We start from the raw sequence: 133,730 nt of genomic DNA, 5'->3' as shown, positions 1-133,730 counted from the left end.
CTTTGTTCTATTTGGCAAGACAGGTAAGGTACATGGCTTGTGACTTGTCTCAAGAGATCCACGTGTCTTTATTAGGCAAGACAGGTAAAGCATGGGCCTGTGACTTGTCTCAAGAGATCCACGTGTCTTTAGGCAAGACAGGTAAGGCATGGGCCTGTGACTTGTCTCAAGAGATCCACGTGTCTTTATTAGGCAAGACAGGTAAAGCATGGGCCTGTGACTTGTCTCAAGAGATCCACGTGTCTTTAGGCAAGACAGGTAAGGCATGGGCCTGTGACTTGTCTCAAGAGATCCACGTGTCTTTAGGCAAGACAGGTAAGGCATGGGCATGTGACTTGTCTCAAGAGATCCACGTGTCTTTAGGCAAGACAGGTAAGGCATGGGCCTGTGACTTGTCTCAAGAGATCCGCGTGTCTTTAGGCAAGACAGGTAAGGCATGGGCCTGTGACTTGTCTCAAGAGATCCACGTGTCTTTAGGCAAGACAGGTAAGGCATGGGCCTGTGACTTGTCTCAAGAGATCCGTGTGTCTTTAGGCAAGACAGGTAAGGCATGGGCCTGTGACTTGTCTCAAAAGATCCACGTGTCTTTAGGCAAGACAGGTAAGGCATGGGCCTGTGACTTGTCTCAAGAGATCCGTGTGTCTTTAGGCAAGACAGGTAAGGCATGGGCCTGTGACGTGTCTCAAGAGATCCACGTGTCTTTAGGCAAGACAGGTAAGGCATGGGCCTGTGACTTGTCTCAAGAGATCCGTGTGTCTTTAGGCAAGACAGGTAAGGCATGGGCCTGTGACTTGTCTCAAGAGATCCACGTGTCTTTAGGCAAGACAGGTAAGGCATGGGCCTGTGACGTGTCTCAAGAGATCCACGTGTCTTTAGGCAAGACAGGTAAGGCATGGGCCTGTGACTTGTCTCAAGAGATCCGTGTGTCTTTAGGCAAGACACTGATCAAAATGTTACAATATTGTTTCTCGGTCGAAAAAAGGGGTGAAAACCAACTTTGTCAAAAACTGTTCTTTTCAAATCGAAAAACCTTTAATTGTCTCTCGATTAGAAAAACTGTGTTTTCTCTTTTATCATGGATACTTCCGAAGTTGTCATACACATCTGCTTTGTCAGACAGATATAAACATGATAAATAAAAGAACATAAATTAATCAATTCAAAATATGCAAATCGCTACAAATGAGTTATCCTATCGTTTTAGCCACTGACCAATCCATGAACTTCTAACCAGATGTACAAATTTTCATTAAAATTAATGTCATAAACGAATGGTGTAAACTCAGTGTAGAAACCACAATTTATAATGTAAGATGCGCCGTAAGCATGTATTTAGACGTCACCCTGGAATGAACCCTTTTGTTTGAACCGGACACAGGGAATCTAAGAAATAGTTTATTTGACTTCAATCAAGTTTGCACACGACCTTTTGAACTACGCTACCTCTGAACTTTGGAAAAGCATCTAATAGATAGAATAAAGTTTTGAAAATCCACACTCCACAGGTTCTCGTCGAACATTTCACCGTGTTCATAGCTTTAGTAATAAGGGACCGTTCACAAACACTTGTTAGTGGGGCCTGATGCAAAAAGGGGGGCCCTGAAAATGTTTGACCCTCCTAAGGGGGGGGGGCTTGAAAAAAATGACCACAAATGTTCCTGGAAAAATTGAGTTTATACGCTGTTCTATGGGGTTGACCCATGATTTTCATTTCAAAAAGGGGGAGCCTGAAATTTTTGAGGTCTGTAAAGGGGGGCCCCGAAACATTTTCGCAATGAAATTTTTTTGCATCAGGCCCCTTACAAGTGTTTGTGAACGGTCCCTAACAAGAGCGGTTACCGCACCATAGCTGAACCATGGGGTTTTGGCAATAATTGTGGTATTCATACCTTCTTGGGATTTCAAGATATGAAAAGGACCTAAATAGGAATATTGACCCGGGTGGGGAAATATTTTTTGCTGAACCATGAAATGGTATCAGCCTATATGGTTACTATACTAACCTCTTGGTCTGAAATGGACATATGCCACGAAGGTATAACCCCATGAGTGTGTCATATGAAAGAGGAAAACATAAAGAATATAATAAAAATATTTCCATACCCGGGGGTGTCACTCAGGCGGGTCAATATTCATATGTTCATCTTTTTCATATCTCAAAATGCCAAGAAGGTATAACCCCCAAGTGGTGTCAAATGAAAGAGAAGAAAGTAAAGAATATAATAAAAATCATTTCCCCACCGGGGTGACACTCCTCATAAGTCCTGGGTCAATATTCATGTCCTTTTCATATCTCAAAATGCCAAGAAGGTCAAATAAAATTAGTGTCTTACAAAACTGTAGTTTTATATAAAATGCGTTTGTCCCCATTTAACTGATTTAGAGCTTCCAAAAATATAGTCCAGCTCATTATTCTTCATTACACCACCTTGCTCACAACTATTGCATTAAATAGAATTAAATGAACAATTACATCGGTTTTTTAATTTTCAAACAGAACGCTTCTTTTTTCACATGAAAGTTGTGACATTTCAGATGCGACGCCATAATTGACAGCCGGTGTAATGTTAGCTAACATTTGCAGACAATTCCATTTCACCATCATCATGATACTTGCGCAAAAAAGGGGAAATAAAATAAAAGTGACACCGCAACTCCAAAACTACCTGCCTCTTTCGACGCAAGTGCGTGACCTCAGACGCCCTTGCGTCCGTGGTACCATTCGCGGATGAGACACGAACTTGTCTTTCTTGATTTAAAAACAGATTCTATGAATATTCATAATGCGAAGTAAAGTGGCATTACCGCGGGCTCTATGATCGCTCAAGCCAGACCCGGTCAAATTTGAGAACAACTGTCCAGTTTGTTAATGAAAAAAGATAGCTAATGCCAGAGTACGAATAAAACAGACCCTCAAATGGCAATAGTCAGTTATCATTATAATTACAAGATTATAGTTTCAAAATTGCTTGATAATAATTGTAAAACGTAATCATAATTTGATCTTAACCGTCAGCAAATTTGCCGATAAACATATTATTTTGATTTCAAAATTATCATCTCTCAATGCCCGGCACACGCGGTTGGTCTTTTAACTGTATCCCAGTCATTTTGAAAGTCGTGATGCAGAGCTGTCATTTTGTTACCGCGGTCAGCCTTTTTGCAGTTCTTTATTCTCCGTGTTATTCCACTACAGGTATACATCATACATCATGATAAGTATAGGGCAGTTAGCCTAGGGTTAGAGTAGTACAGGCTCAGGGTTAAGGTTATTATGTCCCATCATCAATCATCATTGCATATTGCTGATATTTTTGATGGTCATGGGAAAATTACGTGTTTTTTTTTAATTTTGCCATTTTTGTGCTGATGGGGTTTATTTTATGATAATGTTAGGGAGTATAAGTTTCAAATAAATGTGACGTGTCATGTCAAAAGGAGACACTTTTGGGCAGGATCATAAATGGAGAAATAGCCAAAAATCTGACCATGGGTGATTTTTTCACAATTTGGGTTTGTTGCGATTTTGTGATGTTATTAATGTTAAAAATATTGTCTGATAGTTTCAGACCGGAATATAACTGGCATCCTGTATTTTTTTAGATATTTTTCAAGGTAATTCCCACTCTCAACATTGTCAATAATATTTTTAAAAGGCCGATATCTCAATTTCCAATTTTATAATACCATAACTTACGAACTAAATAGCTTCGCTTAGGAATGTCCGATTTCCTTGGGGAAAACGGCGTTGTGGAGCAAAATATGTCTTTATTTAAATTATGTAAAAACCTCAAAATTGATAACCTGCCCAAAAGTGTCTCCTTTTGACATGACACGTCACAAATAGCATAGACAATTGGTTAATTTCCATTTGAAATACTTACTCCAGTTGTGGAAGATATAGGTAGAGCCATAATACAGGGGGAGTATGGGTTTCAAAATGATTAACTCTGACCAATTACCTTTGAAAAACATACTCCCCCTGTGGAAGATACTTCCAACATCTTCCACAGGGGTAGTGTGGATTTCAACTGGAATAGCCCAATGCTCTTCCTGGATGTGTTCAACATTTGGCTTTGTTTTCATACAAGAAGATGTAAGAATGGGACACGACAGAGAGAACAGGGTCTATACCCACACGCCATACCCACGACCATATCGTCGTGCGACGCATGCAGTGGGTGTCCGAAGTGAGAAACTTGAAGGCCCAATTGAGGCCATTTGGTGAAACATTTTGGCACTATTATATAATATTTTAGCTTGAAAAAGCTGTAACTGGGTAAAACGAAGGCACAGTTGAAGCCATTTGGTAGATCGTTTTGGCACTATTAGAGCCATGATGTGTGATTTGCTCCACAGCAACGCCCTCAATTTTTTTTTTCAAATTTCTACTTTTTGCGCCATTGTATAATGGCCATTGATTAGTCTCCTATCCAGCCAGTTTACGTCGGTCTGACCGGGGGTCTGACACTCGTCGTGATAGCCACATACAGTCTGGCCCGAGACTAGCCATTGATGTACATAAATGCCCTGTAAAAGACTAAGCCCGAAGTGCTTTAGTTACAGTAAAATTTAACATTTATAATAAAACCGGGTATCCAGTCTTGACAACTTGTCAAAATATAAATTTACACAAACTCATTTTAAAGTGATTTTTTTAAGTTTAACTATTTTCTTATTCAAAATTTTAATGATACACGTATCCCAGTCATGCGGTATAAGCTTAATATTATGTATTTATGAAGAATGCTGTCCATAGTTTCAGGCGAGCCTTTCTCTTCTTCAGTTTGTCTCTAAACTTGGTGTCATGTCTATTTCTGAAATTTCTTTTAATGTCTGGGTCTTCAAAAAATTTTCACTTTGGTAGGCATAGTTTCCTCTTCTTTTGTTCGTGGAAAGTCTCACACTTGGCTACCAACATTAACAGAATGTGATCTCTGTCACAGACAGTCAGATTCTGATGGGAAAATCTTGGTATCAGCAATGCTAGATTTCCATCTTAACTCCAGCAACGGTGTCTTTCTCTCACGCTTTTCAAAAAGTCGGTAATGATTCGGGACTGATCTACATGATTTATTATATACCATAACATTTTGGTTTACACACACTTTGCCTGATGAGCGCCGTGTAAAGGGAAACCGATGGTTGCAAAATAAACCAACTATGTTGTAAGCTCTGCACTTTTTGCTGCAACTGATATAACTCTTGTGTATACCATACCGATAATTGTTAGTTTAAGACATGATACATGTCATGATACCACGGACTTCAAATACTAATGCTGTTCGAAATTGAATCACTTACAAACACTTTACATTGCTTACACATCACCGGACAAGTGTCTCCCGACACGTGGGATTAGGAAAAGAATGCGTCAACTTTGGCACTTACCGATCAAGATTCAGAATGATTTATCAAATTCGATACACTTGATAGGGAAGTATCAATTCGATACACTTGATAGGAAAACATATCTCAAAAACGACGTATGTGTACAAAAATTACGATCAACCAAAATAGCTGTTTTCATATTTGACACTACTGGTTTCATTAACATGAAATTAGATTGTAGGTACAAGTTAATTAAAACCCTGGCTGCTTTAACAGCTCAAATCGCTTCTGTCCAAAATCGCTTAGCGTCCATATACCACTTATTTATCTCGCATAAAATCAATTGGTCAAGCAGAGATAAACATCCCAAAGCACCTAAACTGTTTGCTGCAAAATGAAATTTAAAATGTCATTGATTTTGTTGAAAAGTTTTGTTTTCTTTCCTTAAAGCGAAAAATAGTGATAACGTGTCATCTCTTGTTCATTAAGACACGCGACGTTAACTCTATCCACACGACTACAGACGACAAGTTTCAAATTTTATTTTGAAATTCATGACCGTATATTTGGAATCGATATGAAAAATGCATTAAAATGAGTACAAACAAGCTCAGTATTGGTTAAGTGGTTCTTGAGATAGCTCTTGATATTTTGAGAAACTTAAACTTTTTATGTTGAAGCCTATGCCTATGGCTAGCACGCAGAGCATTTTTTTAAGGACGAAGTGTTTAACTTGAAATCAAGGTGCGCTTATTTTACAAGTTGTAAATTTGTGAGGTGTAGGCTATATAATTTGTTTAAGATAAGAAGGGTTAAGTTTTGTTCTGAACATTTTCGAAAATATAGTGTTCCTTAGGTGAATTAACTTTGACGCGATTAAACATACAATAACAGGTAAAGTGTTTTTTTAAATAGTATTAAAAGTGTTATACTTGGTATATGCTATAACTGATGTGATTAATGATCATTGTAGGAACACGATTATAATTATTAACAGCATGATAAAATGCTATCTTCAGTAGATAGTAAAAACACGATTATAATTACCAGCATGATAAAATGCTATCTTCAGTAGATAGTAAAAACACGATTATAATTATTAACAGCATGATAAAATGCTATCTTCAGTAGATAGTAAAAACACGATTATAATTATTAACAGCATGATAAAATGCTATCTTCAGTAGATAGTAAAAACACGATTATAATTATTACCAGCATGATAAAATGCTATCTTCAGTAGATAGTAAAAACACGATTATAATTATTAACAGCATGATAAAATGCTATCTTCAGTAGATAGTAAAAATGATGTAATTCCAAGTTCGCCTGCATACTTACATACAGTATTCATTGCATCACGTCTCTATAGTTATGATCTTCCTCTTTCTCACAAAATTTTAATACTATACCCCGGAATTTTGCCAACTTTATAATAAATTATTATAATAATTACAGTTAGTAATAGATATTATTTTGATTTTAAATAGTAAAACCGCTAGATTTCTATTGACTCTGTTTGGACAGAGGCACACGGCAATTGTTCTCGACATCCTTCGTCAGAAAAACAAGGAATAAGTTCTGGCATGTATTTATTTCTTCAATATTCGTATATTTGTGGCTATCGATAGGCGTATACGTGTTTAATCTGTTAGCTAATGCGGTAGCTATATTGATCATCTTAAGTTATGAAGATAAATGTGTCAACAATTAATAATTGATATAAGTATTTATTTTGTGAAAGAAAATGGTTAATACAATCAAAACTGATTGTGTGAGCATTATTTTCAATTTTTTCAATTGATTTCAATTTTCGACAGACAGGATAACAATAGAAGACTCATTGTAACCAATATCAATTTTCGCTTCACAATGGTTGTATAGTATAGTTATGATATTTTATATAATATCATTGTCTACTTTTGTATTATTGTATGATACCGTGTTAAACTTCAAACTTGCCCATTGCTTCAAAGGTCAATAACTTTTTGATCTTTCGTCTGCCTTTGTTAACGCCCGAACAATATTATTATCCTTTGTGTCAACACCAAGAAAAAGAACAACGAAATTTGGTATTATGTTGCCGTCTATTGATAGGGCAGACTCATATCAACAAATTCCCGGGGATCTGCAAAGGTAAATCGCCACCAATTCAAGTTTATTTTGCAATTTGAGTGTGTATAGGTCTTTACTTAAATCTCTGTAAGTTTAGGTAATTTATTCGTTTTGAGTCGCGTGCACAGCTTTTAGTTACAAGTATACATGTAAAGAGAAAATGGCTAAGATTTCACATGACGCCTTGCCATATTATGAATTACAAAAGCGTGCATTTTCATTTTTGGAAGGTTTTCTTTTAATTCTGTCTGCGATTAAAATTATCCAAAATAACAAAAGTTTCTGTTTAGATTATTATTTGTATTATCAAATGGCATTCAATCTCACTGTGAGAGTGCACTATTTGTTCATCTGGTTTGTCGACCATTCCTGCGACTCACTCATGCGGGATGTCCAGTGGCAAGCCGTATGGGCGTGTGCCTCGGTCCAACTGGTGCCAAGATATACCTAAGGGCACAAGGGCCTTTATTGCAACTTGGGTTAGTTCAGGCCATAGTCCATCCATCTTCTTTGTCCAGTACTTGCAATGGGCTATTCCATCCACACACACCCCGCCCTGTGGAAGATTTTATGCTCTGCCATCTCAATTCCAGCTGTACCTTCTGGTCAATCCAGCTAGAACTTTAAGCTAGTTTTATGTGACATTCCAGCTGAAAATTTTTGAAAATTGTAAAATCCAGTTTAATTTTGTACAACTTGGCCTAAATTTCGACTATATACTTCAAAATTTCAAAATCATCCACACCTTTTGAACTTTGTACCGATGAAAAAAGTTGGATTTTGGAATATTATTTATATTGTCGAAAATTTGGTTGGAAATGATTCCAAATTCTAACACAGTGGGTGCGTTTTTCAAGTGGAACAGCTCAATGCCAATGACCTTGGCTTTGAAAGTTTGTGTGTGGAGTATTTATGATGAATACAAAAATCAAGACGATGACCGCGGCGAAAATGAGTGACCGTCCATCGGATTGGTCTGGCCGGTCGGCTAGGCTTGCCTGTAAAAGCATGCACGCTTTTGGGCTTAGATCGTGATGCAATGAGTAAATCCCTTGTGTCAGTGGCCGATTCAAGTTCAATTTCAACGGTAAATTCGTTAAATCTGGAGGCCAAACAAGATGGATAGTCAAGGCTGGACAGTTACGGGACGGCCACGGTCGGGTCGTGAAACTACGGGCCATCGCACTTGTATAGGAGTGGACAGACCCACTCTCGTCATCGCATAGACGATGCAAATTTACGAGGAAAACAAACTAAATATATGCAATTCGTGTTTGAAATTCGTCCCAAAAGGAATCAACTGAAAAAGATCCTAGTAATTTGCAAAGCAAATGAGGTGGCCGTTTGATACATTGCGCGACTGTGGTTTTTGTGAAAAGCTCATTAGAGAGATTTTAAATTCCTCGGAGATATAAAATTCAGGAATTAGACCAGGCAATTGAATGAGATGAAATATAAAAAACAAGGAGAACATCGTTGTTGTCTCATACTCCTGGTATTATACTCCTTTTTTTCCGTAAAATGTCCTGATATTTCAAGATTGATTTAATCAAAATTTCGTTGACTGAAAGTTGAAAAGTAATTCAAAATAAATCTCCCTCAAAACTATATTGACCAGCAACTTAGTCATACTGAAATATGGCATTAATTCTTGGTTGATTTTACATGACAAAGGAAACATTGTAAACACACCGTAATTTTCCCTTTATCAAGATGAAGATTTCATTTTTTAAGTTCGTTTCGGGCATATAAGATTTTGTTATCTGATCAAAATTGTTAATAGTAAGTAAAAACAAACAAATTTAGATCAAATGATTGTGATGCTTGCGGGGGGAAAATAATAGGGAAATGATATAAAGAGTGGTCCACTGCATTTTTATACTGCCAATGTTTCATGCCGCAAAATCAGCGCTGCACAAAACCATACTTCTGATTATATACGATACCAAAATGTATCCCCCCGGGTGGGGAAATATTTTCATTATATTCTTTACTTAGTTTACTTTTTTCTCATTCATATGACACCACTCTGGGGTCATACCTTCTTGGCATTTCAAGATATAAAAGGGACCCTTTGAATATTTACCCGGGTTTCAAGATGAATGCCACCCCCGGGTGGGGAAATATTTTTATTATATTCTTTACTTTTTTCTCTTTCATATGACAACACTCTGGGGTCATACCTTCTTGGCATTTGGAGATATGTCCATTTAAGACCAAAAGGTTGCCGAGTAAGGAAGTAAGGAAGACTAATATACATGTTGGCTGAGACCATTTCATGGTTCAGCAAAAAATAATCACCACCATTCTGAACAAACAGCGTTATTTCATTCACTTTAATATCATATTGGTCAATAATTTTCCATCTAATAACAATGTCAACGTCGTTGTTAATAAAATCCACTTTCTTTTGTGACGAGCCGTCATTATACATGGGGTGACACATTCACTTGTCTGCATGCACTGATTTATTAATGAATTAATTGAGTTGACGCTCAATTATCATCATTATTAAAATTTATATTTACATGTTAGCAATCAAAATCACCCCGAGCATTGCGTTTGTTACTTAAAATAATCAACTCAACTTGACGAATGAAATCATTAGCAACTATTGGTTGGGATTGAACTGATACTGGTTGTCAAGTGGATCTCAAAATGATCAGCGATTATGCAGATTTTGTCATATTTTAATACAGTGTGTTCCATTAAAAGGTTTCTGAATATTATTATACATGCATAGCAGTGATTTCGCGAGTAGTGAGTAGCCGTTGCTTTCCCGAGTGGCGACTTACCCACCCTGAGCACAAGAAAACGAGGAAATAAAGAGGAAAAACTGAAATAGAAAAAGTGAAAAAGAGAGCGAGTGAGTGAGTGAGTGAGTGTGTGAGTGAGTGAGTGAGTGAGTGAGTGAGTGAGTGAGTGAGTGAGTGAGTGAGTGAGTGAGTGAGTGAGTGAGTGAGTGAGTGAGTAATAAAAAGCGCTAAATCATTAGGCCTACACGAATATTCGGGGAAAGAAGCTATATGACATTGTTGGTAACAAGTCTAATTTGGCCCGTATCAAGTTTGTTTATACTAATTCTAATCAAGCATGTAAACGAAATTGACCAGTTAAGAATCAATCTAAATATTACATAAAAAATTATTTTGTGATAAATCACCGACAAAATGAGGAAATTAATACTACCTGTATAGATTGTCATGAAACACAATACAATTTCCGTTATTATATTAGAGATAGCTAGGAGTCACTTAAGAGTCATTTCAAGTCATTATACTAAATACTTTCCCATTATGCACAGTTGGATCAATGATCATTATAAGTCCTTCATAAGTTTGATTGTTTACTTAAGGTTTTCTTATGGTTTAAATTTTAAGATTTCTTTAAATCTATTGGTGACATGATAAAATATAGTTTGAAGATGACATTTGTGATGAAAACTCAATTTTGGTTGTCTAACACTTCAGTGATCATGAGCGCCAAATTAAGATCCAAAATGCACCCAAAGACTGCCTTGTGTGTTTTTTATATTAATATAAAATAACATTAGGCCATTATGATTTAATAATGTATATTTTACTTTTGCAACATCAACAGAGAAAGTTCAATGAAAAAGACACCCAAAAACAATGAACGAAGGCTAAATCTATTGCATTCTGTGATAAGCCTTATTTTGAAATAGTCACATGAGACAACATAAACAATATGGATGTGAAAATAAAGCTTTTCTGATGCAATTTAGTCAGTTGATAATCTCTAGTTTTATGATGGGTACACCATGTTTCATAATCATGAAATCCGTTTTAGTGCTTATTATATTAGCCGCGTTTTATAAGAATTGAATTCCCAAGATATCGCAGTAACCATCACAGTACTCATCAACTTGTTAGGATAAAACCTATAACGTATTCAACAAACAATTTCAGAAAAGAAATATTCATTGTGTGGCAATCTTCCCTTAATGCTTGTTGAGAGCTGGGATGACTTATCAAACCCCTAGACTACATCAGCCCTTTTCTTCTAAGACGAAAAGAGGTCGTGCGGATAGCACCTCTATCATACGCGATGTCATCCGCGTACTCATCAGTATTATGTCCGCGACCCATTAGTATTAAACATTCACATCGTTGCAATACAAAGTCAGAATAAACCTGATTCAAGTTTTATAGACTTTCGCTTTGATCAAATGCAACATTTCAACGCCTTAGGGTTCGCGTACGTACACGGAGCATCATCATAGGCAGTGATTTGGACTATCAGACGATATCGGGTTATTTAGAAGCTTTCTCCAATACTTGTTATTGGGGAGGTTATAACTAGGCTTCTAAAAAGCCTTGGTAACATTTCTTACATTCTATATTCACAGTGAGTCCTGGCAGCTGGAATGAGGATTGCATCTCAGCATTGTAGTATTAACAGATAAGCTCGGCTTTTTCCTGTCCAAATTCACCTTAAATCTTATTACTGATCTCTAAGTCTACATACATATCCTGTAGTTAAGAGCAATTTAACTTGAACCTTTTTCGACGTCTGTAGTTGTTTACAGAGAGAAATAACATAGTTACAGTAATTGTGATATATATTTCTATGATACCGTCACACAGCAATACACCTTTGTGTTTGTAGTATTATACCGTGAATATTAGATCGAGGGTGTTGTACTTCCCCTGTGGTAGTAAAGCTTTAAAATAGATTTGATGATACTTATATATTAGATTTTATTACATTTCACTACACAGTGCAGTTTTCACTCTTAATGTGTATTGTAAATTTGGAAAATTTGGAACAAAAATATAATTTTGCTCCATATTTTGCGGGAAATTTACTACCCGAAGACCATTTTATGTTACAAAATTCTATACCAAACGACCCCCTTTCAAACTTTTATACCCAATGACCCCCCCCCTCCCCATACCAGAAAGTTCACGCTATTTCATTTCAAACATAATAATAGCCTATATTTGCACCTCATCCACACAATAATAAACATGTACATCACGTCCGATAGTAAGCTAATTGATATCGTTATTGTATATTGTTTGAATTTTGCCTCGTTCTTTACGCATTATACATATTTTTCGTTTGATCATCTGACACTGTGTGTCCTTGATCCATTGTTTGCCTACATGCTGGTCAGGTGAAACATAATCTCTGTGTTTTAACTCAACATCCGTGGACAGATAGATATTTTATTAGTTAACGTGCCTAACTACTCGGCATATTTCACTTCTTCTTTTGAAAATTTTATGCTTTCAACATTACTTCAAAGAGTAATTTATTGTATGAAAATATGTCAAGTAATGCAAAAACACTTATTAGATAGTTATACAATTTTGCAATTCGACAAAATGACTGAAAATGTCAGCAGAGTAACTGTTCAGATACGTCCGGGAAAGATATGACCTAGCGCCCTCAATAGTTTATATATGTTGTTATGTGCCGTGATATGGGAGGCTGGTGTGGGTTGACGGGCGTCACCTAATGCCTTAACGCCGTGTTGCCATTGTACGTGATGGTAAAACCCCTTTTATGGCATCTTGTGAAGTATAAGTCATGCAGAAAATGTAATCATATGTTCAACTTGTGGTTTTTCTTCCCCATGAACTTTTTTACTTTTATTTTCATAATGAAATGAATAAATGAACGATTTCTGGTTTTACAGTTTTGCTTCCAAGATATGTAAAGATGTAAAAGTGGTCACAAGAAAGGTGTAAACTGAGGACATGAAGCGCAAAGTATTGCAACTCCCTTTCTGCTGGTTCCATGAATCCCTTATCTCTGCTTATACTAACAATGAATTAGCTTTTTATTCCATAGTATATTATATTATATAAAGTGATAACGATATGACAGGGCCTTTTCCATCTCCCTATGAAAAGTTGGTGCCACAGGGGCAGACGGCCACAAACCAAATCGGTATATTCATGGTCGGTGCTACAAAGTCAAAAGAGTTGTAATTATAGGCGAGGAGGGGAGGAGCTAATCATTTCAACGTCTCCGCTCCGAGCAATCACTGGGACGAACATACGCCACCTAACTACCGAACGACCCTAGTCAGCAAAGGCAGGGACTTTCACGCAGCCCTACTGCATACCGTATCCGCCCCGGGTAAACCACCAGCTAAAAACATCTACTTCTTTTTACCTATGTTAGATAGGCTCAACCAAAGAGGAGGTTTTATAGGGACGCATCATCTCAAATCTGCCGTGTCCTTCACCTGAGTGTTCGTCAGCTTCATGAATCGTCTTTTCAGTTTTTACCACTACCCTTATCAAGGAGATAGTTTTTGCGAGGATTGATTAGGCTGACCATACATCGCTGGGACCAGGCCTCAAGTGCGCAGGAGCGCGGCACTACCCATTAACTTTTCCGGGTTATCCCCATGCAAGCAGCGTTTCACGGGGTAAGTTTACATCTTTCTTTATCTACTAATAATGCTTGAAATAATGGTGCAAATGATGAAGTCCTGTTAATACAACTGAGTTACTGATATCGCGGAATTGCCAATATTAATACCATTAAATCTATGTGAATTAGAATAGACTGAATGGTTTTAAACTTGTTCGCAAAATTGTATAACTAGTATAATGTTCATTATTTTATATTTTGAATAAATTGTTTTACCATAGTAATTTAAAGACTTTTTGCTATATAGGTCCAAAGTGCTTCTCATAAATACAATGATACACTTCCCTATCTAAGTGACCTTGAATAACGTATTTTCTGGTTAACAAAGTATTACAATTAGCCTAAAACAATAAGATTAAATACTTTTAGTTATTAGTATTTTAGTATTAACTCGTCATATTTTGACCTTAGTTGGTTCATTCAGTTTGTCTTGTAAAATAGTCAATCAAAGTTGCTATTCTTTTTTCAGCGAGATGTTGCTATATCGCATTCCCAAATAACCGCGTTTTTCAAAACAATAGTAAGCAATACCATCCCAATGTATCGTTGGTTATAAGGACTGTCGAATTCGGAACCCTAAATCATATTCAAAATTAACACATGATACTACTACTACTAGCACGAAATGACTATAATCATGAAAATAGAATTCCTCGGAAAAAATCACAGCACGCTAATTGCGGCTTTTTTACTTCACACGATCAATATAGTCAAAAATTTGTTTCAATTTATTTGTCTAGTTAACGGTGAGATGAATGTAAAAACCTAATTTAGCAAGCTGTAAATTGCGTGTGATTACACTCACCTATACAACTGCTCGCAGCGCTTTGCTCTTTTCCCCCTGCCTATCTTCAAGGCAATCATATCCCTGGTAATAGCGATCCCAATGAAATAAGCATGAAGGAATCACTCAAACTGCATACGCTTCAACTAAATAATGTGAGAATTCGAAACTACATGTACTATCAATGCAGCGGTTAGTCGTTGCAGCAATGTTTCTGAATTCAAATCAGTTGGTATGGCGTAATGTGGTACATAGTTTTTAGCTTGTTTGCAAACAAGAAATGAGCACCAACCAAAAAGAGGATAGTTGCTATGCGCAAAAATGGCTTTTCAGTTATACCTTAATTAGTTAATAATAACTAGCAAACGCTCATTTGATCATTATATTTCAATTGAACGTGTTTATTTCCTTGTGTTGATATCATATTGGAGTTTCTTTGATGCATTTATAGATACTATTATCATTTTTATGATATGTAGACCGATTTGTCACATTGGTCTTAGTATGATAAATCACCACCAATTGTAATACTCAGAATTCTATTCTACGCAACTATTAGCGATATATTGCTGGGCATTTGCCCACTATTCAATGTTTTTCTCTAAAAGATTTCAGAAAAGAAACAGATTTCATTTGACAAATTGTTTGTTTAGTCCCAATCAATTCATGTTATGTTACTCATTCAAATCTCCAAACACCTTCGCTTTTGGGTACAGAGATGAATGGTGCACGGGTTCAAAGTGTGACTTACAAGTTACCCTCGTTTCTGGAGGCACTGAAGATTAATGTTATATTGAAACTGAGCATTTGCTTGCATACTTTCTTCATTTCAAAATAAGTACGATTAAGTTAGTGTGAACTTTTACTCATAGGTTTTGTGTAAACTATAGTTTTTTCAAGAAAAAACTACATCTTTAGGGAATCGCTGCGACAATACTCTCAAATACGAGTGTGTGTGATAATGGGCTAACACAATCATCGGCTTGGGAAACCGTTCGAATTGTTTGAGCGTTTAAAGCACACGGCTTATATGGGTTTTGGAGGGTCAAGCTCGGTGTTCGTGCCAAGGGTGCTCCAGGTTATACGCTGGTAAAATGATGCTTAAGAAAAACTCTACAGGCAAACACTTGGACATGTCATAGCTCATTCAATACTAAAATCATGAAAATGTTGCACTTATATGATTTGATAACATAAAAACTTGACTCGCCAAAAGTCGAGTCTGAACGTTAACATGCTGCATGAAGCTGAATAGCTGATCAAGGTTGTAATAAAATGTAAGAAAAGTAGAGCATATTAATATGTCAACGACACACCGTTAGTATTCTATGGTTGAGCTCATGATTTGAGGATATATGACTGAGGCAAAATTTGCCAAGTTGTCATTGTAAATGTGAATAATTACAATCTGTTTACACAGTTGCCTCCCCAGTATCTCCTGCTTGTGAACTTAACACAGTAAAGCGCCCACGAGCATTTAGCTAGTGTTGATATTTTGCGACAGTTCCTTGTAGGGGTGTGCATATGCTGGCAGCGTAAAGGCTGTTCTCGACACGGCAATCTATCGATCTACAGTTTGGGACTGTGTCCCAGCCTTTCCCCCCAAAAAACGCATAGCCTTTGCACCGCCAGGTACGTTCTATGTGTGTACATTTCAATCAAATCCGTGGCTTGTCGACAATGATTTAATTATCAGGGTACATTCTGTAGTATAAACAGCTGTATATTACAAAATAAACACTATGTGTAATCAGTCAATTTAATGGAGGAGTAGTCGATATAAGAGAGACAGATCCGATAGTATTTGGCAATGGATTGGTTACATGGAGGCCCTGCCTCAAATTCGACACTGCCTTAACACAATTTGTTCCAACAATTCCTTTTTTATGTACATTTTCTTCCGACCGGCCCATGCAAACCCTCCAGCATTACACTAAATTCAATCAAACACTCATGGCCTTTGACAAGATATGTTGTCGGCAATTCAGGTGTACGCGGTTAACGCTAAAGATTCATGTATACAAGCGATGATGAGATTTACAAGAAGTGGTGTCTGCCATCGAATTCATCCTTGAGGTTGACTGGGCAATACTTGTAATCACTACACAAAATACTCATTCAACGCACGATACACCTCAAGAGATCATTGCAAACTAGATGCGCATTGACTCAACGCTGTCACACACTCCGTCTCTTTCACTCTTACATTTTTTCTTTCTCTCTCTCTCTTTCTTTCCATCCATCCAGCTGTATGTGATTCATAATCTCCATGTCACAACATCTTTAAGACTGCACGCCACAAAATGCACACACATATGCCCCCAGAAACGGCATCATAAGGTATTGGCTTTTAATATGAAAAACGATACTTATATCTACTATCCATAATTCAGAAATTTGACATATAATTCCAAAATAAGATATTCAGATCGATAGAGCTAGTTAGTTTTGTATGTAAAATAGCCGTAGAAGTACCCTTGGGAAAGCATTATAAGTGTTTGTAGGAGGGGGAATACTCTGCCCTGTTTCAAGAATCTGAAGATGTATCATGTTTATGTGTCATTGGGTGAGGACGTATCTAACTCAATATTAACTTTGATTATTCATTGTTGTGTAATAGACGAGAGAAAGTGTCGTATCACTCCTGACTGACATAATGATCCGCAGAAGTGTGTTAACAATAACTCAATACTGTAAAGTTATCTTAACCAACTAGCCTGAACCTTTTTAAGATTATATACCTCTTATATGCCAAAAGTACATCGCCCCGAGAAGCAGGAATCAAAGATTCTCAGGAAATTTCCAGAGATCAGGAAATGGAATCTTATTTCAGGAAATGAATCTTTAGGGAAAAATATGTCAAAAATCACGATTTCAGCTCACTTTCAGATATCTTTACCTTTGGCACTGTCATCCCTGAAGAACATTGAATGTATATCCGTCAAGTATTGAAAGATATGTTTTTGTCTCTGCGAAATATTGCTTTGTTTCTCCGTGTGACAATAGAAACAGAATAAATTCAATGGTACTTACCGAGAAGAAATGACTTATAGAAATGTGAAATGAGATGTAACTTGTTGATACACGCCTTAATCAACTACAACAAAGGGTCATATTAGGAAAGCCATTTGCAAAACTTTATTGTTCTTCGATGATCCTGATCATCATCACAAGAAGCATGTTTACTTATGTTACTGTTAATATGTTGTGCCTTTTGATTTACTATGAGCATAACTCTTGCTAAATAGAGTGTTTACCATCATTTTTGTCATCATTGTGGATAATAGCTAGCTGAAGTTGCGTGTGAATTTGATAAACTTTCTCTGAACCTTTGACATATATACCACAGGAAGTGACGCAAGTAAAAATGTTGTTACAATCCGGACAATATCATCAATGGAAATTATGATGTCAGTTTATACTGCGTTGTTTGTTTTTTGTCTAATAATAAGCATGCAGTATCCCTGCAACCATTACAATACAAGTGTATCATAAAATTAGGTCATCTATATTGGAGTAAAATATAGTAGGAAAACAGAAGAAATAGGAGGAAAGGGGGTGTAAGGGTTTCTTACATGCACCTGTCTAATTGCTGATAGAAATGATGGGGGAATCAGACAAAGACGATGTAGGCGGGGCACTCTAGGCGAGGAAACAGGATTATTATCAGGAAGATATTGAAACATTTCAATGTGAAACATTTATTAACCAAAGATGAGAAATTTGTCTAACATAAACCATGTTTGAAATCCGCTTCATATCTTGTTGATGGGTTCCGTGACGCTTTTTTCTTTTATCTTCTATAAAGTCTATGTATCATGTTTTAGTTACAATGCTTGTTGACTTGTTAACTCGGTTGAACTTACAGGAAAAGGGAAAGGGAGGGGACATGGGATGATCGCTTTTGTAAAATCACAGATATGTAATGTGATATTTGCTATTTCAATATAGGCCATAAATTAAGATTCAATGGACCTGAAATCAGTTGTTTTACATGTTCAAATTGCTTAAAACTATATCTTTTAAACTTGGATCTTCATTTTTATCTTATTGATTGATTATGGTATCATGGCTAAGCATCTCATTGTGATTACCGTGACCAAACATGTGATATTAATTTCCTTGCTACCTCACATTAAGATAAACAGACTATTGAATGTTTGCAATCATAATTATTGTTTTCTAATGTATCAAATATGTTCATTTGTGTTGGAAGGAAAAACCAAAACACTACGTCGTGTGTTTCTATGAAATAAGTCTATATCTGGAACCTCAGGAAGCAACATTGCAAATCATTGTCAAATGTATACTTTAACCAATCTACAATCAAATGTTTGGTTACCTTCAATGACATTATACATCCTGCACATCAGAGTACAACATTTGAAATATTCACATTCCAATTCTACGGTGCAATCGCATAAATCATCAACATGATCAAAGTTATTGGCAATGGTTTTTACCAAATAGTTTTAAAGATATAATACATACACAAAAATGTACAATATCCCTCTCCTTAACTCTCTTCACGCGGGTGTCGACTGCAGACGACATGTTTCAAAAAAAATTTAAAAATTCAAAAATTTCAGAAATGTAACTTTTCATGACCATATTTGGAATCAGCATGAAAAATGCATTAAAATGAGTACAAACAAGCCTAGTATTGGTTCAGTAGTTCTTAAGATAGCTCTTGATATTTTGAGAAAATATTTCAAAACTTGAACTTTTTCCGTTGAAGCGCATGGCTAGCATGCAGAGCATTAACATACTTACTAGATACGTTTGCTGTATTTCTCAATTCTTTGTTATTTGTTCCTTTGTATCAAACTAGGACAATATAATTGTACATTCAGCAGTTGGGCTATTTTAATAGTCATCAATCTGTCTATTCTAGCATTTCTGTCTGTCTATCTCAATCCGATATACATTATCTATCGAGCTAAGTATTCCTATTGAGTGTGTTATGAACGGTAAGTTAGTATCAGATGTTTCATCAGGGTGACCTAAAAATCACAAAAGTTCAGGAAGACTAGGCGGAAAGTACTACATTATGAGGATAACGAGTCAATTCCGTTTATAGAGGAGAAAACATTACGACTAACATTCAAACCCATAGATCCTGGTCTATATACCCACTTCCATCTTTAGCTCCAAAAATGTCAGTGTTACAGATAACATTTGACATGCCAAACTACGTGCAACAACTGCGTGCTTCTAGTATCATTGTTGACATACTTTAACCCCCTGCCGATCTAACATTGCCTCTGATTGGTCAATTACATGATATCTTCATTTTAATCCCCAATCAGAATGGAGCTTTGCAAATAATTCACCCTAATTTTTTTGCGTGGTGAAATTATTCTAACAATATTGCTGATTGGTCCAATTGATAATTAAAACTTCTTTTTGGCCAATCGGCAGGTAGTTCTCATAGGGTTAACACAAATAGAGGCAGTTTATGAATTATCTAAATCACCAAAAACCCGGTTTAATTTGGGTAATCGTTCATAAGATGTATGCGTTTATATATAGGACAGTCAGATCTGATCATCAATGATAAAGAAATCAACTAAAACATTTTAAAGATCCCATGTTAACATGTTTAATCCGTTGGAGGCAGTACCTGAACTCCTTCAAAGATTAGGTGAATCAGTTCAGTTTTTATGAACTAGATTCTCGACCTGAAACAGATGCTGCTTACATGTTATACAAAGAACAGATACGGAGGACATCATTCAGTATTATTGTATAATAGGAGGTTTCTACCTAAAAGAGGGAATTGATTAAATTTGATCAAATTTGAAATTTCAATGTTGGTACGGTGTACCTATGTGCACACAGCTGGTTAAAGATATTTTGTTTGAATTAGTACTCTCATCCTCTCGTGGTGTAAGCATTGCAGCTAAATCTGAAATATAGCTATATCACACGAACTTTGGTCTCTAGTAATGGTAACGTCTATCAGTTTGAATTTTACAGCGATTAGTAATAAACTAGAATAATCGATATCATTGCTGGAAATATGAGAATATGCACACGGCTAGGAGAGCCTAATTTGACCAATAAGGTACCAAATATAGTGACAAATGTACGCAATTTTCCCAGCCTTATGTAGACATTTCTGGTTGATGATTTTTGGATGATTGGTTTTTGTTTGAACAATTTGCTACGTCGGCAGTTACTTGGGTGGCTGGGATATAAAAATATAGAGGAATTGATGATGTTAAAACGTTTTTGCACAGCTAAGAACACTTTGATAGGCGTTGTGATTGGCTGTTTAGAAATATATTGCCTAACAACACCTGGCATGAACTAATCTTATATAATACTTGGAACCAATTTAACAATTTTAAATCAGACAGTGGCGAAGATTTCTTTTTGACATTGGGGAGATGAGCTTTTGGAAAAAAAATCTTGAAGTATAGTGAATGCAGCACCTTTTAGCGACAAAATAATTTTATGGTTGAAATGCGCGCGAAAAGTTTGGCATAAACTGGTCAAATATAGTTCAAAAGTGGAATACATGCGCGGCGCAAAAATGGGCATGCACATTTTAGGCGAAAATGGCCAAACATAAGGTTAATTTGGTCAGAAACCCACATGCAGGCGTCAACATGGGGGGGGGGGTGATTGTATGGACTATATCCCCCATGTCGAAGTATTGGATCCCCCCTAGGATCTACGCCTAATATTTAGGCAAGGCATACCTGAAGAGGCATGCGCTCTTACGCAGACACTGACAAAGATCTCTCATAATTTTCAACAATGCTATTACACTGAGATTTCTCAACCAACATGTCCAAAGACCTCTCATTTTCTGTCAGTAAATGTTTCACATCGACTTTCATGATAAAAGCAACTGTCACCCACTGACTTAAATATTTGCAAAATAGGCCTAATGTTTTCCTAATTGTCACCCGAAAACTCATCTTAGAAAACATTGAACTAATTTGTACCAAGAGCACCTATGTTTTAATGGCGCCAAACCAAAGCCCAACGACCCACAATTCAAACCAGAGCCCTGTCACCGAAAACATCTTTGATTCGAAATTCAGATTGTTCATCCGAAAAAAGACTTTCCGCTAAAACTAAGGTATTTATTGCGCCAATGTTGAATTACCTGGCAACAAACGCTGAAGATATACATTTGATCATTTGATGTATGTAGTTGAAACATTTTGTGCTGTTGCAGCTAGTTGATCTCTTATGTAAATGATTACAAATGACGTCATGATCAAGATGAACTAAGTTAAGCTTTGCAAAATGCTTCAAATTCCTTTCAAAAACTGTATCAAATGCCATCACCTGAATGGGATGTTATAGAAGATTTAATTGCGTTCATATCCTGTGGCAAAATAAATTATGATACAGTATTTTCAAGTTTGCATTGATTTACTCGTTCATGTTTATGTATAAGGTTTTTGCAATGTACTAGATCTTTGTAGGCTTGCTGACAGTGCATGGAAACTCGTGCTCATGTGATTCCTGACGATATAGGTTATGACACAGAGAACATACTCATGTTCAAGTCAAGATATATTGAAACAAAAATGCCTGTAGCAAGAACCATATGTAAATTGTACATGTATGTAATCGACATGATTGCTCCAGAAAAAAAGGGAATCCATTCCCATAATTTGTATACCGCCCGTTATGTTACCTAGGTATGTTGAAAGATGAAATATTGTTGAAAGGGGATAAACAATGCATACCCACTTTAAATGATTTTATGTGAAGTTAACTGGAGATTAGCCGCCCAAATGTCCCATAGAATCATGTCGGCACAGTAAGGCTGTAATATAAATGCAAGCATTTCATCAGCTAAGTAGTCAGTTCATACAGCTAGCCCGGGGATTGTAACTGACTGCCACGCCATGTAGCATGTTGTAATAGACCGGCAAATGGTGCGAACGTTGGCAGTGATCAGTCGCTTCGTTCTGCCGAGGGAAAAGAGTGTGTGTGTGACACCGCGCACGCGGCGAGGCTTCCGGCTATATCACAGTTTACGCGCTAATATTCGCTTATGTAGTGACTACAGTTACGACACCAAAGAGTGACAAAACATATCGTTACAATGTATATAAGATACAAAATTGGCAATATAAATTTTTAATGTGTGGGAAAGAACTGTTAGGTAAAAAAAAGACATTTCACAGTGATGCTTGATTATGTCATGGTACCTATGAAACGATGGACCAATCAGCAAAGAGAACAACTATTACAAATTAACAAGTAATGAAATGTTATCATCAAATTAGTTTCTCTTTATATAAAAACAAATCTACACAAGCAAGTACTATTGTTATTGGCAATATTGTCCATTGTTTTGAAGGGGTGTTTAAATAAAACATACTTGGACGGTTCATAAGGACAATTTATGGCCAAAGCATAACACAAAAGCTGGTGTTTAATAGCGAAGATTGGCCTGATTTAAAGATTCAGGACTAAGCAACAATACCACGATATGTTGCAATATTTGCAGAGCCCCCAGAAGATATTGAATATTGGGGGCCAAATGGCGCCTGGCGCAAGTTATGGGGTTATGGTACTTGCCCATAGCCACCCAAAATTATTTGGGGTAGGCATGACCCCCGGTTCCGAAGCCACTGATTTGTTTCAATAATTAACTGTATTGCCATTTTCTCTTTATGTTTTGTCTTCTTCGTCTTTTTGATGATCATGACTGAATGGTTAGTTATACTTGGCTGTTCAAAACCCATTCACTGTTTATTCCTTGGTGTATATTGCAATAATTAAAATGCTTGTTGTTACATATTTATTGTCCTCTGCAAACCAATAGCATTTGATAACGGAAATAATCACAGAGAAAAGACAAAATTACTGAGCAACAATTAATCAATAATAAATTCGCTTGTGTGTTTTTTATTGATTGGTCCATAACACCACATGACACGTGCTGTCGGTAACAATAAAGGAGAATCACAATGATAAAGGTTTCATTATTAATTTAAATTTTAATACTTAATTATCAAATAACAACAATTCGACAAGTTATTATCTGGTGTTGACAAATAATTATCATTGATACATGAAATCACGAAATCAAAAGCAGCAGGCAAATCTTTGCGTTATTGTTATTGTTGCTATGATAACCAATGATTAAATTCAAAAACGATATATGCTCAAACACGCGGAAAAATACTTCTGAAAATGAACGTCTTCCCGCCAAATCTGCCGGCAATAATTTGTGGTTTATAACCAGCTCACGTGTTTGGATTATGTTTTATTTTTGCAACTGATAGTCCAGCATGTCTTTTTAAAAATCTAGCAATCGTATTTGTAAGCAAGAGGGCGCTTATCATAGGTATTGTCATTGTAGCAAATAAAACAATTTTTACTAATAACGTGGGACAAAGTATATACCTATTTGGTTGATATACAGTGACATATGGCCGATTCAAATTTATTCTCACAAAACACCATTGCATTGAATATTAATTGTTTTTATGCAAAAATTCGCGCCCATTAATTAACGATACGTTAATTATCATTATGTCATAACCTTACTTGTGTATAATATTAAGAAAAGTTCATGCACTATCAATACAATTGTATTAATTCACTGCATTATACGTAGACAATGTTTACATAATTTACCAGTGTAGCTACCGCTATACTTACGTAATTAAGCACAATTAATCGCATCAAAAATGTTGCTTTGACTCCTCCATAATTGTCTAAAATAGATTAACATATCCAACAACCATGAAGAGTGTAATATGATTAAATATCATCATTATTTATTATCATTTCAGTTCAGAATGCAATTTTTGTACAAGAAGTCAATGAGTCTCCCAGGACCATCTTTATTTTCATGTTATATACCCACTAATCTAACTTTTTTGTACCAAAACATATAACTCTTTTTAACAACAGGTTATAACGACATTGATCTCATTATTTCTATATCATATTTGACTATTATTATACTCCCTTTTCTTATACAAAAACACCTTCTCTCTACTCCCTAAAGAAATCTGTTACTTTTTATATGTCATATTCGATCTTCTTTACAGAGCATTTAGTTCATCCGAGACTAATAAAGTGAGATTGGTTTTGCATAAATATCACTGCAAATTACCTGTGATTCTGAGTCATTGCAAGGGTGTTTTTTTGTATTATCAGTCTGCAGAATATTTTTGTCAAATATGCGGGAGTACATTTTGCATTCATTTTCAATTTTTTTTAAATAATCATCATAAGTATAATGAAACATGTTGAGTATACGTCTATGATACAATCACGATCAATTGATGTATTAGTTTTGTTTCGTGGGTGATCTAGGGTTATCAACTTCATTATTATGTAATTTGCGGTCATAATGTATGCAATAAAGTAAATAATTTTCAATTTTAATTAAATATATATACAATTACATCTAATTGCATTCTTATGGTGTTCTTTTTACGGACCACATACTTAGGTTTCATTTTTTAATATATTTATTCAGTTTTTTTTTCAATTCAATTTTATCACAGATTCAGGATCTGTGATTTTATTTACATTGTGGGATTCATTAAAGTAATGCATTGTTTCTGACCCTATTAATGATACAAATGCTATTGGACATGTTGGATGTAGAAAATGTATCTCTCTTGACAAAAGTCAGTGGATCCAGAAACCAATTGTCCACATCTGCTATTGTTGTTCTCAACGTTTTTAACAGAGAAAAAAATCTTGCAGTTAGCTTGCATCTCGAAGAAGCTAACGGCACTTAATATAGATCTATAGAAATGTAGCTATAAGGTTATAATAGCTAATGTAGAAAGCTCTTGGGGCAATCTGGACGGTTACGGGGCACCGCAGGTTAGGCGAAGAAATCGCCGTAGGTTGAAGAAAGCTATCCCTTACCATAACGGCGATAGCATTTGGTATCCTAGTTGCGGTGTGAGTGGTAATACGAGTTGCAAGGAGTCAATTGGAGGGGTAATGGAAGAAAGGAAAAATAAGGGGCCGGGCAAAGGGGACTGACCAGCGTTAAACCTAAATCGACTGGACACAAAGGATGCATTGAAGACCAACATTAACTCTTAGTAAAGTTGAGTAAAGATGGTGGTAGATTATGATAAACATACAAACTAAGTTTATCGTATTGTTTAATTATTTTTCTCTTAGTTTGCTTGGTATTTGATTAATCGCCTGAATGAAACAAATATCTCCAATTTTGTTTTTGTTTTACAGTGTAGAATTTTTAGACAAAATGGGTAATAAGCTGAATTTGCATGATGAAGACGATAAAGGGTAATGTATCAAGCTGAACAAAGAAGAAGGGGTCATAATTAGTATGCAGTTTTTTACATCATAAAACTTCATAGGCGTAGGGAAGTGTACAGGCCAACATGGATATTTATATGTAATTTTTTAACTAGAATTACTCATAAAAATTGCCAGATTAAAGACCATTCCAGGCAGAGTAGCAAAATGACTTTTAAACTTTTACAATAGTTTGAACAGTTTGCTGCTGCGTCGTTTTACAAGTCTGTCATTCTAAAAATAAAAAAATAATCGCATATTTATACATTTTGTACCAAACCCCTTCCTCAATGTGTATTATTATGAACGACAGGAAAGGTGAAAGTTCATAGGTCAAAGTAGCAAGCGTGAACGAATCACGTATATGTACCTCGTCATGTGTCATGCGTGAGTGATATTTTTACAACATTCGTGACATTACTGGTGTGGAACATTGGGGGCAGGATTGAGGGCGGGACCATAGTTGGGGCTTTTCCATCATCGTAGACTGCTGCTGATATTACCCCTTACTTGAGGCGCGTCGTCTGCTCCAAACTACTGCTGTAGTCTGCTGACATTGTGGAATGTTTTTAAACGTATGATAGTGTATACAAAATCTGAGCTTTGAGATGCCTAACTAATTTTGAAATACTTCATTATTTTTAAATTCTGTTTAAGCGCTTAAAAGAATCTCTTGGCGAATATATTGCAGGAATTATGTTTTTACAATATATTATTATTGTAAAACGATCAAAGTTTTCGGGGTTGACAGTTCCGAAGAACTTCAGTCGTAAAGCGTTAAATGATTCAGGCCTGCTTAGATCCCCAATCACCAGCATTCATGACACAATTTGGAAGATGAATGAACAGCCTGTGTCATCATGTTTGCTATGATAATCAAAATATTTGCACTTGAGCTATTCGCATTCATTACAGAAGGGACAATCATGATCGTTTTGTTTTTACTCATTTCTATTTTGTTCTTACCTTCCTTTTACTTTTTGCTTCCTCCTCGCAACCTTCTTATTCTTCTTCATCATCATCTTCCTCCTCCTCCTCCTTCTCCTTCTCCTTCTTCCTCCTTCTCCTTCTCCTCCTCCTCCTTCTTCATCCTCCTCGTCCTCCTTCTCCTCCTTCTTTCTCTCCTTCTCCTCCTCATTCTTCTTCCTCCTCCTCCTCCTCCTTCGTCCTCCTCCCCCTTCTTTCTCTTCCTCCTCCTCCTTCTCATCCCCTCCTCCTCCTCCTCCTTCTTCTTCTTCCTCCTCCTGCTTCTTATCTCCTTCTCCTCCTCCTCCTTCTTCTTCCTCCTCCTCTTCTTCCATTATAATAATAATAATAATAACACTAATAATATTACTACTACTACTACTACTAATAATAATAATGCTAATGCTAATAACACTAATAATAACACTACTGATAATAATGATAATAATAATGTTAATGATAATAATAATGGTAGTACTATTACTATTTATAATAATAATAACAACAACAACAATAAAATAGAAATAATTATATTATTATAATAACAAAAATATTAACAAACTGCTGATTACTTGTAGCTATATTGATGACACAAAGTTAAGATACACGCAACAAAAACAAACTCATCGCGACGTTTATGTTTAATGTATTTAGACAAAATACAACACCCATGAATTGAGACTGGTGTATTTCTGTAACTCATGTTATCCAATCACACAGCAGACACTCTTGTCTTCCCGTGATGCATTGGTGAAACTCTTCTAAATCACACATGGGAAGTCATTATGCATTTTGCAACCATTTGTCTCAAACCTCAGTTTGAATATTTCAACACTTAAAGGAGTATTTTGTGATCCGAGCATCCTTTTTTTTCGTTCTCTTAAAGGATCGGATAGCAACGTTTACACCGTATTTTTATGGGATATAAGAGCACATCAGACTCATCAAATTGCATTCTGCATACGAGGAATGTCCTTCTGATATCAAATAATTATGAATATTTGAAATTCGCGATATAATACAAATTTTATGACAAATTATTAAAAATTGATATTTTTGATATTTAACAGTCCTCGAAGTAAACTTTATGAATCTAATGATAAAGTGTATGTAGCTGGGAGGAAAAGTCGTCCATCATTTAAACATTTTGACCTTTCGTACTTAAGTATAAAGTATATCTTCAGTATGAACGGTCAAAATTTTCAACTGATGGACGACTTTTTCTCCCAGGTATCCATACACTTTACGTACATATCATTAGCTTTTTTATAAAGTTTACTTCGAGGACGATTAAATATCAAAAATATCAAAAATATCAATTTTTAATAATACTGTGCAAACGTACCGTAACTATCCGGTTCTTTAACCAGAACGCAAATACAAATTTGACAACATTTTTGAGAAACAAATGAATCTGCAAGAATTCGTTTGTACACTAAACATTAGGCCGTATAAAATAATGTTTTAGTTCTCGTCCCCCCCCCCCTCAATTTCTGGGATTTGTCAGATTTAAAAAAAGATATTTTTAGACTTTGGAATACTTTAGGAAAACTTTATGCATATGGATCACTTCCAAGGCTTTTTGTGGTGTTCTAGGGGTTTATCTCTCAGAATCGCACATTAAAAAAAGGGAGGGGGCTCCTCCTTTCCTCGAGCACTGTTGGAAAAGACCGAAAACTACTAACAATGCTAATTTTACATTTAAAAAAAAAACCCTCCCTCCCACATCAATTCATGAAAATCCTCTGGACGAGAACCAAAACATTAATTTTATACGGCCTTATGCAGCCAGGGGTTTCCAGTGGTATAAAACAATTTCAACTTTTTTGAAAAAAAAAGTGGGGGGATGAGGCTGGGGATCACGAAATGCCCTTTAATAATGTTAAGCGCTGGTTAATAAAGAGGCACTGGAGTAATGCATGATGGGACGGGCTGATTAGTCTCCTGTGATACAATCCGGATTAGCTTGTTTTACCCTATTGACTCTGTCTACGGCAGGAAGTAAAACCTGCTACTAGTCATACATTTCGGACATCCTTTGCAGATGAAACCTTGAAATCAAAAGGCCTATGACCTCATTTACCCCCATCAAGGAACCTCGTGTGTCACACAAAGGATTTTGTCATGTATTTCTAGTTAAATTTGTTAATATGATCCAGTAAGGTAGACGGTAAATCAAAAGGAAAGTTTAGGGATGAATCATGGCATGCCTTAATAGGCAAAACAATACATTGTCATGCCGGTATAGGTATACATATATAGGAGGACACACAGGTATAGCCAAAGTTAACCAAACAACATTTAATACCTGTATTATCAGGTTATTATTTTGTTTTTTAAGGGGGAACTACACCCCTGGCCAATTATGTGCCTATTTTTGCATTTTTCTCAAAAATTATAGCGCATTGGTGACAGGTAAGATATGTATATTATAGGGGCAAAGACTACAACTACTGCACTGAAAATTCAGCAACTCAAGGCAAGTATTGGGTTTCCCTCATTTTTGAATGTAACTCCACAACTGTTGTCTATGCTGAAATAAAAGTTCCAGTGCAGTGCATATCTTACTTGTCACCAATGCGCTATAATGTTTGAGAAAAATGCAAAAATAGGCACAAAATTGGGCAGGGGTGTAGTACCCCGGTGTAGTACCCCCTTAATGTATTACACCTTTAATCAATTCCACTCTGTTTCTGCATGATCGAGATTTCTTTCTTTTCGTCTTTATAAGTTATCTTTTTCTTTGTTTGCTGTTGTACGTGACAGTGGTGACTCATGATTGGTCGCAACAAAATACTTTATTTTCAGTGACATTCCTGAAGCACGGTTTACGCATGTCACCTTAATTATCAACATATGTAAAAACGAGCAAACAAACAAGTCGACGAACAAAAAGTCATACGATATAATACTGATAAAGACCTTTAATATACACTAAATGTGATAAAATATGCAATTAAATGCTTAGATTTATGATCATTGAAAGTGACCAGTATAAATACAACCGATAAGTTGAATAGAATTCGTGTCATATCTTCATTGGCGCCAATTTGAACCCCTATCTGATATAACATGTTCATGACAGTGTGTATTGTAGTGTACTAAGACACTTGGTACACGTAATGTTCTGGACCGATTCTGGGCACGTTTATACCTGATACAATAGCAACCCATGTTGATATTCAGGACATTCACTCAATTATCTTTAACCATTTTTTATATAACTTATCAAATTTGGATTATGACCAGAGCATGTACAAATTATTATGCCCAAAGCGGAATGTCAGTACATTTCTTTTATTCGGATATTTCTTTTAAACGTGAAGTTGAAATCTTATTTAATGGTAATCACACATTTATCACAAAATACTACAAAGCAGTCACGCTGTAGAATAAAAGATGTTGGTAGCAATCAAAAATATATTGATTGTACAAATAGAATCGCCGCAAACCAGCCAAAGATGTTTTAAGTCATTAAAGTCATGTAAACTGTTGTGATTTGGTGTTTGTTAGCTCGATCAGGATTCCTAAATTGATCATTATGATTGTATAGTTTTGAGTCAAGCAGTGGTAGCAAACATGGTCAAGTTTTGCGAAGCTTAACAAAGATTTTGCAATTTCTACTAATTTCTAATTAATGAACATGCCCGGTGAACATGATGCTCATTAAGGGGCAGCATCAAAACTCGACCGGCGGTTGATGGCGGTTGAACCGCGTTCCATTGTTTAGAACAATAGAAACCGGCTCCCACCATACAGACCTGGGCGGAACCGGCGGGCAACCGGCGATTGAGTTTTGAAGCGGTCCCTAACTCTTTACTGAGTGTTCACATTGAACTTACTGCCAAATCAAAACCAATGACTATGAAAACAACAGAAGTCTCTCGATATATTTTCAGCTGGTGAACATTATAAGAAACGCAACTTTGAATTGAACATTCAGGAGTATCATGATACGTCAATCAGAATTATGAATATTGACAATAAACATGATAAGATGCCGTAATATCTAACATGACAAAGTTCTGTAAAGTTGCACAGAGCCAAACCCTAAATCCCACCAAAGAGGTTGCGCATCTGTTGTTGAGGTTAATCAGGCGACATGTCGACAGTATCTTGTAGTCAGTCTGCCCCTTCCTTGCCCCCTTCTCAGTAAATACAATTGCTTGAGAACAAATTGTCGCTATAATACTTGGCATGTCTGTATTATTGCTTCGAGTTGTTACACCGGGTCATCACTTTAAGCTTATAAACGGAGTAAAAGAGGTTTCAAGATAATTGAATGATATCAAAAAACTGGGCCGCTACACATCAAATTTAATGGGACCTACATTAAGCGTTATTGCAGAAACTGATAGGCGTGCAGATTATGTATAATATTCATGATACGAAAGTAATTGTATTCAAGTCATCTTGTTCTTTTGATAAGGTATATTATTATAATATGACATCTCGATCAGTCAACGTGTCATTTTGCTCTGCGTGCTAAGCGCTTCATTGGAAAAAGTTCAAGTTTTAAAATATTTTCTCAAAATATCAAAAGCTATCTTAAGAACTACTGAATCAATACTAGGCTTGTTTGTACTCATTTTAATGCATTTTTCATGCTGATTCCAAATATGGACATGAACATTTACATTTCTGAAATTTTTGAATTTTTTAAAAGATTTTAAACTTGTCGTCTGCAGTCGACACACGCGTGAAGAGAGTTAAGGTGTTCATGTGTCATGGCGGCTCTTATGTCACGTTTTAGGTTCTCAAAAGCCTCCTGTTGTTCACTGCTAGAACAAATTAATGCTAAAAATTCAACTACAGGTGAGCCACACAATTTTTAACCAACAAGATTAAAAGTTTAAACTTGTTGGTTAAATTTTAAATTGCACATAATTCCAACCTGTGGTAAGTCCAACATAACAACATAATAAATCCCATGTAAGAGTTTTGGGGCTTCTCATGGGTTAAACGATACATCGTAACTCTTTCTGAAGTCCTCTCAGACTTAATCAAAATAACAATTGTCTCAGGTCATCATGTTGAATTTTTGGTCATTTAGCAATGTTTGAGGATTCAAACTCCTATTCTTAATTGATAATAATGTCTTTTCACTGTGAGAGTTCCATGAGAACATCGTGCTTGAAATCATACATGTTTCCATTAAAACGGTTTTATAGAGAATTATTGGTATTGAACCTATACTGACTGTTTCTGATTTGATTAAGTCTGAGAGGACTTCAGAAAGAGTTATAATGTATCGTTTAACCCATGAGAAGCCACAATTCATCGAAACTCTTACATGGGATTTATATGTTGTTATGTTGGACTTACCACAGGTTGGAATTACGATGTGCAATCCATTTTAGGTCACATCCATGATTTCCTGAAGTAGATCCTTCAAATGCAAGCGACCCTCAGAGCACATACCATATAGAAAGAATCTTACCCACCTTTTCAGGGTCAATGGTTCTGATCCATGGGGATACTTATTAATGATTCCTCGAGGAATTTTTCTTGTTTCTAATTGTTCTAAAGGGTTGACAAAAATGCGACAAATTTAAAAAGATATAATGACGTAACTCTTGTTTCCTATTGCGGCTTTCACATCTCTCTTAAATTCACAACAAATTGAACAAGGACACTGTACGTTAATATGGTTAATGTACAATTTGCAAAGTCAGCATTTTTGGATTGAAATTAGAGCCATCTATTTTGGCTCTCTAACTATAATATAATGATATAGGCACATAATTAAAATGCAACAATTTTTACATAAAATTCAGTTTTCCAACAACAAACGCTAAATGTATTTCCATAAAGACAATATTCCCCATAATGATGGTGTAGCATTATACATTATGAAAATATGAAATGTGAGTACCGTGCACCGCGGTACCACCAGTTTTGGAAAGCTAGAGAGAATCGTTCCACATGCTAACCGTACACGTTACACTAGAAAAACAATTCGTCATGTTTGTAGTGTAAATGTTTGTTCAAATATTGTGGTTAAAATAATATCGTGAAATATATGATTAGATAGTGCCGGCGGGAATGCTGAGTGAAGTGTGAACGATGCCAAGTCGAAGAGGATACACTTTCCTGCATGATGCGTGCTCTCTTTCTTTGTACTCCCGTATACCGTATACTACCTTGCTCATTTTAGTTAAGGTTTCTGACATCGTGAACATTGATCGACTATCATGAGTCTCATTGCTCTGATTTTTTTCTTTTTCTCAATTTGTCAATTTTAACGCACAAATTAAAATTTAAAGTTAACTACGCATTGATTGAGTGTCGATATGAGGTGATACGCACAATTATATGTTTCTGTTCACTCAATATGCAGTGTAGTGTCATGGCATAATGAAAATGTAGTATTGTGTTGAAAAGTTGTTAAAATTCAATAAATTTATGTAAATACGATATTAGATGTGTTTTACGTTCGACATGTGCGAGGCCGATACTTTTTAAAGAGGGGAAGACAGTAAAAATCATTCAATTAGAGAATAAAAGATAGGATTTTGTCTTTTGCCTATCTAATATCGTCATAATGGATGGCCTGGCCAATATTTGTGAGTAGCGGATGCCGGCGCAATCGGTATCCACTACGTTAAAAATATTGACACAAAATCCTAAGAAAACTGGGTTTTTTTTCAAGAAAAAAAATCACTTTTGTGAGGACATCCCCGTTATTTTAAATGAACGAAATCGTCACATACATCAGAATTTAAAGTCATAATTTTTTACTGAAGGCAGTAATTATGTAATTTAGTATTGCTATCTACTGAAGATAACATTTCTTATAAACATATCCTGAATTATGTAATTTGTTATTAGAAAGATTTGAGCCAGGTATACCAACTTGGTGTGGGGAACAAGACAAAGACAAGATAAAAACTAATGCAGTATGTATTATGTCATGACAATATACAATTCTGAATTTTTGAAATTAAAGAAAATGTTAAGCTTGTCGTGAATGTCGTCAACAGTCAACAATCGCATGGAGAGGGTTAACAGATCTTCCCCATATGAAAACACCAACAGTTACCAACAACTGCCACAATTTAACCTTCATATAGATCGATCATGTGCATCGGTGAATTGATTGAGTTTTTTGGCAACTTAACAAAGCAAAGTGATTGTTAGAAGATACCGGCAATAAGTTGTTTTTTGATAATGGTAAAGAACTTAACAAATTACACGGTTATCACAATTAAATCAATTGTTATAAGAATTCACTCATTGGCAAAGACTGGTGTGGTAAATACAGCACATAATCACAAGTGTTATACACGACTCTTTGTTGATGTAAAGATTTTAAACAATTATTTAAGGTTAAAATGTAATTTACCTTTCATGCAGCACTGCTTGCTATTGTCAGGGCTATATAAAATAAACCTGATCGAACCGGTCGATTCAAATATTCAACAAATACCATCGTTGCAATTAAAATAGGTAGCCTACAGGTACATGTTGGCTAACATTCAATTCAACAAAAATGCTGCAATGTTGTAAGCAGTGGCGGCGCTACGGGGGGGGCATTTGCCCCAAATATTTTCTTGTCCCCCAGTTTGCCCCCCTTTGAGAGAAAAACCCCAAAATCACGTAAATTTTCACTTTTGCGGCAATCCCCCTGAAATTCACTTTGCCCCCCCATGCCCCCCCTCCGCCACTGGTTGTAAGAGGGAAAATCAGTGATCCAAACGTGTGTGTAGGCCTATACAACACGGTTAAGATTCCGTCAGTTAAATAGACACGACATGCCTATCAATTGGGAGAAATTGATGTGGCAATCAATTATTGATACCACTAAATTACAGCGATAAATCAATAAAGAGCAATATTATGAACAGATTGGGGTTATGGTTCCAATGTTCGAATATTTTTTTGTGAATGTTCAGCTTTAAACTTATCAAGTTGATCAGCCATCATCAGTGGTGTACAGTCAGCACCTTTTCAAGGGTGGGGGGGGGGGAAGGAAGGGGGCAAGGCATCTTCCAAGGGGAACAAGTTGTACTACGTTTACGAAAGTGGTAAAATAAAATGGGCTAAAAATCTTAAATATCAGGGCGGTCAGCATCCCACGGTGGGGGATGAGAGGGGGCGGGGGAAATACTTCCCACAAGGGAGCTTCCCCCTTACCGCCCCTTGGCTACGCCATCATGACCATCCACAAACCACGTGCTGAATGAACTGCGAAACAGAAACGTTCCTCAAATGCTTGCACTTTTGCACTGAATTGTGTCTTAATTAATAAAATATTTTAAACTTCTTATTTTGCAACAATTAACATGGATGAGGGTCAGGGGTTGGGACGGGTGATCAGGGACTCGCCAATACACTTTATAACAAAATCGTTTGTTTGTTTGTTTGTTTGTTTCTGCTACATTACGACAGACTGCAAACACTTGTTGTTTCACATTGGTGATGTCCAGATATGTATGTTTACGACTTTGTTTTGACTTTTGTCTTGTCACCTTAGCCCAGGTATGCACTCTTCGGAACTCAGCGACCTCAGTTGGGGTCACTGTACTATTTCCCTGTCAATATTGATCCTCTTAACCTATAATAACCTACGTCTAATAGAGCACATTTCTTATAACACTCCCTATATTCATAATAATCAATAAAAATAACATCTTTTGTATTAATACTAATACACGATGACAGTTGAATAAAAGATAGGGGCGGGAAATATGTCTACTTTTGACACGGTGAACACACAGTTGCTAGACCAACATTTGTTATACTATAGATTCAGATGGTTTACAGATACTTGAACAATGGGGTTATTTTCACATGGGAGGACTTATATCGTCCTCAGACAGACTTAAACGATTAGATTCACGGAATTATATATTGATTTCATCATCATCATCTCTCCCTCTCCATATCCAGATATTGTCGACTGAAATTTTTTTTGTAAATGATAGACATGATCGAAATATGGAAATAGTTATGGCATGACAAGCTTCATGGTAATAAATTAGATGGTTGTTCAACAGCTACTAAAACGTGTGTTTCATAATAATGATGTAATAATAATATAATATAATATAATATAATATAATATAATATGATATGATATGATATGATATGATATGATATAATATAATTATAATTTACTATAATATAATATAATATAATATAATATAATATAATATAATATAATATAATATTATATAATATTATATAATATAATATAATATAATAATTATAATATAATATAATATAATATAATATAATATAATATAATATAATATAATACAATTTAATATAATATAATATAATATAATATAATATAATATAATATAATATAATATAATACAATTTAATATAATATAATATAATATAATATAATATAATAGACTGTAAGTTAATATAATATTCACGTGTGTAATATGATACCAGCATCAGTGGGTTTATCCTTAGTGTAAGAGAGCACGAAATACTAATATGATTAGGGTTAGGGTTAGGGTAAGGGTTATGGTTAGGATTAGGGTTAGGGTAAGGGTTTAGGGTTAGGGTTAGGATTAGAGTTGGGATTTGTTTGGTCATCTTACACCCATCAGTATATCGGTATTAGAGTTGAATAGGTAATGTAATTTATTTTCATTATAAAAATGTATTATCATGTTTTTATTTATTTTTATTTTTATTATATTTTTATTTACGTTCTTTCTGATTCTATTTTATTACTTATTTACTTTCTTATTTTTCAAAATTATTATTTAATAATTTTCTGTGTTAGGCAAGTCAAGGAAACATATAAAGTAGAATGAACAGGTAACCTGAGGTCCCAGGTTCGATTCCCATGCGGGATCACTTTTCCATTTGTCTCCTTTATTATTTGCGACGGCGAACCTGGTGAACAAATTGTGTTTATTATATTTTAATTCCCGTCGTGCATGCCACTGTTTTTTAACAAGCAAGTAATTAAAATCAGTGCAAATAAAAACGTTTAAAATGTTTAACTCCTCACATAACTGTACATTTAGCCGCTAGTTGTTAATCACCTCCGATTACCCTAAATGCGATATGAATATTAGTCAAGCAACAATCAACTACTACACGAGAATGAGTGAATGAATAAAGAAAATGACTTGATAGTATTAAGTGTATAGAGTTACACCAAGCACCAATTGGTATAAAAGACTTCAAGTACAGCTGGGTAGGTTTCCCAACCAATTGCAGTTTACATGGATCGCATGTGTACATATTATAATCTATACGCATCATGTTTGACCATGTATGATTGAGAGATGGGGAGAAAGAGCTTGTGGATAGTCACAAATTGTCAGACAAGCCCTAAGGGCGGCAAAATGATGAATATTCTAAGAAAGATTTGGTGAACTTGATTCATCGTCTGCAGTGGTAGCCCTTTTCATTATTTTTCGTCAAATGCCTTGTTGGATTGCAGGAACACGAAAAGTGCCTTGCGACAAAGCAACATTTTGAAATCAATCCGGTGTTTCATGTGCTCGAGTTATGATACGTTTATAAGCCCAATATTTTATGACTAGGCATGAATGTTGCACACACAAAATGGTTAAATATAAACCTAAAACAATTAAGAGTTGCGTAACTGGAGAAGACATTTTAGATAGGGACATACTGGAAATATTGGGGATTTGATGGTCTTAAAGCGTGTGTGGAGGCTTTGCTATAAGTGATTAGTGTTGCGATCGTGGACGAGATTATATGAAGATGATCCATATTAAATCGAAAGTCCCATTTCACTAGATAGAAGATTAAGATAAAGTTCACCAACAAATTTGGATTACGAGATTAATGAAGAAAACGCATTATACACAATTCCAGGTATTCATCATTCCTCCCACTTTTTACGTTCTTGCATAATTAAATCCTTAAGACATCTACGGTATGATTTGTAAAATTAAAGAAGAAAAAGGCTTAAACTGCTTTACCTGTAAGCATATATATCGTCTGAAGGACCTGCCTAAGACACGAGTATCAAACCAAACTGCATATCTGCATGATTTCTGTTCAATATTTATTCGAGATAAGATTATTTTTCAGCCCAGATCTGAAGACATTGACAAGTTAAGGTAGATGAGTACGATATGACAATATAAGGTACTCTTGAGATGACATACGATCGTAGTGGCCCAACACTAAATCTCCTCAACCCTCATCATTCGCTCTCTTTTTCTCTGTCTCAATTATGTCTCCCTGTAAATGGCCTCGACACTTTCCCTTTATCTGCGGAATAGGACTCATTAGGAAACGAATTTGGAGAAAACCCTCTGTTAATAAAATACTATGCTGAGCCACCAGCCTGGGTGGCTCACGCTCCAGTAATTTCAGGTGATTGAGCTCAGTAATACATCAAAGAATGTCTTCCAATTCATGAAAACAAATAGATAATCAGCTTATCGGATTAAAAGCTTAGAGGGAAGGTCTTGCTGCTCAGCGAGTGTTTGTAATTATCAGAAGGTTTTCTCCAAATTCATTCTCTAATGACAATGTTCGAGTTTAAAAAATCGTACTTGTATACTACACACAGATTATGTTAACATACACAAAAGAAAGATGTTGAGGGAAAAACATTTGGCTTTACATTAAGATTTTGTTAACTCTCTTCACGCGGGTGTCGACTGCAGACGACAAGTTTCAAAAATTTCAGAAATGTAAATTTTCATAACCATATTTGGAATCAGCATGAAAAATGCATTAAAATGAGTACAAACAAGCCTAGTATTGGTTTAGTAGTTCTTAAGATAGCTTTTGATTTTTTTAGAAAATATTTCAACACTTTTTCCGTTGAAGCGCATGGTGAGCACGCAGAGCATTAATAGTCAATAGTGGAAGAGAGCAGAATTATTGTATACTATTGCAGCAACAAATTATATGGGTTTGCATCTAGAACATACAAAATGTCTGAGATTTATGATGAGTTTTGAAAAACCTAAAATCATGCATTAGGCTATGTTATATGAAAACTAAGAAACTAATAAAAAAAAAGCCGATTGACAATGTATTATATGTTGGATCCCTCGACTACCGAGTATACAGACACATTGAAGCAACTCTTGGGTTAGTAGACCTGAACATTGTCTGTATTTGTCAGATAGTTATGGACATGATGATGGCGATTTGTGCCCATGTCACGCACCCTTAGTTACATGTCTGAATGGTGTACGCTAGCAGCATTGGTGTCACCACGCTCTGGACATGCTCCTGTTGTCAATGCTCGCTGCACGATCGCCCTTTAGCTGCGACACGACGGTCGTTGCTCTGAATAGACAAAATCACCCCGGGGTAAATCATCTTTGAAACAAGCGCGCCGGACGCACTGGTCGGATTAACTTCTTTCCGTCGCTAATACAGAGTTTGAAAATAGTCTTTACAGTTTAATAGGTGGGTATTTATCCCAAAGCCGCACCAAAAGGTGGGATAATCCCGATCCACAATGTAGTGGTCAGTAGTTGCATCGCAATGGTCTATTACGTCACGGAATAGCTCTCTCCATGTTCTTCACTTGCGTAGCAAGCTTCACTGACCAATTGGACATGCTAAAAATGATCCTCTTGATTAATAAACGTTGCCATAGAAACGAAGTACATCGCAAACTTGATCATGTCAAAACACAAAGTGATAATCTTATCTTTAAGTCGTCAAGCTTCATATTAGATGCTTTATTTTCCTACATTTTTCTTTACTCAGATTCGCCCCGCCACGCACACCCCTTGATTGGTTAAAACAACCGCCTTCGCCCCTTAAGGCATGTTAGGGATCTGCGCAGTTCATCACATGACGTTTTACGCATGCCCCGTTAGCTATAATGTCCTCGATCAGGGGCGAAGAGGCTATATAGCAGAGGAAGTTGAATGACATGACATGAAGAGAGACTTTAAGTTTATGATATCTTTCGCAAAGTGCGGTGGATACATGCCATACACATGCAACTGTGCATGCTCATAATTGTGTTTGCTAGAATTATTAGACTCCGTGATATGAAAATGCATATCAGTGGCTTTGCGCTGAATCCAATGCATTATACTGTCATAAGCAGTGAGATGAGCCAGTAGAGAATGGGAATTTAAAATCTAACAGCCCCCCAAATGGCGTCCTGGATAATCGGCCTAACCCACGGCTATTATTTTCTCCAGCTATGATTGCATGCAAACATCTAAATTTGCCCATGATTGGAACATTTCAACCCAACTTATCAAAATGCGTTGTTTGCCAGCCTTAATGTTCTACATGCGCTTCAATGGAAAAATTTCAAGTTTTGAAATATTTTCTCCAAATATCAAGAGCTATCTTAAGAACTACTGAATCAATACTAGGCTTGTTTGTACTCATTTTAATGCATTTTTCATGCTGATTCCAAATATGGTCATACAAATTTACATTTTTGAAATTTTTGAATTTAAAAAAAAAAGAAATTTGTCGTCTGCAGTCGACACCCGCGTGAAGAGAGTTAAGGATACAGTTGTTGTCTATTGGGAACCCTCTACCTGCTGATCTTATTACATCGGCTTCAACTGCGGCACCAACTTCGTAATCTCAAAAATAAGTTTAAATCGAACCTCAAATACAGAGTATTGCAAAGCAAGCCTTGTTGATCATTTTGTTTACACTGAATGCAGCCCAAATATTGCATTAATAAACAAATACTAAAGGATTGAAAGTAAGATTATACACAACACATAATATAAAATAACCACGATAAAGCACTTGCATGGTTATTGGTTAGAAGAAATAGAATATATTTTTAACAGCAAAGTTGTGGTCTTCGCTGATCTTCCAATATCCCCGACGTCTTACCATATTTTACTAAGGCGGCCGCTTGCCCCTTTCTTGTTCGCCACTTTAAGCACCTGCGATATTGGCCTTCTCATTGCTTGGGGTGGTTAATTTGATTTCTTTATCCTGCCAATCAAATAAAAAAAACTGCCGAATTTTGGTAGAAGATGGTTGCATGACAGAGATTGATTTCTACGTAGACTTCTTCTTTGCCGCTCTGTTTTTTGCCAAGAGCACTAAGCATGAAGAGCAATATGAATATTGCTTTCATCAGCTTCTACCTTAATGCTTTATACATTCAAATCCAACACCGGGTGTTTCTTGAAATGATCTTCCACTGATGACTGTTTCAGGCGTTACTTTGATTTCCAAACTTCATATAAGAAAAAGTCACAAGTTGCCTAGCTTTATAAGGATAACAATGTTTGCATCTAATTTAAGTCCACGACTATGATTGGTTCGGCTCAGTCTTTATCATATGTGGCGGAAGTGGGGGGCGGGGACACCGGTATGAAAAAAAACCGAAAACACAATACTTTAACAAAATTAGGTTGATACAATAGTCACTGTCCTGTCTTCAGGTCTTTGATACTTTAGATTTGGTACTTGAGTTGCGGACGATTAAACCTGTATGCCAAAAATTGCAAAATGACCAAAAATCACAATACGTTGAACCTGACGAATTATCTCCTTGTACAGTTATAAATGGGGAAACCAAAACTAATCACCTTTTTCATCAGTGGCATTGTTTATACACGCGGAGCAAGCAACCAATAATTGCCGAGTTCGCGGCTAATAACATAGATGTTGTCAACCACCAACAAGTGTATACAAGAGATGATTTGGATTCAATGGATTGTAGGCCCCGAGTAGGTCACCTGCATGCCTGCCTCCCAAGGTTCCCTGCATTGTCAGTTAGCCTTTTTTTAGAAGGAAAAAACGATGAAAAAAATAGTGACAAAATCGCGTCTCATATCTTCTTTCACGCCTTACGCGCCACTTTGTCGCTCTTTGAACGCCGTACACATATCACTTCCGCTGAATAATGATCAGATTTTTCTTATTGAACTTATGGTTGTGCAAAGGGTTTACGTGCCAACCTATAGCGCTGTTTTGTGCGAGGTTTGCCATTGGCGCGTGTTTTGACGAGCGTGATTACAGCGGTGGTGTGTGATACGACTAGACTATGTCCCTGTTTCCTACCATGCCTACGAACCACCCACTGGTTAACGAACAGTAAAAAAAACCTTTGAAACCAGACCACGCAATAGCTATATCAATTTTCAAAATCGCTCGATTCCAACCCAATTGAATGAATTTTATTCTAAAATTGATGTTACTTCCCTTGTATATCGTTAACATGAATATCATGAACTAGGTTTTAGAAGTAATGGGATAACAAAATTGACGCCAATCGACCAGGGCGGGAAAAGCTTGTATAGTGTACTAACATTGCCTCTCGCATTTTTTACGTGTGATTTATATTACTCTCATACCCAACGGTGAGATAAGTAGCGTAGAATTGAAACAGGTGAAGCACAATATTTAATTACCCTGTAGTCGAGATTGCACCTCTCTTACACAATGCGTTAGTTAACGCAAATTGGTGACTTCGGGCAGCCTTTAAGACAAGGAAGAGAATGATAAGGACCCCGTTTCTGTAGAGGAGATTGACTTTGCTGCCACGTCACTCATCGTTAACGTGTCATCATCTCTAAATGGGGATGACAGAAAGTAGAATTTTATGTTCGGATGTTGGTGACAAAAAAGTTTGGGCTTGATACATGCATCCCACCCCGGCAACCCACTTCCTACGAGCATTAACACCTCTTTTACTTCCAATAAGATCTCATGATTATTCTGGAGCTGAAGAAGATACCTTAACCATAAGAATTTATAATCTGTGTCGCACTGATATGCTACTTCTCATCCAGCTCATGCAGTGATTTTCAGAAGCGGCATGCTTGAAATAAAGCACGGAGATATGGTGTCCCCGAATGGTGTGAGGCTGTGAAAAATGATTAATTTTTTATTAAGGTTAGCGCGCTCTGATACATACTCAAGTACGTGTGTGTCGTGCTTAACAGTACCAATTCCGTGTTATGATGTGAAACCAGCCAAACCACTCCCACAACAGACTAAGTTAGGTTGATTCCCGACGTTTTCTCAAACTTTTGTCTTCACCTCTTCCATGTTTCAGCTTTTTTTTCAATGCTTAACACTATAAACATTTTTTTCTGCAACAGTGTATTTTTACTGTATCCAAAGTTGACTGATTGCCTGGCAGTGCTGAAGAGGTGTGTGATCTTGCAACAATTAATTTGTTTGCTTGCTTTTGTTTATCATTATGCAATAATTAATAAGAATACTGCAAGGATTCATAAGATGTGAATTTTGTCTTTTGACATTTGATGTTCATGATAATTCCGCGAGGAGGGCTCATATGGTTCGCACAATACTAATAAATGCTTTAGCAGAATTCATTATCATGATTATTTATAGTTGAAGACCATAACAATGGATGCAGAAGAATATAATGAAGACAATAACAAAACAATCATCATTTGAAGAAGATAAAGAAGAATTGTTGAAGACTTCTCTGGTCCTTTCCCTGGTGAGCGTTTTGACGAAATCTGATCTGATCACGTTCCTAGTCTCCCTTCAGCAACACCTACTTCACCTGGGTCATCGCTTGGCGTTGAAAGTCATACCTCCCTTGTGATATAACTCTTAACGAACAATTCATATTTAGAGATTTATGAACACATTGCGCCATGATCGCACGGACGCTTTATTGCATAGTTTATGAGTGTTTTAAGATATTCCACTTTAGCATGGTGAAATTAGTATTACCAAGAGATGCTTATATTAAGGAGAATACATGAAGTATATCATCTATTAAAAACTTTCAGATAAAATCATGAATGACGACCCCTTTTTACTCGAGAAAAAAATGGATTAGGAGAGAGATACATCCCTTGGCAATTACGAGTTTGGATTTCGTAATTTATCTTGATTTCATATTTTTTTCACATTTTTTCATAAGAAGAAGTCGTAGAGTGGCGTCGACTTTGAGAGACCATTAGCCGATGGGGCAACGTCCGAACCGTCCATCCGCATACGGGCGGCAACTACTCCAGACTGATGACTTCTATTACCAAGCCTTCGGCATTAAAACGCCTCGAATACCCGCTACACTTTACCTCCTAACCAAATACTATGAAAGACTCGATTATGGAACATGCACCTTCTCTATAACAAACAATTAGACTCGAGCGTATTTCACGCGTTTAGGACAATTTGTTACCGATCCTAATCCAGCTTGTTCTGGCCATGCAGCCCAAAGTGAAGTCATCTGTATGTGTTTCCCAATTCAGGTGGAGACGAAGGCGGCTCGCTTACTATATTGCCCGTGGTGCGTTACGTTTTTGCTGCTCATATTTCGAGCCTATATCAGCTTGGACAGCTTCTTGCGTTGACTTGCGACCATGCATCATAAAGTTTCTTATTCATTTTATATAAACACTTTGAATAGAAAACTGATAGAACAACTTCAAACAGAACCAAATCACTGCTGGTGTTGGCATACTTCCATCGCAAAGCAAGTTATTCACATTACATTCGAAACAAGAAAAACGATATTTTGCTATTTAAAACTTGACATTCCTTTCATCAGACCAGTTTTAAGAAACTTAAGTCAACACCTTCAACATTTATACAAACCAACACTTTAAGGTGGTACTACACCCCCTGATAAATTTTGTGACTAATTTTGCATTTTTCTCAAAAAATAACTACACACTGGTCACAAAAGTTATGTATGTTATAGGGACAAGGAATCCAATTACTTCACTGACATTTCAGTGATTATAAAGACAAGGGGTTCATTATATATGTTAAGAAATGAGGTACATTCTTGCGGTACCTCTTTTCTTATCATAAATAACATACCGCTTGTCTTGAGTCTATGAAATTCCAGTGTAGTAACTGGATTCCTTGCCCCTATAATATACATAACGTTTTTTTCCATGCAATGTGTTATTATTTTAAGAGAAAAATGCAAAAATAGTCACAAATTTATCAAGGGGTGTAGTAACACCTTAATAGGTTACAGTATTATACACACATATTAAACAATGATAAACACCAAACAAAATATCGTGCATGTCGAGATATAGTTTCTGTTATATACCTCATATATATATTCCTGTCATCTGATTGGTTAAAAGTGCAGTCATTGAATTAGCTATGCCCTCCTTTTTAAGAATTACGTAAAAACTGAACTATTCCCCGGGCAATAGTCTTTTAAAAAGGCTATTCCCCGGGCATAGTCATTTTCACGTGCGTCCCGATCAAACTCTACGCGCGCAATGGCGTGTTCGCATTACACACGCGGCGCCAACGCGCTGCCTGCCAGTTGCGGTGACGCGATGGTTCATAACGAAAAATTTTACCATTAGCCTATGAACAATAAAATAGGCCTTTTAACCAATCAGATGACAAAAATCTATATTAATGCGGTATATAAAACAAATATTGACTGCTTTATTCGGGTCATGGTTAAGATTATAGGCCCGCGGTGATCTCAAAACCATGCTATAACCCTCGGCTACGCCTCGGGTCATAGCATGGTTTTGAGATCACCTTGGGCCTATAGTCTTAACCATGCCCCTCATAGCAGTCAATATTTGTATACTATACCATCACGCACACAGAACGTTAACATGCGACGGTGCTTTCACTTTAATTAGGGTTAACGAATTGAAAGAAATTTAACTAGACAGAGGGAAGGGAGCTGGGGAAGATATGATGAAAATAGGGGGAAAGAGGTTCGTCCTGCCGATTGATCCCCTGTCAATCAACAAAATGACTGGATTAGAGATACGGTAATGTATACAACATGCTTCGTAGTCTTGTTCACCAAAATAGCGTAACCTTACAAAATGCTGAAAATAAGGTACAGAAGTACCTGCATAATGCTGACGAGGCTATGCGCAAATTATCTGCGATATTACGCATGCGCCAAATTAAAGAATTTTTATAAGAATTTTTATGTCGTGGGAACAGTGCCAAATATATGTCAACATGAGTACGATTGTTATTGATTTTAATGTAGCTTGATGAACATGATGATAAAAAGTTGAAACAGATCAGGATCGGATAAATAATTGAAGCTTTTTAATCGGCTTCTTCATATGGCTCAAATTGGTTTGTGCTCAATTCAGCCTTCTTCTGTTATGAATAGTTTTATAAATTGGTTTACCTTTGCTCTTGATATAAAACTAATACATGAAATAAATAAATAAATAAATAAATAAATAAATAAATAAATAAATAAATAAATAAATAAATGAATAAATAAAAGCTTGTATATAAAAACCTTTAAAAAAATACATGACCATATTTGTCATTTTTTCATGTAAAATTTTCACCAGAACAACGCAAAATTTTCCCTATATTCAATGTTTACTTTCCCTCTCCCCTTTTTCTTTCCGATTTTCATAGTTTTGTATTGGATTATCGAATGTTAGACCTCCCCATAGGACTATATTCCTTGGAAACCAAGGATGTTCCACTCATGTGAAAAGTCTAGAACATAACACAAGGATTAGAAATCATCTTAAAATATTTAACGGGAATGAGTTAAATAATGTTCATCATTATCTGGCCATGAGAGATGGCTCAGTAAAAAATCGGTCAGCGGAACCTAAAATGTCAATAAAATCGATGATTTGAGGAAGTATGTAGGCCGTCGCTGGCCACTACCCATGATTGCAATGCTTATTGATTTACTATAACTTTTACCTCTGCTGTGTTGATGCACACATAACAGGGTTGTTTTTTATTTTTTATTTCAGAATGCATCTTATATTTCATATCATGAGAGGACAATTTCAGTGTAATTTTGAAAAATATCAGAAATTATATCTCTTAATATGCACTGGATGAATAATTTATCTCGACAATCTTACATTTGGCGGGAAGCGTTTCCTTCATGCAACACCAGTTTGTTTCGTTACAAGGATATTTATATATTCATGTATATTGGAGGACCGGTGAAGCGAAAAGATCATCCCCAAATTCTCTTTTTGTCAATACATTAATAGTTTGGAGGTGTTGTACATAACACCCGTTTGTTGGTAGCTAATATATTGGACACTGGATGGAAAACCACACTGTTTCAACATTTTCTCTATTGGTCAATGGATATCAGAATCGTAATTTTGGATTTTGGAATTTTAACTAATTATTTGAGTTACCGATTATAGATGATACAGGAGACATTAGAAACGTGAGTTTTAAATTACACAATATGTCTTTCACCTTTGTATGTACTTTTTGCACAGATAAGGAAAACGTTTAATTTATTTTTATAAAGAAAGAGCGCGATTTTTTTCCTTTTTAAATATTGTATATTTTACTTTTAACTGTTTAATCTACTTGTTTACGCTAGCATTACTATCCAATTAATTTTATTATATAATTCAGAAAAAAATCATCACCAAACACAAACAACTTACCACGACATACACATTGATAACTTTACTCATCTAAAGTAGATGACTCGCGTCTTCTTTCTAAATCATTAAAAATCGCATTAGAAAATGTAATATGGGGAAGATAAAGCCCTTTATTACACATTGACGCAAAGTACCATCATATTAAAGCGTCCTAACTGCTTCGTCGCTTATATTCAAATCGATTTTAATTTTGAAGTTATTCCATACGAATTGAGCCGCACCATTATCGGCACACCGTGGATTTTCATCCCGCCCTTTTACAAACTTGTTATACATGTTATACTTGAATTAAAATGGACCGTAGTGCGGCCTAATTTCTAAATCACTATCTTCCGTATCATGTATTAACTTTTTATTAAGTCCACCGTAGTGGTCATTTTTGCTAAAACTCAGCAAATATAACTAGCAGCGTGGAATAATAATGCGTGTCCTGCCTCGGACGGAGAAACGTTTATTTGCTAAGAAAATACAAATTGGTCAGACGTCTTCTGTCTATCTTATGCTCCGTCTCGGCTTTATGCCATATAGCTATATAATATACCTTTGTCTCAGTGATTATAGTTCATTGCACGGGCTTCAATGAAAATAACTTCTGAAAATGAGAGTTAGTTTTATTAACTGATTCGAAAGACTTTATTTTCAAATTTTTATTATGCTTCACAGACATTAAAGAAAACTGTTTTATTGCTATACAATAAAAAGCCAAGTTGAAATTTGAGAACCACAGTGATAAACTTAAATGCTGACTCGAAATATATAAAAAAAAGTTTCATAACATTAATTGGTAAAATGAACGCGCAAAATATGCGTTAGATATCATAATAGCACGTCGTATGATTTCATACAAGTTTGTGAGATAAATATTGGGTATTTAGAAAAGTCACTTGTTCAAACGACTTTATTAACACTAACGCTCAGGGCATGGAGACTACCGAATCTGAGATTTCTCATTCTGTGAAGATTAGCTGCATACGAGGTGTTGTCCGCACCACACACCCACCCTCTGGCACACCCGAGGCGGGATGGGGCTGGGGAAGAAGCAATTCGCAACCAAAAGAACACGCTCTGCACTCATATATGAGAGAAAGACAGCAAAAGAGAGAAAGAATGATAGTAGCCCTCCGGTGAAAACTACTAACATGGGAATAGAATATGTGTGCGCAGTACAACACCTCTGCGTCTTGAACTCCCACAAGTAGTTAGCAAATCGCCAGTGCGTATTTGGCTTGTTTGGAGGCTAGTTGATTGGTTATTTTTATAGTTAAACGCACAATTCCCTGCACAGGCGAACATTTCACAACATCAAAGCACAAGCAACCCCTCTTCATCTCTCTAAAGCAATAGGATTTTAAGTTCAGCACCCTTAAAGCATTATGCTCTATGGACCACTACACGTGCTTTGTGATCAATGTATAAACGTTACATACAATACATGTCTGTTACTGTTGACCGACCATGTTGGCAATTCTCTTAATCAGTAAACACAAGCTAATTCACAAATGTTATCCAAAAAAGGCAACACAAACCACCTAAGCCAGTTTTGCTATCAGGGTAGATCAGGCAATTGATGAAGAACTGCAGTGGCACCGTTGGAGTGTAATACACACTATAAGACTGGATCAGTGGATGTTTTACCCCCTTGATGTATCAACTACAAGCATCTCTGTTTCAACTCATCTACATAATAAGATTCAACGCAGGTTAATTGTCCTGTCTACGGAATTTAAGCAGTTTTGCTTGCAGCCATCGATACGTATTTTAACAGGTTAACAGCTGTCCCGTCGTTCCCCCTTCGGGAGATTCTAAATCTATGTCCGCGCGAACTAACGCTCTTTTGCTTTCTCCGAGCGAAATGAAAAAAAGCTAGAGTGACTCAGTTCATAATATTTTTGTAAATGTTATGATTTTTTTTCTTATGACATGAAGAACCACTAGACAATGTTTATGTTCTTGAAAACGCTGTAGCTTTATTAGTAGATTGAAATATCGTGACTCATTTTTGAGCATTGGAAAATGTATTAGGCCTATTTACCATACTGATTAAAAACAAATGACCTCAGATTAAATTCAAAATGCTGAATACTACGTAACATTCTACCAGCAAGTCAACAGCAAATATCTAAATAGATGAAAGGAACCGAACATGTTCGCGTCTTCTTATGTCATATAATTATCCAAGCCCCAAAACTGTTTTCGAAATGCCAGTATTCCAGATGCAGGGTCCTTAAGTGCACCCTTGTGAGTACATGGGATGGTATTGAGTGAGGTAGAGAGGCAGCTAGATGAGGTATCTCGAGTTATCAGTGAAGTATAATAGACTAGATGTTACAGTTTTTCTGACGTATGAGTCAATGTTATCATGAAGAAGACAACATAAAAGTCTATCTAAACGTGCAGCGGGCGTACGGACGGACGCGGGCAATGTGTTTGTGTTATTAGCAGTCAGGGCAAGGATCTCTAGTTGAGGGAGTTACTCAAGGGCGCTCCAATCGCTATAGACAACAAATATATACGGTAGCTAATAGACCAACAGTTATCGCACGACTCAAGAACATGACAAGTTAGCTTTAGGGAGGAGAGTTGACGAGCCTCTTTTAGACAATTCGTTCCGTCAAATACCCCGATAGGCAAATGCTTACACCACCTTAAGGGGCCTGCTGTTATTTGGGCGTGATAATCCGACGAAGAGGCCATGAAATAGGTATCGTGGGATGATGCGCGAAGATGGCCAGTATGTTCGCAACGTTGCCAAGGCCAAATGAGAAGTTGTGGTACATATATACTGCTATATTCACGATAAATTCCTACAGGCCTGGAAATAACGTCAAATCCAGGACACTCATTCCAGGGGTAAATATTGGGATTTTTAATTTGAAATTCTTTTTGTCTTCTTCATAAGGAATACATAAGAAATTGCCAGAATGGCAATCCTGGGAATTTAGCTTAAAAATCATCTTAGGAAATTGACAGTTTTCCCAGCCCTGTGTGCATTATGCAACTTTACTTTTTCTATTTGACACAGCAACTTTATTCATTAACCAACTTATCAATCGATCAATCAATCAATTACGTATTTCATTAATGTCATATCGTGATAGAAAACAGAAAATCCGTGTCCAAACTGGACGTCATTCTTGACATATTAGCAAATGTTGAGTGAGTGAGTGGTCAAACCAAATTATCCATTGCTTTGCTCACTCTAAATGCCATGGCAAGCTTGACATGAATCGACCACTGCCATGGAACCAATTATATTTTGTCCTTTGAAATATTGTCAGGATTATTTGTTTCTTTTGAAACATTTTTATTAGAAATACTCCATTTAATAGCCATTTGTCTACTTTCTACTTTCCAAAACATACCAATAATGATTGTCGTTTCGAACACTGCAAATGTCCTGATCATTATGGTTCGAATTGTATTATGTCATTAATATTTTTTCTTAATATTGGGGATGGAGTTGAATTCAAATCTATGAGAATTCTTCACACCATGCCGGGCCTCGCTAGTTCCACCATAACCAATGATAACTAGCTATATATAAACGGGCCTCGCAACAGATTTTCCTTCAAGGTGAACACATTTTCCTATAACAACTCCTGAAACATCTATCTATATAGGGTATATCTTTTTTGCTACAATTGAATCCTGTCCATAATTTGTACACGTCCTCAGGTTTTCATAGCTAGCAGCATTGCTCAGGGACTCCAAGGTTTGCTCTCAAGAGCTTCAAGGCACGTTGAGTGTTGATGACTTGAAGAAATGCGTAATTTGGTTTTTCAAGCGAAAAAAAAAACCAAAGGGGTGAACCCTTGTCCACTCTATTTTGGTTGTCACCCCGCCTTCGCTCCGACTCGTGCAGTTGCCTGTGGCCAATTGTGTAAATAGCGTGCAAGTGCTTTCATAAATACTTCCTCCATCCCGTAATAAAAGCAATGGAATAAGTTTGTGTGGAAATGCTGTAGGGTAAACTAGATTGTGTTCTGCAAAATGGAACAAGTGGTCCGGGCGATATGAGGACTTGCCGTCGGATTCTAGTGGCGCTAGGGCTGATACTGCCTGACCATACGATATGGTGTTGGTGTTTAGCCGATGACCGCTCCAAGACTCGCGTTTCTGTGTCTTCTGTACCAAAGCCAAAGTTTGAGAGGTCTATGACCGCTCGTTTAGACCATTCTGAAATGTTTGCGCAAGTTCTATACATAATTATAGCTGAATTGGTTTCACATTGGGCGATGCCTTATCAGGCTTTCTTTCACCCAAATTATTATTACTAGAATTATTATTAATATTATTATTATTATTATTATTATTATTATTAATATTAGTGTTATTATTATTATTATTATTATTATTATTGTTATTATTATTATTATTATTATTATAGCATACAATATGTGGTTCTATTCGCCGTAGTATTCGCCGTGATGTAACAGGATTAATTACCATAGCAATAGGTGAAAACAATTTTTGAATGTATTGCACAGCACTACAAGTAGATTATACTCATCACCTGTCATGTCTGTGTCATGTGTGCAATCATAGATTGAATACAATACCGCTCTTTTCAAAGACACTAATTGTACAAGTGCGAGTAAAACGTACAATTACGATCCCGGTCTTTATGCTTATTCTTTGATAATCAATGGTGCGATGCTGAGTTACAGCGTACGTATAGTGCAGGGCAATACATTCAAAATTCACCTATCGCTATGGTAATTAATCCTGTTGCATCACTACTTCTTCAGTGAATTGGTAGGATATTTTTCACGGACGGCGGGAAAAGGGACAGAAAGGTAAATTCGTGTAAAATTATATTCGAGCTGAATTGACCATGACTTAAGAGAAGAGTTTCACGAATACAATAGATCTCAGCATGCGATGCCATTTTTCGGCATTTTGGAAACACTACATCTGGGGACGTTTTAAAACAAACTTCATGAGGAGGTTTCTTAGCTTAAAGTGAACTTAACGACATTTAATTCCTTATGCTTCTTAGGTAAGAAACTCAGTAACTAGCCTAGTGTTGTTTTTGGCCTTTGTTTCAACACACGGGTACTGCAAAACCTGATCGGACAGTTATCATTGTATATTGTAAGCAGAGTTCGTTCACCAGTTGAAGCTCAAACACAGGCTTTTACGCCCAGAAGGCAAAAATGATCCCAGCTAAAACATAAAATAAAACAGTAATATTCCCTGGCCCTTAAAATGATAGTGCAACCAAAGTCCTCTCGCCAATGACCCTTGAGCGGTGTTTTATCATCTTATTTTTGTGACCAGTGAAAATGTTATGTTAGAGTTCTCCGCCCGTACGGTCAGCAGTGGGGCCGAATGCGACCTTCGGATATGAGCGAGCGTCCAGAACTGCTTGACAACGTTCTTAATTTTTCTTCTGGTACAATGTACAATTTAAATAAAGCAATCAGGTGCCGCTCTCATTGTGTCCGTGTGTGAATATGACCACGGGGAATTAATTAACAATTAATATCGGATTTTGAAAGCTTATACCCATAATCAAAAAGTTACTTGACTCGATTCACACATAAACAATAATTATGCATAATGAGTTTGCAAATGACTGAAATATGCTCATATTCATTATATTATTAGTATTACGTCCGACAAATGCACTAGTTCACCACTTCATCAATGTGTTTACTTTCGTTAAAAAATATGTTTTTGTCTTTGAATTTTCTCAAAACAGTAGAAGTAAATTCACACAGGTTCTTTACGGCTTCAAATTTCAAATATTTGATTCGAAAGTTGAAGTTATATAAATGGGATGCGACGAATTTGCTGACAAGTCTAAGTTAGTTTGAGCCTGATCTTGACCCTCGTATATATTTTTTGCCTTGCTAATGAAATCACATGTCAATCTCGTCATCTACTTCAAAATGACAGAACATTCAATGTTTGTGTAAACATTACGACACAAGTCGGACAACATAATAATGCTTACAGTTGATGATGCATGGAGGGAGGCCGAGTGCTTTCTCTTCCTCTAGGCGTTTTTGTTTCTCCAAACATGCATGTCCAAAATCAAAAGCTTTTGCTATGTCCAGGCAATTAAAACATGATCGGATGTCAGTTGAATCAGGGAAGTTGAATAATGTGCTTTATCTTCACAAATAGTATGATAATTCAAATAGTATGAAGAAGATGAATTTATATTGTATTTTGTATTTAATTTATTTGTGGAATTCATAATTCCCAACCACATACATTGAATTCCAACCAAGTTTAATCAAGCTTTTGATATTATCGATCCCACAAATCCTGCTAGCAGGTAAATGGTTAACGTCGAATGATGATGAGAGCATTAAGACAGCCCCTCTCTTGCACACTGCTTGCTAATAGCTTTGACTGGTAACATTCACCTGACATTGGAGTAGACATTATATCCCGATTAACTTCCTGTTGTGTTTTTACACAAGTATCCCCATTCGGCCATTTTGCAATTTGACTCATTTTTAATGCTTTTTTACCCTTATTTTTTCATATTCAAATGTATACAAAAATCATCTTATGCCTACAGGGAATGAACCTCCCAAGCTAATTAAAACATCCATGTAATATAATGAACCGACCCTCTAGCGTAATTTCTCAACTAAGTAAACAAGTGACCAAAAGATAAATAACTTCTTCTTTGTAGAACGCGCTGCCTGACAGAAAATGTCTAGCTAGAATTGAATAGAAAAATACATATTTCATAGATTTTATTCTGCTTCAATAAGGAGTACTCAATGGCACAGTTATTCAAGCAAAATGACATGGAGGTCTTAGTGTGGGATCGCTTACACTTGAGCACAAACCGGGTCTTTTTTGTTATGCACGATTTCGTCACTTGGTCAAAGCCGACTTAACATTGTAATAGGTTTAAATGTAACCATATAGCCGTACCATATAGCTATCATAGACGCATTAATTTTGAAAGATTATAACGACTTAAAATATGCATATTATACTAGGCATATTAGTACGGTATTTATTAAGTATTCATCATGATTTTAAGCATATTTTGTGATTCATTAAATTTTCACAAGTCGTCACCATTTGGGCAATTCCAGTTGAAATCCATACACCCTCTATGAAAGACATGACCTTAATCTCCCACACAGGGGGTGTAGATTCCAAATGGAGTCACTCATTCAAGTAACCCCATTTGAAATTCACACTCCCTGTGTGGAAGATTAAGGTCATGTCTTCCATAGGGGGTGTAAGGATTTCAGTTGGAATATCCGATTATACCGTGCGGAAAGAATTAAAATCTGGGCGATTTACTTGTGAGATCCAGAATCCATATCAGCATAATATTAAGCCTTCGTAATCATCAACGCTCTCATTCATTGAAACTAAATATTCGGGAAGCAAAAAAAGATTGAATAGACACTGGGGTATAGCATCTGTCTGAGCCTCTAATCCCTCTTCTAAAGAACGTAATTGCATTAATATTTTGAATAGTTGCTGTAAAAAAATCAAAATATTACATGTCTTTTATAATAATGCTGTTTATCTAACACGCGTGCCCATTTTTATACAGTATGCATGGTAAATCAGGTAGGTAAAAGAGTGTTTGTGAGGTAACTTACTAAAATACCGATCAAATTATATCTATAAAACCATTACCATAACTTCCACTTCATCAAATGCATAATAAACTCATTGATCAACACTAGATATTTAATAAACATTTTTTCTTAATTAATTGTCAACAAGTTTTCGCTTAGTACATATTTGTTTCAGGCTACAACAACAATATTGGTGGCCAAGTGTCTTCATGAATTCTGCTATCAGCAGTAGATAGCAAACACTTCATTAATTGGCTTATCAGAAGAAGTTAGATATAGCAAACATATTAGAACCTTTATTTCTGAGAGTGCAATAGATATCAAAATGTCTCATCAATGCAGTGATCAGCAGTGGATAGCAAAATATCTTCATATCAATCAGTGATCAGCAATAAATTAAAAAAGTATTCATAATTATTGCAGTTATCAGCAGTAGATAGCAAAAATGTCAAAATCCACGCACCGTGTCTGCGATTAGCAGTAGAGAGGAAAAGGTCTTCATCATTGTATTTATCAGCAGTAGATAGCAAAAATGTCAAAATCCTTCAGCATATCTGTGATCAGCAGTAGATAGCGGATATGTCTTTATCATTTTAGTGACCAGCAAGAGATAGCAAAAATGTCTTCAACATTTCAGTGATCCATTGGCAAAGCATCTGTCAGTGCAATCAGCAGCGAATCAAACACCTTCATCATATCAGCAGTAGCTCACTTCTTCATCAATGACGGAATCAGCAGAAGAAAGCAAGAATGTTTTCCACTAATAAAATACATCATAAACACCAAAAGATGTCTAATATAACTAAACGTAAATCCATTCAAACAATAGGCTGCTTAGAATTCAACAAATTACGAGTATATCTTTTACAATTACAAATTCTAATCATATTTTCTCTTTTCCCATAAAATTACGAGTATATTTTTTACAATATTACAAATTCTAATCATATTTTCTCTTTTCCCACAAGATTTACGATTCAGGCCACTACTCTTGCAAAACACGCAAATATAATTATGTAAATTGCTAAATGCCCTGATTTAGTTAACTTCTAACTTTCTTTTGTCCAATTACAACGATTAATCATTCTCTCTCCGAATGACACCACTTTCTTTGTGTATTACCATAACAAATCAATTCAATTTTTGGACGAGAAAACTTTTCCTTCTTTATAGCTAGTCGCGTATGTACTATAATACAGCATAATAATATTGCTTAGTTGCGAATTCTTGACACGGTCAATAAAAACAGCTCCTCCCTCTTTCAATTTGATCAAAGCGAGTTGGAGGGTGTTAAATTGATTGTATGTCTGCGCCTTTATAATGAGTAATATCACATTGCAATTCAGTAAAGCATCAATGATGGTTGAGATGACAAAATGGAAAATATCAGCTTCTTAATGCAATGATTACACGTATGCCCTGTTGAGCTATTTTAACGCGCACTATGAGCAGAGTAGAATGAATTGGGTTATAGAAATTTTTATATGCCGTTATTTTTGTATATATTTGTGAATATTATTGCTTTCTTGCACATATATATATCATAATTTGAGATTTTATACGTTGCATGCAGTTAGTTAAGTTAGCTTTCATCAAAGATCTTGATTTTTTATAATTTTTTTATCAAAATTTGCTTTTTAGTTCCACGTTGATTTCGCTCACATCCCGATAAAACATGTATCGAATCATCATGTTGGACCATGAAATATTGGCTAGCTCTAATAATAGCGGTATCATAAATTGCCTGCTCTTTATACTAAAATGGTATAAAATAACATCAGTATTTGGTCAGTTGACAGGGGTCAATGCCCTCTATGAAAAATATCAGCGTCTTGTACACTGTTCTATCGAGCGTATTCGTAGCCCACTCTGAGACAAACTTTGTATAATTTGCATAATTTTAAACGTCTTGTTTCATTCAAAAAGCAAAAGGGTGGAAGGGCGGATAATATAGGGAGGGAGGGCTGATGCTGGAAATCGACTAGCTCAATATCTACACCAAACCTGGCGCGGTCGATCGATATCCATTTACGAGCTTATAGATATTGGTATACTGCCAGAGAAAAGTTTCGAGATATTTTCTCAAAATATCAAGAGCTATCTTAAGACCCACTGAACCAATAGGCTTGTTTGTATTCATTGTAATGCATTTTTCATGCTGATTCAAAATAGTCATGAAATCTTACCGTGATTTTTTTTTTAATTGAAAAAATTGAAACTTGTCGTCTGCAGTCGACACTCGTGGAAAAGGGTTAAGAAAGAACAACCGAGCGAGGAAGTATGATTGCAAAGTTATAATACCCTTTTACTTCTTCATTAAGGGACAGCACTTACAAAAAACAAATGCCATGATATAGAATTGCAATACAAAGTCTCGTATATACGTAATTCGTAGGGAAACTACTTTATGTACGCCCACTGAGGGAATTTACAAGTTCTCCTTATAAATGAACCCTATCGTTCCAGTGTTATGATGTAGAAAATTAACAAATCATGTGACACCTATGAATCTATATCAATATCAGGACAACATAATATCCAGAAATGATAATATATAGTCGAATACAAATTTAAAATCAGTGCCCATTCGTCAATCTGGCTGCCCGCCCGTCCGTTTGATAGTAAGTCCTCCGCCAATGACCGGTGATACGTTGTTTTTCAGGTTTATAGGTCTAATAGACAATATGTAAGTGATACCCGGGGCGTTTTAATTTGGCTAACGAGCCATAGAGATGCATATTGAAGCACATATACTAACACTAAATTGCCCATTTGTGTTTCACTAGCACACCTAAGCACGTTCACCGGTGTCGGCGTCTCAATTTACAGGCGGTACGATATGAAATAAACTCGCTAAGAAAATAGATTAAAAATTAAGAAAATCAAATGTTGCTGCTAAGACGGGACAGGGAGTGGGTATATATATTTTTGGTCATGTAAAGTATGATTGATATCATCTTTGGCGTATTCCGTCACGCAATTATTCTACCTCATCCTTAGCTAGTATAAAATCCGCGGTGTCCTCAAGGGGATTTTGAGATGTAAAAAGACATTAGAGGCATCATTATCCTCCCTAGGCCTCCGGCACTACTGTTTTCTAATGTCCCCTTTTATTTTAAGACTTTGTCAAAAATAATTGTGAAGCACGGGAGAGATTTGAGTATAAGAGAAAGGATTTTGAAATATTATCATGATTTGGGTTCCCTTTAGTAATTTCCGTCCTTCTCGCCTTAATGAAGAGGCGTGTTGCAAATTTCCGCGCTAATGGAACGACGTATGTGTGTTTTTGCGAAGTGGAAAAGTGGCGCGTTTTTTTACATGTGGTTTGGTATGTTTGAATAAAAAAAGATACAGTATAGAATATGTATATGAAACGACACAAATGGATTAAATGGAAGTGGGTAAAATAATAACAGTATATCCGGGTGAGTTTGTTATTATTTTAAAACACTCACTGATCAATCTTGATCACGGTGTCATTGGCTGTAAGGATAGGCTAGGCTACATGTTTATCGTGGATTTTATATTGTAAAAAAATTCCTTTAAAAAAGGAATGGGGCGCCCAAATTATGTGAGCTTGGACGTGATATGGTGAATTCCATGGCATGGTGTTTAGATTTGGTCCCGGGGATTTGGTATCATAATGATTTTTTCTAGGGAAGAGTAGAAGATGATCAAATGCAAGACAAATGTGTTTGATTAGGGAAGGTGTATCACAGGACCGTTTTTGGATGAAATAAATTGAATTGGAATGAAGCTGTCGTGTCAATTTGCGATTATGTGGGGTGGGGGAGTTCAATTTTGGGGCATATTGTAGTGATGATATTGCTTTGGATATTGAATATTGTTGAATTTCGTTATGCAGGGGGTATATGATGGATAGTATAGAAGAGGATCTACCCCTATGTTGACCAAAAGAAAAGTTTTTATGAATGTATAACATCTGTGATACATATACATCATAACGTCTGTGATACATATACATCATCTACTTGCTAATACACTGAAAATCTAATAGAGATGAAGGATAAAAGACAATTACAGAACATTCATTCTTCAAAAGTAGCTATATGGGTATACAATGTTTACAAGATAAGAACGTTAATGTTTTGTACATGAACGTAACATCTTTGATACATAGTTGTTAACACACTGAAAATCTGACTAGAGATTTACAATTTGATGATATCCAAAAGAATACTTACTAACTTAGCATTGAAGAATTAAAATAATTACAGAACTTTCATTTGTTAACATACACGTAGCAATGATTAACAATGTTGAAAATACAAACGTAACGTTTTGTTCATAAACATAACATCCTCGACACATCTAGGATCCGCATAATTTGTTGATTAATGTCATAAACAGTCACAAAAGATTTATGGTCTGATCATTTTATCATTTTAAGGGGACCCGATATTGCATTTGGAAGAACCAGGCTTTTCAATTACTATCAAAACTGCTGGGTACCAAACTTTTTGATACAGCTTGTATAGTAATTTGTTCTAATTTCCATGCAAAAAGGAGCCAGTTGTTTCATCCTTAAAACAAATAGGCTACACCATAATTTCCAATTACCCCATGCAGATAGATAAGACCTTGGTAAGATAAGCGTGTTAATTGTTATGTCACTATCACTATCTTGATCTTGATAAGATGCCTGACTTTGAAACTTTGGGTACAAAAACTCATACTCTGCAAGTTAGGTCAAATTTTGCACTATGATTGTTTATTTGAGCTTATTGGACTATGCCATTCAGATTAGGCTATTGTAATCCAAAGTGTTGGTCACCGTCTATCGGGTTCTAAGAGGCGGTAAACTGGTTACAAAGGTCAAAGTGGTTACAAAGGTCAAAGGTCTCGATTTATTTGGTGTTTTACAAATCCATTAATTTTGTATTTTAAACAAAGAATATACGCACACCATTTTATCCTGTGCATAACAGAAAACAATAATAAAATAAAATCCAAGCATATTGTGGATTTATTTCTGAGCAAGGGCATAATTTTAGCAAAATAGCACAACAATTGCGGAGTAAATCTAGTAAGACTGAAATTAGAAGCTACTCACAAGTACATGCCAATATTGTGGGACGCCTCCGTAGAGGGCGCCCCAAAAACGCTTTAGATCTGCTGCTACGGATTTTTATTTTGTTTTATAAACTGCGTACAGAAGACTGAAATACCTTTTTGAAAATTTTAAATAAAGGAAAGGGTGCTTTTAGTTTTGCACGGTACAAAGACATATATATTATTGTTGCCACAAACTGATTTGGGTATAGTTAGCCTATATTGTAATAGTAAATAATACGGTATTTCAATTTCTAACTAGTCATAACGTGCCCACAAAAACACAACTTGTTCACAATAAAACCTGACACACAGCCGTGCATGACAACTGGCAAGAAAAGCTAACAACTTGAGTTCAAAACTTGCTGCCACTTGCTCCCCAGTTCTCATCAATATAATATTATAGCACTGTTATCTTCTCAAGAAGGAAATCAAATCGTAGAATAATGCGAATGACTCTTGGTACGATATTACCGGTTGAACAACTCTCCCACTTCAATTGGTTGAATCTATCATGTTAGCATAAAATGTAAGATAGTAAGTGAGAAAAAAGGGCTTATTGTGAGGGATTCTCCCTCGACTCGTCCTCTATCGTACTCCAACCATCGACTTCAAGTTGCTGCATTTGTGTACTTTGAACAGGACGTGTTAAAGAACCAATGTGTTACGCTCGCTGAATTTGACAGTTACAAGCACATGCAGTGTTTGTATTTGCATTTCACTTCCATAATTCAAATATCATCGAGGGCTTTCCCCGCAATTGTTAAAAAATACAGACTTTGTTAACTAAGCTGAGCTACCGAGTCAGTCATTGTGGCATTAAATTGGCATGTATAAACACTTTCACCACTTCTATGATATGTAAAGTGACAAATTTGTGATTGAATTGTCTTTGAAATTATCTACTTCGGTCATCTAAAGCAAATGAAATAACGCATGAAAATTTTGATTAGTAATGAGATCGAAGTGAGATTACTTTTTTTGTTTCACTTGTGATAATACAAGTACATAAAAGCTTTATATGACAATCTAGATATTCCTTACTTGACAAATAGGCTGCATGCTTTTCAATTATTACATTAGTATATTTTACTTTTTTCTGACTCTGGGTCATTGGATTCGCGCCAGTTTTTTATAAAATGTTATGAAATTAAAAGTGGCAGTTACTCTTGGCGCAACACACACAGCAAGTATAATTCCCTTGACGATCCGTCAGAGCAACATTTTAGCCATTAGCAGTTTTGTCAAAAATCCCGCGAGATTGTGCGAGAACATTCCCTTCACCGGAATTGTGAACTCCTCAGACACAAATGAACACACCGTACTGACATATTACGGGCCATCCCATTCAGTGCTATGGGGTCTTTTAACAACATGAAACCATGTGACTGGGGGTTTAACGGAGTACTTTATACTCCCTTGTCGGGAAGAGAATCTACCAGTAATAACCATATCTTCCCGCCTCCTGCTCTTTGATGCATCTAGCTAGGAGGCGCTTGCTTGTGACATAATTACATTACATCACCAACATCCCCAGTGTATTAGATACGGAATAGGAAAAAAAATATAATCGACAAATTAGAGTATGGGATGATGCAGACTCTTTCTATTGTCTATGTATGACAAAATGATATAGTTTTGTAAATCACATGAAAAATGTGACTTATGTGATGGAAAATATATCTTTTAAGGGGGTACTACACCCCTGTGGTAAATTTGTGACTATTTTTGCATTTTTCTCCAAAAATAATAACACACTGGTAACAAAATTTATGTATATTATTGGGGCAAGGAATCCAATTACTACACTGAAATTTCACTGACTCAAGACAAGCGGTTCAGTATATATGATAGGAAATGAGGTACATCTTAGCGGTACCTTATTTCTTATCATAAAGAACAAACCGCTTGTCTTGGGTCACTGAAATTCCAGTGTAGTAATTGATCCTTGCCCTATGATATACATAAATTTAGTTTCAAGTGTGTTATTAGTTTTTGAGAAAAATGCAAAAATAGACACACATTAACGAGGGGTGTAGTACCCCTATAAAACACGGATTATTATCACTACATTAAAGCAAAAGTCTATTTACGCATATCTGTACAGTATTTAGAGTCTAGCTTTAAAATTCAATACGTTATGTATATTTAGTGGGACAATCGTTAATCAAAAAACGTAAATATGATATTATATTCCCACACTTGATCTGAAAACTGAGCTGCTGAAATATCTCCACATAGTTCAATAGCTACGATGATGGATTTTGGGTTGGTTTTTAATTTGAACCAAAGATAGTATTAACTTCACATCTGACATAGACTCTAATTAGGTATGAAAACGGACTGTTTTTGCAATACGTTTCATGATAAACTCGTATCACAGCCCATTGCACGCGAATAAACCCACTCCATGTTGGCGCTTTAGGAGGCAAAGTAATTAGTCTTTTCATTGCCTCGCATATATCACATTTTCATGTGATAGTGAGTACTTGTAAGTTGTAGTCGCCTTGTTTAACTCTCTACATTTTTCTAAACAGTCAAAACTGGTTTTGATAAACGGGTCTACAGATACATATCTAACACAATTTGATTTCCACTTGTATTACTGCATGTCAAAAATTAGCTGATGCGTAAGATCGAAATGGAAAGATTGCTGTTCCGACAACACGCTAATGACTCCGGGCGGTTCTTTACGCCGATCAAAAATTGTAGCTGATAGTTTATCACTTTCAGTATTATAATATGTTAAAGCATCTTGAAATTCGTCTTAATTGAGCAATATCGCGAAGGTAACGATGTCTTGTGTCATCTCTATGAAGTATGAGTCTGAGCAAAGCTATAGGGCGCCTTTGACCTTTTATAATGCTCTGCGTGCTAGCCATGCGCTTTAACGGAAAAGGTTCAAGTTTTGAAATATTTTCTCAAAATATCAAGAGCTATCGTAAGAACTACTGAACCAATACTAGGCTTGTTTGTACTCATTTTAATGCAATTTTCATGCTGATTCCAAATATGGTCATGAAAATTTACATTTCTGCAATTTTTGAATTTTGAATTTTTTTTTAAACATGTCGTCTGCAGTCGACACCCGCGTGAAGAGAATTAAGGTAATACGTTGGAATGAATGCATGAGTATCGGAAACTATGATAGTACGCACCATTGCCTTTGCGCCGGCAGATCTTCATGACAATATGCGTTATGATTATTGTATCTTTTAGACACTGCGTAAAATTATACTTAATTAATTTTGTCAAAAATATGATTCTCATGCTCCTCACTATCCCCTAAGACGCATCTTGCTAAATGATGAACATGCGATGGAGTAAAAACTAAATCTATAAAATACCGTATGATCTCTATCCTCTTGTGACACACGCTCGTGTCTTTACTCTTAATAAATTACTATATAGTAGGATTAGATTTTAACTTAACTAATGTCTGAGCTGTAGTTTTTCAGCGCATATAACACTACATGGTAAGTGAAGGTAGGCGGTCCGAAGGAAATACCCTTACACGCCTTTCAGAGAGATACCCCATAAGGATTGCCCCTTCGAATTGACTTGACTTGTCAACTTAAATTCACGCTTGAAGCCCATCGTGCCTTAAGATATCTTAAACGCGAGCTAGTCAACAAAATAATGCTTATTCATCTTGAAACGTAATTAGATTAGACAATAAATCATCCGGAATATCTGTATTATCTTTTTAAAACGATATCAAGTAATGCTTGCATGCTTACTTACACCTAAAACTAACTGTTGTGACACCGACTTGTCGAATGATATGTGTTAACCAAATATATTTGTCAGCTCTTGCGGATTGTGTGGTGAGCTACCTATACGAAAATATGAGCTGGCATGCTAGAAATGACACGCTAATTCTATTGCTATATCTGGCTTTATTTTGCAGCCATTGTTCTTACAATTTTACGCTTCTATAGAAATTAGTGAATTACACAAGGTCATTCATGAAGGTACAAAGTAATGATATCGTAAATGCCATTGACAATTCATATCGATATCAATTAATTACAAATGATTTCCTTCTGGATATTCAAACTAGCGGGTGAGACTACCCACTATAGACCACAAGAGCCTCATTCCAATGGCATAGTTCAATAACCTTAATTAAACGATCATAGTGCAAAATTTGACCTCAAGTGGCAGAGTATGAGTTTTCGTACCCAAATTTTCAAAGTTCATTCAATGAATGTACAAATGTATTGGGGTTTAAGAACTGTTCCCCTGATAGATGAGCATGTTGTAGATCCTAGTGACCCGAGTTGGTTTTACCTGGACAATGGGCTATTCCAGTTAAAATCCACACTACCCCTGTGGAAGATTTGGGAAATATCTTCCACAGAGGGAGTATGTTTTTCAAATGTAATTGGTCAGTGTTAATCATTTTGAAACACATACTCTCCCTGTATTATATCTTTACCTATATCTTCCACAACTGGAGTGAGTATTTCAAATGGAAGTTACCAAACTGTCTATTCTACTTGAAACTCATACTCCCTCTGTGGCAGACTTTAGCTAAATCTACCACAGGGGGTTAGCAGATTTTAAATGGAATAGCCCAAATACAGAGGAGGGTTGGATGTAGCGAATATCTAGTGGTCACTTTGGGTCAGTTGTCCAGACTGTTCACGGATCATATCAGTCTCCCAAAGGGCTATACACGGGTAAAAATATATAACAAGTCTGATAGCTGGTGTCGGGCCACAAGAGTTCATCTCAGGTGAACCTTCTATTATTATCACCCAACGGAACAAAACAATCCCGCTACTTCTGGTAATGCAGGCCGTCCATTGACAACTATTATGTGGTTTGAGGATAAAGAAGTTGTAATAAAGAGAGTGCAAATTGGATGCCTAATAAACAGATTTTGATAGGGAATGTACTTAGTGATGACCAGCAGACACAAGGTGTAGTCTGAACTTGAACATGAATGTGAAGAATGACTGAACAGAGAATGTACAGCACTAAACATTTGTTAAATAAAAAATTAGCTACATGCTAAATCACAAATCTAGACTGTGACATAGTTTGTGTCTGTAGTGTCAATGGATGAGAATATGCAATCCAAACTCATTACAATGAACATAGAAGTGTAATGAACTTGTGACAGATGATACCAAGAAGCAAGAAAGATTTCTTGATTTATTTAGCCAGATTATAACACAAGGGTACTCCACCCCTTTCAAAATGAAAGTATCTCAAATTTGTTAAATGTCGTGATTTTTGCTCCAGATTTAAAGAGAGAATACAATAATCATGATAATCAAATGACAATGGAAAGCTTCAAAAGAGAAATTAATTGTTTGCCGTTTATGTGCATGAATAGTAAAATTTTGATAAATGACTATTAAGTTTACAATATTATCGTATTGAAATCCGTTTTTTTCGCGAACTTTTTTTCAAAATTCGTAATTGGGAATACCGGTAGTAAAATTGCATGTTCGGAACATTCACTGATGGCGCGCATTTGAGACTAGATAACAATCCAAAGACAATATCGCACTGCACAACCCGCACGTATAAACATTGGATGTTGATTATTATGTCCTCTGGAATACAACATCACATGATAATGTTACTATAATAGAAAAACATAGGAGATTCTCACATGTTTATACGATGAGATTGTGTCTCGTGCTATACAGATTGGCTGCATCATTAGTAATCACAATGTCAATTGTCTTACACATTTCCCGCCTTCAAAGGAAATTACGAAAATGAATCCGCAAAAATAAAGAAATTAAAAGTACTGAATGACAACCTTAATTAAATAATTATTCCAATGATGGGACATGTACATCAACTCGTGGTGCTAGAATAGTACTTTTAATATGTAAACAGTGCATAATAGTCCAAACGTTCAAGTTTTTGGTATAGGTACATTTCAACAAGTTATTGAGCGAGATGTCATTGACCCAGCGATATATAGAGAGAAAAGTACAGGACGTGTAAAGAACAAATAAACGGTGAAAGAATCGCCACGACGAAATGGTCTGGTCATTTTGTAGCCACTGTCGTGGCTTTGTACCCCAGGGTCCGAAAGAGTTGGAAAAATTACCATTCAACTCCGATTAAATACCTATTGTTTCGCCTCTTAATCAAGCCGTAATATGATTTCTTTTGTTTTGTGTACAAGGAGTGTGGATTTGTGACCACTATACTCACAAAGCTTGGTATGTAACGACCAATTAAACGGACTAAGATGTCTTATTATTCACTCTAATAATAAACAAGACAATGGCGTAATCTACAATATACTAAAATATCATTAACAATGACAACAATATAGTATTTATGCGCGCATCGCCATTTTTGCTTTAAGTTACTCGTAATTGTATTGATAAAATCACTACAACAACCGAATGAGGCGCTCTCGGTTTCTCAGCTTCTTTCTCGGTGGCATTATGTGTACACCACATTAACTTTTTTCATGTGCACAAAGTACTTTATTTGTTTTGTTCAAAATCTTTAACTACGCCTTCGTTTCAAAAGTATTGTTGATATGAACACAATACTGATCACCTTGTAAAGTCATGAAGTATTCACTTCCGATTGGGGTGGCAACAAAGAATTTCCCATTAATTTTGATCGATCGTTAGAGACTGGCCGAAAGTTCAATACCCTATAGCTGGTACTTGATTTTGGGTCTGTATTCAAGGTCTCGTGTGCGCTTTACACTTGGTGATCTATAAACACGGTGCAAACGTGATGCAAGAAGGTACTAGTTTTTTAGTAACAAATTATCCTTGAATATGGATTAAAAATGAAAACCAATATTAATGGTTAAAAGAATGACATATAATCGATCTTAAGAATTATGAATCGTTATACCGTGAAGGCTGTAAAATGTATACAATTTTATTAAACTGCTCTTTTCGTGTTTAGCAATTCACACTTTCTATTGCAAGGTAAAGATAATCAGCTTAATTTAAAGAGATGAGATTGAAAACCCTTTTCGTTATTTTGTTCACAGAGTTGTAAATAAACATTTATGTCCTGATATTACTTGATATCAAACTACAGGTGCATGTGCATATTTTATAATATTATTCATTAATTAATACAAATTTTGGTATCGTTACGGTATTTGCAGTAACTCCCTCCACGCGAGTGTTGACTGCAAACGACAAGTTTCAATTTTTTAATTCAAAATGTCATCAGAATTATACATTTTCATGTCCATATTTGGAATCAGCATGACAAATGAATTAAAGTCAGTACAAACAAGACTAGTATTGGTTCAGTGGTTCTTAGGATAGCTCTTGATATTTTGAAAAAATATCTCAAACTTTTTATGTTGAAGCCTATTGGTGGCGCGCAGAGCATTCAATTAGCATGATTATACAAAACGTTCGCCAACTTGTTACTTAGAAAAATATTGATAGAAGTAAGTTACCTTGAAGACTCAGTAAACACAACACACAAAAAGATATCATGATTAATTGTCAAGGACTCAACAGACCCAACAATTACCATGATTCCTATTGTTCTCAAAGATTTGGTGTATGTAATGTTAAAATATGTTGAACATGTTCAAGGTTTTTTAAATCCCTTTTATAGTTTCAAAGGGCATCTGTACTTTTGGTCTAGTAGTAGTACGGGAGGTAAAATAAGGTGTTTTTTTTAAAACATCGAAAACGTTTTCATAATAATTTGTGTAAAATAAAATACTTTTGATTGCATTTGGTTTGAAACGGAAGATTTATCATCGAGTGCTGAATAATATATAAACTAGTTCATTCTCTGTGTGTTAATGTGAGCAATGTTTTGTATGTAAATGTTGGCGACTGCACGCGTACGTATTTGATGTGTGGATTATTCAATTACATGCATTGTTGGTTACCTGAATGGGAATAAACCAAGCCCAGGCACTACAGAGGGCGTAATTATTGGGTTTCGTTTAGTGGTGCAAATAACCAAATGCTTTTGTCGCTGTAATGCAGACGTTTACTAGATTTGCCACATTACTTTTTCTTATAGATAGAAATATTGCTATCTATAGTATAATTATAATATTAGTTGATTGAAATAAAAGCAAAAACAAAAACAAAACAAAAACAGACAATCAATATTTTGTTTGGCACATCACTTTTCCCCCGATTCCCCGTAACGGTATTGGTATCTAAATAAAATTCCAGTTGAATGGAAAATCTGATTTTAAATTCGGTAATTATATCCCAGTTGCTTTCCGTCTATTGTTTCCTCGCCCTGGTTGAAGGTGTGGAACAGGGATAAGCCATAAACACCTAACGGTTTTGAATTTAGTGTGGGTGACTCCATAAAACCACCTCCACGTAAGGTTGGAAAGTAGCTTACTTGGGCGATACCGTTGGCTTGCAATTGGTTAGCCATTGGTCCACCTCCTTGTCCACCTCATTAATTAATACATATATGCAGATAAAGCCTTATCGTACGCAGTAACCATACCATGGCGACCTCAAGTGACGTAATGCATAGGTTAGGGCCAATCAGGCGGCGCGATTGGGCAGATGGGGTTGAGTTGGCGGCATTGATTGGGCGTGCTATAGAGGCATGTTTAACAACAGCCTGGGTCACCCACACAGAGTGTGCTGACTGAGGGATAAATATGCCTTTAAGTAGTTGATCAGTGTGGTTACTTTTTAGATGCCTTAATGTTGGCGAAAGAGAACAAGGGAATTAATATTTTGCTGTCTGTAATGAGTCAAGGAAAGGACTACTTGGGTAAATGATTTTATTGGATTTTAAACTTAGATTATTTCTCGGAACGCAATGGTTTGTTGCCATCTACAGATTTATTTATTTTTAAAATTAAAACTGCAACAACCCAACACAATCATATTCATATCAATTCATTCTTTGCATTTGCTTGTACCAAAGTTTTGTATGTTGTCATTACAATTTGAATATTCTTTGCATATGTTATTACATTGTGTATTTGACTTTTTAAACTTATGTGTGTTTTATCTATTTTATTCGTTTCAGGATCAACCACGTCACGGAGCCACACCTTTAGCAATGCTTGCAGCAACCTGTAATAAGATCGGCACCAGAAGTAGCAGCCCACCACCTATTGCGGATCAACCTAAAACAAAAAAAGGATTCCACCCTTTCAAGAAATCACCTTCAATGGCAGATCTTGCAACAGGACTTCACGGCGATCCCAGGATTCCTGGTATTTCCGGTAGTGCAAGTGGACTACCTGTGTCTATATCAGGACATACGTTTAGCCCGAGTTTAGCATCGCCGTTTAGTAGTGATATGTTTTTACCAGGGAGAAACTCTTTAAAAAGCGGCAGCATGCCCTGGACAGATTCCGCTTCTCAACCCGCTATCATTCAAAGACTTCATGGTGCCACCCCAACGGACAGTAGTCTGACTGGAGTATGCTCCAGCCTACCAATGTGCAGTAATCCCTTTGATTCGTGGCTTAAAGCTACAAGTTCAGCCAGTTTAGTAGCCAGAGACGCTAATGTTACCTCACCATTAAGTTCATGGTGGGACATACGGAACACACCAACGTGGTTAGATTTACATCAGAGTATGAGTACGGGCACACCTGGACTTCAAACACCTAAGTTTTCAAGTTATGCTATGGCCGCTGAGTGTGCATTAAATGCTCATACTGCGCTTGGTTCACCCACTACACCCAATCCTTTCTTACCGACTCATCCATCGATATTTCCTTGTACACAAGACAGTTTAGGAACACTACTACCACCAGGTTACGATTTCATGGGCTTTCCAAGATCACCTTTCTTCGCGCCTGGTTTCACTGGACTTTCTCTAGCGTCTCGCGCAAACAGGAGATATGCGGGACGGGCTACTTGTGACTGCCCAAATTGCCATGAAAATGAAAGATTAGCAGCGGCCGGACAACCTGTCAGGAAAAAGAACGTACATAGTTGTCATATACCTGGCTGTGGGAAGGTCTACGGTAAGACGTCGCACCTTAAAGCTCATTTAAGATGGCACACGGGTGAACGCCCATTTGTTTGTAACTGGCTGTTTTGCGGTAAGCGTTTTACAAGATCAGATGAGTTACAACGACATTTGCGTACTCATACCGGCGAAAAAAGATTTGCGTGTCCAACGTGTAACAAACGCTTTATGCGCAGTGACCATCTCAGTAAGCATGTTAAAACACATACCAACGGCAACAATGTCAATAATGCCAAGAAAAATGGCAACACTGACACTGCTACTACAACGAACTCCTCCAACAACAAGAACAACACAAGTTCGAGTAGTAGTAATACTTCTAGTAATATTAGTAGTAACACTGGGTGTAACAGTAACCATGTGACTGCTCCTAGCAGCAGCGAATCTGAGAATAGCCCCAGCATGATGGAGGCAGGAAATGAAGATACTTGTTCATCGTTATCTTCAACTCCTGTTAGCAATGTTTCCGCGCCACCAGCGACTCACGACTCGCACCAGGAAACCAAACCCGTATCCTGCTAAACAGCGTCAAATGTAGACGCCCTCAGATATCCAAAGGAGACGCCCCAACAAGGACCGACAGGTGAAAACAAGCGTCAAAATTGCCTCAATAGGCGGTTAAGAACTATCTTCTAGCTCCAATGCAATTAAAGATTGAAAATACATTTGTTAGTTGTCATCCTTTAGGCAACTTTCATGTCAAACTTACAGAGTCATATTGAAATCGTGTAAAGTACCCGGAAACAGAAATATCCGCCATTATTGTTTGTCAGCGCTGATTTTGAAGTATAAATTCAATGTTTCAAACACTTACATATGAAATGTATAGACTATTACGTGATCGCATTTCACACTGAATTTTGCATTTAATTTCTACATTTTTCTCCCTAAAAAAGAGGAAATGTTATTAACCTCTGAGGCATTGTTGTACAAACTTTGCTTCACTTGAACTTGAATATATATTTCAGCGAACTTTTTTTCCTAGTACCGGTAATATACAGAAAACTTATTCAAACTTCAATGGCGGATATTTAGGTATTTTATAGGTTCATGATTCACCAGTTAAATAAGCCGCTTTCTCAAACGTATTCAACGGATCGTGATATTCATATCATTATTAATGAATCTTGTATTATTATCATCAAGCATTTCAATAAATCTCGCACAAACTATCGTCACTATGACCCTTCTAAACATCCATTGTATTGTTTGCAACTATTTTAATATTCATTTGGCATCTCGACAACTCACTTCAAACTATTACAACTTTATTTCATATCTGATAATCATTATTTTATAGATACAATTACTATTAATAGTATAAAAGTACACAATTAAGGAGTTTTCTATTTACTTCATTGTCGACGGTGTCTTCGTAAAGGTCACTTTAAAATGAAAATACATGTCTAAATTTGATATAACCACTAATTGTTGAAAGTAATAGCTAATTTGTTGGCTGCGTCGTTTTCAGCATTATGGGTAAAATTGTCTTATTTTAGAGTGCCCGTTGCATTATGGGTAAAATTGTCGTATTTTAGAGTACCCGTTGGATAAGTTATCCTGCCTACAGTTTGTCCACTCTGAAGTACAAAGTGACAACGCAACGTAAACAGTGCGCAGTGCTGCGTCTCTGCTGAGGTATGCGTGCCTTCAAAGTCGACACAATATGTGCGTCCGCGTCAGTACTTTGTACTTCAGAGTAGACTGACTGTATCTGCTCCTTGCCACTTTATTTGTCCACATCTCAGGGGGTAGAGAGTGTTCTTGTTTTATTTCTTTCAGGGATTGTATCTTAAAAGTTTGTGTGCAGTATTATGATTTTTTTAATTGAAAGACACAAAAGCACATGTGTATATATTCATTGTTTTGAAGTGCTTTTAGATTTATATTATGGAGCAAAAACATTATTACTATAATAGCCCTACCATTGTAACAAATCTAATTTTGTGTGATTGTAACAGCTTAATTGTAAGATTTAAAAGAATTCCCATGCAATTAAAATACATTTTTGACATTAAAAGTTTGATATTATGTTTGCAAAGTACCCTAACCAATGTTAACACGCGGCACATGTGCTATGGTCATTCTTTCGTTCATTTATATACTTTTATTGTACTATTTACACGGACAAAAAAGTATAGCATTTGATCTGTTGATCAAGAAATACTATCGTTAATAATGTGTGTTTAATCCATGCAGTGACTGTCTTATTTTTTCGCAAACGATATTTGATTAAAAATATATAGAGAGGATCGGATAAGAAAGAAGCGAGCGGCACGTCCAGTCCCGCCGTAGAAAAATCAATAAGACTAGATGGTGCGACAGCAGTCATCATGGTCATACATGGCCAGTAATGAAAATTGTTACAAGAAAATAGCACTGACCACAGCTACGTCAATACTCGGTTGCTGAGATATTAGCTCGGCAAGTTTCAAATTCCCATATCCATGATAGCTACGATGGAAAAATTACACTAATTCACCATTCTGTCTTATCCATGTGGTCAGTATGTTAATAAAATTTATCTCTTCTCATGTATAGCTCGCGGTCATGATACCTCGCACAGATACAAGCATCATAAGTAATAAGATGTTTACTTGAACAGTAGATAGAGTGAATGAATGAATACCGGCAAGGTGGCATTTATTTTTGTTTTTCAAAAGTAAGAACATATTTTTATAATTATATTGTTTGCCTCCAATGTACCTTGCCAGTTTGCCCGTATTGTTTTATAACCTAGCCGTTTTCCTAATATATTGTCTTAAGGTTTTATGTAGTAATGCCATCAAATGGGTCTAATTATCAAACCGGTTTTATGACAAGCAAAACAATTGACTGTATTGTCAGTCATCAAACAAAATATCCCTTAAAAGCGACATGGTTGTGGCATGATTATCATGATGGCGGTAAGAGGAACTAAAACAAAGGAAAGAAAGTGGTAAATTGGGAGGATGGTTTAGGAATAAGTACTAGTAAGGAGGGCCATAGGGGACATCGGACAGCTGCCCAGGTCTTTGCCAGCACTGTCTTGTGATCTACAATCATCCCCGACTATTATATCCACCAAAATGATATTTATTATTAAACATAAAAACTGTTGCATATTGATGTAAGTTGCTGCGGGCTTATTGCTTTGACTACTGCTTTTTAAAAATGAATTGGTTGTTGCAAGCTGATGTGTTTGAGACAAGCGTGCGTAATATATTTGTACTTCAATGTTTTATGTCTTTTGAGTGGTAAATATTTTTTGATAAAAAGCTGATGTAGCTATATTATATTATCAATAATAATTATTATTACCTGCGTGGACAGGTTATGTAAATACGGTACTATATGGTAAATTTGTAAGCGCATTATATATTCTGTGTTGTCTAGACAGACATATAAATCATGTAAAACAATATGTCCAATGTATTGTTCTTCCGTGAGATTTTGTTGCTGTTTGAATTTCAATTGTTTCTAATTATAAAAATATGAAATACTTTTATGAAGAGTGATATAATATACAGAAATAAAAAATTGAAATGATGATTATGTAGATATTAATGTAAGTGTAGGATAAAATTTGAAAGAGGATACAAAAAAGCATATTTTAATTTGGTAAAACACTTTTATATCTAAATCTTGTTTTTTTATCATCCATAACACGATCGTTTGACGAAGCCGACTGGATTAATGTGTCACGTGACAAACTATAATCTCCCAATGCCCTCTGGGTAATGACGTGGTTTCCAAACATTATTTTTGTCTTTCACGTAATGATGAGATATCATATTATAATAACAGGTTTTTAGCGTCGAATAATACATAAGATTATCTTAAATGCTTGATGAGACAAAAAATGCTACTATTCAAAGGCCCATCCGATCATACCATCTCATATATCTACTTATGAATAAGTAACCGCCGTGTTATGTTCTTAATCTCGCTTAAAATTGACAGTTTTTGGATTTATCATTATTAACTGGTATTTATATGAATAAAAATATAGTATGATTTTTATACAGGAATATCGTATAATTCAAAATCCCCACCGATAAAGTATTATTAAGAGAACCCACCTTATTTTACTTGGTATGGAAATGATCTGAGCAGCTATACTTTGAATGTGGCTTTATGGGTATTTTATAATCATTTAAATAGCCCGGCCGGCCGCAACTGCTGTGTTTATATGTTTGTATAATGCCATAAGAACAAATACTAGTCATTGAGTATAGTATCTACATCTTCCGCATCACCCGCCCACCCCCACAACCACCCCCATTCATACCTCCCCCGGATACCTCCATACCCCACCCCACATCATAATTTGACCTTTATAATGAATAACACAAGACATAATAACGTGATGCACTAGAAACATATCGGGCATTTAGGACAAGAAAGGTGTCACATGTGTACAATATGTGCGCAGAAATGGTCAAATTGTCTGCAGGGCAGCTATCTGGCTATTGTAGATAGGCTTCTCTTGCCCATGAAATGCTCATTTTTGGCCCAAAATCCCAAAAAACGGTTTTTTGGCCCACTTTCTTGGGCCAAATTTTTTTTTATTAATTTTTAAAAACTAGACAAAAATATCTAGGGACCGTTTTTTTATATTTTTGAATTTTGACCAACTTCACCAAAAATATTTTTTTGAAAATTCAGCATTTTTTGACCATTTTTGGTGCAAATTTCTTGAAGTTGGTCGAAATTTTAAAAAATGAGGCCCGAAAGTTTCCATAATTCCAGGGTTCAGACCAACCTTAATGTTACTATGTAGTACGTATTCCTTAGAACCAACCTCTGACAGTACATTCTATACTCAATGACTAAGTATATGCATTGTGGCACATTTTTTGTGAACAGATTGAACTATTTTGTGATCCACATCTTCACATAATGATAATGAGTATAAATAAAATAATGATCACTGTGCATTGACATTCTGATATTAATTGTTTTGTCTCTTTTTGTCTCATTATTTATCTCTCTGCATCAGTTGTCCCTTGCATTCTACGAGGGGGTATCAAAACGTTTTGAAATCGCCCAAAAGTGAATGAGCAATATCCTTATGGTCCTTATGTACACTATGGTGCAAAAATGGTCTCATAAGTATGTTTACATTTTTTACAGGAGGCGCTAGATGCTAATAACCTGCTGTCACAGTTACTGCGCATTAACGGCAAGATTGAGAAAATTTAGGCAAGCAGCGTTATTAAGATCCTGCTTTTTAAGGGTTACAGAGCCCAGAAAATCTGTGATGAAATAAAAATTCCTTTTCCAAAAAGCAACAGTGCCATATCACAATCACTACCGAAGATAACTTTCATTTCATCATAGATTTTCTGGGCACTGCAACCCTTCAAAAGCAGGATCTTAATAACGCTGCTTGCCTCAATTTTCACAATCTTGCAGTTTATGCGCAGTAACTGGGGCAGCAGGTTATTGGCATCTAGCGCCGCCTGTAAAAAAAGTAAACATACTTATGAGACCATTTTTGTACCATTGTGTACATAAGGACCAGTGATTGCACTGACGAAATTTCATTGATATAGCTCTTTCACTTCTGGGCGATTTCAAAAACTTTTTGATACCCTCCTATAATCTGTCCGTCTTGACGTGTGAATCTATGAAAGCAGCCTAAAGAATTAACGCGATCCTGTGTGCACCCTAAAACCATTGTTTTACTTTTAATAGAGAGGCCACGTCGGTATATCTGCTCTAGTTTTCGTGCAACATTTTTGACAAAGGTGCCAGCCGGGTTAAAATTAACCATAAGAGTCTCATCTTTCTGATTAACCCGGCTGGCATTTCTGAAAAGTGATGCGAGCTGAGATATTTGGGTTGAAAATGCAGTTTTTTGTGATTTTTTCCCTTTCTTTATCAAAAATGCCAATTATTAAAAAGATATAACTTTGAAAGTAAATATGGTATGAACTTCATATTTGGTGTGGAGAATACATCACATGTGTATTCAATATTGGTAAACAAAAAAAAATTGTCTTTATATCTTGATGCCATATGTTGGGTGAAATGCATTATTTTGATGGTTTTGTTCAATTTTGACCAAAAAAATCATGAACATTTTTGGAGACGCTAATTCGATTGGTTGGGTGCATATTAGTGATTATTGGTTGATTGTAAATAGTGGCGTAAAATCGTGATGATTTTCCTATTTTACTTTACATTGAACATGTTGAAGCGGCGTCTCCCTATTCAGTCGGAGTTCTCATTATTGTCCCACACACAAAGACACAAACATGGGTATACCTATACCGTATCTTCGCATTCACTGAGATGAATACTTTGGGTGATAACATTAGGGAGCAGCGTTGCACACTAAGGTCCTTTCCTTTGGTACGAGAGGTCCTGGGTACAATTCCCCGCAGGTGACCCCAAAAAAATCTAATCCGCTCTCCCAGTGGCTCATCTGGTATATAAAAGGCGGGGCAGATGACCCATGATTAAACACCTCGTTACAGCCGGTTCCGACCAGGGTAGTAATTCCGATTGTTGGATATGCCTGTTTACTTTTTTGAGATGTTTATAACCCTTTTATTGTGTGCATCCAATCTTGTACTTTAAGATAACGACAAAACAGACGAAAATGAAATTAGGTTAAAATAGAAGAAAATAATGTTATAGACTTATGCAAACAGTGTGTTTTGTTGTGTATTTTGTTGTGCATTCTATAGTGATCTTGTGTAAGTGTTTTTGGCATTAGGTCGTTGCGACCGTAACACACACAAACCCCACGATGAATGAATGCGAAGATACGGGTAGCCATGTTTGTGTATTATGTTGTCCCATGCAGGTACCCCTCTGACGGGTCATTACATTAATGTTATGTACTGTTATAAGCCTCAGCAACACGTACAGCCCGTAAGTAGAAATGACGTGTAATCATGGTAATGAAACAACAATAGCGTTAAAGCATCCTCTCTCACCTGGAATGCAATGGCTCTGAACAGAGATGTCCTAAACAAAAATTAACACTTTACTTAGCCATGATGGCAGACATCGTGAACATCATTGGAGATGCTAATTAGGCATTACGGGCTAGGGGGCACTCGAATATGAAAGTGACGTAACTGTGCCTACCGGAGCCCGTCATTACATATCGGTGTTGATTTTTTCAACAAAAAAGGGTGTCGATTAGTGAGGGCTCCAAGAAAGTGGGGGAAAATTGGGTGTCATTGACAGTGAAAATAATTTCTGGGCAAAAGTGTGCAAAATGTTGCGAAAACTTGCAATTTTGAAACTAGAATTGTTAGAAAATGTTACATGTTCAAAATTCGCGCGAAGCGGGCAAAAAGGGGGCTCATTAGGTGTAAACTGGAGTCATTAGGAGTAAGCTGATGGAAAAGGGGGTCATTTAGCGCCGTAGGGGTTTTATTGACAGGCACATGATGCGTACTAATATATGGGAGTGCCCCCGGGCACGAGCAGATTTGATCAACAATGACGTTAGACGTGCTGTAATTCTTTATGACATATTTGGGGGTGGGGTGGATGCAGGTGTAAAATCCTTGAACACAGTGGAGCAAATAGTAGCGTCACTTTCTCCCAGAATAAATTTCTTGGTACAAATTCCGAGCGAGACGCACAAAAATTTCCACTTTCAAGCTAAATGGCATAATGGCATAGCATTAGGCAAAAGCGCGAATCGTGTGAAAATTTGCAAATTTTTGCCTAAAATGGTCAAACATGAGCTTAAATTTGGTCAGAAACATAAGCTTTTGCAATAATATGGGGGGGGGGGCGGTGATGATTGCATGGACCACTTCCCCTCCCTCTCGTCGAAGATTGGATGAGGGATTCGTTAAAAAGCAAAGAAAATATACAAAATATAAATGTGTCCATTAATGTATCTATTCTATACTTTTTATAGGCCCCTTTACCCCCTTAGCCGCGCTGCTAATGAGATTAGTTTGATGCATATATTGGTGATAATGGTTTAAAAACAGTGGCGTGATACATTATTATTGAATATGTTATTCTACGGTAAATTGAAGTGTCAGTTGTCTCCCTCTTCAGAAACGAGTCCTCATTCATTTCTTGTCACACAAAAGACACAAATATGGCTATCTGTATTTTCGCACTCGCATTATGATATCATGTGTAATGTGTGTGTGGGGGGATGGGGAATGGGAAGGGGTTAACGAATTTGTGTTTCACACAGTAAGTCACTCTATGGTAATGCATTTTCCCACATAGTAGCGTCGCCAGCGGGGGGGGGCAGGGTGCCCTCTGACAAAAAATGAAAGAGAAAATCTGGAGCGCAATTTAGCGCAAAGGAAAAGAAAAGGGGCAAGGAGTCCCTTTACCACCAAAATTCACCCTGATCATGGGCCAAAATAGTGTAAAATACACAATTTTCCGCGCTGCTGATCATCCCGATCAGGGGGCAAAAATAGTGTAAAATACTATTTTTTGCGCGCTACTCACGCACATCATATCTCTTAAAAAACAAAACCGGTATATGTATTGTATGATGCCACCGCAATTTTTTCGTCTGTGCCCCAAAAATTATTTTGCCCCCCCCCAAGAAAGCTGCCTACGCCCCTGTTCCCACCAACATTTGTGGCCGAAGGTTTTACGTCCGTGAAGTACCTCCGAACTTATCGAATCAAGTACAACTCATTTTATGTGTGTATTCCTCCTGACGTTTTGCCGTAACTGCTAACATAACCAGGATACCGACGGTACAAACGAACATGAAACTATTACGAGGTTAAAATAAAATAAAAGTTACAACATTGAGTAAAATAGGATAATCAGTATGATTTCCATGGTTTACAACCATAATCACGTCTGCCAACGGGGCGAACAAAAATTTCAATATCACCTTAAGGGGTGGGGTATGAACCTTTGGACAGTATTTATTGTGGGACATTACAGCACATCAGACATATCGAATTGCATTCTGAATACGAAGAATGTCCTTCTGATATCAAATAATTTTGATTTTTTGAAATTCGCAATGTAATTAAATTTATAAATCTGATAATTTGTACTTAAAGTGTATGTAGGTGGGATTATAAGCCGACGATCAATTGAAAATTTTGACCTTTCGTATTGAAGATATGGATTTTTTCCCCAAAACACCAACAAAAATTAGGTCTTTTTGGGGAAAAAATCTATATCTTCAATATGAAAGATCAAAATTTTCAATTGAGCGTCGGCTTTTCCTCCCAGCTACATACACTTTAAGAATATATCATTAGATTTATAAAATTTACTTCGAGGACTGTTATATATCAAAAATGTGAAAAATATCAAATTTTAATAATTTGTCATAAAATTTGTATTATATCGTGAATTTCAAAAATGAAAATTATTTGATATCAGAAAGACATTCTTCGTTTTCAGAATGCAATTCGATAGGTCTGATGTGCTCTCATGTCCCACAAAAAATACTGTCCAAACGCTCAAAACGCTCATTGCAGATCCCTTAATATTGTAAACGTCAACTTTTGTTTAAGACATCTCTGTTCATAGCCATCCCATTCCAGGTGAGAGAGGATGCTTTAGTGCTATTGTTGTTCCATTACCATGATTACAAGTCGTTTCTTCTTAAGGGTTGTACGTGTTACTGAGGTTTATAACAGTACGTAACATTAATGTAATGGCCCGTCAGAGGGGTGCATGCATGGGATAATATAATGCACAAACATGGCTACACGTATCTTCGCATTCATCCATTCAGTATATTCATGTATAATGTCTGTGTAATATGGGTGTGTTACGGTCGCAACGACCTAATGCCAAAAACATCTACCCAAGATCACTTCACAAATATCATGTTTATATAAGTCAACAAAATTCAAATCTTTAATGAAAAGTATAGTACATTGGACACTATTCTTGCATATGAAGAAAAAAGCCCTTACATCCACCTCTGTCTGAAATTGGCATGAGATTATATTGTGTGGGTAAAAATACACATGTTGGTGGTTATTTGACCTTCATACCACCTTCCCTTCCGGAGATATCGAATATTTCCCGTTGAGGAAATCTTAGGGAATTTCAGGAAATCTGAACTTAAAATGAATATAAATAGTTTTGTTTTAATTTTTTTGATGTAAAATAATGTTTTTAAACTATCAAAACCAAAAGCAACTGATTTTGGATCACTATGTTTGAAAAAAAAACAAAAGTTGTCGCTTCGAAAATACTAAAATAATGGCATTTTGACGATTTTATTTAAAAATTCATAATTACAAAAATAAATCAGATATTTCAATTTTTCACTTTGATTTTGAAAGCATAAGTCAAGTTGGATAAAGTAATGCAAAACAAAATGGGCTCGAATTTGATTGCAAAGGTGGTTTCTAGAAAAGCGATAAATTTATTTAGTTGTAAAAGGCCTTACATCCAGAAAAGGCGATAAAAGAAATGATAAAATAAACAGGAAGGCTTGAAAATTGTACCAAACCTATTCTTTTAGTTTAGTTTCTATTCATCGACACTTTATCCAAAACCAAAATTAATCAAATCGAACAAGTAATAATTGCACAATTAAAATTAGCTCTTTTTCTCAAAAGGTCAAAACTGGATGTAAGGGCTTTTGCAACTATACACATGAATGCATACAATCAATGAATTACAATGATTTATGTTCACTTATCCGCTTATAAAGTTCTTTTGCACTCAATGTTCTGGACAACTGATATATCCTGATTAAAACATGTCCAGCGAAGACCTGTATCCTTTGCGTGCAAAAAAGTCTTGCACAGATGAAAATTCCTTTCTTCAGGAACAGGTATTAATCCACTATGTTCCATTTGCATTGCTATTGTGTTATTTCATAATACAGTTTCATTGCGTATATCGCGGTGAAACTCAATTTATCACCTGCAGAAAGAAAGTTTCAGGCCGGGTCAAAGGTCAGGTTTTTCCCGGGTAACTAGCTTTGGCCAATGGCGTGATTCGTTGGTGCGTTTGTAGGGTCCAATCACGGCTGTCGGTATTGCGTGCTCGACGCCATGCTTGTGAGCGGGAATGTCATTCTCTGTCGATAAGCATTGGAGGAAGATCGGTGAAAATTTTTCTCCCACCCACCACACCCATTAATGGTGGAGGCAGGGAATATATTGATTGAAGATATTATTTATATTTAAAACAAAATCTGAAATACTTTCCAGTATTAGTAGAAGAATTATCATTGTCATAGATGAGGCTTCGTGAATAGGTAGAGTGGGTATTTATTTTTATTAATAGTCGAGTAACAAAGCCAACCAAGCAGATATATTCACCACAAAATGATGGCAATGTTACTTGATACTTATAGTATAATTGATACATGAAGTGCGTGAGAGGCAGTTTTTCTGTCCGAATTTTTGATATTTAATGTAATAGTGTAGTTATTACATTAACTTAACCAGTTATTTCAAAACAATCATTATTTTCTGTCAGGTAATCTTCCTGAAGAGCAATTATGGCTTCAGTAGTCTAGTGGAGCATGCTATGTATTTATATGGAAAACGAAGGTTTCAGCCATTCAATTTTTAAAAGCCATTTGCTTTTTATTGAGATCATGCTTTGATCAATATCTTTATATTTGAAGGCCTCATTTTTGCAAAGACCGCGGCATTTTAGTGAGCAACCGGCTCTATAGGTAATCACGAATGGAGCTCACCACGTATTTTCATACAGGGTAAAGTTGTCTCCTTAATATTTATCTGGGCTTTTTATGAGTCAACTTACATGGACTCCAGGATGTCCCGGCGGAGTTCGTCATGAGGTATATTCACATCAACAAAGTTGTCTCTTGCTTGCTTTGCCCTTTTTTGCTACTTCTAGGTAACCACCACAAAAGTATAGCACCGGCAATCGCCTTGTTCAATTTTTTGCTTTTTATGAGTCAACTTAGTTGTCTCTTGCTTGCTTTGCCCTTTTGCTACGTTTTAGGTATCCACCAGAAAAGTATAGTACCAGCAATCGCTTGTCCAATTTTGGGCTGCTTGTGTAATGGCTGATTCCAGTTTTCTTTGTTAAAAAACATTTGGTAAATAAATTCACTGATCTTTTTCTAATGTCGACATGAGTCGCAAATGGTTGTTATCGTGTTGTTTTATTTCTGTCTGGGGATAACTAGACTTCAGCAAGTTGACAGAAGATAAACACACATTCCTTTTTGGGAAAGATGCGTCATTTTGGCGTACTCCAAATCTCCTTCGTTATTGCTGAATTAATAGCACATTACTAGCTATGCAAAATAGGACTGCTTGGCAAGTGCCTTTCTTAGAAGGCACATAGACTGTAATTGCATTAAACAGTTTACAACACTTTCATCAATCTGCCTGAAACTCATGTTTACATGTAATTAAAATATAATAGTAACAACAAACCGGAAAGTCACCAATAATTCATTATTTTACCTTCCCATTTAGCAACAGGACCTTTTATGCAATGATCACATTGGTATCTAAGAATTCACAAAATATTAAAAAAAACTGACTGAATTTGTTATAAATCAACTTGATTATATGAGAGGGTATTCCCATCTCTCATGAAATAGTTTTCAATGTAAATAAAGTAAATGATCAAATTAAAATTGTGTGTCCATTTGTGTGTCCTTCGATGTTGTTCTCATATAAATGTTTTATTTTTAATATTTCAATTTTGCTTGACAAAACCAAGTGAATTTTTACTCACTACAATATTTCGTCCTTCACATCGGAGGACTTCATCAGGTATGACTGATATAATGGTCATCTGTCTCTTAGTCTCCTTTCCAGTCTTTAAAAGAGGTAGTCGTGACTTAAGAAATATGTCCCCTCATCTCTGTTCATGGTCTTGTTCCCTCTTCTCCTTATTTCCATAACTTTTTATAATGTTCCCACCCAGGGATCTTGGATTCGTCCCAGTCTTGTAAATTCTGGATTAACTCCGAGAGGCCACTGACTAAAGGGATCACTACCATACCTTTGCTCTTGAAGTGAAAAGGGCAAATTAGAATATAGGTATGTTGAATTAAAACAAGATAATATTTTCTTTAATTCTAAGAAATGAGTTTGTCTGGAATCGGGAGTAAGTATATGATTTGTACCTAAACAGGAAAATATCGGTCAATAATTTTGCATGACAGATTCAGATTTGATTTCTTCAATTACTGGATACAATAAATAAAATACAAAGATCAAATACTGGTACACGAAGAAGCAAATCGAGTAAAAGATTTGCAGATTTGCTGAATCGGTCGATTCGGCGCCCCCTAAGAATGCGCCCATGACGTGCCCTCCCTTGCCCCTAGCTGCGCCACTGCTCTGACAAAGACGTCAATAATCACGATAACAATGAGCTTTTTTTCAAGCATTGAACAGAATTATTGTTCTAAACATAATAAAGCAACATATGAGTGCAATCAGAACAATATGAGCTTTGTTTTAACAAGTTTAAACCAAATAGGCTCAATTATGACGAGATAAAATGGGACTGACAGTAAATCGGACCGCCCATCTTTAATGGTGTCGTCAATATCCACTCGCAATATTAGGTATGTTGCAGTCCGTTTTTGACCAGAAGAATTTTAGAAACAAACAACAAATCTATTTGTTTTGTATCAATTATGTGCAATTGTGCATGACAAATCTTTGTAATTATTAATTGCATACAAGTAAATGAAAATAGAAAGATATTGTCAAAAAGTAAAATAACACGTTTAAAAAAAGGTCCTAAACTGACATAATGCACATGCCATTGTTTTCAGAAAGACTTTCAGTATCAGTCATGTGAGTGTCTCGATTCCATCCAATAAATATTTTCTACGATGGCAGCACACTGAGCCTACAAATTAATAAATAATAACATTATTCTTTAAAGCTGTGAAAATCTCTCTGTACTTTTGTTGAAAGTAGTCGGCCCACAATGCTTGCCTGATAACATGGGCATAACCTTATCCGTCTAGAGCTTTAGCTCTTTTCAATACCCATAGGTAACTATGTGATTATCTTATATAACACAGGACTAGTGTCTCTTTGCAAATCAAGTCGTAAAAGTATTTCAACTTAAAATTTGCTAATATGGTTTGAAAGTTACAAAACAGAATAAATTCGATATAATAAAAAGGAGATAAAAATAACAAAGTTTTATCCCTTTCTTATCCAAATCTGAAATGGTAACATTCCCATAATTTACACCAATGGAACGATTCGGAAGCTAATAATGCCAAGTATGACTTTTACTAGTTGTATTTGTTTTTTATTTCTGTTGTTACATAATCAGATTGACCTAGTTAAAACCCCTAATGATTTCACCTTTTCAAGACTTGATTATATTTATGTAACATAGTTGACGAGGTGTCTGAGAGGAGTTTTATTCGGATCAATTTGCGTGTTTCCGATCATTTGCTATTTAATCCGCTAGATACTGACACGCGTAGGCTTACCTTTGAATTGCTAATTTGATTTAGAGCAATAAGATATAAAAGGTGAGAAACAAACCATTAGCAGAAATAGAAAGCAAAGCAAAGCAAGCAAGCAAACAATCAAGCAATGTTGAAAAATGTTATGTACGAGTATGTACCGTTTCTAATACAAATGCCTACTACCTGATTGCTACATGTAGAATTACTGTATTGCACTTCTTTGCACATCAGACATCGACATGAGGGCGCGATATAAACAATTGGGTGAACCTTCCTGTTAAGAAGTCAAACTCTCTTACAAGTTGCTTTTATTTGCAAGTAGAACAAGCACCTAGATCTCTATTCAAGATTGCAGCCAGGAAACAAAAGAAGCCTAATTTCCTTGCGCCGTTCCTATCCAGGTACAATGACCACCAACAATATTTTTCATGACCATGATGACGATGATTGTCCCTATCGCATCGATACCAGGGGTTAGTACAAGAGGGAATTTTACCTATTCATTTAGTAAACCTACAGGTAGTATCAAATGCACCAGTTGATAGACATTTGGAGAAAGACAACATAGGCAATATTTTCATAACATTATCTTTCTTGAGCACATCAAGAACTGATCATAAAGCTAATATACACATTATAACCATAGGGGACTGTCGTAATACAGCTATACTCATATATCAGGGTGCAGAGTATGAGGATAGATTACATACTGGCGGGTATGGGTGGACGGACTCATAGCCAACGAATCATTATTAAACACAGTATCATATCATTGCAGTATATACTTATGTCTGACTAAAAATTGATTTTTCTGGAATTTTTTGGTGGAATATTTAAGCTAGCTTCAGACTCCGTGTATTGTACGTACAATATTGTATGCAACATATCTACGTTATTTAATCTATTGCCATTCTATTTCCAGTAATGTTTAAGTTCTAACGAATGTTTGATGACGAAAAATCGATAATATGTTACATGTAATATCTAGTAGAAATATATTATCGATTTTACGTCATCAAACATTCGTTAGAACTTAAACATGTCTGGAAATAGAATGGCAATAGATTAAACAACGTAGATATGTTGCATACAATATTGTACGTACAATAAAAAGTCTGAATACTGCTTTACTGATGGTGTAAAGTATATAGATTCATCAAACAAGCTCGTCATGTTCAGGGTAATATTTTGCGCTGAGCAATGTGTGCTTTGTCCGAACGGGTGGCTGGCTGCCTGCCGGCAGGTGGAACGGTGGGTTGGTGTTTGAGATATGTTTTGTATTATTTTACATTTTACCTAAGTTGATACCAGACAGAGATTTTGTTTCAAATTTTCTTTAAAAAACTGAACAGGAACAATACTACAATACCAAATTCTTATTACTGTCGCCTCCAGAGGTACACTGCCGCGCAGCTACTTCATTGGTACCATAGAGTACCTATGTGGGTACTCTAGAGTACTGGGTTGGTGTTGCACTGGTACTCTAGTAACCACAAAGTATCTGGCAGCAGTGTACCTCAAGCCGGGTCAGCAGTAATAGAAATCTGGTAGTGTAGTAAGCAATGAAATTGTTAAAAAAATCTTAACATCGTTAAAACAATAATGGCAGCTTGCTAGGTTATTGACTTGGTGGAAAAAGATAGTCTGAGCTGAATCTGTGTAGATTAAGTTCCGCTCTCCCCGTGGTACATTTAAAAAGTGGGTAAATGAATAAACGTCCTTCAGATGGAGCGGACCCACTGATATGTAAATTAACATTGCCTGCATTATTTGTACTCGTTTATACTTCTGACTAAAAAAACACAATAGCGCTCAAAGATAATATTGTTCAAGGTTGCCTCGCAGGTCTACAAAGAACCAATTAGCGCTCAAAACAATAGCGATCAATCTGAAACTGTAAATTAGTTCAAATTATGGGGTAAAAATAAAATACAAAAAGGTTATCAACCGGATGTCGATAACTTAAGGTATGCTCCTTGCTTTCTTGCCCTGCGGGGTCACTATAAATTGGAACTTCGTTAGTTTCCAGCCTCAGCCCTCCCGGGCTTGCAGCCTTGATGTTTTTTGTTGATACTGGCCCCCAGCCCGAAGGGTTTAAAAAACATGAAAGCCGCAAACCCGGTAGGGCTAAGGCCGGAAACTCCCATTGTGAGAACTTGCAGCTAACGGAGTTCCAATATCTGATGGCCTCGCAGGGCAAGAAAGTAAGGAGTCATCTTGATGTAACGTTGATCAACAGAGGACGTTAATATAGGCATCCTAAACTGCTCTATATAGTCAGTTTAGAGCCACATGTAAAATGACCATATACGGCAGTATAGTTAGGAGACCAGGTTGGTATAATTAGAGGTGAACGAAAGAAGGTCGTAATTCCTTTGTTATTACTGTGCACATACGGATTTCTTGCATTAAACTGACAGGATATGGTACTCGTTTCTGGTAAATGACAAGAGGCACCCGGATCCATTCCTGTTGGATGCCACTTGACATTGAAAAGGATTAATTAGAGGCCAATTAGAACTTAATTGGTAACATCTAAAAGCCTACCAAAAGTAACTACCCTTTAAGGGATGGGGTATGAACGTTTGGACAGTATTTATTGTGGGACATTAGAGCACATCAGACATATCGAATTGCATTCTGAATACGAAGAATGGCCTTCTGATATCACATAATTTTGATTTTTTTTGAAATTCGCAATGTAATACACATTTTATGGCAAATCATTAAAAATTGATATTTTTGATAAAAATTGATATTTTGATATTTAACAGTACTCGAAGTAAACTTTATAAATCTGATGATTTCTACCTAAAGTGTATGTAGGTGGGATGAAAAGCCGACGATCAATTGAAAATTTTGACCTTTCGTATTGAAGATATGGATTTTTTTTCCCCAAATCACCAAAAAAATTAGGTCTTTTGGGAAAAAAATTCATATCTTCAATATGAAAGGTCAAAATTTTCAATTGATCGTCGGCTTTTCCTCCCAGCTACATACACTTTAAGACTATATCATTAAATGTATAAAATTTACTTCGAGAATTTATATCTCCAAAATTTGAAAAATATCAAATTTTAATAATTTGTCATAAAATTTGTATTATATCGTGAATTTCATAAAATGAAAATTATTTGATATCAGAAAGACATTCTTCGTATTCAGAATGCAATTCGATAGGTCTGATGTGCTCTCATGTCCCACAAAATATGCTGTCGAAACGCTCAAAACGCTCATTCCAGTTCCCTTAAGTGAATGACATATTTTTAATATTCCAAAATGGTTAATCGTATGCCATATTTGAGATATGCAGTCGAAACAGAATTTATTTCTGCGCATTATGACACCTCATTTGTTGCAATGGTCCCAGTTACCGTACATTTAAATGAAAGTAACCCAAGATTTGAAAGTTGAAGCAAAATCCTATTGCCTTGTATTCAGTATCCATGGAAGGAAAAGGTGTTGGCTCTTATCAGATTATTCTTCTCGTTTCGTGAATTTGGAGGAGGTCAAAACATGTTATCTATAACTATAAATAAAAGGAAGCTGTGAAAATATGTTGTTTCCCTCCAACACTCATACCACGCTAATATGCAGCTCCAAATTGGGAATACTTGCTCATCTTAATATGACTTAAAAATTACTTTATATGATATGAATTGAGAGGTAAATAATAATTTTATTAAATTTAGGAGCTTTTTTTTCTTAGAATAAAATAAGTATTTGTTTGTATCAACTTGAGGCAATTAGAACCTGATTAAGATGAGATTGTCACTGGAATCCTGAAAGAAAGCGCTGATTAGCAAGACCTCTCAGCCGTCTATTTGAGCTGTGATTCGCAAAAGGAGTGTTCCCCCAGCCAGCATGGCCAGTGGAACTTGCTTCAGTCATCCCGGTCCATAAGAGGGACTCAAAGTCCAATCCATCCATGTACCGTCCCATCTCTCTTCTTAGCAACATCAGCAAGGTTATGGAGAACACTGAATTCTTTCATTTTGGATGTAATTATATCCCCTTTAAAAACCCTTTAAAAAAAAAAAAAAAAAGCTTCAAAGAAATTCACTTTGTTTGGCAAATATGATTTTGAATTTCCAAATCATTATCCAAATAGATACAATGTTTTAGGACAGACTTGTTGCAGTCTAAAAAGTTTTTTTATTGTTATTATCAGTATTATAACATGGTAGACTTGGAACAAACCTTTACTTAGCATACGGGCGTATCACACCAAATCAAATTAATTTTTATTCTCAGAAAAAAACATACCCAATCGCGTTACAGAAGGCAGAGTATTTAGTTTAGAAGGCAGATTATTCATTTTCATTGTATATACGCCAAAATAATTTTGTAATTTAGTTAAAATAAAGACTGAAAAGAAGGTTGAATGTCTATGAAATAAACTTTGGCAATCTATCTAATTTTAAAGTAAATTGGAAAAATCCATATATCCTCAACAAAAACGCAAGTTCAGATTTTTACTACAGGGTGTTATTTGGTAATTTTTCAGTTAGCATCTAGTTTTCCTGTACATTAAATGTTTTGGGGCATCCTTAGACCTCAAAGGATAAAACTAGAATTGGTTCCATTTTTTTCTATGCCCCCTGTACTTCGCACGAGGGGTGGAAGGTCATAATGGGGCCAAAAGTTCTATCTGTTCTATCATGCTGTAATATGCCTCAAATTGTTCGTCTCATTGCTATAGGAATTTTAAAAAGTCAATTGTCATATTGCACTAGTTCAGGAGTTATAGAGTACCTCAGCTCACAGGCTGTGTCACCCACTGTCGGATGTAGCCCTCCTCAAGTAGCTTCCATTTACTTCTGTTCTGTGCTTCTCTTGCCCAAATAGGATGTGAGGTCATCACGCCATCTTCGTTTTTGTCTTCCCCTTCTTCTCTTTCCTGTTCTTGGCTGCCATTCCGTTAACCGCTTTGTCCATCTATTGTCGTCTCTACGAGCTATGTGTCCCGCCCATCTCCACTTTGCCTCTTTGATCCTTTCAATGATATCTTTGGCATTTGTTTTGTCCCAAATGTCAAAATTCTCATGCACAAAAGCCAAATTTTCAAACTGCACTGATTCAATCGAAATTTGGCTTACTCCTCTCGGCAAACCAAATAGGAAAATAATTTATTTGAGAAATTTATGATGGTTTTGACACTTAATTGTGATTACATGCACCAAGTTTATTGACAATCTGACAATTAATATTCAGTTGACATCAAATGAATTTGACATGACTTTGAACATTCTGACAATCAAATATACTTAGTCGCAGAATTGTGATCGACAATCTGACAATCTATTCACCTCGGATGACCTTGCCCCGACCTTTAACATTTTCGCGCTTGCACCCATCATTTCCATAACAATCTAACTCCTGCAATCTATTAACTCTCTCATCCATAACTCCAAACTTCTGTCTTTCTGCCTTTTCTGTCTTTTACCATTTACCAATACTTTGTACACTACAGCTTCTTAATTAAATGGATAAAACTGAAGAAAAAATGGCTCCTGTAACCCCTAAAAAGCATGACATTTTATTCCAAATTATATTTATTCGCAATGTATAGTTTAGTTACATTATAATCAAAAAGACTGATTACTCATAATGCATTGATTGCTAGGACTATAATACTTCTGCGTCGTTATTGTGCAACAGTAGAGTTTAATGTCAAATATTATAGGTCACTTTATTTGTGAACGGATTTTCATCGTTGGCAAAACAAAATGTATGTTTAATATATTAATTATTTCATTGATAGTATTTTCATTAGTTTTCATCCATAAGAGCACTTTTGCCCAAATGCACCCAATTGTCTCTACTGCAAGCAATATACAATATACCAAAATCGCTGAGAACGTACACCAAAACCGTGGCACAGCCCCGTAATCCCAGCAAACACAAAACGTTTTCGACATCATTCGCAAAAGGTTATAAAAGGTTGTCAGAAAACGTTTAAATGTCGGCTTATATAAAGGGTACATTAATGGTATAAAACGTTTTCATACTGACATTAAATAACATTTACTGCACAGCAAACACAAATGTTTTACAGAAAACATTTAAAGGGTATGAAAACGTTTTAATAACATTCCAAAAACATTTTTGAAAACTTGGTACAAATCATTCTAAACAGAATGTTATTTTGGGGTTGAAAAATATTTTGCAAAAAATGTTTGCCCAAAATATTTACAATAACGTTTTAAAAATGTTTTCACGACCTTTATATAACCCGACATTTAAATGTTATTAAAACGTTTTGTATAAAACATTTTAAGAACATTTCTGGGTGCAAATATTTTAACATAATGTTATTTAAGTGTTGACAAAATATTTGGCCAAAAATGTTTGCAAAAATAGTTTACAATGACATTTCGAAAACATTTTAAAAATATTGTTGGAGTGTGTTTTCATACAAAACGTTTTAAAACGATTACATGACCTTTATGTAACCCGACATTTTAATGTTATTAAAACGTTTTTACCAAACCAAAAACCAAAATATAACTTATTTAAAACGTTTTAAAAACGTTTTTGTGTTTGCTGGGATACTTCAATAGAACTTGCACCATCTGACATTTCATTTCACGCGCGCAAAGCACTATATGAAATTAGTAGTGTAAATCAAATATTTCCTGAAATTTGGCTGAAAAATGTGATTACGTGAAAAAAGATGATTGCACAGATAAAATCAAATACTGCGCAAGTCGATTGGCCGGGTGTATGACCGAGCCAAACAGTTTCTGATATACCCTTAATAAAATGAAGCTTTAATATTATGCATAAAACATCTGCTGTTTTATAGATTTGGTTGTGTATCATTAAAATGGGCGTTTCCTGTGATGTACAAGAAATCTGCAATGTCGTGTCTCAAAATGTGTGTTTGGGTGTACACACCTACCATACATATGGAGGGTTCTGGTTCTCAGGTCTCGATATGCATTCCCAAATAAAAGCACATTACCAGCCATATGTTGTACTTTATGATACTGCATTATGACTTAAAGCCATATTATAACATTTCTGTAAAAATAGATTAGTATTTAGTTTCCATAAAATGTTAGCTTTTACTGTCAGATATGTCCCCTTTAATTTTGAGCCGAACAAGTGAGGTAAAGCATAGAAAATAGGAATTTACTACTAGCGCCCATGCATGTTACTCCCGCGGTTGTAATACGGTACGATCATCGGGGTGTGTGTATGTGTATCCCTCACGCCGTGTACGTGCTGTGCATACGTGTTCGACTAATATTTCCATCGTAATAATAAAACGCCGGTTCCATCGTTTTATTCAAAATCTCGGATTTTGACAAAACTACAGCACCTAAAGTCTTGATTTTTGCAAACTATCTTTATTGACTAAAGTACATTACAATCGTGTAAAAACCAGAATTTAAAAAATTTGAGGGCGTTCTCCTCAGCAAATGTTATAATATGGCTTTAAGGAGCAAACTGGGTTCACCCGTATATTATAATACAGGCCTACTATAATATATTAAAAAGGCAGCATCATTTTATAACTAACATTCAGCTACTGTGTTCTTGCTTGGTAGGTTCATGACCAGTGGTGTAGTCAAGAAATGAAAGAGGAGAAGCTGGCCCCCTGTTGGAGAAATTGCCCCACACCGCCTCTCTTGTCTCCCTCATGCCGTGATATGTTAAAATGTGTAGTCTTTTTTGACAATTTTCATCATATTTTCCCCTGGCTACGCCATTGTTCATGACCATAGGAGTTTTTGATAATAGCGGGTGGAATTGTCGTTATACATTTTATCTGCTCACTGCTCAGTCTTTCGTGGGAAAAATATTAACTCTGGTAAATTACCCAGAGTAACGTGTTATAACGCTCTGTGACATAAACGTCACTTTGAAGAAATGCGTCCTCTTTTGATAGGGGCAAACATGGAAACAGTTGATGAACAACGAGCAATCCATTTGGTTGCGTCCGGTAATTATGACAAGTATTAAATCCGTCCCTGTGTACTTGCAAATTTACCGAGGAGATTTACACATAGACCCAGACGCCAAAGATATTTGGCTTTAATGTTGGCTTGTTTAACTCCTTGCCTATGTAGAAAAGAGTGAATGTCTTGATTATCGATGGTGTTGTAGACAACTGTTTATAATGATAACAAACAATACTAGATTAGTATTGGTAATTGTCATTAAGAGGACTTGGATACGATTAAAACGTCAGTCAATGTTTTGGTCTAAAATACGTTTTTGGACACATCCCGATATCAGCAATGTAGTTGCGCTCCACCAGTTCAAGGCCGTGCGCCCCCCTTCTCAGCGGAGGAACAACCTCTTTCCGCCTATCGCAAGACTCAATGCTCATAAAAATGCGGCTTGTGAATTAGATCGGAAGGAGTTTGTGATTACAGATTACTATATACGGGGGCAATGTTCGGGAGGGGGCAAATGGGATCATGATTACTTTGCCTTCTGGGAGGCCGCTTAAATTTTCAACTTTGTGGTTTTACCCGCCCATTCGTTTTTTGCCTCCTACTGATGAAAAATCGGTATTTGCTGCATGCGACCGAACTAGCTTAGTCCTACTCTAAACAGGACATTTTAACACAACACATGGCTATACAACTCCAACTTGAGTTGAGGTGGATGAACATGTAGGGAAAATAATAAGTATTTAACGTTATGCTCATCAGCATGCGAGTTGGATTTTCGATGATCCATGGTCCAATACCATTGAGCGCAATTCCAGCTCCAGTAATACTCAGTAATTTACTGGACCCTTGGATGTATTGCAATAGGTATTACTTAGCATTTTACTTTGAAAAATCAATGTAACAGTAGCTAGCGCTATAGACGAATCCAACGAGTCAAGTCATGGTCAGGATTTGGTCGGCCATAATTTGGTTTCCCGCATGCACCAAACGGGTGTTGTGAGTGCCTAATTGGGTGGATTAATCCCGCTTAAAATTCGATGTTAGATTTTTTGTGTTGTAAACTGTCATCATTCTTTTGTCTACGGGTGATAGAATGCAGTTTAAAATACCATTCAAGGCCGCATCATTTCACATTTTAGGTGAGATAGCTGGGTCCCCGTCGCGGCTATGGCTGCCAGTGAGGAGTAGGAATGCGTGAAATTGGATTCGTCTATAGTGTTCATGGCCTTCCGTATTAAACACAAGCCTAATCCTTCCCAGGAAAATATGCACAAGGTGTTAACGGATTTGGAACAGATTGAGAGATACCATGAAGAGGAGATGTGAGGTTGCTGTACTTAACACCGTTTGACTGGGCCAGGTATCTTGAAAATTGTGTGAATGCTTTAGGATCGATTGTATTTTGGTAACCACAAAGAAACTCGTCAGTTATAGTCATCCTTGCTGTTCAACAACCTGATACTTTTGGATTATTCTGAAATATACATTTTGTTAATTGGACTTTGATTTCTCATTTGACACCCTGTTCATGAAAATCGAGCAAGATTTCACCAAGAAAATTATGCGCCTCCAAACCCTCAAACACCAAAAATCAAAAGTTGCCATTTTAACGATTCAATTGTGCCTGTTACATAATGTGCTTTGATTGGCCCGAGGTGCTTGTGTGCAATACAACGATGCGTTCTCATTGAAAATCATTGAAATTGCAACTTTTGATTTTGGGGTTTGACGGTTTGGAGACGCATATCTTGGTCAACTTTTTCGATTTTCACGAACAGGGTGTCAAATGAGAAAGAAAAGACCAATTAACAAAATGTATATTTCTGAATAAGGTTGATATATAACTGACGAGTTTCTTTTTGTGCCTGGTGTATGAAAGTATACTAGTTTTCGGTTTTTGTTGTCCTTCATTGCCTTACAATAAGAAGATATTGCGTGGCCGGTCATGCATGTTGTGTCCTATGAAATAGACTAGTTACTACTCGTCATAGTTTCATTAGATAGATGAATCGGACTCAATTGTATTGAAAAATAGAAGAACAATCTAAGGTGCTTGAAACAACTCAGCCACCCAATTCGCCGCACAATGTCATCGCCCCGACATCTTCATACCAGAAATCGCCATGATGGTAGAATGAATCCACTAGTTCTTTAACAGCCACGCGTGGCCATTGTGTTCCGACCTGTGTAATAGTTTTAAGACTATGGACCGAGGGACCTCCGACTAAGGCTAGATCAGTGGGCCCTGTACACCTGCTTTAAGTGCCTCCACCAGTGGTCTATACTACACTAGTACCGTGTTATGTTTCATAACCCGAGTGTTTACGAATGAGGGCAGCTGCCATTTTTTTGTTCTGCGCCACTCTACACATATAAAATCTTGAATTTTTGTCAGTTTTTGATTTCAAAACGCACGGTTGAAGTTCAATACGCTCACTTAAGATTATCATTTTCTTTTAACACATATATTCAAGTGCAAGCTTTTCAAAATGTTGGGAGATATTAATCATTTTCTACCCCGGCATTCAAAGAGCTCATCGTCTGAAAACCAATACACGTGATGATCTGCGTGCATAGAATACACGTGTATTGAATTAGTTTCCCTTCCTGTACAATATAATTATTTACCAGGCGTTGTCGCTGTGCGCCGTAGATGGGTTAAAACAATAGTTTGAATGTATTACCCTGTATTATAAGCAGGCTGCACTCATCACCTATCATGCCAGTTTATGTGTAAAATCATAGATTGAATACAATTCTACCGCTCTTTTCAAAGAGACTAATCGTACAGGTGCGAGAGAAACGCACATAGACTCACCATAGAGCGTGCTTTAGTTGCTGTATACGCTAATTAAGTACTGTGAAATCAATGAGCGTATTTATAGTGAGACTATGAACAAGGACGAGTGGGCATACAAATTGGACAGAATCTATGACCAGATCATCTCAAAACGGCAACGTACAAAAGTGGCGACGTCATCACAGCCACCTAGGGCTGCCGACATCTAGAAACACAACTTACAGTCATTGCAGAGTGAACAAGGTTCCTGATTGGAACTGAAATATTTCAAGTGAGTACTTCATTTCTTTTGGATCTGCAGAATCTCATTTAGTAATAGGATGTGATTTTTATTAACGAAATGTCAAATTGAAAATTGAAGATTGCAATATTTTTCAGACCAACAAGGTCCTATATGGCCGACAATTGCAGTCTTCCAGTACTTGTAATCTTTTTGGTCACAGAAAACACTGAACTTGTCATATTTTAATATGAGATTAAGTAAGCAATGACCACTGATGTGAATAATGACCATTCCTTCCATGGATACTGAATACAAGGTGTTACGAGCCGCACTGACTCAAGGCCAAAATCACCTCTTACCCAAATTCTCACGAATGCACATACACTGTTTGATTAAGCTAACAAAATCTAATTGAAAGTAAAATATGATTGGTACAATATACAAATGCACATACAATCAATCATACAGATACACTCATTTAGCAAAGTTACTTATCCGACAGCCTTCATCTTGTAGTTGATTGTAAGGTTCTTGTTCTCGGTTGAGATATGCATTCAAAACAAAATTTATTTCTGCGCATTATGACACCTCAGTTGTTGCAATGGTCCCAATGTTCATGTCGCAGCGTACATTTAATGAAAGTAACCCAAGATTAGAAAGTTGCAGCAAAATCCTATTGCCTTGTATTTAGTGTCCATGGAAGGAAATGTTTACAGCTCTCATTGGTTTACTAGTAATATTCTTATTTTGTGAATTTGGAGGTCAAAACATGTTATAAACAATAAAAAAAATATCATTATTCATCAGTGGTCATTGTTTAATTTGTAATCCTATATAAAAACATGACAAGTTCAGTGTTTTGGGGGACCAAAAAATTAAGAAGGTCACAAGAAGTGGAAGACCAAGGGTTGGTATCTGGTGGTAATCCCTCTCAATCAGGAAATTGTGAATCTAACTTTACCACTGAAAGGACAACTTGCAAATGTAGGCCATTTAGGACCTTTTTGGTCAGAAAAAATACTGAAATCTTCATGTTACAATTCGACATTATGTGAATAATGATCACTGATGTGAATAATAACAATTGTTATTGATTATCACTTGTTTTGATCGCCTCCAAGAGCATGAAACAAAAATGATAATCCAATGGGAGCTGAACACTAATTTCCTTCAATGGATACTGAATTATTCAAGGCAATACGCAGTAGAAGTGACGTCATAATCGGATTAACTACCATAGCAATAGATGAATACAATTTTTGAATAGACCGCCCTGCACTACTAGCAGATTGCACTAATCACCTATGTATGACTGCAATCATAGATTGAATACAATACCGCTCTCTTCAAAGATACTTACAGGTGCGAGAGATCAGCCTTTCTTTGACATCTATGGTTCAATGCATCGGTACCGCGTGAATGTTGTAGTGCAGGGCGGTAAAGTCAAAATTGTATTCATCTATTGCTATTGTTTTGGAATAATGATCATTCATTCATTCATTAAGGTAATTGTATCACTTTTTGGTAGATGTTTACATGGACATAATGTTACATTTCTATAGAATTACGATCCCGGTTTTTTTATATGTGATGCGATCAAGCAAAATCAGTCGGAACTCGGAAATATTGATTTTGAGATAAAGCCGAACAAAGGAAATATTTCCCTTTGTTTCCTATTGTTTTGGAAACTCTCTGATTGCTCATATCTTTGGAACTAGTTGTTCAATTTCAATGGAACTTTCTGCAAAATACAGCTTTGTAAATGCTTCTAACTATTCTATAAGAAATTGAAAATTTAATATTTCCGAGTTCCGACTGATTTTGCTTGATCGCATCACACATGCTTATTCTTTGATAATCCATGGTTCGATGCAGAGGTGCAGTGTACGTTCCAACCCATCACTACGGTAATCCTGTTACATCACTACTTCTACAGCAAATTAGGATATGTGTTCAGATATTGTCTCTGGCACAGTGTGCGCATGCGTAAGACAATTTACTATTGTTTGAAGTTTTAGCTCAATTCGCAAAGTTTGTTTCCGATTTATAAGTAAAAATGATGTACAAGGATTTCCGGGCGGGAATACATAGCATCCTTATGCGTGTTTTGGTAATAAGCGATAGATACCTTGGATCTTGAAGTTGGTAGGACTCCGGGGTAGGACTACTTACGGAATGTACTGTAAAAGCTGCTCACTGATATCACCACAAGGGTGTTTGTTGAAGGTTTTCAAATGACATTTTCACCCGTAGTTGGCTGGCTTACGGGAAGGGTTGGTTAAAGAGACATAAGGCGGAACGATTGGGTTGGAACACCAAATGCCGGGGGTTAAATGAGCCCCCTTTTTATCCCAGCTTCTTTCGTCACCTATGTGTTTTGCAAACGTTGAACCCTGATCAATGTACCATGCCGTAAATCGTTTTACAGAGATTTAAAACAATGTACAGATCGAAAACATTTGAATGAATTTGGGTTAAATTATAATATAATTTGTTGGGTTATGGCGTGGTACTGTAACTTATTAGAAAGAAAACAAAGTAAACAAATAAACAACAAAATAGATAGAGGAAACCTGCGCAGTATGTTGAAAATAATGAGGGTGGTATAAAGAGAATGTTGTCATCGGAGTATTCAAAAGAGGCACGGACCACATCCTGGAATGGTCATGATGGAAGCGGTACTCGTTCTGAACTTGTAATCATTTTGAGATGAGTTGTTATTGAGGTATGAATTTCAAAAGGGGCTATGAAGTAGACTAGGTGAAAATTACCTGCGTCGCATTGTTGCATGGACGTATTGCATATTGACGGTGCAGTGTAGTTCATTCGCATCCAATCTGGAATCACTGTCAGCCATGATGGTCCTGACTCCTAATGACATAGATTGGAAGTCAAGGTTAACTAGGGGCAAAGTCAGGGCCAAGTTCATTCCAATATCAAGGACATAGTTTTATATTATTTTGTCCTGACTAGTTGCCCTAAATAAAGATACTCGGGGCTACATTATTGCGTGTGGCTTGTCTACCGAACAGTTAAGGATTTATAAAACAGTCTTATGTTGACGAGTTTTTCCTATGGCCGGCGGAAGCACATACCCTTGGGCCTGGGAGCAATGCCCGCTCAAGAAATCTGATAATACTTTCCACAGCTACGTCAACCAATATGAGAGAAGAAAAAGCTACTTGAAAAATAAATGAGCAGATTTTTCCCATCGGCAGTCCCTCTCGATAGCTCTGCTTTCTTTTTTAAATATACACTTTCGTGTCTAAGTTTTAATTCCCACTCGCTTGCGTTATGATATGACCGGACCATGTAACAAGTATTTTTCTTCTTCTTTGAAAAGATCGGACGTTTTGATACAGAGCTGATGTGAATATTTCAGAAAACCAATTTTGACTTAATGAAGTGAACAATCGCTTGTGACCAGTATAAAAAGCATCATCACCATGTCCCTGCCTCCTAATCAGATCTATCAGTTGTTCTGTGGCATTGTTGCTTGACAATACTGATTTGAAATCGCCGATCCCAAGAGGTCTTTGATGAGGATACACCTTTTCATAACACCTTTTGCCAAAGTTGTTTCATTTGGTTTTGCTGACCGTTTGATATGCGTAGTGGACAATATAAAGGACCCGGGAGAACGGGCAGTCAGCCGGGGGCAGTCAGGCCGCTGATTACAGATTAAGAAGATTTTTATCATTTTTTTTTCTTTTTCTAGTTATCAATTGATGGTGTTCTATGCTTATTCATAAAATTGGATGACTTACCTTTTATACAAAGTAAAATGACAACGATAACATATTTTGCAACAGTGTCTTCTTTTGGCGTCAGTTTGCGGACATTTCACAACGGCAAATAAGTCATTTACGCATGCATTACACAGCAAGTGTTAATGAACACTAAATCGAATAGTAAACATCTCAAAATAAGTAACTAGCCCCCCTTAAATAATTGCCATTATTCAAAAACGGACGATTGCATTACAAATCTGTAAAATGCGTTGGAAGTAGAATTTAATTCTGCGCATTTTGTCACCTCATTTGTAGCAATTGTCTAAATATTGACCCCGCAGCATACATTTAAATCAATGTAACCCAAGATTTGAATGTTGCCGTAAATTCTATAGATTTGTATCCAGTATAATGGAAGGAAATGTGTGTAATGTTTTAACTTAAAAGTGTTTAAGTGCAACTTTCAAATCTGGACCTCACTACATTAAATTGACCGGTGTGTTATTGTTTTCTGGGCTATTGTGTCAAATGAGGTGTCAAAATGAGCAGAAATAAATTCTGCTTCCAGCGCATTTTACAGATTTGTAATACAATAACCCGTTTGTGAATAATGGCCATTATTTAAAGGGGGTTAGTTACTTTTTTGAGATGTTTAGTATCATAAACTTGGAAAAAGTCGCGATGATTAAAAAACCAAAAGGGTATTGAGCAATCAAGAAACTCGCTGCTGAATGCCACATTTAAACTGCGAATTTGGACACCTCATTTGTTGCTCTGCGATCTCGATAAGCAAACATGGTAAACATGGTAAAGGATCGGATTTCAAAAGTTGCAGTAGCCCTATAAAAAGTGCAAACCCAATAAACAAGCTGTAATTTCATAAGAGAAACATTTTCTTCACTCAGTGGTAACTTTTATTGGACCTGACAAAATAGTACCCTTTTGCATTTTGAAAACTACAGCAAATATTTTTACACTACCTAACACATTGTGTACCTATTTTGCCACCCATACTTTTGAAATCCGAACCTTTATCATTCAAATCCTTGTTAACTCTTTTTACAAAATCGCAGATTTTCAAAATTCGCAGTATTAAATGCCGCATCCAGTGATTTTATTAATTTTCTCAATACTCTTTGGGTTTTTTAATCATGGCGACATTATCAAAATGTAACGATACGATATATGGTGTAGACTCCCATCTGGGGGAGGGCTACTCCGTGTGAGCAGTGTGCTTGCTATATGGTGTAGCCTCCCATCTGGGAGAGGGCTATTCCGTGTGAGCAGTGTGCTTGCTATATGATGTAGCCTCCCACCTGGGAGAGGGCTACTCCGTGTGAGCAGTGTGCTTGCTACTAGGTGTAGCCTCCCATCTGGGAGAGGGCTACTCCGTGTGAGCAGTGTGCTTGCTACTAGGTGTAGCCTCCCACCTGGGAGAGGGCTACTCCGTGATCATGGTGATAACGAATTGATAACGCGCAACAATACTATGACTCTCAAATATGCACCTCTTTCTTGCTTCACACCATGAGGCAGAAATTGCAACATACACCTGTAATAAAAATTACTTTAAAAAAGGAATGGGGCGCCCAAATTATGTGAGCTTGGACGTGATATGGTGAATTCCATGGCATGGTGTTTAGATTTGGTCCCGGGGATTTGGTATCATAATGATTTTTTCTAGGGAAGAGTAGAAGATGATCAAATGCAAGACAAATGTGTTTGATTGGGGAAGGTGTATCACAGGACCGTTTTGGATGAAATAAATTGAATTGGAATGAAGCTGTCGTGTCAATTTGCGATTATGTGGGGTGGGGAGTTCAATTTTGGGGCATATTGTAGTGATGATATTGCTTTGGATATTGAATATTGTTGAATTTCGTTATGCAGGGGGGTATATGATGGATAGTATAGAAGAGGATCCACCCCTGTGTTGACCAAAAGAAAAGTTTTTATGAATGTATAACGTCTGTGATACATATACATCATAACGTCTGTGATACATATACATCATCTACTTGCTAATACACTGAAAATCTAATAGAGATGAAGGATAAAAGACAATTACAGAACATTCATTCTTCAAAAGTAGCTATATGGGTATACAATGTTTACAAGATAAGAACGTTAATGTTTTGTACATGAACGTAACATCTTTGATACATATAGTTGTTAACACACTGAAAATCTGACTAGAGATTTACAATTTGATGATATCCAAAAGAATACTTACTAACTTAGCATTGAAGAATTAAAATAATTACAGAACTTTCATTTGTTAACATACACGTAGCAATGATTAACAATGTTGAAAATACAAACGTAACGTTTTGTTCATAAACATAACATCCTCGACACATCTAGGATCCGCATAATTTGTTGATTAATGTCATAAACAGTCACAAAAGATTTATGGTCTGATCATTTTATCATTTTAAGGGGACCCGATATTGCATTTGGAAGAACCAGGCTTTTCAATTACTATCAAAACTGCTGGGTACCAAACTTTTTGATACAGCTTGTATAGTAATTTGTTCTAATTTCCATGCAAAAGGAGCCAGTTGTTTCATCCTTAAAACAAATAGGCTACACCATAATTTCCAATTACCCCATGCAGATAGATAAGACCTTGGTAAGATAAGCGTGTTAATTGTTATGTCACTATCACTATCTTGATCTTGATAAGATGCCTGACTTTGAAACTTTGGGTACAAAAACTCATACTCTGCAAGTTAGGTCAAATTTTGCACTATGATTGTTTATTTGAGCTTATTGGACTATGCCATTCAGATTAGGCTATTGTAATCCAAAGTGTTGGTCACCGTCTATCGGGTTCTAAGAGGCGGTAAACTGGTTACAAAGGTCAAAGTGGTTACAAAGGTCAAAGGTCTCGATTTATTTGGTGTTTTACAAATCCATTAATTTTGTCTTTTAAACAAAGAATATACGCACACCATTTTATCCTGTGCATAACAGAAAACAATAATAAAATAAAATCCAAGCATATTGTGGATTTATTTCTGAGCAAGGGCATAATTTTAGCAAAATAGCACAACAATTGCGGAGTAAATCTAGTAAGACTGAAATTAGAAGCTACTCACAAGTACATGCCAATATTGTGGGACGCCTCCGTAGAGGGCGCCCCAAAAATGTGAAATCTTCGCAGCAAAATAGTTGATACACCAAAGTATTAAAATTGATTATATGTCATAAAAGTGAGACAAAATGCATTTTTGCAAGATCTTGAAACCTCAAAAGCGTACATCATTGTCAGTTCAAAAGGCGGTTTCACTAGTCAAGTTTCCACTCATGATGTTGGCGAAATATTACCTGGCAGAAGAATCGAAGAAAGGTGAAACTGTCTGAAATGCGTGAAAACACAGGAAATCAAGATGATAGGAGCTGACATCATATCAAATCCTTTTATTGAAAATGTCAACTTAAGTTATTTAGCAAAATGCATGTACAATGTATAGTGAAGCTCATAACCTTGAATGAACGAGAGTCCAGTGCAGCTTACATGCAAGCTCATATTACACCAATCCACTAACAGCTACTAACCTATGTCTGCAGTCATCTGTTTCTGCATACAACGCATGCGCGTTGCGAATGCATGTGTTGGAGGCTAGTAGCTGCTAGTCACTGAAAATTCAGCGAGTAGCTAGTAGTTCCACCAAAACTTTTACTATAATTTAGATTCGCGACCCTGATATTTGACCTATCATGATGTATTTGACATTGTTAGTTCCAGAAATAGTACAAGAATACTCCTGGGACTGGTGAGTTAAAATGGATGGCGCTAGTCCACGTACGGATAGAAGAAAGAGTTAACTTTTGGTCAAAACAGTGCACTGACACAGTAAACTCACAGAAAAGAAGCAAAAAACTTGGCACTTAAAAATTTCACGCGACTTAACAAAATAACCTGTGGACTTATAAATAGTCTAGCAGCATGGAGAATATTCTTAGCTCCATTTTGGTACCAGGTGAGGCCTATACAATCCAAAATGTTCATGCTGTGTTGAATTAAACAAAAAATGACCCCATTTTGGCAACTTTTGTGGATGAATTGCAATGGGACATTTCGTGCTGGACAGTTCTTGTCTAAAGGTTGACAAAGGATTTGATATGAAACGTGATTTTGACGACCGTCACGTTTCTCTGGTACCACAGATTACGGATTTCTTGCTTTGACTGCTTTGATAGATAGAGGGAGCTAAACCAGTTTGTTTGACAAATCTGAATAGATGCCACAGATCGATTGAGCATGTTGAGTGTGTAAAATCGTACCACCGTTTTATATTATCCTGTTACTGTGTAATCATAGATCAAGCAAGGCCGGATTTACCAGTGGCATATTCAGGGGGTGCGGTGAGCCCAAACCCTACCCCCGCTCATCATGGCCGTCGGTTCATCTAAGGCCTTCGCGACGCGTCGGTACACGAAGGGCGTTGGTGAACAAAAATTGGGGTCAACAATAGACAATTTTGTGTGCACTGCTTATCAGATCAGTAGCGTTTACAGTTTAAACGGGCGCCCCCCGGTATCAAAAATAAAGAGAAGAGATATTGGAGGTAAAGAAAAGAGAAACGCCTGATGCATGCAATTTTGAAGAAATTAATCACATATTTGACCATTTCAGCTTTTAAAAAAGCAAATTTAGGGGCGCTTCACGCGAATTTGTTCTTATTTAAACCATAATTAAACGTTTTTTGATCCTCTCTTAGCCCACCAAGTAATTCGCCCCCCCGGTTACTGAAGTTCTGTATACGCGCCTGCTTATAATATGTAGGGTGAATAGATAATAGGTAAATGTAGCACAAATAGGCTTACTTTAAAATCTTGGTTGTCAGCCTTCCCATTTTTCGCTGTTGACGTTGCAACATTGTATGATATTAATATATAAATGTAAAAGCGCGTTTAAAAATTTTGGACAATTTTGTTTTGTACACAAACCCCCCCCATCCATCACCCCCTGTATAGGGGCCAAAATATTGAGAGAGGAAAAAATACTAAAAGTAAGTTAAAAAATCGTTTTTCGTTTGTTATCTTCTTATTTATTTCCAATGAAAAAAAAAGGTAAAATCTGGCAAAGAGTTTCTTGAACTCGAGTAGCCTTAACTGGACATTTTAGACAAACCCGGCGGTCGGTCAGCCTAGCGAATGACAATGTCCAGTAACTGAGGTAACAACTGTATGCAATAGCTACTTGAACGACTCATTGCAACTGGATTTTATGACACATACTTATTATCACATGTCATATTGTGTGACGTTTGTCACTCATTGAGTTATTAAAAAACGATAAAAAATTTGAAGTATTTTTTAAAATCTTCACCTTTGTTTTCAAACTCATTACGAAAGATGACACGATATGTATACTTGAAGACCATTGGCTAAGGTAGCCTTGTATGTATGGTGTACATTACTGATGTACAACCTCCGAAAGCTGCTACACAGCTATTCCATTCTGCACGTTCTGCGAAATAATGGATTTTTTATTTTGAACTTTTATTTTGAAATATTTGTATCCCAAAAATTTGTATTAATATATTTTATTTTATATTTTGTATGTGGCAGACTTGGGCTGTTTTCATGCTTTCTCCCCCCCCCCCTCTCTCTCTCTCTCTCCCCCTCTCTACCTCCTCCCATCCCCCCTCTCTGTACCATTGCCGTATAACTTTTTGTATAAGTGTAACAATATATGTGACCATCCAGCACAACTGAGCCCTGAAGTCGCCAATCATCATTTTTGAGATATTCAACCTGGAGACATCCGGGCTCAGTTGTGGTGGACGGTCACATATAGAATAAGAGTTAAATTTTAATCACGGTTTGAAATGCTTTTGGGCAATATCAAATTGTTTACAGAAAGCAAATAACACATATTATGACCAGACATTATAAATAAACTAAAACCTTTCCAGCTTGACAAAGGAGGTTTTTTGAGCTGGAAGTTGGTGTTCTACTACTGTTCCAAAAGGCAGCACTCGCCATACTTGAATTCCACAGAATATCTAAAAATACAACAATACCTCATTTCAGCCTCTCATTCTCAGCCAGTGACTGTAGACCATTGATTTTATGCTGATGCTGTTACGTAATCGAGTGTATGATATATTTTTTACATGTGTGGTTTGAAAGACAAACAGTCTGCCGGTTGCAAAGGACATTTCCTATTGTGTAGCTCGTTTTTTATGTTGAATGGCAAACACCAAGAATGACGCACAGTGACATCGCCCCGATATCTTCATAGTAGAAATCGCCATGGTAGGGTGAATCCACAGCCACACATGGCTATTTTATTCGGATCTTATGAGATGCATATTATTAGCGAAGTGACCTGACTAAGGCTATGACAATTAGACGGGGTAATTGATTTCTCGCTGTGTGAGCAAGCTTGTATACGACATTGCGGTCAAAGGTTAATATACTGTCTCCACTTGAGTGAGTGCCGCTATAGCCTGCTGCGCGCTGTAGTCCATAGGCCTACAGGACCAACGCAATATAAAATTGAGAGTTTTGGTCAAATTTTGACTTCAAAGCGCACGGCCAATTTTCAAAGCGCACGCTAACGACTATAATATCTGTTCAACACGTATTTTCAAGTGTATGAGACCACATCTGGTTTCTTGAGAAAAATTCATTTACGGGAGATATTCATCATTTTCTAACCCACTATCCGAAGATTTTCGTCTGATATCAAAATCGTGCATAGCAATTCACGTGTATCGATCCCGTGTATTCATTTTAATGTCTCTGCTGCACCAAATAATTATTAGCCAGGCGATGTCGGTGTGTGACGGGACCTTACGAGATGTAAACATGATCAAAATCGCTTTTGTGTTTTTTGTTGTCTCTTGCTTAAATTTCAACGAATTTCTCCAGTTTGTTCAAATTAGATTTGGTATAAAATATCCTGTAAAATTTACACAGAAAATCAAAAAATTTAAAATCTCACAGGCTGGTTTAGAAACTTGCTTAGCTCGCTTGCTCAAAGCTCCTGATCATATTTTGCTATGCAGTAAATAAGGGCAATATTCACCATGTTTATCAAGAAGCAGTGCAATAATAAAACTTGGTATTGGTCCAATTTTTCAACTCAAAACCCAGAAAAGATATCTTACCCTTCCCAGAATCCTTTGCAACGTGATATATCCCCTCATTTCAACAAATGACGATCCCATTAATTTGTACAGGTTCCTTTGTTTTCATATTGAGAAAAGACTGGCTGAACATAGATCGCTAGTCAAGAAATAAACATATTTTGCAAGATCTGGATGTGCTCTGTTCACAAAGGTTTATTTCGTCACTATAGACCCACTTGGCACAACATTAGCAAATCAGTACAGAAAATTGAAATGGAAGAAATGCATTATGGGAAGTGTAAGATACGTTCTCTGCTCTAAGCCAGTCATGATCCTTGTTATGCAAATGAGATATTTTATGCTCGGGAGCTTTTTCAGATATTTCGACCATGCTTATGTTCGCTATTCGTTTCCACAGGTGGTATTAACGACATGTCATGAAAAGTATATCCGTGTCGTGCGATGAATTAGGGGATGATGCCACGTGAATAAAACGGGAGATAAAAATACTGATTAGTGTCTTTCATTTTCAAGAAGATGTGTGTATTTGGGAAAAATAATTCAAAGGAATCTTTGCTTCGTGCGCAATGTTGCTTCGTCCTATGAATTTCTAGAACACATATCTTAACCTAAATCTGAAATCTGGAGGGGCACTTTTCAAGAAAAAAGTGATTTTTGAGGTTATTTTTCGCCACTGTTTCTGTGCCGAATTGAACAGGTTTGTGTATTCGCATGCATTTCGGCCATTGTTTGGCCGATTGCGATGACTTAAAGTCGGAGTTCAAGTTTACGTTGTAGATAATTAAAATGTCAAGGAATTTTTTATCATAATTTGATTGCTTTTTATCTTAATTTAGTCCCCAAAATGTGTTATTTACTGTACTGCTCAGCGTCAGTGCAGTCACGACCGGAGCAGATCAGTTACGCAACCGGCAGTCTGCAAAGGTACAGTGTTTATGTGATCGTAGAGAAACGCCACGAAAATAATCCATAATAATGTTGTCACAAGTCAACAACTTTCATTACTTACTGACTGACCCTCGTAGTTCAATAAAAGAATCTTTGTAATTTAACGGTTAAAATAAATAAAATAAAAACTAAATATGTTGATAGTACAGCAGTTGACATTATACAACGCCTTTCACGTGTATCAAAGCGCTTTACATTTATTCCGCTATCGTTAGAATATATCAGCTGTCATACAATGCCCAAGGCATACTCATACCATTAGGCGGCGCTCAATGGACAATATTCATAACAGCTCCCCATTTCGCCCCTGGGTAGAGAGAGAGGCAAGTGGGGTAGAGCGCCTTGTTCAAGTGCACTACACGATGCCACCGCCGGGGCTCGAACTCACAATCCTGCGATTGCGAGACCCGGGGTTGTGAGACAAAGCCCGTACTGCTGCGCCACCGTGCCCACATGCATGGTGGTGTGGTGGTTAACGGAAAAGAAAGTAAATTCATAAGACAGTGACCGCGAAAGATGGTGACCGCGAAAGACGGGTGACTGCTAGTACTATGTAATTATCTCAATAGAAAAAGTAACTGCTATAGTATCCAATTAATAGCACAAATCATGTCTTGACACTTCTGCCACTCTTTTCTGCGAGATATAGCATTTCATGTTAGTGTATCAGCCGCGTGCACTTAAAGTACACTTTGAAAGGTCAATGTGATATTTTATAAAACCACCAGTGAAATTTGAGATTATAATAATAATGCACGTGGCAGCTATGAATACTTCTTAACATTGTTCGTTTCCTCACGTGATAGTGGCAACAAATATTGACCAAATATGACACGCGACATTGAAAGTAACGATGAAGTCTTATTGAATGTTCTTGATACAACTGTCATGTCACGAATTTTACAAAAGCCCTCAGCTTAGACAATGATGATCAGGTTTTCAAAATGTGTATTAAGGGCGAGATTATAAATTTTTAAGTAAATAGAATATCAAAACCTGGCAAAATACTCATTATTATAAATCGTTATAAATATTCTAATGCCGTCTTAATTGGTCAAAAACTACTTTCATTTAATTTGGCTATATTGGATATGCAAAAGCTATTAAAAATGTTAATAGTTAAACGTCAATCTTAACACAATCATACAGGACAATTAGCTTGATGATAAGGCATTAAACTGACCAATTTAAGAACAATCAACAGACAGCTTTAATAAAATTCTGGTCGGTCACCCGAGGCGTATTGTTTTATACTGGTATATTATTGTTTTATTGTAAATATATTTGATTGACTTTGCTTATAATATTTGTTTTAATTCGATAATAATTAAGTTCTGTGTTATGTACAGCGTGCTTTCTTGAGGAAAACAGACAAAAGATTTTTCGTTTGGTTATTTAACATTTGGACACTACTGGTCATCTAACAGCATTTCTGATTGGTTGATAACTTGAAATGCTCATTTCAATTGCCAATTATGACTAGGCTTTAAACTACTTGTGATAAAACTTGTACTTCCAGATGATCTTATCAATACCTTGATTGGTTCAAAATTGGACACAATATTCGTTTTGGCCAATCGGCAGGTAGTTCTCATAGGGTTAATATGAGAAGGTGGTATAGGATTCCTATCGAATTCAAACTTAAATATAGCATACGTACTATACGCATTTGTATTACATTGATATGGGGATAATAAAAATTCCAGTGACACGGATAATACTCTGATAGTGAGGAATTCATGATTTTTATCAGTAACGCTTTTATATGAAGTTTAAATAACTAGCTTTTAAAAAAAAATTGCCCTGATTTGGGTTATTTGTACCATGAATATGTGCCATAAATTTCTTTCCCCGCTCCCTCTTTTGACTTGCCAACACCCCCCCTTCCTTTCGACCTGCTAAAATTGCTTCTCCCCTTTTGACCTTGCCAAAATTGCCCCTTATTGTGTGCAAAGATGGGAGCAACATATTTTTCAGGCTATACTGTGTCTATGTGCACCGAATGTGAATTGTGTTAAAATGTGTGGAACACACCCAGTAACCCTAAATTGTTGACCTAGCTAAGTAATTGTCAAGGAATACAATCGCACCAAACCTCACACTGTAAGATTAAACGTGATGTATCGCTCAACAAAGGTGAACTATGAAACATTCAACATTGGATACTCCAGGCGATAATGGTATGAATAGGGACAACATGACACCTTTTGGCCTTACTTAACCATGTTAACAATGGAATGAATTAGCCAACAGCAGCACATAAATCGCTTAGCGATACATTTCGAATCATTCATACTTTAATTCCACAGAATATCTAAAAATACAACAATACCTCATTTCAGCCTCTCATTCTCAGCCAGTGACTGTAGACCATTGATTTTATGCTGATGCTGTTACGTAATCGAGTGTATGATATAATTTTTACATGTGTAGTTTGAAAGACAAACAGCCTGCCTGTTGCAAAGGACATTTCCTATTGTGTAGCTCGTTTTTTATGTTGAATGGCAAACACCAAGAATGACGGGACCTTACGAGATGTAAACATGTGTTTTTTGTTGTCTCTTGCTTAAATTTCAACGAATTTCTCCAGTTTGTTCAAATTAGATTTGGTATAAAATATCCTGTAAAATTTACCCAGAAAATCAAGAAATTTAAAATCTGACAGGCTGGTTTAGAAACTTGCTTAGCTCGCTTGCGCAAAGCTCCCGATCATATTTTGCTATGCAGTAAATAAGGGCAATATTCCCCATGTTTATCAAGAAGCAGTAATAAAACTTGGTATAGACGAATCCAAATACACGCATCCCTACACCTGACTAGCAGCCTTTAGTTGGGTCCCCGTCAGCTACAATGCATCCAAAATGTGAAATGATTCGGCCTTGGCGGAAATTTCAAACTGCATTCCATCACCCGTTTTACACCTTCCACGAAAACACAGGTAGACAAAACATTGATTTAAGTTTAAATAATGTTGTCACAAGTCAACAACTTTCATTACTTACTGACTGACTCTCGTAGTTCAATAAAAAAATCTTTGTAATTTAACGGTTAAAATAAATAAAATAAAAACTAAATATGTTGATAGTACAGCAGTTGATATTATACAACGCCTTTCACGTGTATCAAAGCGCTTTACACTTATTCCGCTATCGTTAGAATATATCAGCTGTCATACAATGCCCAAGGCATACTCATACCATTAGGCGGCGCTCAATGGACAATATTCATAACAGCTCCCCATTTCACCCCTAGGTAGAGAGAGAGGCAAGTGGGGTAAAGCGCCTTGTTCAAGTGCACTACACGATGCCACCGCCGGGGCTCGAACTCACAATCCTGCGATTGCGAGACCCGGGTTGTGAGACAAAGCCCGTACTGCTGCCCCACCGTGCCCACATGCATGGTGGTGTGGTGGTTAACGGAAAAGGAAGTAAATTCATAAGACAGTGACCGCGAAAGATGGTGACCGCGAAAGACGGGTGACTGCTAGTACTATGTAATTATCTCAATAGAAAAAGTAACTGCTATAGTATCCAATTAATAGCACAAATCATGTCTTGACACTTCTGCCACTCTTTTCTGCGAGATATAGCATTTCATGTTAGTGTATCAGCCGCGTGCACTTAAAGTACACTTTGAAAGGTCAATGTGATATTTTATAAAACCACCAGTGAAATTTGAGATTATAATAATAATGCACGTGGCAGCTATGAATACTTCTTAACATTGTTCGTTTCCTCACGTGATAGTGGCAACAAATATTGACCAAATATGACACGCGACATTGAAAGTAACGATGAAGTCTTATTGAATGTTCTTGATACAACTGTCATGTCACGAATTTTACAAAAGCCCTCAGCTCAGACAATGATGATCAGGTTTTCAAAATGTGTATTAAGGGCGAGATTATAATTTTTTAAGTAAATAGAATATCAAAACCTGGCAAAATACTCATTATTATAAATCGTTATAAATATTCTAATGCCGTCTTAATTGGTCAAAACTACTTTCCTTTAATTTGGCTATATTGGATATGCAAAAGCTATTAAAAATGTTAATAGTTAAACGTCAATCTTAACACAATCATACAGGACAATTAGCTTGATGATAAGGCATTAAACTGACCAATTTAAGAACAATCAACAGACAGCTTTAATAAAATTCTGGTCGGTCACCCGAGGCGTATTGTTTTATACTGGTATATTATTGTTTTATTGTAAATATATTTGATTGACTTTGCTTATAATATTTGTTTTAATTCGATAATAATTAAGTTCTGTGTTATGTTCAGCGTGCTTTCTTGAGGAAAACAGACAAAAGATTTTTCGTTTGGTTATTTAACCCTTGGACACTACTGGTCATCTAAGTAACAGCATTTCTGATTGGTTGATAACTTGAAATGCTCATTTCAATTGCCAATTATGACTAGGCTTTAAACTACTTGTGATAAAACTTGTACTTCCAGATGATCTTATTAATACCTTGATTGGTTCAAAATTGGACACAATATTCGTTTTGGCCAATCGGCAGGTAGTTCTCATACTAGGGTTAATATGAGAAGGTGGTATAGGATTCCTATCGAATTCAAACTTAAATATAGCATACGTACTATACGCATTTGTATTACATTGATATGGGGATAATAATAATTCCAGTGACACGGATAATAGTCTGATAGTGAGGAATTCATGATTTTTATAAGTAACACTTTTATATGAAGTTTAAATAACTAGCTTTTTAAAAACATTGCCCTGATTTGGGTTATTTGTACCATGAATATGTGCCATAAATTTCTTTCCCCGCTCCCTCTTTTGACTTGCCAACACACCCCCCCCCCTTCCTTTCGACCTGCTAAAATTGCTTCTCCCCTTTTGACCTGCCAAAATTGCCCCTTATTGTGTGCAAAGATGGGAGCAACATATTTTTCAGGCTATACTGTGTCTATGTGCACCGAATGTGAATTGTGTTTAAATGTGTGGAACACACCCAGTAACCCTAAATTGTTGACCTAGCTAAGTAATTGTCAAGGAATACAATCGCACCAAACCTCACACTGTAAGATTAAACGTGATGTATCGCTCAACAAAGGTGAACTATGAAACATTCAACATTGGATACTCCAGGCGATAATGGTATGAATAGGGACAACATGACACCTTTTGGCCTTACTTAACCATATTAACAATGGAATGAATTAGCCAACAGCAGCACATAAATCGCTTAGCGACACATTTTGAATCATTCAAACCCAACAAAGCCTTTTTAATATGAGGTTAAATGTTAAATACCACGGATACCAATATACGGTGTGGTGCTTCCACAAAATTGTATGACTTATGAACCCTGTAACACCTCAATCCTTTTAAAGAGGAAGCCCCGCAACTAGTAGTTCTTCTGGGGTGAACCAAACCTGCGTGGTAATCAAATTAATCAGTGACAAGGTTATCTATAAATTTGACAGGTGTTAATTGATGTAATAACATTAGAACATCAATAAGCACCTCAGAGATAACCTTGTTACTGATTAATGTGATAATCAGGCAGGTTTGGTTCACCCCAGAAGAACTGCTCTGGTGGAAGCATCACCAACTAGTGTCCTTGGTATCCTTTCGCTATCTGTTCCGTGGTCTGGTCCTTTGTCATGTTTGTTGTGTTCATCTGGTCCATGTGTTCATCCGTTCTATTCTATAATTTGTACCTTTGCTCAGCGTTTACAAAAGTTATGCAATCCGGTTTTCATATTAGACTGCTTTAAGTCGTGTTCACACGGTCGGACTTAAGTCACTTAATACCAGTAATAAGTCACTATTACCGGTTATAAGTCGCTTGTTATCGGTAATAACTCACTTATATCCCACCGTGTGAACACGACTTTATAAAGATTTGGAACTACATCTTTGTTCATTTAAGAAACCTTATGTTGCCGATGGCATTGTGTCCATGAAAACGATCAATAATTGAAAGTAAATGCAAGTGTTTTATAGTTTTCGGAACCTTCATTTAGAAGAAAGTGTTCGTGGGATTTCAATGTTGAAATCACAATGGAATAATATATATATATATATATATATGGAAGTCATTAACAATTAAAATACTCGACTTTATTTTTAACAACCATTCTTTTTATTGCATAAACATCGCAAATTTTTCCTTCAATACAAAAAGCGAAATCCTGCACTATAAGTAGGCTGCACTCATCACCTGTCATATGTCTAGTGTACGGTGTGCAATCATAGATTGAATACAATACCGCTCTTTTCGAAGACACTAATCGTACAAGTGTGAATGAAAGGTACATTGACTCGTAGAATTACGATCCAGGTCTTTACAGCGTGGAGGGCAATACATTCAAAATTTGTTTTCACCTATCGCTGTGGTAATTAATCCTGTTACATCACTACCTCTACAGCGAATAGCTATAACACAAGTAGTACAAAAGACGTCTTTCTCCATCTATTTTATAGTACTCCATGGTTCACCCACGTTCAACAAATTCATATCAATTTCATGCACTTTATGCACGACTTCTTTCTACATGTAGCCATGACACATATCGCCGCAGATCAACTGCGTTCTTGGTCAATGATATTTTAGTTCAACGCATGGTCAAGAAGATTTTTTCAAGAAATAAACTCACATTTACATTGATATTGTAACAATTTAAGCCCAAATGACATTTTAACATTAAAACTACATTCAAAGAGTGGCAGCAACTGCATTACCAACTTTAATAGTGTGTTCTTTCAACTAATAATATCTTGCACAAGTCCAGTCAAAATGAACGATATGTTATCACAAAGAAGCTGTCGCTACACGTGTGCGCTGTAAAAATGTTTCTTTAAATTGAATACTTCATTAGTAATTTCTATAGCAACTCCTTAAATAGATGTCCCCGAAGGAAATATTAACGCTGCAACACCAACGGTGGTTACCGTAATGCTCCAAACAAAGGGGTTTCAAGCTTTCTTACCCCCAGTCCCCTACGAATCGGGCGTAACCGCTTTTGTTGACATACCACCCACTTTTGAGTTCACTACCCTATACTCTCTGATCTCAATTGACTGAGGTATAAAGTACTGGGGTCAAATGTTCAGGAGAGGGGGCAGGGTATCGGAAACCAAACCAAACCCTCGTAGCCAATCATAAACCACAAAAGAATAATCAAAGAGCTTTCATTATATACCATCTTTTTTCTTTACTGATGGTTTAAAAATAATAGTGTGCTTCCGTGAATGGAAGATGCATGAATAGTGTGTATAAAATAAACTGTGCCAATAAAGTATCCTTACACTTGGAAAAATAATCACAATTTCCAAACTGAACGAAATTGCAGTAAATTTGTTTTTGCACTATCTAATCCTGCACATTATGATACCACATTGAATCCAATGTGACCTCAAGAAGTAAAGTTACAAGCATTTGATTAGACGAAGGTCCAGTTTCAAAAGTGACAAACTGGCCTATTCAAAACTCAACAGACCACAATCTGGTTTGAGAGTGGTGACTGGCTAATTTATGCGTTTGGCTTTAATTTAAAACAAAAGGAACAAAAGAAAACTGAAACAACAGAACTGACAAATAAAAGTTATGAAAAGTACAGAAAAGTAAAAACTGAAATAAAAACTGCTTTAAATAACGCTTCATTGAAAAAACTGTGTTGTCTCTTTGTTGCGAATCATTTTTCGCCTTGTATAGGCCAGTTTGTCACTTTTAAAACTGGACCTTCGTCTATTGAATTGCTTGTAACTTTACTTCTTGAGGTCACATTGGACTCAATGTGGTGTCATAATGTGCAGGATTAGATAGTGCATCTATTTAAAAACAAAACAAAAAATTTACCCCAATATTGTTCAGTTTTGTAATTGTGATTATTTTTCCAAGTGTAAGTATACTTTATTGGCGCAGTATATAACGAAAGCTGAAGTGCAATTAGTATACTTTCAGTATTAGACCAAGGACGGTTGTTTATGTTTTATGTAGACATAAAAATGATGTGTCAGAATTGATGGAACATGATGAATACACGCGGCTCCAATTTCTGTTAATACTTCATTGTATTTTGTAAGAATTTGAATCTTTCATTGAATACGCCGGATGTTGAACTGTGGCTATCAAAAGTCAAGTTTTGTGACGAGAAACAAGACTTTTACTTTAAATTTTGACATATTTGAGTTTTCTTTACATGCATGAATGCATGACAGAGTGAGACACTCAGCTTCTATATTCCATTTTTGATTTATACCCTCTCAAAGACAGCATATTATTACTCTATACAAACAAACAAAAACTTGTTGAAGAATATGTTATTTACTTGTGGGAGAAATCAAGTAGGATGGTGTTTATTAACATGATTAAAGAGTGTCAGTTCAAACGCATCAATGTTTGAACAAATCAGCGTCGATAAGAATCCCTATTTCATGCATGTCCAATTGCGCGCCATTTTATTTGGTCAAAAGCATAATTTGGAAATCAAGGGAGAAAAGAAGTGTATAAACATAGGACCTATTTCGCTCTTGACATGTTGACTGTATATGCCATGTTTACTGCAATAACACAAGCTGCTGTTTCCACCTATTCCCGTTATGACAATTTGCATATTCATTAGATACCATAAAATATTACATTAAATGTCTTTATTTAAGTGATCGAATAGCAACGTTTGCACATTATATCTTGTGGGGTATGAGATCACATCAGACATATCCAATTGCATTCTGAATACAAGGAATGTCCTTCTGATATCAAATAATTTTGTAGAGAGCATATCTTCTGCATTGCAGAAGATATGCTCTATACGCCGTAGAAGTGACGTAGTTAATCGAATTAACTACCATAGCAATAGATGAATACAATTTTGACTATATCGCCCTGCACTACAACATTCACGCGGTACTGATGCATTGAACCATAGATGACAAAGAAAGGCTGATCACTCGCACCTGTAAGATAAGTATCTTTGAAAAGAGCGGTATTGTATTAAAGCTATGTTTGCAGACATACACAGATGATTAGTGTAATCTGCTTTTAGTGCAGGGCGATCTATTCAAAAATTGTATTCATCTATTGCTATGGTAGTTAATCCGATTATGACGTCACTTCTACGGCGTATACACCCCCATTGCATGGTAAACAGTATGCTTCGGCTATATTTATCAATACGTATTATTAAAATATGCACGTGACCACCTCCTCCACGCTGCCATAGCAGCTTGTAGAGTAAGTCTCGAAGTGACCTTATATATACATAGCGGGCGGTCTTCTTGTACATTTGAATGCAAAGGCGGTAAACAACTCGAGACTTGTTCAAGTTTGTGATTATATTGTAAGCGTTTCCGCAAATACTTTCAAAATGTTGTTTTTGATAACATATTACAAATTCGGATTCCCCACATATGTAATAATTTTCCTATCCAATTAACACTTAAATTGGATGATATTTATCAAAAGAGTTCCTATCCTTATTAATGGCATGAGGCTTGCTGGTCTTGGTATGTCGTGCCCATGGGTCACGTGTGTATTTATAAATACGTATTTTTAAATATAAGTCGAAGGTAGCTGGTAAAAGACCCGGAAGGTAAAGAACATCCCACTTGTCTTGTATGTACAAAACTGCAACTTTTAACTGCTATGAGTGAATGAATGAATGAATGAATGAATGAATGAATGAATGAATGAATGAATGAATGAATGAATGAATGAATGAATGAATGAATGAATGAATGAATGAATGAATGAATGAATGAATGATGAATGAATGAATGAATGAATGTTTTGATACCCTGTATTGTTTTCCATGAACCATTTCGACTGTCCTTTTCAATTAATAATTTCCATATACTTGGAAATGGAAATTACTGTTTAAATGAGTCAGTTAAAAACCCCAAAAGGTTTCGTTATTAGAAATGTGCATGATTTGAATTTGCTTATTGATGTATGTATGCACCCGGAGCATGGTTGCTAGCTGCGTTTAATAATCAACCACCCCTTTCAGAGTACATCTCTGTTTCTCTGTTACTTCCGAAGCAAAACATCAACTTTGTTTAGATCGATCTCTGGGAATAGATATAAAGTGTCCAATTTATCGCTGTATATAAGCAATTGTCTGATTTAATTAATGATAGATGTTAAGTTCTGACAGCAATAAAATAGCCTTTGAGCGATATTTCATAGTTTCCAATGGTTTCAAGTTAATGTTCCTAAAACTTGTGCTTTGTTCATTAATTTCCTTAAACAATGTTAAATGCAGTAGTAATTTATTTCAAATATTATTATTATATTATTATTATTATTATTATTATTATTATTATTATTATTATTATTATTATTATTATTATTATTATTATTATTATTATTGCTGTTGTTGTTGTTGTTGTTTATATAAAATGTTGTCAGAAAACGTTTTAAATGTCGTGTTAGATAAAAGGTATAACGGGTATAACATTAAATTAAGTTCGTAACATTAATGAACACATTTTTAAATAACCTGCTGCAAATATTTTAACATAGTGTTATTTATGTGTTGACAAAATATTATTTGATATCAGAAGGACATTCTTCGTATTCAGAATGCAATTCGATATGTCTGATGTGCTCTAATGTCCCACAATAAATACTGTCCAAACGTTCATACCCCATCCCTTAATGAAATTCCATTAGAGAATATGAAGGGATAGAGACAATGAAGCATCTACAGCCAGTCTGCCAACCAGCCGTTACTACAAAGAATACTTCATTAAACCGGACAATATCCTTCAAATCATTTTAGCGATACGAAACCTGAACCTTTTCGACGGGTTTGTCCACAACCAGCAAATTTGAAATTAAAGACAACTGATTCTGCCAGTCTATTACCCATAGGCAAAAACAATCCTCCTCAAACTCGACCTTGACAATACGGGCTCAAAAAAAAGAAAAGAGAAAATTTTGATAACTTTTGTGCCAACTCTAAAGCAAGACCAGAATGGATAAAATAACCTAAGGGGATATAGTGGACAGAGATTTTCTTTATCTTTTCATTATTCGATGAACTTGGGACAAATTTTACGGAGCAAGCCGGAGGAACACGATACGGGAGGTAATAGGTCAATCTCCGTAAATAGCGCCGTGCCTGAACATCTAAGTAACGTTTGTGAACATTTCATTTCAGCGAGAAATTCACATCTACAGTAGATAGGGGTTTGCCAGAGAGGTGCAACCCTGCTTAGGGCCATGTATCTTAAAGGTGATTGTGATATTTTATTGGTTACAGCATAGACCATACAAGAAGTTTATAGGCTATGGTCAGAAACAAGAAAAATGTTGATAAAAATGTTACAGCTGGACGGACGGGGAGATTGTCCATCCAGTGTCAATCGGCCGGCAATGGCATGGCGTGCGCGCCAATTGCTTGGGCGCCCGGAGGGCACACGTTGTTTCCAGTACTATCCTTCGGGGTCGTGTGGGGGTAGTTTGGGCAAGGGTTCTTCCCGAGCCGGATCTAGCCAAAGGGATGATGTGGGGCCACATCCCTCGAATGTGTCAACAACATATAGCGCTCGAATTCGCATGCCCCTACGGGTTTTAAGTGTGAAAGAGAGAAAAAGACACAGAAGCTTATGGAAACTAATAAACGCGGTCAATCAACTCAGTATTGTCCATCGTGTCTGTTGCATACAGATCTCTATTAATGTTGCAAAGATAGGTTACATTGTACTCGTAGCTTCTTGTTTACCACCTCATTATTTGTAAGTTTTCCATTTAGCAATTTATCAGAAAGTTTTTCGATTTAAGCAAGACGTTTTAAGATCGCAGACACTTTCTTATGTAAGTAATTGCTGACCATACGAAACATTACTACACGTGAAAAGATAACCCAACGGCCCAGTGCTATATCCTGTTGCAAGTCGTCCGTAGATTGTTAGCTTCCAGCATTAAGGAAAAACACTGTTCGTCCGTAGGTGTCTTACGCACTATAAGATAGATAAGCGCCGTTGGGAGCTTGAACACGCCATCGCACGCAATGTTTGCTGAGGTATATTTTTGTCAAATCCATAAACAAATTGTACTCATAATTTAAGCTTATCGTGTTAAGTTATTTGGATTTCAAAGTAATGTGTTTTAATTCGCCGTAGAAGTAGTGATGGATACACATACAGGATTAATTACCATATCAATTGGGTCAAACCATTTTTGAATGTATTGCCCCGCACTATAAGCAAGCTGCACTCATCACCTGTCATGCCTGTGTTTGCAATCATAATTATATGTGACCGTACAGCACAAATGAGCCGTAAATGTCCTAAATTGTATTCTGAGTTACAGTGTAAAATGTGTACGAAGGTCGTATTCATTTAGAGTTAGGATTAGGGTTAGGATTAGGATTAGGGTTAGGGTTAGGGTTAGGGTTAGGGTTAGGGTTAGGGTTTAGGGTTTAGGGTTAGGGGTTAGGGTTAGGGTTTAGGGGTAGGCTTAGGGTTAGGGTAAGGGTTAGGATTAGGGTTTGGGTGATTATATACGAATTTATTAATACTAATATAATAGTAATAGTATATTATGTTTATTCACTTTATTCCGTAATCAATAAGTATGATAAACAAACACCTTTCTGGCACAACGACTCATAGCACAGTGGTGTAGGAATTGGACTATGAATCCATAGATTGTGGGTTCGAACCCCAGGTAAACCGTTGTAGACTTTTAAGTCTAGTAAATTTCTTTTTATTTTATTAAGTAAGAGGAAACGATAATGGTAATAAACTCGTGTTACCTCTAGCCTCATACTTACAATCATGTGTTATCGTATTGCGTCCCGTTATGGTTGCCAAAATAAATGTGGGGGGGAGGAATTTCCGGCTCATTCGTCGTGTACGGTCACATATTAAATACAATACCTCTCGTTTCAAAGACACTAATCATACAGGTGCTAATGAATGGTACATGGTACACGGGATGGCACATGATGTGAAATTTCTATAGTATTACGATCCAGATCTTTATGCATCATCATCATCATCATCATCAGTCGGCTGCGGAGCAGGCGACTACAAGCTTTCTCCAACTAATGCGATCTTGGGCAAGCGAAACAATTTTGTTTGGCTGCAGCATCCCTTCAGTATCTCCCAGGAGGTGCTGGACATACTGTAAGTACAGTGTGCGCGGCCGTTCCGGTTTCCTCTTCCCATGTGGTGGAATATAAAGCGCATATTCTTTCACAGGCTCGCCATCTTCAAGACGCAGTATATGGCCGAGAAATTTGAGTTGATGAATCTTGACTCTGGCAACCAGTGGAGTGGTGTTGGTCAGGTTGTAGATGGTTTCGTTTGGAATCCGATCCACACGCTTGATGTTTAACATGACTCTGTAGCAAGATGTTGCAAATGCATTGATCTTGTTTTCCATGTCCTTGGTAATTACCCATGACTCGCACCCGTACAGAAAGACAGTAACACACGTTGTCTGAAACAGCTTGATTTTTGTTTCGATTGGCAGGGACGGCTTCTCCAAAGGCGTTCCAGTTTCCAGAAAGCTGCATGCCCAGGCTAGTGCTTTTCTTCTTTTTAGGTCTCCAACACTAGAGCCCATCTTGGAACCCAAATACCTGAAGTCTGTGACATGGTTGATGGTACTACCATAGACTTCAAGTGCTGGTTGGGCGTTACAGTTTGCAGTCATATATTCAGTCTTAGGTGCGCTGATTACAAGGCCTAAATCTGCTGCTGCAGTTGCAGTCCTAGTAAGCAGTGACTGGGCCCGGTCTATGGAAGATTCCAGCAGGGCAATATCATCAGCAAAATCCAGGTCATTCAGCATCTTGGCAGGATACCTGCTTGACCGACGTGGGTAGGTAACAATTCCAGCGTCAATTCCAGAAGTTGATTTCATCAGAAGGTAGTCTACCAGGATAATAAACAGGAATGGTGCCAACACATCACCCTGAAGCACTCCAGTTGTTACTTGGAAAGGCTCTGAGACACTGCCATCTACCATAACGGCACTATTGGAGTCTTTGTAGAGCACCTGGATGGCATTGACCACAACCTTTGGTATTCCATAATGCCGCAGCACTGAAAACATGACGGACCTGTTGATGGAGTCGAAGGCTTTTTTGAAGTCCACAAAAGTGACTGTTAAGGGAAGTTGGTTCTCCTTGAAGCCTTCCATGATCCTCCTCAAAATGTGTATTTGCTGAGCACAGCTGCGACCAGATCTAAAGCCAGCCTGGTTGCTTCTCATATTCTCATATTCTCATATTCTTTGATAATCTGTGGTGCGATGCAAAAGTAAAGCGTAAGTCTGTAGGGCAATGCAATCAAATGACTAGTTTTGACCCATTGCTATGGTAATTAATCCTGTTACATATTACTAAAGCGAATTGGTCATGTTGATAGGCTATAACTAACCCCACATGCAACACACAGCGTCAACACCAGGTCAATAATTGCACAGACGGAATCACGTGGAAATGTAAACGCACTGTCAAGCGCTAGAACGGTTTGAAAATGAGGTAGCTTCGTACAATTCTTATACCGTAAAACCTCGTATTAATATGAAACAAGCGTGAATATATCCAAAACCATATATTGGTACTTGTTTGTATGCTTGGATCTTTAATTTATTTGCTCAATCTCCATAATGGCGCATGGATTAATTTAGCTTTCATCAGAAGCACTCTATATGCTTATAGACGAGGTGTTACGGTATTTCAAGAATGGTGCGGTCAATATTTATCAAAATTGAAAACAAAATATGTGTTAATTGATGTATTCCTCCACTGCATCAGTTATACAGTTATGCATGTTTTGGGCGTGAAGATATCCCAAAAAATAATACAGTTTTTTCAGGGGCACCATGTATGAATGATGTATCAGAAGGGTGAGAGTCCATAGGGGAAATTGTCCTACGTCAAAAATAAAAGGCTAACCCAACTGTCAATTAATACAAAGGAACAATATATCACTAGCCGTACATGATATAACAAGGCTAATCTCTTCACTCGTGTCGATTTTTACATGTGCGTACAGTTGCGTACAACTTACAAAATGAGGCACTTGTCGGTTGTTATATGTGTTTCTTTTTACAAACAAAACATCTCCAAGTCACGTGTTAGTTTAGGCATGTCCTCTCATTGTTGCAGGTTGTGACAAATAGCTAGGCAACAATCATATACCGTATTGTCCTTTCAACCATAGGAGTTTTGGTTGAATCTGTTTGACAGTCATTACAAAAGAGCAGTAGTGGTAGTTTACTAGCCTAAAAAGAATGGAAAACCGATTGTGATAACGTGGCTTGAGTGGTAGATACAGCTACAGGCATCATCAGACACTGAAAGCTGTAGCAAATGGCATAATGCCCTTCATTAAAGAGGCAAATCAGAAGTGGTACATCTCTCTATAGAAGATACCAACTATATGACTATTTTCAAATCCCGCACTGCAGATGGTGTAACCTACCAGAATCCAGCATCGCCTCTTCCAAAAAGAGATCCAACAAACCTCTTAGAAGGCCAATGACTGGGAATACCTGACGGATGAGGAACATAAGTAAGAAGTATTTCTCCCATAATCACAAACACTGCAAAACGTCCTGATATTACCATGGAAGGACCAAAACAGTTATCATTGAGCTTACAGTCCCAACGGAAGAAAACCTGTCAAATGCCAATGCACGACAAAATACAAATACCAAGATCTTGTAGCTGACTGCGAGAATAGGGGATGGTGTACGTACTCACTACTTCCCAAGTGAAATTGGAAGCAGAGGTATCTATAACACATCGCTGACAAAATGCATCGCTGCTCTTGGAGTACCAAGTGGAAACAGACGTAGCATCCTGGATGCAGCCTCTAAAACTGCACTCAGAACCAGCTATGTGTGTGATATGGTCAAAACAAAGCATTCCAACAGCTAGACCTGATTCCAAGCTGGGAACCGTCTCCGATTGAAGATAAAGAAATACGTACCAGCACAAGACACTTAGACCTAAACAACAAAATGGTAAGTGCTAAGTGACACTCCAACCTAGTAAGACTAGGTTCCTGTGACCAGTCATTGTCCTTAATGACATTGCACATCACAGTTCCAGCAGTGCAAGCTTTGCCCAGGTGACTCTAGTTCAAGGGTCTGCTGGTAATATAGAGGTTTTGACTTGGCACGCTGGTTTACGCTACTCATACCAGCTGTCCCTATCCTGAAAGTAGGATGGAGTGCCCAATCTCTGATGAAAGTTTAATTAAATCTATTTCTGAGGGAAGCGGGCTGTTGGGATCCCTTAAAACTGATTTAACCCACTAGAGTCTGGTCCTTCAGAGAATTGTCTGACGCCTTCCCAAGACAAGGAGATATACAACTCAAGAAATCCTTGTGCCTGGGTGACCTAATCAGCACTAAACATTTAACGTTTGTCCTATGAACTCTAACCCGCCTGCAATATGGCGCCTATTGTCTAGACCTAGCGAATCACGGATATGCCTTTAAACTTTGATTTTGTTGAATCTTTGCATAATTATGATATGAATCGTATTACGTTATATAATAACTACAATCCACTAGCTTGATTGCGCATTATTCCATCTCGATTATCTCGCTTAGAATAACACTATGATACATTTCCCTACTAATAATCTACCTTTCAACAGTGACATAAACAATAACATAAATATTTTCTAACATCCAAATAAAATATTAAACCAGCCTTCTGAATTCCCTAACGACGGAATCCATTTGATTAGCTGTCCATCTATGTATTTGTATTATTATTTTTAATTCTTGGGTTCGTTGTCCCTCTCAACATGCTCAGTACTTAACTCTCTCCACGCGGGTGTCGACTGCAGACGACAAGTTTTATTTTTAAATTTCAAAATTTTAAAAATTTCAGAATTGTAAATTTTCATTACCATATTTGGAATCAACATGAAAAATGCATTAAAATGAGTACAAACAAGCCTAGTATTGGTTCAGTAAATCTTTAGATAGCTCTTGATATTTTGAGAAAATATCTCAAAACTTGGACTTTTTATGTTGAAGCTTATCGCTAGCACGCAGAGCATTTGCACAGCCTATACTATTATTATATAATATTACTCGTGGCGATCACACACACAAGTACATCGACATAAGAGATTATTCTTTCATAAAATCCCTTTATTAGCGTTTGGACAGAATATAATTTGCTCCAGACCAACATAATAATGTAAGTATCCATAATGGACTTCATGTTGGACATAAACAACATTTGACAGAAACCCGTAAACCAAAACTATTGCCAATCATTTCAAATCCTGATAATCGCATATCAATCATTATATTCTACAAAGTAAAAGATTTACGATGTTGGTATCAGGATGTTCACATTTAAAAGACCTGAAATTTGTACTAATTGAAGAACATGAAACATGTTTGATTAATTTGAAACCTTAACAGTATTTGAGAATTAGATTTGCTGAAATAGTAATTAGGGAACGTGCTGTCCAAAACACAAAAGATGGTAGTCCTAAATACACAGGGTGATTCAAGTACAAGTCCTCCAAGCTATTGCTGGCATTAAAATAAGGGATGTACGTTATCTGAAAGATACCAGCGTGAGATTTAATGGTACCTTTGTTGTGTATAAGGCCAAAAAAAAATTTGTTGTGTTGCCCTCAACCGCCCAACCCTAAATCCTGGAAAATCAGGGTCGCATTTTTTTTTTTTTTTTTTTTTGTGAATGATGATTTTTACAGAGTTTTTCAAAAAATCAATGTTTTTCACTTTAAATTAATATCTTATTGAAAGACTAGTCTTTAATTGATGTCTAACAGGTATCCAAAAGTCAAAATTGACAAATGTCCCTAATTGAAGAAGCATTATTTAATATTTGAGGGATTTTAAAAACCTGAAGGTTAAAAAAAAAAAATCCGAGCGTCCGACCCAATTTTCCCATTTTCCCACTTGAGGGCAGCACAACAACTTTTTTTTTTTTAATTAGATCTACTCAACAAAGAATAATCGAGCTTCACAAAAATAACACTAATTGCACACATGCATTGTTATTACCCAGTGTCTATGGGGTGTACACTATATGTGGTTACCGTAAGTGGGCCTGGGACACTGCAAACAACAGCATTAACAGAACACTGACCACCCTACAAGGGCAGTGTGACTATCCCGTACGCGGAGGGAGTGACTGAAAGCCTCCTGTTCAGATCTCATCATACAAGAACTCAAATTAAGCCACAGAACTCCCTTCGTTCATTACTGGTGTCACCTAAAGATCACACACACAAATTGGATAAATCAGGTGTAGTGTACCTACGGCCTCCAATGTACTGATTGTGAATGCACCTATGTTGGTGAGAGTGCCCGCCCTCTAAGAAATAGACTTAGGGAACACGAAAGACCTAGCACGCTATAAGGGCTAAGCACCGCATTGATTGGGACAATTTCCGCGTGCTGGACCCAGCGGCGTAGCTGGGATTTTTTCCAGGGGGGAGGGCAAGCCTGTATGGGGCGGGCCCAAACTAGGGGGGGCGGGGGCCCAAATAGACAAATTTGCCAGGCTTATTGATAATAATCGTATGGTATTGCATATCGTATGGATTCCAATATCTCTCTTTCCCTCCTCTCCCTCTCTCTTCTCTCTTTTTCCTCTCTCTCCCTCCTTTTTCCTCTTTTTTCCTTGCACTAGGGGGCGGGGCCCAAATAGGCAATTTTTGCCAGGGGGCGATCGCCCCTGCTCCCCCCGGCAGCTACGCCACTGGCTGGACCGCGAAAGTGATTGGTACCGTAGGGGAGTACGCGAAGCCATTCACAGAGACGAGACTGCAACCTGAACAGGGACCAGGGCCGGCACATCCTCCCTCTCAGCTATGACAACATCATCAAATCACGTGAACTTAGAAGCACCAATGGTCACGTGACGACCACGGAATGAACAAACCAATGGCTTCGAAGGCTTATGGATGCAAGTCGCAGGCTACCACAGCGCTGAATAAAATAGTCGCGTGACGTAAGTAAAACTTTCTTATACTATAAACACTAATTTACTTTTATTTGGAAGGATTAGGCTGGACATAATTGCTCTTATTGTATATTATATATAAACATTATATTTTATATTTACATTTTTTATTGTAATTCATATTTATATTTACTTTTTTCATCGTAATTCTTTGTATATTGTGTTCATGATGATTGGATGAATAAATTTGATTTGATTTGATAATGCAAAATATAGGTCAAATATGTGGTCTTGCCTTGCGTGATTTTTCCCTCACATGTCATTTTTGTCATACTATTATTAAACAACCATAGGTTTTGGAAAAGGTTACAGCAACAACAGAAGAGACTGGGCTATTCCAGAAAAATAGACGCATCTATTATAGACGAATCCAACGAGCCAAGTCATGGTCAGGATTTGGTCGGCCATCTTTGGTTTCCCGCTAGCACCAATCTGGGGGTTTGAGCGCCCGATTGTGCAAATAAAAGCCGCCTAACACCTAGAGAAGACGCAAAGACGAGGAGGGTTATTAAATAGAATAATATATACAATAGAGGTAATCCTGTGGCATCTATTCATACATAGTCCTTTTGTTCATCCATTTGAATAGATGCGACGGGATTACCTGCGGAATTATCTCTATTGTATTATTCTATTAACCCCCTCGACCTTCTCTAGGTGTAAGGCGGCTTTTATTTGCACAACTGTTGGAACTGTATTGTGTTGTAAATCATTATTTTGTCTTACTGTGTTTTCGCGGAAGGTGTAAAACGGGTGATGGAATGCAGTTTAAAATTTCCGCCAAGGACGAATCATTTCACATTTTGGATGCATTGTAGCCGACGGGGACCCAAACTAAAGGCTGCTAGTCAGGTGTAGGAATGCGTGGATTTGGATTCCTCTATAGACGAATCTAAATTCACGCATTCCTACACCTGACTAGCAGCCTTTAGTTGGGTAGCCGTCGGCTACAATGCACTCAGAATGTGAAATGATTCGGCCTTGGCGGAAATTTTAAACTGCATTCCATCACCCGTTTTACACCTTAATACATAATAATCGGATTAACTACACGCGGTATCTATGCATTGATGTACTTGCGAACAAAAGGACTATGTATGAATAGATGTGATGGGATTACCTGCGGAATTATCTCTATTATATATATTATTCTATTAACCCTCCTCGTCCTTGCATCTTCTCTAGGTGTTAGGCGGCTTTTATTTTCACAATTGGACGCTCAAAACACCAGGTTGGTGCTAGCGGCTACCCAAAGATGTCCGACCAAATCCTGACCATGACTTGGCTCGTTGGATTCGTCTATACCTATAGACATGATAGAGGAGTTCAGAATTCCGGACTTTTTGTCAAGTCATGATTATTGGAAACCAGACTTTAAATGTGATCAAAGGTGCAAAACAAACTCGGTTCAAAATCAAACATCCTCAATTTGAGAGGCTCATTTTGGACAATTCCGTGATTTTTAACTTCATTTAATTGCATTTCCAAGCTTTTTCCAGTTACATTTGTAATTGGAATTCCAGTTGTGTTTAGAAAGCAAACTTGTACATTAAATCCACACATTTCGTTTATTTCTGGAATATTCCATTATCTCATGTTAATCTCAATGATGTCAAAGGGGGAAGATTTATGAAGTTTAGAATCACATCAACTTATCAAGGTTGTAATTTAGACAATGGAACATTAGGCCAAAAAAAAAAGTTTGTTTCCTGTAGCGCGCGCATTTCGTTTTTGACGGCTTTTTTGCGCATTTAGATTTTTTTTTCACTTTTGAAAAAAAAAAAAAAAACTACTGGAGAAAACATCACACATTTTTTTAATACTTTTTTATCTGCAGGTTGAAAGGGGATCATAAATATTCTTGAATATGAAGAAATATGATTTTTTTTGTGTGTCAGAAAGACCCACTCTAAATTTCCAGCAAAAAAGGTTTTTGTTTTTTTCATTTGAAGACATGGATTATATTAAAAAAAAAGTGCAAATAAAAACCGCATTACGCATTTGACTTTTTTGACCTGCTACAGGAAACAAACATGTTTTTTTTGCCTTACTCTGATTCTTCATCGGGGTACCTTCCGTACTTGCCAATACGATATTGTAGCAGAGATGCAATGGAGCATTTTGGTTAATTTTTGGTTAATTTTTTCAAGATGAATAAGTATGTGTCGCAGAACATTCTTGATAGTGGTCTCATAAGCAAATAACTGATTCGATTCATTTAATATCCAAATAATGATTAGTTTAATATCATTAGATTTTAATGTACTATACTTGCGCAAGCAGTGTAACTTAAGGGATGTGGCTGTAGGAACAAAGACCAAACAAACATATTCTTGTTTACGCCGTAATATTGTAGTATTTCAACCATTTTACAACTTCAGCTGTGTAACTTGCAAAAATTCCCGCTAAAAAGTGGTTCTTTGAATTTTTTAAATACATTAAAAATCGCATTGGACTTTTCGTACTGATTATACTATAATGATTACCTGCCTATAATGTTCTGATCACACTATAGACTGGGATTATATGTGACCCCATTGCCAGGCAATTTGTTCCTATTGTTCCTTGTCTGGAAAAATTCAGGGACCGTGCTTTTAAATAACCCGCCAGAACACAATAAGGCCATTGACCTGTGTAGTGGTCATACGTTGTTCATTCGGCCATAAAGGATTTCTGGTCCCTCAGCAACTCATTAAAAATGCGTTGCATCAGGTCAGGATTCTATTATAATAATTCTAATCCTTTCTTTGAGGTGAATAGATAAAGAGAGTTCTTGAAAAACAGGTGTGATGTTGTAGATAATATATTATCATCAAAGTTGCTGGCATATAGGACATTTCGTGGAAGTGGCGCTTATTATATATTTCTTGTAAACACAATCTAATGTGGTACTCGCTACATGGAGAAGGTCGGTCTGCAAATGTCCATGCATGAAGCTATATAGTAGAGATATTATAGCTTCATGTTCAGTGTAAATCAATTAAAATACTATAGCTGGATATCAAAAATCGTGATGCATTCCTTCTTGTTATGGACGATATTAATTTTGATATTACTGTGACAAAATCCATTCCTTCTCAATTGATTAGGCTCCAGTCTTAGGCTTTCTTTTCTAAAAATAAATCATAGGGCCTAAAGGCAATTAAATATGGGCTAAACCCATATTCGGTATGCGGAAAGTTTTCATAGTCATCTATTACCTATACCAGGGGTCCGCAAATAGCGTGGCTTCCCGAGTGGCGCGAGGCGCCGTTTAGATTTAAAATAAATAAATAAATAAATAAATAAATAAATAAATAAATAAATAAATAAATAAATAAATAAATAAATAAATAAATAAATAAATAAATAAATAAATAAATAAATAAATAAATAAATAAATAAATAAATAAATTCCCACGTTCTCCGTGTAAAGACAGGCTAAAATAGTGCAAAATATTGCACCAAATGGCGTCATTTGCACCTCAACTTAAAAAAAAAATCACGTTAACTTCACAGGGGGCACCCTCTGACTCCCCAGCCGTGCTAAAGCACCGCGAAAGCTGCTTCGCAGCCATTGAGTGGCGCTTTTCAGTCTTTATTTCATGTGGCGCTTCAACAAACCTATTTGAGGAAGCCTGACCTATACCAGTTTTCACCCCGATGTGGCAGTGACGTCAACGCGTTGAAGCAGCTGTTTCGCTCGCGCATCTATGCGGTGTCTTTAAGCGCGTGCGAGTGTACACCAGCGCTTTGATCGAACGCTAGGGAGTGTAATGAAATTCATACAGTGCTGATGTCACTGCCATATCAGTAGCCTGAATCCTTCTGGCCTCTAATGACGGCGTCTTTTATTTACCCACACTCCGTCACTTTGCCTTATTCACCAACAGCACAACCCGATGACCGTGCGTAGTTGTTGAAAAACTGAAGGATCCAGTCTACCACATCAGGGTGAAAATGGTATAGCTTATCGCAAACCAGTCAAATGTGTATATGTTTGAATAGCTATAGAATACCCGTGAATATAGTGTCAGAAACTCTCACACATCTTGGGATAACCTTGTCATTAATGTGAGACAGAAAGCAACGCCATTTTGGGGATATATTTGAACATTGCGAGGGAAAACATTGCGGTAAAAGTAAGTTAATCATGAAAATCGTTTAATTCTAATAATATCAACCAGTAACGGACACTTAGCCAAGACTATGTGAGAAGTTTGGGGTATGTAAAGCATTTTCTTGTTAAAAAAAACAAGGAAAAAGCAGTCCAAAATTAAACAACTCGATATTTTAAAAAAGTACATTTTGAGAAGGCCTACGCTGGTTCTTTTAATTCTAGTTCAAAATCTGTTCATCACATGCAGTCCGATTTGGTATCTACGGTTTCATAAAAGTATTGGGAACTCTTTTGGATGGTATTTTGATTTAAAAAAACGATACTGTTAAAAATATCGGTATTTATGCCAGCGACATTTCTATTATGTAAAATGCATTGAAAATTGTCGGCTAAAAAGTGCATAAATTAAAATCGCGAACAGTAATAGCAACAACAACTATCTACATTCCAAGCGGAAACGCTTTTCAAAAACATACCACCTTTTTCGGGCAATCGCTGAAACCGAAATATGAAATTCTAGGCCATCTGTAAAAAGTGCGTGAGCAGAAATGACCATGAACTTGGGTCACCGAAATAAGTGTTTATATTGGTGTCAGGCCTTTCATAGTGATACAACAATTAGCCCCCAATAATGGCTTTCATTTGAACCGTTATTTGTTAAACTGCGATTTTTACTTTTTGAGAAATCAATGAATGTATCAAAAAACTTTTCAAAAGTCGATTTAAAATGGCCTAACCCGTTAACGCAGTGGTCTAGACTGGTCACATCTTTTGCTCTTTGGGTGGAATGGTACATTGCATTGTGGGTACATCAGTGATATGTATATATGCAAATATTTAGACTGGTGCTTGGAGGAATGGTACATTGCATTGTGGGTACATCAGTAATAGCTATGTATATGCAAATATTTAGACTGGTGACTGGAGGAATGGTGCAATGCATTGTGGGTTCCATAGAAGATTGCTGGGATATATCCTGTAAAATGACTAGCTCAGTCCCGTAATTCCTGTTGTAATAACCATCTAATCCTCTAGCTATCACGTAGACATGGGATTAATGACCTAACAGTCCTTTACCTACTCAAACTTTTTACCAACATTTTAATTTATGAGATAAATATTGTCAAAAACAATCAGGGAAGTATAAGAAATTATTACCGTCAATCCGTCTTGAAAATAAGCTTCAGTCAGTGGTTCTTCTGACCAAGTCCAGTGATCATAGCGCGTAATTTAGAGTAGGAGTTTCTTTTTTCACAAAATAACCTCTACATGACCTTTTACAAGTTATATTAAATTTGGGTCAGCGCTTCTTGTGCCCAAGTTTGGTCGAAATCGGTGTAAGCGTCTACTACTAGTAGCATGTTAAAAGAGGGTTTGACGAAAGAATCGGAAGAAGAAGAAGCAGAGGAAGCAGCATAGCACTATGTCTTATATTTGTACACAAATACTTCTATACCCGCATGCTATCGGTGTACACAAACGTATACCCCGTTTACATTGGGCAAAAGTCGTAATCGATTTAACTAAAGTCATAATCGACTTAATTCGTATCATAAGTGTAAACAGGTACAGTCGCAATTAATTATAATTCAAAAGTCGTAATTCCAATGATGACTTGTATCTTCATTCATTTGAAGTGAATTCGAATAAATCGTCATTAATTATGACTTTTCGCTAATAAAATGTGACGAACACGTTGTTGAATTCGTGTTTACCTGCCGGAACAAACGATTTCGATTTTCCTGATGCAAATTTTGAATCTAATGTCTTTTTTTTGCTAGTAATGTAGGACTTATTGTCAATAATTCGAAGGAAATGCATGACAGATATATTATTATGAAATACAAGTGAGTATTTGAACGTGACCTACCACCATACCATGGCGCCATCTCTAAGATGGTACAGAGTAAATGCATGTTTCATTGTCTAAACTGCAGCCTTGGTCAGTCGATGTGACTCTAAAACTTCATACCTCTTTACACTTAAGACAGATGCTTTGTCTGCTTCTAGTTCATGACTTAGTCTTTTACTGAATCAGAGCACGCACAGTTTGAAGTATAATAGTGTGTAACAGCATGCTTAACAGATGTACTTCTCAAATTTCATACCACTTCAAAAGACAAGTGATTTTCGTATCATTCATGGGAAATTCCAAAACTTAAGACAAGATTACAATACAAGTTAATACAGCGTGTCCCAAAAGTAACTTAACATTGTGAATTTGCCATATCTCAAATATTTCCTACTTCATACCAAAATGGAGAACATATTCACATAGATTGATCTTTTAGAATTATTATGATACCAAAAACAGCATTATTGATTACCCCTTGACCTTACTGTGCGACTGTACATATGTGTGTATCAAACCCCTAAAAGCAAGCTCATATGTTCTTTGTTCAAGCACATGAATGATGTGCTTCCCTGAACAATAGAGTTGGTTCACTCACTGCACACGCTACATTTAGGTAAGAACATTCATGGATTACATGGCCTAGTGTAAGCGAGACTGCTGTTTGAGATTATAATTAGGATATATTGTCTATTGACAATATTAAACTTTACTTTAAAACCGTTTAAAGCAATATTATAACATTTTCAAACAAAATAGATTAGCATTTCTTTGCCATAAAATGTTAGCTTTTACTGTCAGATATATCCCCTTTTATTTTTGAGCCGAGCAACTACGGGAAAGCAAAGAAAATTGGAATTTACTACCAGCGCACATGTCGCCAATACGTACCACTCCTTCGGTCATTTTGTGGTACGACCCTTTGTTATGTATATCACCGTCGCGCACGCCGTGACGTACTGTGTGTTATGAACATCGTGTATGCGTTCGACTAATAATTCCATCGTAATAATAAAGGGCTGAATCAGCCTTTAATTCAAAATCACGGATTTTGACAAAACTACAGCACTTAGAGTCTTGATTTTTTCAGGGTATATTGGTTTAATAAAGTACAATTTAATCGTGTAAAAAATGAAATTAAAAAATTCAGTGAGGGCGTCCTCCTCAGCAAATGTTATAATATGGCTTTAAGTGAAGATGAATTTCCTATAGATCAACGGATTCAGATGGTATGGTTTTTTGCCGAGACCGAGTCGGCCAAACTCACTCAAGCAAAGTTTAAGGAACATTTTAATGTAAATTATGCACCCAGCCGAAATACAATCCAGCAACTAGTGTAGAAATTCCTATCAACTGGATCTGTTCATGATCTATCTCGGGCAGGACGTGGACGAACAGGAAGATCGGCTACAAACATCGATGTCATATACGAAGAGTGGTGGCGAAAAGCCCAAGACGATCAGTATGTCAACTTTCAATGGAGAACAACGTACAACTGTTCATCGAATCCTCAGAAAAGATCTTAAGCCGTTTCCATATAAAATCCATATAAAAAGAAAATGAAGATTACGCATTGAAAACAAACAAACAAACAATCAAACAAACACAGCAAAATTAAACAAAACAGATTTCAAAACGATAAAACGTTATATCGTGTTATCACATCTCAAATGACGAGACTTATTTTGCGTTTATAAAAGTGGGTTTTACGGTACGGTAGATATCCGTTAATTTCATGCCAAAGGGTCATGACCACATAGGCATGTTTGGTATCATAACATTTCTAAAAGAATTATCTACATACTGTGCAATTTTTGTAACAACACTATTAACCTAACTCAAGTTATGGCAATGTTAAGTAACTTTTGGGACACCCGGTACATTCTATTTTAATCTATACCTTGATACCGCTATCGCGTCTTATCGAGGCATTTGCGTAATATATCAAGGTGTGATGATCACATAAAAAGATTGGTTCAACAA

The 133,730-nt window shown here is 36.5% G+C and overlaps 1 protein-coding gene across 2 annotated transcripts; it reads left to right on the top strand.

Moving 5' to 3' along the window:
• The first annotated feature begins 13,183 nt into the window (after positions 1–13,183).
• LOC140155478 (transcription factor Sp9-like) lies at positions 13,184–74,676 on the top strand. 2 transcript variants are annotated; one of them, XM_072178341.1, is made up of 2 exons: positions 13,184–13,852; positions 68,796–74,676. In XM_072178341.1, the coding sequence occupies exons 1-2, from the start codon at positions 13,832–13,834 to the stop codon at positions 70,272–70,274; spliced, it is 1,500 nt and encodes a 499-aa protein (XP_072034442.1). In that variant the 5' UTR covers positions 13,184–13,831; the 3' UTR covers positions 70,275–74,676. The 2 variants fall into 2 exon arrangements, with proteins under 2 accessions (XP_072034442.1, XP_072034443.1); XM_072178342.1 differs by lacking the exon at positions 13,184–13,852 and adding an exon at positions 68,412–68,534.
• Positions 74,677–133,730: the final 59,054 nt, after the last annotated feature.

Source organism: Amphiura filiformis, chromosome 6, assembly GCF_039555335.1.
Source record: "Amphiura filiformis chromosome 6, Afil_fr2py, whole genome shotgun sequence".
Lineage (NCBI taxonomy): Eukaryota > Metazoa > Echinodermata > Ophiuroidea > Amphilepidida > Amphiuridae > Amphiura > Amphiura filiformis.
Note: the sequence above shows the minus strand (reverse complement) of the source record. Positions and strands in the feature narration are given on the sequence as shown.

What these genes read in the sequence shown, in the direction of transcription:
- LOC140155478 (XM_072178341.1), top strand. Translation starts at nt 13,832, where the DNA reads ATGCAAGCAGCGTTTCACGGG. An exon ending in TGCAAGCAGCGTTTCACGGG is followed by an intron (nt 13,853 to 68,795) that starts GTAAGTTTACAT and finishes TATTCGTTTCAG; the next exon opens with GATCAACCACGTCACGGAGC.